General features: G+C 35.6%; 1 protein-coding gene across 1 annotated transcript; it reads left to right on the forward strand.

Annotated features, from left to right (window-relative positions):
* The first annotated feature begins 22,135 nt into the window (after positions 1-22,135).
* On the forward strand, positions 22,136-83,249 carry LOC145662814 (acyl-CoA desaturase-like). Its single transcript, XM_081728705.1, has 5 exons — positions 22,136-22,348; positions 25,303-25,433; positions 61,725-61,926; positions 69,317-69,524; positions 82,853-83,249. Exons 1-5 carry the CDS (start codon positions 22,150-22,152, stop codon positions 83,151-83,153), a joined length of 1,041 nt encoding a protein of 346 aa, XP_081584831.1. The 5' UTR covers positions 22,136-22,149; the 3' UTR covers positions 83,154-83,249.
* Positions 83,250-144,179: the final 60,930 nt, after the last annotated feature.

The following is a 144,179-nucleotide window of genomic DNA, read 5'->3' on the forward strand; positions in this document are numbered from 1 at the left end:
ATTTGTTTAATACTCACAACGAATAAAATAGGAACATGCTCTCTTGAGCTTGGAACATGATTTTGTGTATAGTTTCAGCAAAGCACTTCAGTTAAAATAACACTGTCACTTCAATACTGAATTCGCCACACATTGTTTTAACACTATCAAACAACTGTCTAAAACCGAATTCGTAGTAAAACTATGTATATGCTGCTAAACTACGAAAAAACTGTCATTTCGAAAACAGAATTTGTCGTAAAACGACGTGTATACTCCGAAAACTTGGAATCAACTGTCCTTTCGAAAAAACGAAATCTTTGCAAACGATGTGTGTTCTCTGAAGACTATCTATCAACTGCCATTTCGAAAAACCGAAATTTTCACAAACGATGTTTATGCTTCCAAAACCAAGAAAAAACTGCCACTAATGTTCTACGCGCTTTGGTTTTATTCACGCGGAAGTTCATTGTCTGTTTGAACTCCGCGTCGGGTCAAACCACTTTCAACTACCTCTCCAAAATAGGTAAGGTAGGTTCCAACCTCACCGGACGCTTGCTTGTGACCTACTTAACTTGAAAACTCGACAAGTTTCTTTAAATTTATGCGTTTTTTAAGCTCACACTAATGAAACTGTTTTATGCCACTATATGCATCTGGTAGCTTATTGAATAAGCTTTTATTTGATGTATTAAACTCATAAGCACTATATCCTGATAGTTAGCACTGTTCAGTTAAACACAAAAAAATAATACTCAACTTGTCACTAGACATGTTCGTGAAACTGTCGTGACTTGTGCTGCCATCTAGTTATGAATTACTTAACTTCTTGACCAAATGACATTTAGCATGGCGTAAACCTGGAATGTTTATTTTAATGTTTTTAGCTTTAGAATGTTTTTCCAGCGTAGAATAAAATAATATCAACAAACTACATATATTATACAATACTAGAACAGTCCCTATAGGGCTGTCATGATCCGGCACCTGAAAATAAGGATTGATTCTTGGTTGAGGGTTCCCTTCTTTGACATTCAGCTTTGGTGTATGGTCGAGGTTAAAAAAAGTAGGTTTGTGTTTGCCCATAGGTCACCTCTCAAAACCATTAACCAGGCCTATGATTACTATTAGAACAAGCCATTAATAATATAACAACACAAAATATCGATTTAAATGTATCTAAATAATACGAATACATCCAGGAAGTTTATTTACACATTACTAAAGCATACTCATGTAGCAAACCAAACAGGGCAAAGCAGACGAAAATTACCACACCAGAGACATCTGACGGATGTTTCTGAATTATTACAACTAGGACCAAAGTGGACTCTTCCAAAATTTCAAATTTTTCCAACTTCTCCTCTCAGGCAGAAGTTCGATGCCCAAGCCACGCATCCTGTATCTAGGACGTGAAAAAGAGGTGTGGCTTGCAAAGTTGACACTCTATTGTATCGTCAATTTGTCACGGATACGCTAAAATTTTGCTTGCTTCGAACTTATTGTGAACATCGACTTGCCGTCTCCACAGTATCAGTGTATGTTCCTAACAAATAACACACTAGGAAGTGTGACTATCTCTGCTTATGGGCGAAGTTTTGGAGCTCATGGACACAATATCAAAATAGGCTGGCTACAGTGGATAACTGTACATCTCCAAGCTGCAGTAGAACAAGGCCCCAACAGAGAAGCGGCTTTCTTAAAGTTTTTTTTTTCTCTGAGGACTTCTCTGCCTCTATGAAAAGCAAACTAGCGTATATGAAGCTCTTCTCTAGTATAATACGTAAATTATATTAAAATATCTCTGTCCCAGCATCATGTCCAGTCCTGTTGTTGCTCTATATATAATCAAATACACTAAACCCATAATATATATACATAAAATATTAATATGTCGTGTGCTCCCGCTGCTACATATGCAAATCAAATAAAATGAATATGTAAATTGCCCTAATTAAAAGATTAAATATTCACAAAATATAGCAAAAATTTGATATGCAAATAATATATATAAACACTGTTCATGTGAAGTTCACAGACACCAGGCGCCAAATGAGAGTGTTCTAACACTGAGATTTCAAATGTCTAATAGTTGCAGCAGATAGTCTCAGTGGGGTACACACGACACAGCAAAAATAGTGTCTTGTTCAAATCTCAAATAGTTTCTAATTTTGTCTAAGATATAGCAATAAGATTTTGCCATAAAATAAATAAAGAGTACGTCATAGAGTGCAAATGGTATACTCAAATATTGAGCATATATTGGTTTTTATTGGTTACAGTATATTGGTTTTTAAATTTGGGAAATAATATTTATTATTTATTTGCTCGTTTGTATTGATGCTTAATATCCCTTTGATCTATTCTATATGAGACATGCCACTACTACTTGATATAGAATTAGAACCACTGGATTCTCACCGGGAATCGAATCGATTCTCTCCCGTCTCAAATTGTGTAACCTCACCATGTAACCGCGAAGGAACACTGTTATACAGATACGTATCAATTCAATGAAACACTTGTAAAAAGTGTATCTTACTAGATTACCATGGCGACGGCCATCTTTCGCTCTTAGAACATTCTGATGCGACTTAGTCATAGAGGTCGTGATTTGTAAGATTTGTAATATTGCACTATTCTGCGTGCAGTGCAGTACATCAATCTTTTCCATCTACGACGGATTTGGGTTTCGAAAAGAGGCCATAGATGGTCAATCGGGTACAAGTCGATTACCGATCGGGCGAGGGGAGGTGTTCGATTTCATCAGCATGTTCCTCAAACCGCGACACATCAGTTTTAGTTGTGTAAATAGGCGCATTATCAACCTAGAATATGGCATAATTGCCTAAAACACCATCTTGAGCATCGAATACACATGGTCCTCGAAAGTGGGTTATAATTACGGCAAGGGCGCGATGGGTAAGCGTCAACACAAAATGCACTGAAAACCAAAATACTAGCTCTCACAAGAGTCACAAAGTCTCCACCATGTTTCACTGTTGAGCGGAGACACTGCGTATCATACTCTTCTCCGGGTGTTTTGTCACATAAATACGACTCGTGATTTTAAATGAGAACAGTGACTCGTCCACACATATCGGCGACCATATCACACATTTCCAGACATCAGTGGTCAATCTTTCATGTTCGTGTCAACATTGGAGTCGCGCTAAAGCGTTATGGTCCCTTATAAGTTGTTTCGCCTGTGAAACCAACTCCCTATGTTCCTGTCATGTAATTCGCGGCGAAATGTGGTTTCGACACAGGTTGTGAGAGCTGTTGCTTTAGTTCTTACGTCACTTTCACAGCAGTCGCACGACAGTTCTGAGTGACAATCCGCTTTAATGTACGGCACTGCCTGTAACTGGGGGTTTTTCTTCTGACCATCGTTCCTCTTTATTAATGTGGTTTTAGCGTGAGTTTTGTAGGCAGTAAAGATCTTGGACACTGTCCTTCGCGATATACTTAACACACATAGCACTGGCGTCATGCCAACAATTTGACCTCTTTGGAAAGAGGTAACCATTTTATAATATTATTGTCTGCTCACATCACTATACACTGCCGTTTTATTGCTCTTCACGTACAGAATTTTCCATAACACATCAGCAGTATCTTGCAGTATCTTCTACCATAAATAGAAAACTGTCTTGTATTTATTTGCTGAAGTTTAGGTCCTTTTTCCAGCGCTTATACTATATTAAACATGAACTGACAGTTTTGTAATCCGAACTACTATAAACCATTCGGATTTCAAAGCTCTCCTACCAGAAACTGAATCCAGAATTTCTAGCGGTGCAACAAAAGTGCGCGCACTAGCTACTAGTTCATTTGGGTGAGCTGAAGATTTTTTTATTTTAACGCTCCATAATTATGTACCGAGGCTAAGGGAGACAGTGATGAGATGAATGATAGTGGAATTACAAAATGGGAGACCATTGAGAAGACCTACACACACACATAACGTCTGTCCACCACAAAGACAATTTGGCTGGAGCTGGATCGAACAAAAGACCCCACATGACAGGGGTGAGAGCTCGATTTTCGAGTCACACTGCCATGAAACAAAATTATTGTAGAAATAATTATTGTACAATTATCTTGCATAGATAATTTGACAAAAGCAATTTAAACCAAAAATACCCATATGGACTCATGTAGATTGAGCTTCACCAAGTCTGATAAATACTGCGGTTTTTAAAAACAAAATTCGTTCTAAACTTTTTAAAAAGTAGTTATTTTTCTTTTCTAGGTTGCTTGAACGAATGCATTGTTTTCGTGCACCAGCTGGAAACATGCAAAGTGGTACCTAGCAAATATCATGAAGAGGTAGAGCTCCTAACTCAGAGAACGTGCATTATTTACTTTAAATTTTGTTTAAAATACAGGGCGTGCGTTATTTACACTAAGTCATGCTTAAAATGTATCAGTTTGTCTAACTACTTTGTAAGCATGAGCTCTTTCCGTACTTGCTTTCGCACATTTTTAAAAATGAACCTTCTGTATTTTATTTTACGTATCTCCAACAGTACCACACTAAAACAAAAATTTCTCACTTCTTCGCAGAAATGTCACATAGCCATTACGTGCTCTTTCAGCACTGGGTCACACTTTAAGATATATAACATCCAAACAGAAGGAAACAGAACACCTTCTGTCGTGGCGGATGACTTTTGATGGCTGAAATTCTTCGGTTTCATTTACCGTTCAGGTATGTCATATGCGTAAATTGCATACATGTATAATGCCCACCACTAATACTTTACACCTTCCGCCTATCTTGTATCACGGAACAAATATTGTACTTTGCTCTTATACAAATATGTAAAGTATTGCTAAATTAATATATAGACCTATTAGAAAAACGTTCAGTCAGCCTTCTATGTGTGATCTTAAAGATTGCTACTCAATTGTACTTTGTTAAACACACAAACGTAAATCCAATAATATAAGAATTTTAGATGAAACTAAAACTATAATCGGTGAAAATTAGTATTCGAACACTAAATCCATCTTGTCTTCGTAAATATAAATCCACGCATATAATTACACAAGTACCTAATTATAACTGTATATCTTATAATGTTATAAATTATTTCTAAAATCCTGGTTTACACATACAGCAGCCCTTCCTTCGTATCCGGGTTCTTTTGACATATTTTTAAACAATATTACACCAGTTCATAACACATCAGAAACAATATATTATAAAATACGCCAACATTTAATTATAAACACGAAAGAAATTGTAAACGCACAAGGCGCCTCAAAATATACAAACATTACTTCTTACCAAAATTCTTTCTTATCACGGTAAAGATGAATACCTATTTAAACAAGTGAATATTAGCGTGCGAGTGGGAGCGACACTAGCGACAATTTCTTCCGCTGTAAAAATTATGAACTAAAATAGTACACGTCACGATTCCATTTATCTGTCACGGGCATGACGCAAGTGCCATTTGTGTCGCTTACGCCTTTCCGTCATGTAAAATGTGTAATATAATTGGTCGTTACGTTCCCTGGCACTATACATGCTACTAAGGCCTGAATAAATGCTACTAAAGCTGAATTTTCGTTCAGTGACAATGCCCCTTTTTATGCGGTATCATTTGATGGTTGTTACTAAAGTCTTTGTAAAGCCGGCTATTACAGACAGAATAATAATGTAATAATCCGAAAACACTTGCTCTCAGATAGAGCACAAACACAGTCGAGCAAAGACAGTCAAGAATTAACCGTGCGTTGTTTTTCTCTGGTTAGTGGACAACGAAGTCTGGTAGTGAAGTGGGAAGGTGCCTCTTTGAATGTAGTATCATCCAAAGATATTGAAACCGTTGATGACAATGAATTATGCAAGAAGTTAAAGTTAAAATGTATTGGTTGTCAGAAAAAATATATTACTATGGAACTGTGATTGAAACTGAATATTCAGCACACGATCCTACATGAGAACAATCCATGTCAGTATCTATGTATCTCCCTCTCAGTGTTTTGAAGAAAAACTATCCAACGAACATATTGAAAGAAGATAAGAATAATTCAGTAGATAAAAACGTAAGTGACAGTCAGTGCGAATATGAAAATAAGAATGAATGTGGTGGTTATTCTGAAGATGAAGAAGCAAATGTTCAATTACTTGATAGTGACGATTCTGATCGTGACCTACCATACATACAGGAGTGTTAATACTTAACCCTTAGTCGGTAATATCCGTCTCCCAGGCGGATGTACGATACTTTTTTCTTCCGAGTTGGTACTCATATTGGAGGTATGATCTGATACTTCATCTATGCTTCAGTTGTGAGTTGACTGTGCATTTTTCAGCAGGTGGTTGCGTGTCTAGCTCATTGTTGCAAACTTCTAAGTGTATAAAGTTATTCCACCCCGTCTCGCAAGCGGATATTACTGTAAAGGAAATATATTTTATCCGTCTAAAGGACGGATATTACTTTATACTGACAACTATTAATATTTGGTTGTTTCTTTCGTTTCGAAAATTGAATATTTTAAGATGTCAAATAGCAAAGGTATACCACAAAGGAGTAAGACTATACTACAAATGGTTATAGAACAGTTAGAGATGGCTATAGATCAGAAACTGATTATGATTACGGATCCGATGACAAGTATGTTCCTGAGCAAGATCATTTATCCAAAAGTTCATAAAACCAATCCAGAAATAGATTTTAATGATGCTAATAACATATCTGATAAGGGATACAGCAATGATCAGAGAAGTGATCAGAATAATACGAAAGTACAACAGAAACAGATAGTGTTTATTGCAAAAAAAAAGTTCAATCAGATAGAGTTGCAAGGAGCCAAATTTGGGTACTAAAACACCTAAGTAAAACGTTATACAAATAAATAAATAAATAAATAAATAAATAAATTGTCATCATGGGTAGGACCCGCGAATTAGTTATAGAATTTTCCAAATTCATAGGACATCTGGCCTTTATTCCTTACTGATCACACTTTGAACGAAACTGTGAACTGCATTAGTGTACAATGGAAGTGATGAGAAGAAAGTTACATAACTCCTTCTCAAGTTATAAGAATACTTATAAGACTAAAATTGAAGGGCTTATTGGTTTCATGACTTTGTGATCCATTTTCAAGTCGGGGCGTGAGAGCTTGGTGTTACCTTTATCAACGGACTGCACCGGACTTCGTGCTTTTCATGCAACCATGCCTCAAAAGGTGTGAAGTCTTGGTTTGATGATTCATCTACTCGTGAACGAAGGAATAGAAAGAATCCTCCAGCAGAAGTGTCAAATGTTTTCAGTAAGTTCATTTCTAATTGCCAAACGGCATATTCTATTGGAGTGCATATACGTGTTGATAAAACACTACAAGGTATATATTTAGAAATTAATTCTTAGCGGCGAAGCGTGTTGCATTGAACTCATGGGTACATTTACAAGTGAACTACGATGTGCTTCTTATCCAGTTTATTAATTTTGTTACGTAGAGTCAATTCTCTGGGTGTAACTAAACCTTATTGAAAACTTACTTACACCACTTTGGCTTCAAGCGTCTCAATTCTGCGTGTACGTCTCTCAGGCGGATGTTACTGTTATAGCTTATTTTTTGGATGTTACCAACTAAGGGTTAAACTGCAAATGTGCATATCAAAATATCTTCTATGCAAATGTTTCTTGTGCTTCAAGTATATTGCCAACTATGATAACTGCAGAAACCACCCATCAGCTTCTTCTGAAGAATTAAAAATCAGACCTTCTCCACGTAAGAAGCCTGCACATAATACTAATTGTGATGAGTTGAGTTGAGTTGATTTTAGTTTAGCGTCCCTTTCAGCAGCGAGGCTATATGAGACGTGGACCTACTGATTAACGTGGAATCCGAACCACATGAGCTCCCGCCGGGTAATTGTGATGAATTGGCTGTTCCAAGTACATCTACAGTTCAATCAATTTCTAGTACATGGCTCATCGTGGGCCACCACACCATTTGCACTCAATGAAAGTTGAAGATTTTAAAGACTGTAAAAGTATTTCGGAAAGTATATGTATTAAATCTCTGAGAGAATTTGATTCTATCATTAAAGTGGATTGGACGACGATCTGGGGGGTAATGGTCACCAAAGAAGACCATAAAAACATAAAAAACAAGTCACCTCAGTCATTATAAGAAGCTATCGCTAAGGAGGAATACATTTGGTGCACTGAAACACACTGCCGCAACTTCATGTATCCACAAATATCGGTCGAGAAATACAATGATTTAATGCACCTGTGCTCAGGATTAACACCTGTCAACCGTGACGAAAATTACGACGGTTGTCAAAACTTTTATCAATTGTGTCAAAAATTTTATTGAGACCTCTCCCACTTATAAAGGAAGGCAAAGACATCTGATCAATATTTTAGCATTATTATTTTATTTACAATGTTTCAAAACTATTCATAAAATTTATAATACCCTTATTTAAAAACTGTCAACTGAGCTTGTACTTTGATTACATAATCAAAACGTACTATTTGTACTTGTGTTAGTAATGCCAACTTTATTTTACATCAATTCTTAAATTCCTTTGTATCGGCAATTTATACGAGTACCTAATATATAAATAAATAAAGTCAAAACATTTATAAAAATCGACGTTAAAATAAGAAACTTGAGTCATGTATTAATAGATCTCGGGGAGACTAATGGGTTAGTGCGCTCGGTTTTTGAGAGAATGGGTACGGGTTCAGTTCCCGCCGGAGCCTATTAAACAGAATAGTTCAGAACCTACTTTACCAAAATCTGTATGTCCCGTCCTTACAAGCTCCCAGTTTATTTAGGATGAAAAAAAAAACAATTCAGTCATTCATTCATGTACTAATAAAGTTATAAGTAATTAAGGCGTAAGTGCCAAATGTATTAGATTGCATTTGACAAACAGACGTATATCTATGTAAGGCAAATTTCTAGCGTGATGACGTCATATTAAATGAGCACGCTACACGTCTTCGAAAGAGCCGTCATATATCATTTACACAGGGCTATTATTTTGAAGTTATAGTTTTTAGCTGTATGTGTAGAACGGTTCAATTGCATTGAAATTTCTTTAAATGCCTCTCCTATAAAATTACACTTTTGGCGCTTACGTCTGTATGTCATATAAGCGACGATATTTGGTGAGACCTTGACCTGCTATAAGAATGAATTGTTACGTTGTGAAGGTTTACAGTTTACGAATTGTGGGCGGCCAAATTTTACCTCATGTATTTCAAAACTAAACTCCATACGCCAAACTCATCCGATTGGGATCAAATTTGACATGGTGATAGACTGATCTGTTTTCTTAGATATGAAATGCAGGCTTTGAGTTCCCGAGTTATAGACAAGCAAAATTTTAAATCACTGGACATAACAAAAACAAAATAAATGCCATATAAATAGCAATGAAAGGTTAATCTTGAGCAGAAAAAATAAAAATCTATGCGTCCTTCACTTGTAATATAATTATTTATTGTTATCTTTTAAGTTTATAGATATCTTTTAAATTTAACCTACTCTACACTGAAGAAATCGTTATGAGGAGATTCTGTACTGACAGGACTTTTTCCTAGATGAAATTCGTCCCGTGAGATTCCGTTCAGACGAGATTTTGGGCCGTAAGGTTTGTTAATTGCCATGAGGCTGGGTGTTATATGAAGGCGGAGGAGGCAAACATAAATTAATTATTTGCATAACAAGAGAGTGAGGGAGAGAGAAAACAAAAAAAATATTAAATAAAACAATTCTGCTCCCTCAATATGTAACGGCTACGCCCTTGCACACTATACATGAATATTATCAAAATTCTCTCTTGCTAATTTTCACCTTCCTCCTCTTCTTCACTTCTGTACTTGTGGGTATTTATTTATTCTCCCCTACCCCTTTGAGGAGTCCCAACACACAATAGCACTGTGAAATCTCAAATCAGGCATCTGAAAAACAAGACATCTAAGCCTATAAAACATAGCAAAATTTGTCTACTCACCATCTGCCTTCCAGAAAACTTTAGTTAATTATCAACTTCTCTTTCATAAAAAAAACACTTTATTGCCTATATATGTTGGCCACGAAACAAAACAAAAAAAGATAAGAAGAAAAAAAAACTTTTACAGCATCGTGGGATCTCCACTCTAATAACTTTTGAATTTGGTTTTGGCACTTATTTCCTCTTTTAAAAAAAAATGTTCACAGTTTATTATACACCACGACTATGTGGTAGAGTTCCTACTAGTACCAAAAAAATCACATGAAGGAAGTCTTTCCACATGAAAAGTTCCAATTATTTCCGTCTATCCTAGAATTCCCTTTCTTCCCATGAGAGAATGACACCGATGCCTTTTGGTATCTGATGGCTTTAATATGCATTGTCCATCACTTCATTTGAATTTAACTGCAGTGCTGCAAAGAGAGTAAGCACGTACTAATATTTTTTTTCTAAAACAACTATGTCCAAAGTAGAATGTTCTAATGAGAGTTCTTGAAACTGATGCTTCATGATGTTGGCGCAATCATGCTATCACTTATGGAAAGGACAAAATATTCTACTACACTTGTTGTTAGTCCATTTCCGTACCGTTCATAGAAGATTTTATTTTAAAAAAAATAACCATGTAATTAGTAGTTCATACTATCACTGAACTTATTTTCAAACGAAAAAAAAATAAATTAAACAAAATAACTGTTCACTATCTCTGCCGCCAATTTACATAATTATTTATAATTTGTACGATGTCTGTATGCACTTATTAAGCACTTCAGTTTTCATCTTAAAAACTAGATCTCTATTCAAAACGTAGAACACTAGTTCTTCTAAAATACACTGAAAAAAACAATATTCGTTGGTGACCTCACCAACAACATTCTTAAACACCAACTGAACACAAAAAAAGCTAAGACCAATTTCCCCAGATCTTTCTGTCTTGAAGCTAAAACCGAACTGCCTCTGTCACCCTTCAAATTCTTTGCTCCTAGTTATGTAAAAAGAAAAAAAAACTGCCACCCACTTGCTCTGCAGGAATTCAGAGGACTTCCTCTCACCCCTAGTTCTTCTTGTGTGGCCTCTTGACCTGTCCACTGTGGGGGCCATAAAACAGCCTTCGAAACGTAGTGACTGCCAACTAACGAATTCTGTTCGCTTCAAGTAAGCAGACCCTTCAGCATTTGCTATTTCACTCAGATGTTTCACCTTCCAGAAACCGTTTTTGAGATTTTTCTTTCTATTTTTATTTAAAAAAATAAAGTATGAAATTCATTCTCTCGGAAGGTATCGATGAAACATAAAATACTATTAATTCCGAGCGTTTCCAAGAATATGCAGGTATAATGCATACATATAATATATAATTAAATAATAAAAATTATCACAAAAATACAATATGAAATAGTTAATTTAAATATGAATATGCAAATGAACCAAAGTCAATCTTGCCGTTTACAAATTCCCCCCCTGGTAATTTGAATTTTAGCTCTTGCTCTAATTCAAATTTCCAGCAGAGAAGATTGACCTTCTATTAATTCTTAACAAGATTACATAATAGAAATAGTGAAAATATTATATCAATTAAAGTACATGCTCCATTAACTTGATACCTATCTGTATATAAAAGTAGATAAAGTACAAAATGTGTATAAGATACCATAATATATAATTTAAACTAAGTAACTGTAATAGATACACAGTTGTATATTTTCTACCTGAAGTGAAACGTTTACATCTTCTTAAAAAATATAACTACTAATAACTATACAGACAAAAGATGCGAGAACATTTCCATCTTTAAATATTTCAGTGTTGATATCTCTAGTACGTTCTTCCTCATTTTTCTTTACTTCACCTTTAAAGCAGTTGTAACATTGGAAACAGTGCTTGTAAACACTTCTGACTGAGGCATTGGTAGTACGGGCAGTACCCAATAAAGGATCCTAACTCTTTAACTTTTTTTTTTTTTTTTTTTTTTTTTTAGGAATTCTAACTTCCATTGCCTTTTCACTTTACTTCCCTTCTTTTCCATAAATCCTTTTTGATGAAGTTCGTATCCTAAGGTGTTTACTTTCAGTTTAGTGAACTTAAGGTTAGACAACCAGCCGCGAATAATTTTAACACTTGATCAATGTGCTCAATTTTTGTTTTCAAACGTTTTACTCTCTAGTTTAGATCATCAGCAAGTATGGAGTCAAGTACACGGACGCATGAGGCAAGGCCCTTTGTATCAAACGGGTTATTCTCCATGTCAGCAATCTGTTAATTTCTTTCGCTACCTGATTCTTATACTTAATAGGAAATGGGTGCATTTTTGCATGAATCGTGTTTGACTCATTGACAACTATCGAGTGTTCATAATTTCTAATGCATCCTGGATTGATATCTAAAATTGATTTATGCTTTATCAGTAAATTCCTTAATTTATCTCTCTCTATAGAAGATAGGTCACTGTATCTTTCAACAAATTCATTGATTTCCTGGGTAGTTGCTCGGGTATAACATTTCGCGCATTATTTTGGCGAGTATACGTGATTGACCAGCTCCAATGGAGAGGGATACACCCCGTCGTCCAAATTAGTCCTTACCCGGGTTGCCGTACTACTTGCGGTCTTACTATCCTCGGTGTAGGCTACAAATATGGGAGCGGCATGACGTCTTTCCTGCGACGTAACTTCATAATCAAACACCCCTGACACCCCATTATTTACCCATAGCTCTGAACAATCTTCTTCCCATTCAATGTTTCGGAGTACTAGATCCCTATCTTCTACGGTGACGTCTCTGAATGAAATCTCTACATCGTGAGGATGTTTTAAATGTAATACTCCCTTATCATAATTTAGAGTTGCACGACTTTCCGCAAAGAAATTTGAGCCAATAGCAATGCACGATTCAGACCATCCACTATTATACCCACTGTATAAAAAGCTTTTCCGTTAATAAAATTTTCTAACATTGTTCGTCCTAAAATATTTGCTGATTTCCTACCAAAAGCTGACATCACTCAAATTTATATCATTCTTGGGAATAAGCCTAGTATTCAAGAGTCTATCAGAAATCCATGTGCCTTTAAAAATATTTCCTTATTTATGTTTACTCTTTCTCATTTCTGAAAAGTAATTTAACCAAATTCAAATTATCACTAAAATGAGGTTTAGAAATAATTTCCATACATTTGACACAATTTCCTGTCTTTTCACTTTCATTCAATGCTAATGTTTTCACGGCGGTCTCATTATCACACTCAGCAATTTCCATACTAAGATTTTGCACACACTTAGGATATTTATTCGTCGACTCAGTCAAAAGTAACTCACAAGGTTCCAACTTACTGTCGTCCTTCGTGTGTGCGAGGCGACCTCATTGTGGTGGGGAACGACCACCCCTACCACTAGGTTCCTGCACACGATCTTGAGGCGAATATTGTGGGCTATTACCATCGTAGGCCTCTAACAACTGAACTTGTTCTTCCCCCCTGAAGTCAGTCCTGTTGTTGTCGTTATAATTTCTTGCACCTCTCCGCTGTCCTCGTGTACCTCGAGAAGGTGCTTCGTTCTGTGAATAGCTTCCTCTCCCACGCGACCTAGCTTGGTTTTCTGGCTGGTTAGCATGACGACGTGGAGGGCTAGTCCGGTGGCTACGCTCACTTCCTCTTTCATATGGATTGTTATGGTTCCTATTACGCTTGTTAAATTTCCGTGGGCTTCTTGGCTTATGGTCAGGGGAGCTTTCAGAGTGTTCACACTCTACTTGCATCAAGTTTACTCCTTTCCTCATGATGCCATAAGACTCTTTTTCTCTCATGGTGTACTCCAACTCAGAAACGACAGTTAACAACTCTGAGACAGTTTTCGGTCTCGCTGAGACAATTGACCTAAAAAGCCAGTTTTGGAAATGTCTGGGTAGGACTTTTAACAACGTAGCTTCGTCCATCGGGGGATCCAAAATACTGTTGCGATGTAGTAACTCTAACAAGTACTGTGACGGCATTTTGTTGCTCTTATAGTCATAGTGAGCAATTAGAATATTTGCTCTCAAGTTAGCCAGTCGTTCTTGGCTTAGATAAGTGTCACGGAAGTGACTCACGAAGCTCTCATATGAGGTTATCTTGTTAGAGGTCACTCGAAACCACTGAAGGGCACTGTTTCTCAAACATTTTCCCACGAGGTTAAGCTTCAATTCCTCGGGTACACTTGTCATCTCAAAATATCGTTCCAAGTCTATGAGAAAATTGTGAGTCAGTACCTCACTCTCATTTCCCGAATAGGTAGGTAAAGAAAGGTCCCGGTGTATGAACCCCATAGCAGCTGCAAGTTGCATCGTATTCGCGTGTCCAGTCGCACAACCAGACGATATGGATGGTTGCTGACTAACAGTAGGAGTCACTGTCTCATGATTATCTCTTGCGTTTTCTTGAGAGGGAACCTGCGAGTCGCATCCTGAAGACTGAGATGGCGCAGATGATTTTTCGTTACGCTGTGAGTCAGTGGAAATATTGGCCAATTTCTCAGCAACTATTTCAGCTGTCTCACGCTGAAGTGTCTCCTTCCACTGCGCCCAACTATTCTGGATCTTTTCGCAAGTGCGTTCCATCATCTCAGTGCACTCTGAACGTACCTCTTCAAGATGCGTTTCCTGCAGAGTTTCTTCCCTAGCTCGCGTTATCTCTCTCAGATTCACCTTGACTCGTTCGACCTCATTCGAGATTCTTTCGACCGAATTTCTTAACGTATTCACCCGACTATCAACATTCTGTAGCTCCTCAGACAACTGTTGTACTTCAGTGTTAATTTCCGAACACTGACCCTCTACATTGTTTTCTAACTCCTCAAACCTCTGGCCTGTCTCACGGATCCGATGAGTCAACTCTTTTTCTGTTCTTGCCATATTGTCTCCTACTGTCTCCCTCATACGGGCCATTTCCTCCACTAAAATTCTACTATTTTCCTCTCTCAACTCACCTATCTGATGTGAGACATCCTGTCTCACCTGATACATGCTTCTTTCTACATTCTCATTCGACTCCTGTCTCACCTTTTCTAACCTCTGTTCTAATTTCAAAGTCTCTCTGGTGAGTTGTTCCCTAGTCTCTTTTAGTCCCTGTTCTAGTCTTTCGTTATTAGCCTGCATTTTGTTTTCTAAATTGTTTTCTAAACGCAAGCTTGTCTCGTGAGCTTCTTGCCTAGCCTGATCTAACTTCTGATTCGTTTGTTCTAATTTCGCCTCTAAATTCTGGTTAGCCTGTCCTAGTTTCTCTATCTTCTGAAAAAGAAGATCCACCCACGCTGGTCTACTATCTTCACTCTGACATTCTTTTCCTGCAATACGATTTCCCTCAGCCTTACCGGTGTCTACCTCCAGTGGCGTGGTGCTTCCGCCTGAAGGAGTATCACTTTCAGCGCTCCGAACATCCGCGAGTGTGACATCTATTTCTCCGTCACCTTCTAAGAGGTTTTCGCTTCGTTGCGCATGCTCTTCTAATGTTAAATCCATTTCGATTTTTCTTGTCTGTGATCGTGTTCTCACCATACGACAATCCTAACAAACGAACAAATTCGTCCTAAAATTTCTATACAACAAAATATCTCCCCCCAAAACACTAAATTTCACAACATTAAATTATTTTCAAGACATCTATTAACATACATTTTAACTGCACTATTCTTGGAAATTGCCAGGGAACACATACACATACCGCGAAGGTTACACGTTAAAATTTTGTGTTATTGTGTGCTGGTATCGGCTCTATAAAGCATCTAAGACTAATGCAAAAGTAGCTTGCCACGCTAGGTGCTATGTTTTGTTAATTGCACACAAGAGTGTAAGCTACAAGAGCCCCACGCTGGGCGCCATGTTTTGTTAATTGCCATGAGGCTGGGTGTTATATGAAGGCGGAGGAGGCAAACATAAATTAATTATTTGCATAACAAGAGAGTGAGGGAGAGAGAAAACAAAAAAAATATTAAATAAAACAATTCTGCTCCCTCAATATGTAACGGCTACGCCCTTGCACACTATACATGAATATTATCAAAATTCTCTCTTGCTAATTTTCACCTTCCTCCTCTTCTTCACTTCTGTACTTGTGGGTATTTATTTATTCTCCCCTACCCCTTTGAGGAGTCCCAACACACAATAGCACTGTGAAATCTCAAATCAGGCATCTGAAAAACAAGACATCTAAGCCTATAAAACATAGCAAAATTTGTCTACTCACCATCTGCCTTCCAGAAAACTTTAGTTAATTATCAACTTCTCTTTCATAAAAAAAAAACACTTTATTGCCTATATATGTTGGCCACGAAACAAAACAAAAAAAGATAAGAAGAAAAAAAAACTTTTACAGCATCGTGGGATCTCCACTCTAATAACTTTTGAATTTGGTTTTGGCACTTATTTCCTCTTTTAAAAAAAAATGTTCACAGTTTATTATACACCACGACTATGTGGTAGAGTTCCTACTAGTACCAAAAAAATCACATGAAGGAAGTCTTTCCACATGAAAAGTTCCAATTATTTCCGTCTATCCTAGAATTCCCTTTCTTCCCATGAGAGAATGACACCGATGCCTTTTGGTATCTGATGGCTTTAATATGCATTGTCCATCACTTCATTTGAATTTAACTGCAGTGCTGCAAAGAGAGTAAGCACGTACTAATATTTTTTTTCTAAAACAACTATGTCCAAAGTAGAATGTTCTAATGAGAGTTCTTGAAACTGATGCTTCATGATGTTGGCGCAATCATGCTATCACTTATGGAAAGGACAAAATATTCTACTACACTTGTTGTTAGTCCATTTCCGTACCGTTCATAGAAGATTTTATTTTAAAAAAAATAACCATGTAATTAGTAGTTCATACTATCACTGAACTTATTTTCAAACGAAAAAAAAATAAATTAAACAAAATAACTGTTCACTATCTCTGCCGCCAATTTACATAATTATTTATAATTTGTACGATGTCTGTATGCACTTATTAAGCACTTCAGTTTTCATCTTAAAAACTAGATCTCTATTCAAAACGTAGAACACTAGTTCTTCTAAAATACACTGAAAAAAACAATATTCGTTGGTGACCTCACCAACAACATTCTTAAACACCAACTGAACACAAAAAAAGCTAAGACCAATTTCCCCAGATCTTTCTGTCTTGAAGCTAAAACCGAACTGCCTCTGTCACCCTTCAAATTCTTTGCTCCTAGTTATGTAAAAAGAAAAAAAAACTGCCACCCACTTGCTCTGCAGGAATTCAGAGGACTTCCTCTCACCCCTAGTTCTTCTTGTGTGGCCTCTTGACCTGTCCACTGTGGGGGCCATAAAACAGCCTTCGAAACGTAGTGACTGCCAACTAACGAATTCTGTTCGCTTCAAGTAAGCAGACCCTTCAGCATTTGCTATTTCACTCAGATGTTTCACCTTCCAGAAACCGTTTTTGAGATTTTTCTTTCTATTTTTATTTAAAAAAATAAAGTATGAAATTCATTCTCTCGGAAGGTATCGATGAAACATAAAATACTATTAATTCCGAGCGTTTCCAAGAATATGCAGGTATAATGCATACATATAATATATAATTAAATAATAAAAATTATCACAAAAATACAATATGAAATAGTTAATTTAAATATGAATATGCAAATGAACCAAAGTCAATCTTGCCGTTTACAGGTTCTGGATGACGAGATTTTAGGCAGTGCGGCATTGGCCGGGAAATATTATAGGCCCATAAAATTTGTACCCACACCAAAAATTTCTGGAAGATGTTCAGCAGACGATATAAATATACAGTACTACTGTATTTCTACATTCATTTGGTGAGAGTAATGGACGATTTTTAAACCTCTAGTCTGGTTTACAAAGCGCAAAATTCGAGCTCGAATCTCTCAATTACAATAAGAGAACGATGAGAAAGTTCAGTTTTTCCATGACGTTTTTATTTATTGAATACTATATAAATGTTCTCAGCGGAAGCACTTGTAGTTCGAGTGTTATGCTGAACTCGTATGTTTGCCTTGTATAAAAATAGCTTCAATATCGAAAATCGTCATTGAATTTAATTTAGGAGAACCAAACAAGAAGTATCTGTAAAAGTGTAAATATTAAGTTATTGAACCTTGTTTTAAAGTGGACCTGTTTTCTGTTACCCTAGTTTTAGCAGAGTGAAAAGAAGAGTCGTATGTCATAAAAAGTACATGTATACGTTTGTTACCTGAGGGCAGCCATGATCTTAACCTTGCTTTCTTTATTTTGACTCATCTTATGAAGTATTCGAGCAACATTGTTATTGATGTTACGTTCATTGTGCTATATATTAAGGCATCTTCATGTACATATAAGGCATCTCTAAATCATTTAAGCCTTTTCACTCAAAAGTAAAATTCAACATTACAAATAAAGACATCTTTCGTAATTTTATTATTTTAATAGCTTGTTAGAAAATCAATAAAATGTTAGAAAACATGAGAAAGGACTTTGAAGAATATGGTATGAAAATAAATGCTAGAAAGACAAAAGCCATGGTGATTGGAACGAAGAGGTCTGTGTCAAATATAAAAGTAGGAGGGGAGAAAATAGAATAAGTGAATAGTTTTCGATATCTGGGTAGTATTCTTAGTAATAACATGAAGTGCGAACGTGAAATAAAAGCAAGGATACGAATGGCGAAAGAAGCCTTTAGGAGGAAGAAAAGTCTGTCTTGTGGGACCATGAATAAAGAGTTGAGAAAAAGACTCATAAAATGCTTCGTGTGGAGTGTTGTACTGTATGGGGTGGAAACGTGGATATTACGTAAAGGTGAAAATCGACTGGAAGACTTCGAAATGTGGGTGTGGAGAAGAATGGAAAGAATTAGTTGGGTCGAGCGGAAAACGAATGAGAGAGTGTTAGAAATGGTGGGTGAGAAAAAAACACTTTTAGATATTATTAGGAAGAGTAAGAGAAACTGGTTGGGGCATTGCCTAAGAAGAGATTGTATCATGAGGGACGTCCTAGAGGGTATGGTAGCGAGAAAGAGAGGGAGGGAGCGAAGGAGACTACAATTAATGGATGATATTAAAACAGAAAGATCATACGCGAAGACGAAAAGGTTAGCGGAGGACCGTGGAGCATGGAAGCTTCTCAGCTGCGGCAAGTGACCTGCCAATAAAGGCAGAATAATTATGATGATGATGAATAGCTTGAGAACAATGATACAATGATAAGTTTAGAAAGGAAATAGTTAAATACTTAACACAATATAAAATGCACTGTTAGTCCTTTGAAGTAGTCTTATGTTCTGGAAAAATGTAAATGTCGATAATTATAATGGTATAACCTACGCCCATGTTTATGAGATATAACAAAAGAGTGAAAAAGAGTTATTAGTTTCTTTAATAGCATTTTGTAAATACGAGATATCTTACGTGGCTGCATTATTTACAAATATTTGACAAAGAGAAAAGTAAAGTGAAGCAAAAGTGTCCTTGAGAGAACTGAAACAGAAAAGGACTACCATTAAATACTGAATTTAGATCTTATTTACCAATACAACAATCAAACAAAGAATATTTTACAAAATGTTAATTTGAGATACACATATTGAAGACACAAATCAGATGATTTCATAGTGAACCCATTATTCTATTTTATGTTATTATTAAATTTTGCAATTGTATTGAATACCTGCAACATCGTTATTCTTTATCTTTATTTCGGAAATATTTTTTCTGTTTTCTCTAAAATCAACTGGAAGTTTTGATGTTTGATTTTATTGATTTCTTCGCCAAATCTATTTAATTGTCGCTGAATTCATCTTATATATAAATTTAATATTTAATAATTTAATTTAATTTAAATAATATTAAAATTCCGGTTAATTTCAAAGCCCCACATAAATTAATGGGCTAAGAAACAAAGGTGGCGCAGATATTCAACAGCAAATATTTTCTCAAAACAAAATTGAGAGTAAACAATTCGCTTGATTGGACCAGAGTTAAGCGTCTCTTTTAGCACCGAGTCTTCTATATTAGACGTGTGCAATACAGTACAGCTTAACATGGGATCTGAACCACATAAGCACTTGTCTGTAATGGAACCCGAGCCTCTAACGCTGTAAACAATTTTTGTTTCATAATTAAGTTATCATGGTCTCATTGAATTATCAAAAGTGCAACTTTCTAGAGTGATGTGGCGTTGGACCACATTCGTTCTCAGATCAGCTCTGTTAAGACCTGGAATGGAGCCATAAATGGTAGGAGGGGAACATTACGCCATTGGGTTCATTGCATCACTTAGCTCCTTGAGAATGCATGGAGGTGGAAAGCTGCTACGGATTGGTGTCTCCAAAACGGAACATACACTTTCAATTATGATCAGAGGTATACCAGGGGATGTGCTCAAATTCATCCTGATGTTCCTCAAACTATGCTGCAACAGCCCCAGTTGTATGAATGAGTGTATAATCGTCCTGTAATATGACTTCAATGGCAAAAACAACGTCTAGACCATATGGTGCAGATTGTTTTCTAAAATTGTTATATAACAGAGCTGTCCAAGTGGCGGCCCGCCAAACCATTTTCTGCGGCCCACAAAGCTCTCACGATTTACAATTGTTATTACTGATAATATTTTCATTTATATTTATTCATTCTTTTAATGTTTCCACACTTCTTTTTAAATAAGGCATCCATTTAGCGCTTCTGTACAACAAAAAGGCGCGTTCATCCACAGCAACACTGTAGTCGGTAATGTAACTACAGGCAAAATATCGTTGCTGAAAGAAACGATTAGTTCAATAAGAAATACATCTGGTCTAGCTTAAAAAAGGAGACCCTTTCTTCCTCGAGCTCTCCCTAGAAGCCATAAGGAGCAAGAAATACACCACTTCCTTTCACAAACACCTAATAATAATAATAATAATAATAATAATAATAATAATAATAATAATAATAATAATAATAATAATAATAATAATAATAATAATAGTTGCGGCCCTCCACCTTACTAGTAAAGACGGCTATGGCCCCCAAGCTCATTATAATTGGACACCACTGCTATATAAGGAGGCCAGCGACAAGTCGGTAAGTGTCAGCACAGGACCGATTAAAAACCAGGATAATGTGACCCATAACATTACACAGGCGCCGGCGTGGGTTGGGAGAAGACATTGTGGATCTCACAGTTCTTTCGATGTCCGGTATACATAAACAGGGCCCGTGGTCTTAAATAAGATGAACGATGACTAATCGATCCATATTACTTATTCCCAATCATTAGCGGTCCATGTTGAATGTTCGCGTCATTATTGGCGTAGTGCTAAAAGGTTATGATCCAATGTCGACGATTTCGCCCGTGCAACCTTCTGATGTATTGATGCCATGTAACTCTCGGCAGACTTCCATTGTCAACACAGGCTGTGAGAGGTTGCGTGAGTTCCCCTGCCACTTATATCGCAGTTACATGACGGTTTTGAGGAACAATTCGTGTTAATTCCTCAGCGGGACCTGTCGCTGATGTTTTTCCTTCTACCACTGTTCCTCTTCGGCAATGTGGTTTTGCCGTGGCCGACATCAACTTGGCACTGTTCCTCGCGGCACACCTAACACAATTGCCACATTCAGCAAGCTTTCTTCACATAACCAAATGCCAACTATTTGTCCTCTTTGAAAATCAGAGAAGTCACCGACTTTACACTATCACTGTCTGCTACCACTGTACACTGCCCTTCTACCTTTCCTCAGTAGTATGGCGTTTTCTCTAACATACTATTACCAACAACTTGTGCAGCGGTATCCATCTGACCGGTGCCAACTCAGAGATCAGATGCTTCCACTTCCTGATATTTTCATTATTCTCATAATCACCTCTTGTATTTGTAGTAGTAAATCAAATTGTACGACTTAAAATAATATTCACCCAGACATTTTAATTGTCATAATTTAATGTATTGTAATATGATTGAAACTTCTTCAATGCATTGTCTGTTAACTTTGAGCACATTAGCATACCACTTCAGTCTAAAATGCTTTCTATTAATTTTGTATTTTTCATTTGGAATTCTATTATGTGTATCAATTTATCTTTAATAATTACTTATAAGTATATTAATTAACAATATACTCATGAGTAAAAGGAAGGAATGTAACGGTAAATATTTAATTATGTTATTTTCTTTACAGTCTTTCTTACGAGAGATGCAAAACAAAAGCGCACTCACAGTTGAAGAAATGGTCGATGGTCTGACTTCTGTAGAAACCGAAATCAAGGCAAAGGACAGTCCAAAGCAAAAGATAATATGGATTCTTGCGGTCTATCTGTTAATGGATCATTTATTTGCTATCTGGGGATTATCTCTACTCTTCGGCAAGACTAAAATGTATACAATTTTGTGGAGTAAGTAGTGTAAAATATATTTATTGTAGAATGATCAAGCTACGCGCACCTACTTATTTAATAGCAAATGTTCTGTCACTTTAATGGAAAATTAAATAATAATTTAGACATTTACGTTTCTACACACTTCTCTTCAGAGTTTCCAGTTTCTCTTTACCATTAGGAATAACGTCCTTTCATTACTTGTCACACAATCTATATTACTGTCTAGTATTGCCATCTTGTAGATTTCACAAGATGTCAAAAACTGTGACCAAAAGTATAGAAGGCAAGCGACTTTATGCGCAATGAACAAGTTGAACACGACCTTAAATTATTTGAAAGAAAAAGTAAAGCAATTATTTGAAAGAAAAAGTAAAGCAAAAAAAGAAAAGAAATAGAAAAGAAAAATAAAACGGAAATAAACCATTCACTCTTACTCTACTATTTTATAATGTAAGGATTAATGAATTATTAATATTTTACATGCAACTGTTTAATGTTTGTAAATCATTGTATACAAATCAGCTAATTATAACTGCAATCGATGTAATTTCTTATAAATTAATTCTAATTGAAATTATCAAAATAATTTCTTAGCCAATTTTCAACAAATTTGAATAATGAACTGACTAGTAGCAATATGGTAAATCTCAAACATACAAGAAGTAAATGTATGTGTCTAAGAAATCGATAAAAATTACTGTTATTATTAAATCATATTTCATCCTAGCTACTCTCTAACGAACACAGTAGCTTAAAGCTAGTGAAATATTAGCTAGATTTCTCTTCACTAATATGTGTTGACCAAGTTTAGTTCTACTTAAAAATTATGTGTGCACTTCGCGCAGTATTAGCCATGTTCTGATTACAATTTAGATAGACATTTGGAATAATTTTGTTATTGTATTAATAAAAAGTAATTGTTGAACTCTAAAAGAAATAAGTTCCTAATATATTTTAGAGTTTTGACTGCTACAATAAATTCCAGAAAATAGATTGAGTAGTAACTTAAAATTGCAGACAAACGTTATTTGATTGAATTGACTATTTCCTAACACGCTTGCTTTGTTATCGAATAGATTTGGCTTATTACACATTCAATTGAAGATATTTCAGTTCCCAATTTAATGAACTAATTAACAACTTTAAATAAGCAAAGTTTAATTACAAATTTAATTTCGAGTTACTGCAGACGATTTGATTTTCGGGATTTCAAGCCGTAACACCTAACTCTTTACTCCAAATCTGCACCATCTAAACGAAAATCGGTTATATTCATCTTCAAATTGTTGTAAATTTGAGAAATAGAAAACAGGTCATTATCTATTACCAGTCCCCTCCATTCGTTGATTGGATGCTACCATTTTTAACTATAACTTGCGTTACTAGGTGCAATATTATTCCTTTTATGATTTTCAGTCAGAAATACTTCATGCATTAACTTCAACTGGAATTATTCTTTACTGAATTAAACTTTTAGTTATAACGCAATTTAAGTGATGTTACAATTGTTGGTTACTTCTATTTAGCTTAGAATGACCAATTTTCATATATTTTTTAACGATCTAATGGTCCTTTAAGCGAACATTCGATTTGAATATTTTTAATGCGCCTAATTAGCAACTTTCTTCGATTTGGTTAATGCGCTAGAATTTGACTTAACTCTAAACTACGATTGCCATTCGTCCCGAAACATCCGGGACCATCACGGAATCGAGATCTGTGTTCCGACGTCCCTAAAATATTTCTCGCGACGCTTAAATGTCTCGGATTTTAGCGAAGAAGAAATGAAGAGAATATTATAGTTTGCTTTTGTCGCAGGATTAAGTATATCATTATTCTCTCAAACTTCTAAGTATGGCAATTCAAAAATTGAAAAAAAAAAAAAAAAACTTGAATACATAAAACATGGATTTAATTAAGTTCACGATTTAACTACTTTGACATTGAACGAAGCATTCGCTTCATTGGGCCAGGGACAAAAGTTTTTACAGCTCAATCTTATAGTTATCTTAAGTACTCTGTTTCAATCTGTGTTTTGCTTCTAAAACATTTTAATCAATAATCCCTGACCAATATTGTTGGTAATTTTCCTCTGATCATTCAGGAAGAAAAATATGTTGTTTTAACTTGAACACACAACAATAGGAAAATGTTGGTTTTATTTATATTTTTACTAGAATAACATTTCGATATAAGTTTCACATTGCAGTGATAAGGATATTCATGTTTTCATGTCCTTAGTTTTATTTTTTTCTATATAACATTTATTTATGTTCGCATATTAGTAATTTAATTATTACTTTCTCTTTCATTATACATAACAAAGTTCCCTTGATTTTAAGGTGTTGTTAGAAAACTACGAAATTACAAAATTAGAAAATTTAGTTCATAGTTGCAATTAAAGAATATATTTTACTTTTATAGTAAACTCTAACCTGCCACTTGACATAATTTTTAATAAACATAATTTAAGGCGACGAATATACATAATTGGAATATTGCAAATACTGTCATTAACATTTGCTACATACTTGTACACTAGAACACAAACTAAAATTATTTATGGAAGTATGTTATAGCCAGGGGCGGATCCGGGACGGACTTCTGGGGGGGGCGGTGGGTTGTAATACTGCTACTTAGAGCTACTTTTAAGAGCTCCAAACTCTGAGATGGGTTTTATTTATATATAAAATAAAAAAGTTTCCTCTTTTGAATCCCCCGATCGCCCCCTGGATCCGCCCCTGGTTATAGCTGATTACGCTTGTGTTCTCCGGTTTTAGCGTTTGCTAATATGGTGGAATGCCACTTCCATAACATCATACAAAATTACTTTTGTGAGGTGTACAAATGTGAATAAATTCCCCTCCCCCCTTCGTTAAGAAATTATGTTAAGATGCAGACTTTTTGGCAACTATGAATGCACGACAGTCTACCTATACTTTAAAAAAATTGTAATTTTCCTTTTGTAGCTAGCTTCTTAATCCTTTACGCTGGATTTTCTATAACTGCTGGAGCACATAGATTATGGGCTCATACTTCATACAAAGCTAAGTGGCCTCTTCAATTAATTTTTGCGATAGGATGCACATCAGCACTTCAGGTAAGAACACTTAACTAGTCTGAATATCTTGAAATTAAATTTTTAAGGTTGTTTAGAATGCTAACTTGTTTTTTTAATTGGCAAATGCTGTATGCCTTTCGGCTGCAAGATGCTATTCTTAAAATTTTTCCATTACTAGCGCCTCTGGTGAGAATAAATTTGTACTTGAAATTTTTGTGAAGGAAATCGAGATCCTTAAAGAGGGTTGCCACGTTAGAAGAACTTGTAGCTGTCATAAAAAAAAATCTTGAAACCATACCATATTTTACCATGTACACATAATCTTGAAAGGGTCATAAATATTTTTTTCCACCTTGCAAGGGGTTGAACAGTGTGCAACTTTCTGGGACGTCTTGCTTGCTACCTGCTATCGCCCTCTCGCTGACATAAAGGAATAACCAGTTTCGCCGCTTCCGAAACAACGGATTCTTTCGGACAGGGAGTGGGAGTGCGCCAAAATACAAGTTTTTAATGAGAAGGTTGAGTGTTTGTCCACTACAGTGCAGTGCTACATAGGTGGAAATACCTTTCTTGCTTTCAAGAAGTTGTAATATGTACATAGTAAATAGAAAGATTGGGTTTCAAGATTTTTTTATGACAGCTACAAGTTCCTGTAAAGTGACAAGGCCTCTTTACACAGAAATGTACACATGTAGAAAGAGAGGAACAAGAAAAAGTAACCTTTGCAAGGAAGGGTGGTGTTTCATGATATAACTGAATATTATATTCCTACCCATCCAGTCTATAGTTAGTAGAGTCTATCCTCGCAGATGGAGGACCTTTGACGAGTATCAAAATTGAATGAGACATTTTTTCTGTGGTTGTTCAGCACTATTTATAAGCAGTGGCGGATGTAGCTCGGAGCCGGGGCGCATAGGCCCTTCCAGTTTTTGAGAGACAAAAATAATTGAAGCTATTATTTATATAGTTTTGAAAGTTTATAGTAAACTCATGATATACCTGTCATAGTCTGGGTTCTGGCTGCCCTCCCCACTCCCCCAGTTGTACCTTCTATATCCGCCCCTGTTCATAAGTAAAACACTGCCACACATCACAAAACATTATACAGGGTGAGCATAAAGTCTTGCCCTGATTACAAGAATTTATTACAGAAGAACTGTTTGACATAATAATGTAAATACTGGTCAGTTACATAGGCTAGTATTACAAGTTTTTTTAAGACCACTTACGTTAGACCACTTCAATGTGTGCCCCCTTGGTAGCTCGGAGAATGTCTACGCGGTATTCCACTTCCCACCAGGTGTTTTGTAACATGTCTTGTGTCACTGTACCCACAACTGCTTGTATCTCAGCCTTCAGTTCCTCGACGTCAGCAACAGGTGTGGCATAGAATCTGTGCTTGATATAGCCCCATAAAAAATCCAGTGGAGTAATGTCTGTGGCGGGGAGAGCGTGATACCACAGCACGCATTGCACTTCTTCCTGCTTCGATGCCATTTTGCCAACTAACCCGCGCGCGCCAAGTAACGTACTGCGTCACTCTTGGGTAGCACTAGTGCCAGCTATTGGTCTTTAAAAAAAAAACTTGTAATACAAACCTATGTAACACACCAGAATTTAAATTATTCTGTCCAACGGTTATTCCGTAATAAATTTTTATAATCAGGGCAGGACTTTATGCTTACGGTGTATTCCTACAGTTTAATATTTATTCCGTAGCCATAGTTTTAGCCGTAAAGATCGACGCTAGGGTGACAAAGTTATTTTTACCAGAAGCAGTATGGACTTTACAGAAAAATGGAAACGAAGATATCTTCATAACTAGAGAGTCTGTTCAATCAGAAAGGAAACTTTAAGTAATAGGAACTAAATAGTTCACCAAAACTATTGGAGGAGAAAAAGAGGTCACGGTTTCAGATTTCAGTTTCAGTCTCCATGACACGGTTTCAGTCTTTTCCACCGAAATCCAGAATATCATTATCTTCGACTGTCTTCAAGAAAGTAAACCTGTAATGGCCAAATGCTCGGTAATTGGTGGTTGTGTCCATTGAGACTTTTTCTCAGGATCATAATATCTATAACATATCACGGTTTCAAGCAATTTCACCGAAATCCAATTTGCATAAGGATTGTGCGGGGTCCTTTGCATATTTTTTCAGTATATAAAAATGATATCGAGGTTGTCTGTGCTGTGTCATCATCATCGTTTTCGCAAATTCCGTTTGTAGAGGAGGTGAATGGGGTAACTTCTAAAATTTCTTAATTTCCCATTTCGTACTTTTGAAATAAATACAAAAACACTTTTCAGCCGTTTAAAATTAATTTTCGAACATAATTAGCACTTCGGTCGATTCGGGTTTTCATCATTTTCTTCTTATTGAAATGTGTATCCTAAGGGTAGAACGGGTTTACATGATTTCTTCAGTGATTAATTTCATAAACATCGGTCTATTCTTTCCACACGAAGAACAGACATTCAGCTAGTACTATGGTCGCCAAACTTATGAAGCTTCTTAGCTACTGTACCGTTTTTAAGTACCCGGCTATTTGAGGCGATCGCAAAGCGTATTTATTGCTCATGCGTACTCTTGGACTACGCTGACCATGTATTTAAATGTAGCTGGCTAATCATAAACGCGAAAGCAGTAAAATCGCTGAGAAAACGTCAGCTCGAGCGTCGGCGGGTCGGAACAATAGATCGCCTGCTGTTTAAAAGATTTCAAAAGGAAGGGGAAAAAAGGAAAGACGTGTTGCCAGGCAAAGGGATTGTAGCAAGAAACAGCTGCTTGGAAGATGGTTTGTGCAGAGTATTGGAACTCTGCTATTACACACCTTGACCTGGCAAAAAGACCTGGAAACCCTAACTGGCTCACAATATGATTTACACATCTGGTGAAAGTAAAATTACTGAATAGCCACTTTGGCCGCGTTCGCTACAGGGGGTAACGCTTACTCAAATAGCCTAAGACTAAATCCTATTGCGACCTACCAACCAAAAGAACTACCAACATTTTTTTAAATATCTTACATTTATTTATTGCCTTATTTTTACATTTCTAGTTAATATAAAATCAAACTATCCAAGTTAGCAAATGTCTAATATAAACATGAAAAACAAAACGTGCATAACCCCACTCGTATACAATCTACTGTGAGATGAGGCTGACAATGATAGTTGGGCAGGAGAAACAAGCAGTTGTCGTCAGCGCCCACTGTCGTTAGTGTCAGCTCAGTGGAGGAATCAAAGTTAGCCAACCGGAGCGTCAAAACAATCTACTACATGAGATACTAGTAGCTCGCGATCGACAGTTTGGCGATCACTAAGCTAGTATATACATTATTTTCATTGCATAAAGATTAGTTTTGTTTTAAGTCGGCCTTGTATGACCTAGTGAGTAAGCTCTATAAATATATTAGACTTAAATGATGTTTTATTAAAAAGAAAGTTTTATTGAAAGTAGATATTTAGAAATAAGTCACTAAATATGAAAATAAGATGTCAATAAACTGTAAAAACAAATCTTCGTAAGCTTAAGTAATTGAACTGGTAGACCAGTTGATGAAGCCACATCATGACGTTGCCATTTCATGAATAATTTTTACTTTTGTGTCCTTGACTGTTCTTTGCCTTTGCTTATTTAACTGACATTTTTCCTAAGGCTATGCCATTCCCCTCTCTAAACTACTTTCCCGTTCATTAATTGCTCCAAAAGTTCATATTTTTGTGTGCCGCTGTTCTATATCATGATAGAAGAAATAATGATTTTGATTTTTCCTCCACTCTTAAATTGCTTTTTAAACTACAACACATTTCTTGTTTAGTCTCTCTGCTGTACATTGTGTCTGCTAGTGGAGGAAAGAGAGAGACTATAGTATCATTCATTTTCACTTCAATGACTGTAAATAAATTAAAATAAAAACTGCATATCTTGGAACGAAGCCCTGAATATCTTAACCCGATTTACGGTAAGTACGAATACTATTTCATATGGCAAACAAAGTTTAACGGAATTTGTCTTTCAAAGATACTATCGGTGATATAACACCATACCATTATTGCAACCATCCCATGACTCTTGAAGCCAGCTAAAATCGTATCCAAATATTTATCCTTCATTATCTTAAATATTTTGCTATCAGAAGCAGATATAGTAAAAATTGGGAAGTTCCGGTCAATAGTAATCTTTAGAAAGACTTCTCATTTGAATGTAAGAATTACTCTGTTCAATGTTGTCACTTATTTAGTCTTTTTCTTCCTCTTCCCAGTTTCCTTTCTTCTATGCACTTTACCATGTCATTCAATACACATTTTTTTATCAGTGCTCTAACCAGGATTCTGTCTCTTAATTATTGCCACTGTTGTTTTCTTTTCTTCATCACTACTCAAGCTTCTAAGCTGAATTTTTGAGCTCTTTACCTTCTTTATACATTCCAACATTAATATATATTTTTTTTAAAAAAAAAATTGAAATCTTATTGCCAAAATCTAAAGTAGTAGCGTGGGGTAGACGTAAAAATTTTTAATTGGTTCTTGTATGTTATGAGCTTAAGCCGGGATTACTACGCTGTGTGGTCTTATTTTGACAACAAGCTATGGGATTAACGTGGTATTAAAGTGGAAGTTTACTTAAAAAGGCGACTTTTTATCATATAGTATGATGTATATACAATAATTACATTTTTTAATTGAAGAAATGAAACTGCAATTATAGTGTATTGGTAAACCGTCCAGTGTATGACGTGTGTAAGATTTTTCCGCTGGCGCCATTATTGTCTGGCTTCGTCGCGGCTTTTTCCTTTATAAATATCGGCTCGCTTTGTATGGCCGCCCACCAGCCCCACTGCGCCACGCGCTAATGGCATTTTCCTGTTTGACGGCTCTTTTATACTTTAGCCCACGTAACAAGAGAAAGTTATTACATACCTTTTTACTTACCTTTGATGACATGACCGTTACTCCGGTGCTCCCTATTTTACTGGTTGTTTGTTGTTGCCCGCTTGTAATGTACCATTACAGTTGAAAGTAATGGCAATTTTTTTTTACGCACCCTGTACCTAGTAATTTTTTTTTTAAAATTCAATTTCGGTTTAGTTACACAATTTATTTACTCTCTTTACTTCGAATTAAATATAATAAACCCAAAGGTTTTGTTAGTAACCATATTCCCACTGTATAATATATTTATTTATATTTTGATTAAGTGTAAATCCCATTTACGGATATATAACTTGAATAGTTACAAGGTTTACCATTCTGACGTCATACCGGAACATAGTTCCGTTATTGGATATAAATTTCCTTAATTTCAGACCAATGTAGATTTTGGCCAGGTACCTAATCTTTCCCTCACCCCCTCTCACTAGTCCATAGTCACTTTCAGATCCGGTTATATCTGGATTTGCCAAATTTCTATTTGCTTTGTAATTTCCGCGGCTAAAATTTTCGTTCTGATTGGAGGAATTCTCTTACCTCTGGCTTTTTCGGCGCAATGTTATCGGAATAATCAAAGACACACTCGCAGGAGCAGCTTGTGATTTTCTTGCTACATATTTTTCGGGAAGGATTCGAATTTCCAAGGAAAACTAAGGTAACATACAATGTAATCCAATAGTTAAAGATTTATAACAGAATAGGAGCCCGAAAAATCCGCAAATTTTGGTAAAGAAGCTGCAATTCAGTGAAATAACAAATTCCAGTTCTGTTTACTAGGAAGCCATGTTTGCTGCCTATCGAGAATAGACAACAGTGAAAGAGTGACTTTACTTTTTTTTATTTCAAACTCAAGTAGGGATTAGGGAAATTACGACCTGTTAGTGCATGTTGTTCGTGTATTAAGTAAATGTGACTTTCTATTATTTATTTCGTAATTGCATGTATGTAGTAGGTTGAATAGTACTGTAAATAATCATAATGGCAGCTTAAGTTAGTTCAAAAGGGCTCCTATCCCCTTTTCCAAATTGAACCAGTTCTAGCGGGGGAATGGGTTAGTTATTGTTCGTTTTAGGGCCTTTTCCCCTTTCAGGGGAAGGGTCCCTACATAAACCTCCTTAAGGTGCCCCCCGGGCATCAACTTTTGGTAGTCATTATGTAAACAATTGGTCAGGTCAATTGGACCTAGTGTTTACCTTTCTCATTTTGCCCCCTCTAAATTAAATAGAGCCGACGGTATATATCAGAAGGGAGTATTTATTTTGTCAACATGCATGTAACTAAATGGTGCATGTTTGGTTTAGTTAGTTGTTTTATGTATAGTATTAGCAGTGGTGTATGTAGTTAGTAGTCTTGTGTGAGTGTGTGAATTTTTGGTTAGGACAGTGTATAAATATGTGTTAATTTAGTACCATTTTCCTAACAGAAATAAACCAGAGTAAATATTAAATTTCTGATTAATGAGTACAAGTATACATTTCAGTACACGGTAAATTATGCCTCCACTACAGCGCCACAGCGTCCGGTTTCGGTACTCAATTGTTTGTTGACAATACGACATCGCATAACTTAGTGATCTAGGTTGTTGGATTTTAGTCATTTATTCAAAAATTACTTTCATTGGACATGGATTTCGGGTCAGATGAGTATACCTTCGTATAAAATAGCATGAGATCTTACTGTACTGAAAATTTCAGCTTGCTAGGGTCAGTAGAAATTGAAATATCCGCCGAAATAAAGAATACCTATTTTCTTAATAGAAGTAAAGCCCATATGCTGTTACTGTTTGGTTCAAAATGTAGTATTAAATTCTTTTTTCCCGTGGCTGTCGAAAATTCCATTGTTGCTTCAGTTTTATCAACAAATCAGAAATAGATTAATCATTGACAATTTAACTTTCCGTAAATACATGTATGATTTTTTTTTAAACCTGCAAGGTAAATACAATTTGGGTGCTTCGAAATAAAGAGTACGTGGTTCGATGAATGTGATCGTGTGGTGGTTTGAGCGTGATAGATTGCGATAGTTATATATATATATATATTTATTACTGCGTAATGTAGATATGTGTATGGCCTGCGTGTAAAATGTACGAAATAGGGTGTTTATAAAATATTACTTCGTGCGAAAATTAGTAGATAATGAATGAACGTAATGATATGTTAATAATATGATATATAATATGAACGAGATGACGACCCCTATATTTAAATGGATAGGCCTAATGAATTTTATATAGTGAAAATATGAATATGTTTACGAAAAAAAAAAAAAAATCTCTCGCGTTTTGACTTCCACACCAGTGCATTCATCCAACCGAGTTTGCTACTTGAATGTAAATTATAGTTGGGAATTGTGTGTTACTTTGCATTTATGTACCTCATAATAACAGCCCCAGATCTTAAGCCTTTCAATAGATAGAGTAGTATCATGTGGGAATTACTTCTAAAGGATGACAGAAATGATAATTAAGAAAACCAACTGCTATATTCTGTGATCATCGAAAAGTACAGGTTTCGGTCATTTGTATCTTTAGCATGCATAGCCTCTCCGAGATTTTTTTTTTTGTTTTTGTTGCTTACCTTATTTATTTATTGTGCAGTGTTCATATAACTCAGTTCGGACTATCCGATTAAATTAACTGCTACTAAATTAATATTCATGTCATTAGCGTACCCGGACGTCGACCCCTAGTCCCCTTAAGTATTTTTCATGTCTTTTCTTAGTTTAATTAGATGAGGGAAATTAACGACGTCCCAGACGGTGGCATGTCTGCGCTGGGTAGCCATCGGTGAAATTTGGTTATTGAAATCACCGATCCAAAATTCAGTTTATTTAATTTTTTTTTTTATTTTGGCAAATCACTAATTAGGGATACCTTAGCTATTACTCTAATTTCATCCCTATTCTGGAATCTTCTAGTTTCCAAGAGGTCGGATGATTTTTTTTTTTCTTGAAATTCTAAATTAGCGCCTTCTCTAACCTTCCGGACGATTTCCGGGAACCTGCTGGTTTGGGCCGGATACGGGGATCGGATTTAAATCTTACAACCAAATTCTTGTGGGATTGGGATCTGATGGACACAGAACTTGCATCCTTGGCAGCAGGGCGTTCCTTGAGTCTACGTATTTGAGTAGACCACCCTTTTGGCATGTTAAGAATATTTTGGCTATGGATTTGTTGAGATAGAAATTCGACTTTTGTCTTTGTAGCGTTAGTTATTTCCCACTTAAGTCTTTGGCGCCACTATTCTTCGTCTTCCTTCTTCTCTATCTCTCTCTGTCTTCATTACTTCGAGATTTTTTTTTTTAATTTTTCAACCTTGCCCCCCCCCCCGGTTTCTGAAACTCATAAAAATGTACAATATTCCATATCACTTATTTCGATCGTATGTACTAACTGAGACATCGAGGGATGCAATTCGTGGAGGTATTGCAGCACATCTCGGGACCATTTTCGCGATATTCAATCCACCACTGGAGAAATTGATGGGAAGGTACACTATGCTTTCGGATTCCTAGAAACATTCGTTATTCATGGATCATACAAATTATATCCATTGACAACTGATTTCTGGTTTTTATTTCTATTGATTGGTCATATAGTGTGTATGTATTAGTAGTCTGGGCCCACTAGTTTCCAATAACATTGATTTTTTTTTTTATATACATCTATATATGTGCTTACATAGTTTTAAAAGTTACGTGCCTGCTCAATTTGTTACATTTCCACCTCTTATGTCACTAAATAACACCAACTATTTTTTATATATATATATATGCGGATCTTTAGTAAATTGAAAATGATTATTGATTATCGGGTTTATACATAGAAAGTACAATGTTGCAACCTTATGAGAGAAAAAAGTGAATTTTGATAGTCAGGGTTTTTGTTTTGTCTTTGAGCCAATAAAATATAAACATTTATAAAATATGAATACTTGTCGAATATGAACGGTTATGTAGAATTTAAACGTCGACAAAATACTACGATGGATATTAAAGTGAAATTTATTGTATTGAATAATATGAAGATATATATATACGAGTATGTATGTAATGGGCTCGGTATTTACCCTGATTTTGTTTAGGTTGCCATAGGTTTTTGACACCCGACCGTTACCAACTATTTGTGACATATAGTGTTACCGCGTATATTGTAATAAATTACATTTTGTTGAGTGGTTACTGATGTCTGTAACTATTAAAGTTGAATATAATGTTAAATACCGCATGTAAGTAAAACGAGTAGCAGGTCGTAAGATAAGTAAAATAACCCTAATCCTCATCCAAATTTATTCGCAAGATCAAAGTGAAATTAATAACCTACGAAACAGTGTGCCCCACCAACGAATCTTCTATCAGTAGACTTTGAAACAAATCCTTCCCCTACGATCAGAAATTTAACTATTCAGTGACTATAATCTTTTGACTACAAGATCTATACTATAAAGAAAATTACTGGTCTTAAATTTAATGAAGAGAAATTTAGTTGATAACTTAATGTGAATACCGGAATATGGAAATATGTTCTCAATATCTGTGACTGGATTCAAAATTTTTTTTAACCTTGATAAACTTTGAAATTTTATATTGAGTGCGTCGAGTGACGAAATGAGAAATATAAATATATATGTAATATGAAGCGACTATTTGTCTATAGCTAAAACAAAAACAATTAAACACTCTCATGGACACAAACCACAGTGCGAAAAGAGAGTTGGAAAAAGGAGCTATTATCGATGTGAGAACAAAGACTCATAAAATCGTCGAAATGTCTCCTCTTGGGACAGAGACCTAATAAAATGTCACTAAAGTTTTTTTTTTTAAAAATGATTAACCAATTATATTTTTTTTTCTTTTTCTTTCTTTTCCGCAATGATATATAAATATTCATTACACTGAATCCTAAATGTATTGATCTTTGAATTTTTTTTATTTTTGTCTTTCATTTTTTTTTTTGTCAAATTCTCTTTTGTGTAATTCAACTTTTAATATATATATAGGAAGATAAATGTGTTATTTGGTCTTGATAAAATTAGCGAATTTCTATGCATGTTTATGAAACATTCTTTTCATGTATTAAATTTTTCTCTGTTATGTCAAACTACACCTTCTTCTATTGAAATGTAATAAATGTCTATAGCATTGTAGTTAGGTTAGTTTAATTCAACCAAATACAACCCGAAGTATACATTGTCCTGTATGAATGTGTGTGTGAGTGAAATGTAGGTTTAGTATTAAGTGCACCAATTGTCTTGTCATACATATGTGACTTATTATAATTATTGGTAGTTATCAATTGAACTCATTGAATGTTAATACTAACTTAAGTTGGCTCTATGAAGGAAGAAAAAAGGACTGAAGTAGCCTGAACGAATGATCATCATGAGAGAACTGTGAAAGTCAAAATCTTCGACACATATGTGATACTCTGATTTTTTTTTTCCCCTGTGGTCGTTTCTAACATGCCATCAACTTCGTCGTTCATTTTTCAAATATTGAATATTAGTCTAGAACTTCTGGAAATATTGAAAAAACGGTAAAATTAAACTTTCTCGTCTATCTCAGATCTAGATCGGGATAATTTGGTAGTTGGGGTTAAATGGATCTAGATCGGGGATGTATGGGTTAACATGTGTCTACCTTTGATTACCTTAATACCAAATATTCACCCAATAGCTATTGGAAATGATCCCAATTCGATAATTATTTACTTTCCTTTACCATATTTTTTCAAAATATTCAATAACAGCTTCCTCTTTATCACCTTCTTACTTTACCTCTTTCCTCTTCTATTTTCCTTTTCCTTTCTTTATCTTCTTCTTCTATTTTTTAATAAAACTGAAAAGGGGGTCGTGACTGGGAATCCTAGATGTAATAAACACGGTCATGTATTTAGTTATTTTATTTCATTCTCTTTAGAAGTCCGATAAAAAAGTTTTCTCGTTTCAATCGAATCTAGTATGTTCAAAATAAAGAAACGGTGGTTTCTATGGCAACGACGACTTTCCCTTTTACAGTTTTAAATTGGCGACACGTGACAAGACTGTTGCTATGGTAACCATGTTTACTGTGGTAACGGATCTGAAAATGCTTATTGAATAATACCAGTTATCATGCCAATCAGTTTGAGTTGGTGAACCGCGATAAGAATGGTTGTTATGGCAACGTTTGTTTCCATGGCAACGGATCTCAGTTTGAATGGCAACCGATAGATTTGAAATTTTTTTAAGAATGTCAAAGAGTGAGGTTGAAGGCATGTTGAATTGATTACAACATTGAAATTAATAAGAGAAATTTTATAGTCAAATGAAATAAGTAGAGTCGTTGGCTACTTTGTCATTTTTGTTTCCTTTTCTAAGGGGGAGAAAGAGAAGGAGTGTCCAAATTTTTCTAAAATTAGAATTAAACGCTAGAAGGGTTTCAAGGAAGGAAAGAGAATGGGAGTCCTTTAAGTCATGAATAATACTTGTCTGGATAGCAAATAAGTATTTTATAGTATATGTGTATTTTTGCTATATATATCTTGTCTTTTGTAAAGTGTAAAGTGTCTCAAAGCTATGGCAACAAAAAAGGTTGTGGTGTCACAGGGCGAGTGTGAAATCACGTGCACTCAATGCACATTAGATGAAAGAGAGAAAAGATCTCGCGCCCCGCGAAGATTAATTAGATGCACCGGTTGTGGACTAAAATGGATCCACTTTGCTTGTTCCAATTTAGATGACACTGCTGAAAATGCAGAAAAGGTGCAAACCGGCGAAATAGAAAAATATTGTGAGGACTGTGAAAAGGACCGAGGCCAAATATCTCCAGCGGAGATATCTGACCTCGACGATGAGGAAAAAAATGAAAATCACAGTGATTCTCGGGATCAGACGGCAAACCCGAAGGAAGGAATGTCATCTGGAGGGTCTGACACGTCTGCATTAATTCGCCAGATGATGGAAATGATGCATGAAAAATTCACTAACATGGAAGTTAAAATAGAACAGAATGGTGCAGATCTGAGACGTGAGAATACAGAAATGAGGCGTGAGATAAATCAGAATAGTGAAAACTTAAGGCGTGAGATAAATGAGAAGTTTGATACCTCGAAACGAGAGACCGACGCTCGATTCGAGGTATTAAACAACAAATTTGACCAGATTTGTTTAGACTTTGCTTCTTCGATTAGTAAATTGAAAGAACAAACGTCTACTGAACTGGAGCAGGTTAGATACCAGGCCCAACAGTCTACCGAGCAGCTCAGAGACGAAACAAATGAGAAATTAAACGAAATAGATGTAAGGTTTGAGGGTACAAACAAAAGATTTGGTGACATCGAACGAAAGGTTGAACAGCAGCAGGCTGAAATAAGTAAATTGAATGTTGTAATATCCGACCTATCAATAGAAACTAAACTAGAGTCGGTTGATCAAAGAATTAGTCGAATTCAAACTGAGGTAGACAGTATTAAGGGGAAGATTACTAAACTGGAAATCGTCAAGTCTGACATCTCCTATCCTTTTCCTGATAGCGATTCTATAGGGAAAAATTTCCCCGAAACGAGTAACGTCCTCCCGGGAAAGAGTCAAGTGTTGCCTGATGCACGGGACACAACCATGTATTGTCCCCCGCATCAGCCAACCTCGAAATCATGGTTGAGTAATTTCGATGTACCGATGCAGTCGAGTGTTGTGACTACAACAGTCACTAGCGTAAATGCTCACTCTACCTTTGGAATGGTACAATCTTACAGCGTGCTGCCAGGAGGGGAAAGGAGATGTGCCGGACCGTCAGTTACTGCAGTGGTGGGTCCTAAATTCGAACCTTACATGGTCAATACTAATTATAAAACCTCTCTTGGTCATATGGGAGCGTTCAGTTCAGTGACCACTCCGTCGGTGGCAAATCCGGTGACAACCCCAACCGCTCAGGATAATGCGTTGATTCCACTAGATTCTTTTCCTGCCCCGTATAGTATGAGCTCTAAAGTTTCCCTCCGGGATATTGAACGTTTTCCCACTTTCGATGGGAACATTACTAACGGGTTACCTAGAGTTTTTCTGCGAAGATTGCAGCAATATCTAGACATGTACAAACTTACTGATGGAGAACGCCTACAAATAGTTGAAAAATGTTTGATCGCCGCTTCGGGCGCATGGTTTGCTTCGGTTAAATACCAAATCCGGACGTTCGGTGATTTTTTGATTCTTTTCAAAGAAGAATATTGTAATGAACACATCGAACGACTCCAAAAAAGAAACTTACAATCACTCCGGTATGATCGCTCCAAGTATGGATCCCTCTTGGACTATGCTTGGAAAATTATCGAACTATATTATCAGATAGCTGAACATCCCTCTCAGGCCGAACTGGTAGATATTATAGTTAACGCTCTTCCACCTGATGAGTCCCGGGCCATAGCGTCCCACTTGTGCCAAACGGTGCGAGAAGTCACCTCACGGTTAGCTGCCTTGTGCGGTAAGGAAGTTGGTGGTCCACCAAAACGATACTTCGCCCGACAGGCAAAGATTCTAAAACCGACGAAGACGAAGGTAACGGCAAGTTGCCAGACAGATTTCCTGAGTTATACCCAAGCTGGATCTCGTTATCCTAGTGGGTATGGCTCAGAAAACAACAATAATGGCCGGCGACTATTTAGGAATCGGCCCATGTTCAACAATCGCCGGAGTTATCGTCCCTATGACCGTACCAACATGGCATCGAACCCGGATAGGGGCGATAACACCAGGAGGAATTTTAACAGGACGTACGGAAGAAGGGAGAACGGTAATAGTCAGGGCAATAATAATAACAATAATAGTAACAATAATGTAAATCGACCCCAGAATTCAATCCATTCGCAAGTGCGTGGTAACGGTGAGCCTAGAACAATATTAAATGGGAGTGATCGTCGGGAAACTGCGGCCTAATGTCATCAGATATACTAGTCGACGGCTGAAGCCTTACGAATTGTATCTGTCGATTTCTCAGTTATAACTTCTGTCCGTTCTATTGCTATATGAACACTACTGAAAAAAAAAAAAAAAAGTATCGGAACTCACAATTTTCGAAATTTAAAGATTTTCAATTGTACAGAAGATAAACGTAATGAATTACTCGCGCAATACCCCAAGTAGATATAATATACTGTCCTAGTGTGACTGGTAATGTTTGAATGAGATGAATGAGTGTGTTAATTTAACAAGCATCAGTAGTTAGTATTCCCAATTAGCAAAATTTTGTTATTCTAACAAAATTTTGTTAATGGGCCGGGGAAAACTGTAATGTACCATTACAGTTGAAAGTAATGGCAATTTTTTTTTACGCACCCTGTACCTAGTAATTTTTTTTTTTAAATTCAATTTCGGTTTAGTTACACAATTTATTTACTCTCTTTACTTCGAATTAAATATAATAAACCCAAAGGTTTTGTTAGTAACCATATTCCCACTGTATAATATATTTATTTATATTTTGATTAAGTGTAAATCCCATTTACGGATATATAACTTGAATAGTTACAAGGTTTACCATTCTGACGTCATACCGGAACATAGTTCCGTTATTGGATATAAATTTCCTTAATTTCAGACCAATGTAGATTTTGGCCAGGTACCTAATCTTTCCCTCACCCCCTCTCACTAGTCCATAGTCACTTTCAGATCCGGTTATATCTGGATTTGCCAAATTTCTATTTGCTTTGTAATTTCCGCGGCTAAAATTTTCGTTCTGATTGGAGGAATTCTCTTACCTCTGGCTTTTTCGGCGCAATGTTATCGGAATAATCAAAGACACACTCGCAGGAGCAGCTTGTGATTTTCTTGCTACATATTTTTCGGGAAGGATTCGAATTTCCAAGGAAAACTAAGGTAACATACAATGTAATCCAATAGTTAAAGATTTATAACAGAATAGGAGCCCGAAAAATCCGCAAATTTTGGTAAAGAAGCTGCAATTCAGTGAAATAACAAATTCCAGTTCTGTTTACTAGGAAGCCATGTTTGCTGCCTATCGAGAATAGACAACAGTGAAAGAGTGACTTTACTTTTTTTTATTTCAAACTCAAGTAGGGATTAGGGAAATTACGACCTGTTAGTGCATGTTGTTCGTGTATTAAGTAAATGTGACTTTCTATTATTTATTTCGTAATTGCATGTATGTAGTAGGTTGAATAGTACTGTAAATAATCATAATGGCAGCTTAAGTTAGTTCAAAAGGGCTCCTATCCCCTTTTCCAAATTGAACCAGTTCTAGCGGGGGAATGGGTTAGTTATTGTTCGTTTTAGGGCCTTTTCCCCTTTCAGGGGAAGGGTCCCTACATAAACCTCCTTAAGGTGCCCCCCGGGCATCAACTTTTGGTAGTCATTATGTAAACAATTGGTCAGGTCAATTGGACCTAGTGTTTACCTTTCTCATTTTGCCCCCTCTAAATTAAATAGAGCCGACGGTATATATCAGAAGGGAGTATTTATTTTGTCAACATGCATGTAACTAAATGGTGCATGTTTGGTTTAGTTAGTTGTTTTATGTATAGTATTAGCAGTGGTGTATGTAGTTAGTAGTCTTGTGTGAGTGTGTGAATTTTTGGTTAGGACAGTGTATAAATATGTGTTAATTTAGTACCATTTTCCTAACAGAAATAAACCAGAGTAAATATTAAATTTCTGATTAATGAGTACAAGTATACATTTCAGTACACGGTAAATTATGCCTCCACTACAGCGCCACAGCGTCCGGTTTCGGTACTCAATTGTTTGTTGACAATACGACATCGCATAACTTAGTGATCTAGGTTGTTGGATTTTAGTCATTTATTCAAAAATTACTTTCATTGGACATGGATTTCGGGTCAGATGAGTATACCTTCGTATAAAATAGCATGAGATCTTACTGTACTGAAAATTTCAGCTTGCTAGGGTCAGTAGAAATTGAAATATCCGCCGAAATAAAGAATACCTATTTTCTTAATAGAAGTAAAGCCCATATGCTGTTACTGTTTGGTTCAAAATGTAGTATTAAATTCTTTTTTCCCGTGGCTGTCGAAAATTCCATTGTTGCTTCAGTTTTATCAACAAATCAGAAATAGATTAATCATTGACAATTTAACTTTCCGTAAATACATGTATGATTTTTTTTTAAACCTGCAAGGTAAATACAATTTGGGTGCTTCGAAATAAAGAGTACGTGGTTCGATGAATGTGATCGTGTGGTGGTTTGAGCGTGATAGATTGCGATAGTTATATATATATATATATATATTTATTACTGCGTAATGTAGATATGTGTATGGCCTGCGTGTAAAATGTACGAAATAGGGTGTTTATAAAATATTACTTCGTGCGAAAATTAGTAGATAATGAATGAACGTAATGATATGTTAATAATATGATATATAATATGAACGAGATGACGACCCCTATATTTAAATGGATAGGCCTAATGAATTTTATATAGTGAAAATATGAATATGTTTACGAAAAAAAAAAAAATCTCTCGCGTTTTGACTTCCACACCAGTGCATTCATCCAACCGAGTTTGCTACTTGAATGTAAATTATAGTTGGGAATTGTGTGTTACTTTGCATTTATGTACCTCATAATAACAGCCCCAGATCTTAAGCCTTTCAATAGATAGAGTAGTATCATGTGGGAATTACTTCTAAAGGATGACAGAAATGATAATTAAGAAAACCAACTGCTATATTCTGTGATCATCGAAAAGTACAGGTTTCGGTCATTTGTATCTTTAGCATGCATAGCCTCTCCGAGATTTTTTTTTTTTTTTTGTTTTTGTTGCTTACCTTATTTATTTATTGTGCAGTGTTCATATAACTCAGTTCGGACTATCCGATTAAATTAACTGCTACTAAATTAATATTCATGTCATTAGCGTACCCGGACGTCGACCCCTAGTCCCCTTAAGTATTTTTCATGTCTTTTCTTAGTTTAATTAGATGAGGGAAATTAACGACGTCCCAGACGGTGGCATCTCTGCGCTGGGTAGCCATCGGTGAAATTTGGTTATTGAAATCACCGATCCAAAATTCAGTTTATTTAATTTTTTTTTTTATTTTGGCAAATCACTAATTAGGGATACCTTAGCTATTACTCTAATTTCATCCCTATTCTGGAATCTTCTAGTTTCCAAGAGGTCGGATGATTTTTTTTTTTCTTGAAATTCTAAATTAGCGCCTTCTCTAACCTTCCGGACGATTTCCGGGAACCTGCTGGTTTGGGCCGGATACGGGGATCGGATTTAAATCTTACAACCAAATTCTTGTGGGATTGGGATCTGATGGACACAGAACTTGCATCCTTGGCAGCAGGGCGTTCCTTGAGTCTACGTATTTGAGTAGACCACCCTTTTGGCATGTTAAGAATATTTTGGCTATGGATTTGTTGAGATAGAAATTCGACTTTTGTCTTTGTAGCGTTAGTTATTTCCCACTTAAGTCTTTGGCGCCACTATTCTTCGTCTTCCTTCTTCTCTATCTCTCTCTGTCTTCATTACTTCGAGATTTTTTTTTTTAATTTTTCAACCTTGCCCCCCCCCCCGGTTTCTGAAACTCATAAAAATGTACAATATTCCATATCACTTATTTCGATCGTATGTACTAACTGAGACATCGAGGGATGCAATTCGTGGAGGTATTGCAGCACATCTCGGGACCATTTTCGCGATATTCAATCCACCACTGGAGAAATTGATGGGAAGGTACACTATGCTTTCGGATTCCTAGAAACATTCGTTATTCATGGATCATACAAATTATATCCATTGACAACTGATTTCTGGTTTTTATTTCTATTGATTGGTCATATAGTGTGTATGTATTAGTAGTCTGGGCCCACTAGTTTCCAATAACATTGATTTTTTTTTTTATATACATCTATATATGTGCTTACATAGTTTTAAAAGTTACGTGCCTGCTCAATTTGTTACATTTCCACCTCTTATGTCACTAAATAACACCAACTATTTTTTATATATATATATATGCGGATCTTTAGTAAATTGAAAATGATTATTGATTATCGGGTTTATACATAGAAAGTACAATGTTGCAACCTTATGAGAGAAAAAAGTGAATTTTGATAGTCAGGGTTTTTGTTTTGTCTTTGAGCCAATAAAATATAAACATTTATAAAATATGAATACTTGTCGAATATGAACGGTTATGTAGAATTTAAACGTCGACAAAATACTACGATGGATATTAAAGTGAAATTTATTGTATTGAATAATATGAAGATATATATATACGAGTATGTATGTAATGGGCTCGGTATTTACCCTGATTTTGTTTAGGTTGCCATAGGTTTTTGACACCCGACCGTTACCAACTATTTGTGACATATAGTGTTACCGCGTATATTGTAATAAATTACATTTTGTTGAGTGGTTACTGATGTCTGTAACTATTAAAGTTGAATATAATGTTAAATACCGCATGTAAGTAAAACGAGTAGCAGGTCGTAAGATAAGTAAAATAACCCTAATCCTCATCCAAATTTATTCGCAAGATCAAAGTGAAATTAATAACCTACGAAACAGTGTGCCCCACCAACGAATCTTCTATCAGTAGACTTTGAAACAAATCCTTCCCCTACGATCAGAAATTTAACTATTCAGTGACTATAATCTTTTGACTACAAGATCTATACTATAAAGAAAATTACTGGTCTTAAATTTAATGAAGAGAAATTTAGTTGATAACTTAATGTGAATACCGGAATATGGAAATATGTTCTCAATATCTGTGACTGGATTCAAAATTTTTTTTAACCTTGATAAACTTTGAAATTTTATATTGAGTGCGTCGAGTGACGAAATGAGAAATATAAATATATATGTAATATGAAGCGACTATTTGTCTATAGCTAAAACAAAAACAATTAAACACTCTCATGGACACAAACCACAGTGCGAAAAGAGAGTTGGAAAAAGGAGCTATTATCGATGTGAGAACAAAGACTCATAAAATCGTCGAAATGTCTCCTCTTGGGACAGAGACCTAATAAAATGTTACTAAAGTTTTTTTTTTTAAAAATGATTAACCAATTATATTTTTTTTTCTTTTTCTTTCTTTTCCGCAATGATATATAAATATTCATTACACTGAATCCTAAATGTATTGATCTTTGAATTTTTTTTATTTTTGTCTTTCATTTTTTTTTTTGTCAAATTCTCTTTTGTGTAATTCAACTTTTAATATATATATAGGAAGATAAATGTGTTATTTGGTCTTGATAAAATTAGCGAATTTCTATGCATGTTTATGAAACATTCTTTTCATGTATTAAATTTTTCTCTGTTATGTCAAACTACACCTTCTTCTATTGAAATGTAATAAATGTCTATAGCATTGTAGTTAGGTTAGTTTAATTCAACCAAATACAACCCGAAGTATACATTGTCCTGTATGAATGTGTGTGTGAGTGAAATGTAGGTTTAGTATTAAGTGCACCAATTGTCTTGTCATACATATGTGACTTATTATAATTATTGGTAGTTATCAATTGAACTCATTGAATGTTAATACTAACTTAAGTTGGCTCTATGAAGGAAGAAAAAAGGACTGAAGTAGCCTGAACGAATGATCATCATGAGAGAACTGTGAAAGTCAAAATCTTCGACACATATGTGATACTCTGATTTTTTTTTTCCCCTGTGGTCGTTTCTAACATGCCATCAACTTCGTCGTTCATTTTTCAAATATTGAATATTAGTCTAGAACTTCTGGAAATATTGAAAAAACGGTAAAATTAAACTTTCTCGTCTATCTCAGATCTAGATCGGGATAATTTGGTAGTTGGGGTTAAATGGATCTAGATCGGGGATGTATGGGTTAACATGTGTCTACCTTTGATTACCTTAATACCAAATATTCACCCAATAGCTATTGGAAATGATCCCAATTCGATAATTATTTACTTTCCTTTACCATATTTTTTCAAAATATTCAATAACAGCTTCCTCTTTATCACCTTCTTACTTTACCTCTTTCCTCTTCTATTTTCCTTTTCCTTTCTTTATCTTCTTCTTCTATTTTTTAATAAAACTGAAAAGGGGGTCGTGACTGGGAATCCTAGATGTAATAAACACGGTCATGTATTTAGTTATTTTATTTCATTCTCTTTAGAAGTCCGATAAAAAAGTTTTCTCGTTTCAATCGAATCTAGTATGTTCAAAATAAAGAAACGGTGGTTTCTATGGCAACGACGACTTTCCCTTTATGACAGTTTTACGCTGGTTTATTGATGTTAGCAATCTTCTTTATGACGTAGTAGATCTTGTTGCGTGAACCGAAAACGAAGAAATATTGCGATGCCACAATTGAAACCTATGGTTTTACGGTATACTTATAATCTCGGTTGAGTATTTTGATTCAGATTATTACTGAATTTAATAAATAATAATTAATTGCATGAATATATTAATTTGATAGTGTAATTTTATGAAAAGTATAAATATTGGGAACTTATTTATCGAAGAAAAATTTTTTAAAAAGTACGAAAATATATTATTGCAATGTGAATATTTCTGTGATACGTGGCGCCTATACATACACTATCCGAAACTAGTTATATTTACAAGCTGACGTTGCATGCTGATCCTTGTATGTCGCTTTTTTACCGGAAGCATGGCTTATTTGACACTGATTGCAGGCACAGCATTTGATTGTAGGATATTTGCTGCTTCTTGCAAGTTTGAACCAAGTTCTTTTACATAACATTTCGGATTGTTAATACAGTTTGAATGGACATTTCCTTTTTGATCACAGGTTGTAATTTAAAGACACCGTCGTGTAGAACTAGTCTTCAATATACCACATACCAAAAATCTCAGAAAAATATTTCTTCGTTACGGAGATATAACGCTTCAAACAAAGGGAAAATGAGCTGCTTGCGTCACGGCTGCACAGACAAGGGTTTCGGCGTGACGTCACAGGTCCGTATCGCTCTGTGAGTTGCATTGGAAGCTTCGGGGAATCTTATCATATTACAGTTTCTTACTGCAAACTACAAATAAATTTAGTAGAATAGTAAAAGGAAAAATGGAAAATTAAGTAATACACTTACTGTATATAAACGTAACGTGTTAATAAGACTTATTTTTCTAGTTTGAAACAGAGATGTGCGTCTACGCGTAAAAAACGATAGTTTACGTTTACGTGTCAACTATGCGTAGACAATGTAAACAACGTAGACTATGTAGAATATGTCAACAACACGTAATCTTATGGCATCGTGGACAATAAAGGAGCTTTATTTTGTCGTTACCTTGCGAAATTGCGTACAAAATAAAATGCCTAGACCAGCGAATAGTAACTTTCGAATACTTAGTTTCGTCTTGATGAAGGAAAATGAAAAATATTATGCATTTTGTAAAATATGCAAGAAAAAATTGGCAAATACAGCATATTCAAGACTGAAAGCACACAGGTGAGAATTAGTTTTGTAAATTTCATTATAAAAGCAGTGCTCGAAGTGGAAAATCTAAGGAAGTGGTATGTGCAGAGCAGAGTAAACATACACATTAGATAATTCCCTCTACTTTTTATATGTTACTCGTTTACCTAATCTTTCGCTGCACGCATATTTGCGGATCCCATGATCTACATATAGCACAAAGCAAACGGTAAATAGTGTCGGTTCTGGTAGCCGAGTGGGCCAGCGCAACATGCTAGTAAAGAAAATGTTTTCGGCGTGGGTTCAAATCCTACCTACGGAGATTTTTTTTACTACTTTTAAAAATTTTTATAACACTTCTTTCGTTAAAATAGGATTAAAAATAATATTCTAAAAGTGATTTAACGATCATTTTTTTAAAATTTTCATTAAACTTCTTTCATTAAAATAAGTTTGCCCTTGTACTATATAGATCCACAGCAAATGTAGTAGTAGTACGTTGCCCTTGTACTATATAGATTCACAGCTAATGAAGTAGTAGTTGTAGTAGTAGTAGGAACGGGTTAGAAGCCCCGCAGGGGTTGTTTGGGTTCTGTTCTCGGCATCAAATTGCCAAGAATGCTGAAACGTTTGGGATCGGCAAAAATGCTCGCTGCACCGAAGCGAAGCAACTGAATGAGGAAATATGAACAAACGAGCAACGAAATTGTTCCTTACATTTGATAGTGGTTGTCTATATAGTCTACACGGGAAAAGGTGTAATGTAGATTACGTATAGATTACAGTAGACAATCGCGTAGACGTAAAATTATAGTTTACGGCACATCACTGGTTTGAAATACATTGCATTGTTGTATCATTACAAATATTTTCGATACTTATACACTTAAGCAGAATTACTTTACTATTGTATTACCCCAAAAACATTGGAGTCTTAAGCACTATAAGTTCATGCGCAGATTGAGAATATGTAGGCCATCATATTACAGCTTTTCTTTATTTTGAAGATTTGTCGTGAATTTCCATGTTATTATACTGCGGCTACAAATAAGCACTTCTGCACCAAAAAGCTCTTAATCCCTTTAAAAATATTCATATCCTATTAAATACTTTCATTTTTCCTACTATTTACTCTGCATATTAGCAATTGGTCACACCATTGCTACAACTATTCTTAACTTAATGCTACAAGAATCGTATTATATAACGCTTTACTTTCTTACTATATTTCTACAATGGAAATGCTTTTCTGATCACCGCGGTAGTTTGAAGCTGAAGAAAGTGTAGCAAATAGATGCAGACAGATGGTTAGGCTGCCGAAAGACCATCATAAACAAGATAAGTGCTCGAGAAGTTTTCTTGTGACCTATTCGCCGGTTCTCAAACCTAGGCACCATAATAATACAATTTCATACATGGGCTTTCATAATTTTATTTTTGATTTAATTTATTTAAGAGCCAGATTCTTATTTCCAATTGCCTTGACTACCTGGCGTCCAGGATTTTTCGAGTCTGAACAAGAGGGATATTGACAGAAATTCATTATGTGTTACTTATGTTGTTACTTTGAAATTTCAGCCTTTTCTTTTCAATAACCTCACACGAAATAGTGTTCTAAGTATACAAACATAAGTTTATTTATAATCTTTCTCCCCTTCAGATGGGCCCGTAACCACGGGAATCAGCCCCCCATAATTTTTACTGCCTCCTAAAATTTTCAAGGTAGGCGTGCAAATAAACTATAATATAGTGATGAACTATATAGTTGGATTAACCCCTTTAACTTCTACCGCCCCCTACATTTTTGGGGTGGGTACAAGCCTGCCCTCAGCTCTGAAATTATTAATATTTGGTATATGGTGGTACATTTGCAAAAGATTATATCGTGAAAGTATTGCGTTTTGTGTTCTGAGGTTCAAAAGTTAAAAAATAAATAAAATAAAAGTCATAAAAGCAAACGTTTGAAGAGTTCAGCCTTTAATAAGTTTCGTCCACTAGATTGATTTCTTTTATATTGTCTCATTCACTGAAACAGAATATTGTGTTCATTATTCGTCAAGACATATCACAAACATTCATTTTCAAAGGACACAGTGAATCAATAGTGGAGCGCTCACCTCTAATGTGAGGGGTACCTGGTCGAATTCAAGCCATATGAATTTGTGGTGGACAACATCGTATCCGTGGGTTTTCCTCTCACATGACCATTCTACCGATTCTTTTATAATAATTCACTCTCATTAATCAACCGTATTCCATTACCTACATGACATATTCGTGGTAAAAGTAGAAATTTCATTTTATTTTATTCACTTATATGCCACTGTAACTAGTTTGTTATCATTACTGTGAGACCACATCTGTTTATTTGTAGGTCTAAGTGTTAACTCATATGCTCAAAACACTTCAGTGAATTTGTAAATGTTTACATGGACTAATATAAACAATTTACGAGTATGTTCCATGGGCTAAAGAAAACGACAGTAAGCGGAAAAATATTATGATGAAATAATATTGCTAATGTTTGATAATAGCACTGGTAAATTATAAGAATGCTCATGAACATAATTATCATCGTCAGTTTGTGCGTCCTTGTGTTGAATTCAATAAAGAATTTAGATTATTTTTACTTGGAGAAATATTTTTTCATGTATTAATTTCCTTCGGCTTCCTCCTGAGCGCATAACTATCGAATCCACTATGAACTTGCATACAATAAATTAGCACTCTACTATCAAATAATTATGTTCATATATTACTTTTTAAAAAAAAGAATTAATAAAACTCGCTTCGTAATGCCGGTCGGTAACCGAAACATGAGAATATTAATTAGTTTCATACCTTAGGCTGCAAACAATGTCAATAATAAGGCAAATTAGTACACTTCAACAAGATATTCAAGTATATTCAAATAATTGGTAACAAATAAACAACTAAATAAATAAATAAATACCTTGCTTTTTAAATGAACCCTAAAGTCCGTTACTTTTCTTATTCTTTGTGTTGTTAACAACGTTGTACACATTTGAAAAACATGAATCATATCTTTCGGTAAGCCGTTTCCCTAGTGAGCGGAGCAGACCTTTTCTCCTGTACTGACATGTGACGTCCAAACATGGTGGTCGTTGTTTTGAGCGCACGAGTAGCAGACCGGAATTCAATCACAAATTTCGACAGGTTAGAATCGTCGCATGAGCGAAAGGAAGTGTTCTCCGTTATCAGCTAGCTTTGAAGTTTTTTAGAGCAATAAAAAAGTCAGTGGAAATGTCCATTGGAATTTCCGATTATACCGATTTATTATTATTATTATTATTATTATTATTATTATTATTATTATTATTATTATTATTATACGAATTATGAAAATAAGTATTATCTTACGTAACTAGGATTGGCACTTAGGCTCTCTGAATGACTAGTCTGTTACGATATGTAGTAAAATAAAAGCTCCTTATTCGCGCTTCCTTCATTCGCGTTTTCACTATTCGCGGATTAAAAAATGCGACCCAATTCCTATATTCGCGGCTAAAGATTTTTTTATTCGCGGATCTAATCAGTACGTACATACATAATAATAAAAAGGATTCCAATAGTTATCCAACCCAATATCCTTTGTAAATGCCGTCAAATGGACTAATGTAAAATATACCTTATTACAACTTTGCCTAAAGTGTGTTGCTAAATGATATCGCCGCTATATTGGTTCGGACTTTGACATAAGCCGCCTTCGCCGCGATCGGTGTGTTTGAGAATGTAAACAAACAGAATGAAAGCAACCTTATTACTCAATGAATAAAGTATATTTTTAAATACCGCCACATTATTAGACGTTCCGTCCTTTGGTAAGAGCCGCTTTGCGTGTTTTATTGTTTCGTCTTTCCATTCGTTACAAAAATTGTGATCGAGTAACACGTCTCTACCGCTGTCTTCCTAATTTATGCAGTAATGTCAACTAAAAAAATGAGAAACGAGTTTTGACACGAAAAAAATTTGTGTTACTGCTTAAAGTGAAAATAGAAATGCTTGATCGTTTACGCCTTGGAGAGTCGTTTGCATCCATATCACGCTCATTCAATGTCAACGAATCAACTGTACGATCGATAAAAAAATCCGAAAATAAAATAAGGTCGTCTGTAGCTTCAACTTCAGTCAGCAAAAATTGTTCGAGATCCAGCAATAGAAAAAATGGAAGTGGCGTTGTCATTATGGATCGAAGACCGCAACCAAAAAAGGATGCTCCTGAGTGTTCCAATGGTCCGGGAGAAGGCAAAGCGTCTTTACGCTCATTTTAAAGAACCTGATGGTAGTTGTAGTGGTGAATGTACAGATGGAGGATTTCAAGCATCGGAAGGTTGGTTCAATAAATTTAAGGTGAGACAATCATTGCATAACATTAAAATCGTTGGAGATGCTGGATCTGCAGACACTGCTGCAGCAGAACGATATCCAGAAGAATTTACAAACTTAGTAGCTGATGGAGGATACAAACCTGAGCAAGTATTTAATGCAGACGAAATTGTACTGTTTTGGAAGAGAATGCCAAACAAAACATTCATTTCTTAAAGCGAAAAGTCTGCTCCTGGATTTAAGGCAGCAAACGATAGAATTTCACTGCTGCTACGTTCTAATGCGTCTGGACATTGTGTCATTATACCACGGATGCTTTACAGATCGTTAAATCCTCGGGCTTTAAAAAATCAAAGCAAGGACGACCTGCCAGTGTTTTGGCGTGCTAATAAGAAAGTGTGGGTTACAAGCGCTATTTTTTGTGACTGGTTCCTTAATTGTTTTGTTTCTGATTGTATTATTTAAAAAAAAACTGAATTTAGACTTTAAAGCAGTTCTAGTTTTGGACAATGCACCAGGTCATCCTCACGAACTTGAAACTATGCGTACAAATATAAAAGTGACATTTTTACCTCCCAACACGACGGCTTTGCTTCAACCTATGGGCCAAGGAAGAATCCAGGCCTTTAAGCTCTATTACATTAGACGAACCTTCAAAATCGTATTGGATAATATGCAATGTAATCCTGATATGAATGTTATGGAATGCTGAAGAAATTTGACATAGCAAAATGCATCGTAAGCATAAAAGAATCATTAGAAGAACTCAAGCCACATACATTGAAGTCATGCTGGAAAAAACTGTGGCCTGTTCTGACTGCGGAAAATGAAGAAGAATGTGTGCAAATTCAAACTTTGACTGCAAACATAGCCGAAATTGCGAATGGAATAGGACGAGATGGGTTTGAACAGATAGAATCAAGTGACATTCATGAATTGCTTGAATCGCAAGATGAAGATTTGACTGAAACCGACTTGTAGGAAATGTTAAATTCACAGCCCATTGAAGAAGAGGCTTCAACAAGCACTGGAAACGTGACATTTAACCCTGCACCACTCGCGCGGTGTTAGGTATCAACAACCCTCGCGTGGGGTCACAGTGATCCCACTTTATATTAAACGTATTTTTTGTGTACGAAAAATGTTAATAGCATATTTTTTGTAAGTATTGTACTCTTAACATGATTTAATAGTAGGGTGGCCGGGTCAGAATTGCCAACTGTCTAGGAGAGCCAAACAAAAATATCCCTTTGGGGTCATATTTACCCCGTGCGAGGGTTGCAGGGTTAATTTGAAAAATCTTAGTGAAGGTTTAAGAATGGCAAATGAGCTTTGTGATTTCTTTATGAAAATTGATCCGTCTATGGAACGAAGTCTTATTTTTAAGAGGCAAATTGCTAATGTCACTGCTGAATATCAGTCTGAATTGAAGGAACTTTTAAAAACTGCCAAGCAAGAAAAAATTACAAAATTCTTCAAACCATTGCCTAAGTCAGAAGATAATAATTAATCAATATGGTCAAAAACTTTAATTACAGTAAATTGATTTTTATATATGTATTTGTTTTTTATTTTGTCACCTAGGAACGTATCCCCTATAATCCCATATAAATTACCATTCTTTATTCACGGTTTCTGTATTCGCGGCATATTTATGGAACATATACCCCGCGAATAAAGAGCTTTTACTGTAACTGTCATGATATATATGGCTGGGAGAGAGTTGTTTTTTGTATGTTGCAGGAAATTATTATAAATAAGTCATTACGTTTTTTAGTACATGAACTGGATATAGAAATACCAGTACTTAACATGTTGATCGATCGTTGTTATTGTACGCCCTATTATTTAAATGTTAAATTACACGTTACAACTAATTGATATGTATAACACAATTAATAATTTTTGTTAGTAATTGCGGAGAGCATATGGTTTTACTTTACTTTGGGATTGTGTTATTTAGATTTTTAAATAAATAGTGTGTGTATTCTAACAGTTATATAACGGTATCAAGGAGCAAACAATTTGAAAATGCGCAGAAGACTTGCTTACCAATCTAATGTCATGTTGTTTAGATTTCATGTTTCATATGTATATAACAATAGACATTCCATTCATAGGATGAATATATTTGAAACTGAAATTGTATTTTATATATTTTGGGGGCGCATTTTTTTAAAGATATACACTTTTTGTTTTGTTAGGTACTTATTCTTTTCTATTTAGTAGACAAAGAACTCTGCATTTTTTAAATTTACCGCATTAATGCATATACATTTCAGTTATAAGAACCGAATTTAATATTTTATAACTAATCTAATACAACTTGTATTCAAAGTAATAGCTACATTATAGATTATGTCAAGCGTGAATTTTACAAATTAAACTTCGTATTTATTATCGGCACTACCTTGTGTGAAAGATATAGGAACACACAACTATTTTACTACAACTTAAACTAGTTTCAAGCTGTTTTGCATGATTTACATTGGACTCATTTCGATAATGCTCTTAAATTAGAGTTTCTCCTCTTTATAATGGGAAGCTTTATATTTGCGATTAGTTTAAAAACTTGTTACTCCATCTGAACGGAATAAAACGATTATTGCATGATATTTATTGTTGTTGTAGATGAAATAGATATCTGTTTACTGAATAAAAATATCATTACAGAAATATTAGTCTTGCCAATAGTTTTCATTAGGAATTGCACTAAGAATTACATACACTAGAGGTTACAGCCGAACAGTTAATAATATTAAATTTTACGTCCTATGATTATCTCCGTCAGAGTAACTTATAGCAGAACAATTTGTGGTAAAGTTCCCTAATGTGGGAGGAAACGCGAGAACTCGGAGAAAATTCCTTATCCATGATTTTTGTCCATTACAATCATATATGGTCCAGAATTGAACCATAAGTATTGGCGCTACCAATTAGGTACTGTGTTCTGTATAAGTAAGAAAAGGGAATATTCCTTTGTTTGAAGCGAATTAAATCGGAAATTGATGAAAATTGCGGGGCTGCAAAATTATTCATTTTATTTGATAGTGTTGAGGAATATACGAACAGAAGTAGGAGTTACAACGATTTTGGGATTAAGATTAATGATATTGGCGCAATTTCACTTGAGTCTTTTTCTTTCTTTTTTTTCTTTTCTTTCTTTCTTTTTTTTTTTTTAGAAATGATATAGTGTAAGCTTGTTGAAGACTGTATTAATACACTTTCAAAATAATATAGTGAGGATATTTAAACTTACGTCCTCAAACGGACTTGAATTGCAAGTTCCTTGGTTGACACTTCGAAGTGTAGCTGATTATTTATTTCCAATGCTGCACAACGATATTGTATTACATATAGTTTTATTTGACTCGATTTATATACATTTAAATCACTAACAGAATTATCCTAGGTAAAAATTGTTGTCTCGAAATTTTATTTTACGTGTCGGTACGTGCCGTAAAAATATTTTCTCTTGGAGTATATGGGAATTGATTCTATCTAAAGCCAGAAAAATATATTGTTATTGATAGAGCATTTGACATAGGTTTAATTTAAGTTAGTAATCAGAGATCCACACATTGACATATGATGTATATATACAACACACTGATATTAAATTACAAATTTTGCACATATTTCAGTATACTACAACGAAATGTAGGAATATGTTACTTACAACATAGACATGATTCATTTTGTGTGGAATGCAGATATTTATTTTTCAATTTACTATTAGAAGTATACCATATATATACATTAACTGAAATTATTTGCAAAGGCTCAACTAACGTTTTATTGAAGAATTACTAGCCGTTTTTATTGCATATTTCATTTTTGCTATACTGAATATTTTTCATTTTATTATTAAATAAATTGTTTGTGTTCTTTGGAACAATATTAACTACCTTTTTTCGTATATGTTTGTCCGTTTGACATTTTGTTTAGATTTCATCAGCTTGATACATACGTAATGTCTTTTCACTTTGATTTTTTTAATCAAAGTAACGGTAGATCACATAGGTCGTTTGATTATTTTTTGTTTTACTTTATCATAATACAACAGGGAATAATCATATATACATCAATTACATTTAGGATAGATTTATTGCTTATACAGTACATTTTTTTAAGAAAGCTATAGTCTTAAATTTGTTTGAATATATTTAGATAAAATTTGAAGTAAACCAATTCAATCTCCCATTCGTCGCTAACGCTCTCGCGTTGGGTGCGAGCGGTCCCGGGTTCGATTCCCGGTGGGGTTACTTGGTCGAAAAAGTGTAAAAAAATTTCAGGCCAACCACCCTGAATGAGATTTTCCTGTGTTTTCCTTATTCACACTAGGTAAATGCCGGGGTCGCACCTAAATTATAGGTCCCAGGCCGCTCCTTCCTTTCCCAATCCTTTCTTTTTTCCCTTTCCCCGGATTGTGTGCTGGCCGAGGGACGTCGTCCCTCAAATCGTGAGGGGCTAAATGGCCTTAGATGGCGAAGGCCTAGAAATTTAAATAAAAAATCCCCTAAAATCAATCTGCCATTCATGCATATAATAGTTCAAATAAGCTAATAGTTGTCGATAGTTGCGCTGCCTCCTATCAAACATGAGTAATCTTGGTATTATACTAGTCAAATATCAATCTTTAAATATAAACCTGATATATCTTATAATAAAAAGGGAAACAAATGAATCCGCAATTCACGCATTTTAATAATTCAAATAAATTAGTAGATGTCGCTACTTGTATTGCCTTTTATCTAACATGATTAGATTTCAATATTATACTGATCAAATACCAATCCTTAAATGAAAACCTGTGCTGTCTCCTATTTAACATGAATAAATAACTAATGAAGTAATAAAAGCGTCTCCATAAATGTAAACCAAATATAATGATAAAATCAAAACATAAGGCGTCTGTCAATCATACTTAAATAGTAGCTGCCACTAGTTGTGCTGGCCCAGCTATCTATTAAAATAAATGCCAGTAATGTACTCTTCAACTTGCATTACAAAAAATTGTAACTCATTGATATTATAATATAAAAACAACACATGTCAATCTGTCAGTTACATGTTTAGTAGTTCAAGAGGATAATACTTGTCACTAGCTGTGCTGCCTTGTATCTATTCTAAATAGATAACAATATTCCAACAATCATCAGTCAATCCGAGATATTCTAAACCATTTAGTTCTTATTAAGAAAGCAACACATAACAATATATCCCTCAAAATTGTAATAACTCATAATCATAGCATTTCTAAGTAAAACCTATAATTCCAAGTACACAATAAGCCTCTACCGTATGTTTCCACTGCTATCAACTCACAAATTAAAAACACTCTGCAAATGGATCCTAATATTGGTCGTAGTAAAGGCTGTTACTTAAGTTGATTCTGGTTAGACAAATCAAATGACATTAATACGCATGCCATTTATAGATGATTAAGAGTCGGTATCACCAAATATTTATAAATAATGTACTTCTATCTGCTAATTGCAATATAAATAAATTAAAGTTATATAAATAGCATATCTCCAATCCAGTATAATAGCTGTCACTAGTATACAAATCGATTGTAATTGCATTTCAAACATGGTAACCATCTACTTCTTAAAAAGAGTAGTAATTTCAAATCTACAAAGTATAGTCTGACTTGTTTTCCTACTAAGTCGTAGTTAATATTAGATATCAATAGTACATACTCAATATTGTATCATATTTCAAATATAAAATAAATTCTAATCGTACTTTAATATCTACAAACAAATAGTCGGGAAAAACTAATTTATCCTAATATGTATGCAATATGGGATACAATAAAGTAGTAAATCAGTAAAGGTATCATAACACATAATTAAAGCTCTAGTCAATATACTAAGCAAATATTATTCATTGGTAAATTCAAGCATAGGTCTTCAATATTATTTCAAATGTAGTTACCAATTCTGATGAAATATTTTCTAATAAGGCGTAATATGATAAAACAAATTAATTTGTAGCTGTTCCTGGTATTGTTACATTAATATAATTCAGTAAACAGCTTTCCAGTTTGAATAGTGTGATTATAATTCAACAAATTTAAATGAACAGCCATAAATAAACCAAATAATATCAAAGTAAAATCTAGCAATCTGTAGTTCTAAAATCTTAATACACACAACTTTCCCTGAATTCTTTTCCTATAAAACCAAATAATTATATATATATATATATATATATATATATATATATATATATATATATATATTATCCAAAGGATAAAGTATCAATCATTTTCACCACCGTACAGTAACATCGTGTAGTTAATCTGTATCTCTATAAAAATAATCTCTTAAACAATCTACTTGAGCAAAATACAGCTGTAGTAAACCAAATTTCATATAGTAGTTCTGTAGAATAATCTTCTACCACATATATATAATACAAAGTATGTCAAATTCTAATATTACCCTGCATTGTAACTTAAATATATCTACAATATACCAAATACCAGTGAGTTGTATATATACATCATATGTCAATGTGTGGATCTCTGATTACTAACTTAAATTAAACCTATGTCAAATGCTCTATCAATAACAATATATTTTTCTGGCGTTAGATAGAATCAATTCCCATATACTCCAAGAGAAAATATTTTTACGGTAAACAACCGACACGTAGCATAAAATTTTGAGACAAAAACAATTTTTACCTAGGATAATTCTGTCAGTGATTTAAATGCATATAAATCGAGTCAAATAAAACTATATGTAATACAATATCGTTGTGCAGCATAGGAGATAAATAATCAGCTAACACTTCGAAGTGTCAACCAAGCAACTTGCACTACTTCTTTCGATATATTCCTCAACACTATCACATATAATGAGAACTTTTCACCCCTGCAATTTTCAGAAATTTCCCATTGAATTTGCTTCAAACAAAGGAATATCCTCTATTCTTACTTATATGGAAACACAGTACCTAATTGGTTGCGCCAATACTTATGGTTCAATTCTGGACCATATATGATTGTAATGGACAAACATCATGCTTAAGGAATTTTCAGTGTTCTCCCGTTTACTCCCACATTCTCATTCTACCATTTCGTTCATTTTAAAAGGGAACATTACCACAAAGTGTTCTGCTATAAGTTCCCCTAACAGGCATAGACGTTGGACTTAAAACTTAAAATTATTAGCTGTTCGGCTCTAATATAATTTCAGTTCAAATACAATTTCAGTTTCAAATATATTCATCCTGTGTATGGAATATCTATTCTTATACATATGCAACATGAAATGTAAACAACACGGCATTAGGTTGGTAAGTATGTCTTCTATGCATTTTCCAATTGTTTGTTCCTTGATACCTCTATATAACTGTTAGGATACATATACTAAACATTAAAAAAATCTAAATAACATAATCCCAAAGTAAAGTGAACCATATGCTCTCCACAATTACTAATAAAAATTGTTAACTGTGTTATACATATCAATTAGTTGTAACGTGTAATTTCACATTTAAATAATAGGGAATACAATAAGAACGATCCCATCTACATGTTAAGTACTTTTATTTCTATATCCAGTTTCATATACTAAATACCGTAATGACATATTTATAATAATTTCCTGTAACATACAAAAAAAAACAAAAAAAAACAACTCTCTCTCCCAGGAATATATATCATGACAGATACTACATATCATAACGGACTAGTCATTGAGAGAGCCTATTTTCCAATCCTATTTACGTAAGATAATACTTTCATAATTCGAACAATAACAGTAATAATAATAATAATAATAATAATAATAATAATAATAATAATAATAATAATAATAATAATAATAATAATAATAATAATAACAAATCGGTGTAATCGGAAATTCCAATTCAAAATATATTAACAATCCGAAATATTATGTTAAAGAACATGGTTGAAATTTGCAAGGAGCAGCAAATATCCTACATTCGAATGCTGTGCCTGCAATCAGTGTCAAATAAGCCATACTTCCGGTAAAAAAAGCGACATACAAGAACCAGCATGCAACGTCAGCTTGTAAACATAACTACTTTCGGATAGTGTACGTGTAAGCGCCACGCATCATAAAAATATACATATTACAATAATATATTTTCTTACTTTCCAGAAACTCTTTCTTCAATAAATAAGTTCTCAATATTTATACTTTTCAAAAAATTACATTATCAAATTCATATATTCATGCAATTAATTATTATTTATTAAAATCAGTAATAATCTGAATCAAAATACTCAACCGAGATTATTAGTATATGGTAAAACCATAGGTTTAAATTGTGGCATCGCAATATTTCTTCGCTTTCGGTTCACGCAACAAGATCTACTACGTCATAAAGAAGATTGCTAACATCAATAAAGCAGCGGGCGCCTTTTTAACTAAACTTCCACCTTAATACAACGTTAATCCCATAGCTTCTTGACAAAATAAGACCATACAGCGTAATGATCCCGGCTTAAGCCCACAGCATAGAAGAACCAATTAAGAAAAAGAGTTTTATCTTTACCACACCCTACTACTATCTAATTTCTTTATATTATTATTATTATTATTATTATTATTATTATTATTATTATTATTATTATTATTATTATTATTATTATTATTATTATTATTATTATTATTATTATTATTACTCACATTTGTTAACTCCATGAAGATTAAAGGATGCACTGAAATTGCTGAAACACTCGCTCTTTTATCTTCTGATACAGATAAAACCTATCAGTCAAGAAAATGGAAATTACGAAAAAAAAATGTGCAATGTTGCCATCATTACCATAAGCATTTCGACTAATAAAAACAGTCACCAAAACCCAAGTCGTTTTAGGAGAAAAATACAAAGCTATTGTCATCAGTCATAATAGATGACAATAGCATATTCAGATATAGCTATCATATGTCTGCACGTGCGTTGTTAGAGAGGGGGACTGGGAACATGTCCTGGTCAATAATTTTCTTTATCATGCCTAACTGTAAGATTGCCTGTAAGAGTAAAAAATAGTTGTAAAAACATAGTTGTTGGAAGCAAATAGTTATGGGAAAACAAACTTACATTAAATAAACAAAAGTGTAAATATTTATAGAACTTCCCTTTAAATATCGCTCATAGGCATTCGATTAATCAGAGACAAGGATTTGTTTACATTTTTCACTTTTGGCCAATCACAAACATGCATTTGTTTACATATTTCAGATGTCTCTACCACATATCTTAGTAATTGTTCTTAGTAACTACTCAGAAACACCGTAGAGGTTATCATGAAGATGGTTGAGAAGCAGGATGATATAACAGTCGAGGGAAAAAGATTTATCTTTGTTGATGATGAAGCTAATATAATTCTTCTCACATGTAAGAAAATTTCACACAATTTCCTGAATCCTGTTCTTGGTTACCTTGGTAATTTGCGCAATTTCAGTACTTTCTGCTCATCGTTAAAAAGTCATAGATTACAGCGATGAGCGAGATTGTCAACTATCTAATCCTTAGAAAAATTTGCACAATGTCGTTACACCGGATGAAAGACGAGGAGTTTTGCTCTTTACAAAAATGTAATCATAAATTCCAACTTTAGATTTGTTCAAGAAAAAAGGAAAAGAAAAAGAGACTATATATATGAGGAACATTATATATATATAGGGTGGCCCAAAAACATGTATATACCCCTGTATTGATCAAATATAACATTCTAGTTTAAGAGTTTATCTGCTTCGGCTCTTCCGAGCTTAAGATGTAAGTAAAATCACATTAAGAACAAGTAATAAAGAAACTAAATCTACCTAGTGGATAATAAGAAATGATATAAAATGCTATACTGTACTGTATACCTACTTTTGGGTCACCCTATATATATATCTAGTATGTGTGTGTGTGTTCTTAATGACCAAATTTGACCGAGGTGAGTAGTATTGGTTACGTTTCTACTCGCTAATATTCAATAATCCTTATGAACATTTGAAGAATCTTATAAGGAATTGAAATTGAAATTCTTATTTTACGTAAACACTATTTCAAATTACAAAGAATTTCATTTGACTAAATTCCCTCATTTCTTATAACTGAGTAATGTACTAACAGAACGCAAACCTAGCTTACAAATTTCCGGATTTATTTTTGCTCTTTTTCTTAGACTCCACACGCACCAACTGGCGGATCCAGATGGGTCGATTGAAGAGACGTATAGTATATATTTTCACTATACGAAATACCAGTTTAGCACCATAACAGAAAAAAAAGTAATGCAATATTCTTACTTATATGCAGAGACGTAAGTAGGGAAGGGTCCTAGTGGTCCTGACCCTCCCTAGTTTCTAATCTTCTGTAGATTTAGTCTAATTTCAGGGATAATTTTACAAATTCTAATATAATTTATCCTCATATTGAATTTGGATCTTCCGAAACCTTGGATTCCCCTAAAATAAAGCTCTACTTACGTCTCTGTTTTTATTATATTTTGAGTTAATTAGCAGTACGTTATATGAAATTAGTCACTTTGAAATAAATATGCAATGATTTAAAGTAGTTTTGTAATGCGTAAAGTTGAAACTACCATAAAAGTAGGAAGGAAATTAACCGAAAATTAATGATCTTGTTTAAATTGAATTTGTGTGTTTTGTAGTTTGACTTGTTCCGATGGATACGAGATCACAGAACCCATCATAAGCACAGTGAAACAGATGCTGATCCACATAATGCCAAAAGAGGTTTCTTTTATTCCCATATCGGATGGATATTGACAGAGAGGCATCCAGAGAATATACGAGCTCTGAGGCAGGTATACATGGAAGATATCAAGCAGAATAACATTCTCATGTTTGAACGTAGGTAAGTTGTTATATCTTTGCGTTCCATAATCCAGAAAAACAAAATTTGAGTTCAAACTTATCGAAGCATAACGGTCTGATGGTTCTTATTGCAGTGGTGTTTTGAAAATAGGTATATGTAAAATTGTTTGACTAGTTGGTTATTTTGACATTTAGCGTTCGATTACAACATTGAGGTTAGATTAGATACACCTTTATATTTTAACATGGGACCTTATTTATAAACACAGATCCAGATCTACTGGACACTGGATCTCTTGTAGCCAAAGCCGTAGCTAGAGATTTCGGCGCCCAGGGCGAAGTAGAATTCGGCGCCCCTACACTCACCAAACTTTTTCTTTTTTCTTTCCTTTCGTTTTTCTTTTTTCCTTTATTTATTTATTTATTCTTTTTTTTTTACATAAGAGAAGCAACTTTTGTTATGCTACGCTGAATTGTTATCAAGCTGTTTGAACAGACCATTACAAAGCCAAAAGCGATCATTATGTATTGTTTTACAAATAACAACTATTTTCAAGAAGCTTATTTTGGTCTTTATGTTAAACTTGACAAAATTACCTTTGATTGTATACAAATCCACTTGGAGAACAGTTATGGAATTTACAACTATTTACATTGTTTCATATATCGTTAAGAAAATAAATTTCAATACATTAGAAACTATGTTCTTTTAAAATGCTCGAAATAGATGACAGCATTAATTTTCAGTAATAATTGTAAACTTTTGTAATTTTATTTTGTATATGATCACACAAATAGCATTTTAATTTCGATCGTTTTATGGTAAAAAAAAAAAATGTAAAATGCTACGGAAATTCAGAAGAACCCTTATTTGCGAATTTCTCAATATTAATCCATGGAGCTGAAGAATATGTTTAAAGTTTGTATTTAAAATCTAAACCATAGCTTAGCTACTGCATACGTTTGAAATTATAGTAATTTCTTAGTTTCTTAATAAATGAAAGCTTTGAATTTAAGCTTACTTATCATTAATTAACATATTAAAATACACTAACACACATACATACATACATATTGTGTGCATCATTCATAATATACAACCTTGATAACGGAGAGATCAAAAGAGAGAGAAAAAAAGCGAAGCTTTTCACGAAACTACAAGGAGAGAGACATATTTTTACCATTTAAGCAGAAACACCCAACAAACAGTGTTGCCACCTCAATATAAATTTATGTTATTTTAAATAGCACTACATCGGATTATTCCATATTTAAAATCAAACAGAAACTTAAAATACCTCATTTATTATTCAGTGTTTCAAACTAAGGATGTTACAGTATCACAAACATTCAGAGTTTGGAAGTCTCTTTGACACATACAGCACATCGGAGATGAACAGGATACATCGAAAATACCTTAGCGTTGGATACTATGGCCATGGTAGGACTTGTTTTGAATGAACAGAAACGAAATTACAAAGGCTTGAATATTTGAATTTTTTGAAAGGGTTTATTTCGAAAGATGCTGAGATAATTATAATATCTAGTTACTTGTATCGTTTGAAATTTGCAAATAAATCATTTTCCCGTTTACAGCACTTCGATGTCTGAAACCGTTCGGGAGATATGATAAACATTGATAAAGTTTGCAACACTGCTGAAAGTGGCGTATTTGTGAAAATATTTAAAATGATTGTTGATTTATTACAATATTACAGGAAAAGCTTTTATTAGTTGTAATTTTAACAAGTTCTTGAAATTACATGATTTAAGCATGTTAAAATCACGGAACATTAACATTAATGTTAATGGAAAATCAATGAAAAAAATGAAGTCGTCCACATATCTCAAAAACTATAATAAGAAGATGGCTAATTGAAAGCTGATTGAAAAGACACGATAAAGAGCGCTAAGAACAATGTATAACACGTAAGGTAAATATGGATAGAGCATTGTCAAGAGTCAATGTTCTATTCATATTTACCTTACATACTATACATCTTTCTTAAGCTCTTCATTGTGTCTTTGCAATAAGTTTTCAATTAACCACCTCCTTATTATAAAAGGCGAGTGTGATATGCATCTTCTGCGAATTACCCAGTGCGCCCCACGCAGAGGTTACGTGCTTGATACATATCACACTTGGATTTAGAATCTCCAGACTCAATTTAGCATGCAACATGACTTTTGATCTGATCATGTGGCATAGTCTGTTCCTTATGGCAAACCGGAGAGGCCTTTATTTCGTAAACCTAAAAATTGACGCTGATCAAAAATCGCGCCACCTATTAAAGTGAAACTGATACAGAATGGTATTCTCATAAAGGTCCTCATTATGACGCTAGCAAGCTCACAGTATGTAGTATGGTTGACGAGATATAGCTCAAAATTGTGATAAATTATTAATTTTTGATTTCTATTTAACTAATAGCTGAACATGTGCTATTTACACACCTTACAGTTCTAATATGAGCGTGAATCTCCTCCCCACTTCTCACTATATCTGTACAAGTCCCTTTATGAACACAAGTAAAGGACAGGAAGATTCTCAAAGGGAGTGAATTGCTATAGACAAACATAGTGTTTTAATATATAGAATGTTGGGAGGAGTTTGTGGCAAACTTAGATAAGTAATAGATGATACCAAATGCAAATATTTTTTCTTATAATTCCATATCCGAGTACGTCTCATTGTGGGTCCACAAACCTTCGAAGTTGCCAGCTTCCAATAGTTTTTTTTTTATTTATTTATTTATTCAGATTAAAGCAAAGCGCCTGAAATGTCCATCAACCCGCTATACGTAGCTCCTCTACTGGTTTCATTTTACAAGGGTATCAACCTAAAAAATAATTGAAATGAAATCTTTGAGTTTTACGTTCCACGATTATGCCGGTTAGGCTAAAGGAAACGGTGATGATGAGTAATGATTGAAATGGTGGAATGAAGAAAGTGGGAGGAAACGGAGAACCCCGAGGAAACCCACGCACATGGTGTTTGTCCACCTGCTGGGATCGAACCCGGAATTCCAAGCACCAGAGGTGAACGCTCTATCACTGAGTCACCTAAAATATTAAACTAAAAGGGCCAAAACGACGCCTAAAAATGTGGAATGGAGGAATAAAAACAAACTTTCTTGAAAATTCGAATTCCAAGTGGCAAATCTACACAAAATTTGGAATCGACCAGCGAAAAGGACACGTTTCTAACACTTGTGGTTTTCGATATCTCATTGTCGAAAGGATATAAACTTTTCTAGCATTTTCATATAGATTGTCAAAAGATAATACCTATATCAGTTGATAGACCATGTCAATTTTTGCAGAATTATATATTTAAATGGAAATTCTGATGTGTAGTTTCTGAGAAAATTGACAAAAGTGAACTTTTATCAGCAGTAAAAAGTATGACGTAAGTGATATTTCTGCTAAAACACATTGTTTACAGCTATATTTATTTATTGCATATGTACTATAAAAACAAAATTCTGTAAAAAATCACATTGTCTTTACATATACTTTAGCAGTGACAAATATATGCCCTTAACTACTATAAACATAATACTTTAATATCTAGCAATATTTGGTTATACCAATTCAATTTTCACCAATGTTTGTGTATCTTTTACCAAACTACAGACTATATATAAAAATTTAGAGAAATCATAAGTTCGTAACGTAGGTAGTTAGAATTCCATAATATTCATAAGTTTGATTAGTTCAAAAGTTAATAGTTTAAAATGTAATATAAAGAATATGGCAACATAAATATATAAAGAATGTGCTTAAATCAATAAATTATTATTAGAAACACCTGGAGAAGAACATAATTGAACAGAAACAAATACAGTACATACAACAGAACATATGAAGTTTAAATGGCATAAACAAAAAAGTGCACATCATCTGGGAGGTAACATCTCAGGCAGAAAGCTCCTGTAACGAAACGGGTAGTTACACATGGAATATTTAGATTTTTATCTTTTTTGCTTCCGATTACAAAAGTTATTGCCGTTTCGAGTAAAAGTAAGAAACTAGATGCTTTACAGGTGACTTTTCCTGCAATTATTCTAATTTGTGAGCTGTGTTGTAGAAATACGATTTTATTTTTAGATTCTGATTTACGAGAGAAGTTAATGATGAAGTGGGTTTCTAAGCAGCAAGTATATTTTCTGGAAAATTGCGAAATGGATCTTAAGCACCCTGTCTATTTGGTACACTTAAAACCTAATATTCAAGAACAATCGTACAGTAATTACTGAATATTCTGCAATACTATGGCCTTTATAAAAATGAAATAGAAAAAGGTGGAAGATGAAACATATAATAATCGATATGTTTCGCTGAGCTGAACAAATTGTAGTAAGTGCGAATCCCCATGTGTAGTTAGAAAAGAAAATCGATAACAAGTTTCTTTATTGCAAAATCTAAAAATGTATTCTGTACAAAAATCACGTCATTCATTAAGATGGAACCGATTCTGAAGTATACACTAATCAAACTCTTAATTATGACAAGAATAAGCTCACAGTATTATGGGGCGTTTACACTTAGTCGATTTGCGTTCGATTCAGTTGAATTGACGTCACTTTCAACTTAATCGATCGTGTGAACGGAACTTCAACTTAATCGCTTGTTGATCGAAGGCGACTAATCGACTGGCAACTGAATTAAAAGACGTTCTATTTTCTGTGGTTGAAATAATTGAACACATCCATCAATCTGATTCGGCCTAGTTGCTTCGATTTAGTGGCAAATGCAGCGAGTCGATTTAGTCGTGCGACTAAATCGACTAAGTGTAAACGCTCCATTACAAGGATAACGTTGTATATTGTTTATTTCGATTATGATCAGAGCAGCCGTGCTCAAGCACTATCTATAGAAGAAGAAGAAGAAAATATTTAGTAGGTTGATATAGACGTTTTGTTTGTGCGTTGCTATGGTGCTGTTAGCCGTTGTCAAGGAGATGTTTTAATATATAATTGTGAGTGTCGCCATAGTTGTTAGATGTACAATTTTGAATAGTGCATTAAAATACGTTATTATCGTTAAATATAGATTTATGTGCATTCTAATTGGTGTATGTTTCTTCAATCTATCTTTAATTTACGTAATAACTAATATATATATTTATTATTATACATGCATACGTTAACACTATTATTATACATGCATACGTTAACGTGTAACATTACATACGTTATAATATCTTACACGGGACAATTATTCATGTCCAAGGTAAATTTTGCTCACGAAATTATACGCTGTAACTGGTTATTAGAATTCAATAACTTCTAGGGCTATGTTCATTGGTATAATTCAGGAAGAGGAAAAACTTAGCAAGAGATATAAGTAAAAAAGAAAATAAAAGATACAGGCCACCGTACTAAGCTTTCTCGCTCCAGTTCCTTAAACTAAATCGTGTTATGCTGCAGTTATTGACGAGACTTGTGAAATACCAATTGGTTTCTGGTATTTTTGCTCATTTTGGAAACCTCCAGAGAAGGGAAGCTCATTCCCAAAAATTAACTACACCTTGAAGAGTTTCTCATAAAAAAAGAAACTTATGCCATATGTTAGAATTTTTAATTAATGTGTTTATAAAATATCAAAATCGCATGAGTGATACTAAAAAGAAACTGTCAAAAAACTCAACCAAAGACTAAAATATTCATTGTGGATATGTTTATGGAAGTGATTTATTAACATTATAAGAATAATAATAAAATTCTTGTTTATGAAGTGTTACCAAAACCGCTTGTGTTGTTTCTGGGAAAGTAATCCAAAAGGAAACTTATGCCCAAGAGTGGACTATTTCTTGTAATTTTTCTCGTAAGCAATAATTTGCACAATGTTATAAAGTTGTTAATAAAATCTTTAATTATGAAATATGAGCAAAATGCCTTGTCATTTTTTCGAAAATCGTCCGGGAAAAAATTCACGCCATGAATAAACTACTCCTTGTCATTTTAAGAAAAAAATGAGTTATGCAATATTGTCAGGATATTAAAGAAGTATTCGTTAATGAAATACGAAGAAAATAACCTGAGTCAGTTTTGAGAAAATCGTCAAAAAATGCCCCAAAATAAAGTGCCCTCGTGGACCGTTTCAGGTAAAATCAGTTATTCCAAATTGTCAAGTTATTAATGAAATGTGAACAAAATCGCATGAGTGTTTCTGAGAAATTCGTCCGGAAAAATCTCATACCCCTAAAATAAAATACCTCTTCTACATTTTAAGGACAAATAAGTTACGCAATATTGTCAAAATATTTATTTATGAAATATGAACAAAATTGCATGAATCGTTTTTGAGAAAATTGTCCGGTTAAATTCAACATTAGGAATTAACTAGTACTCGTATATGTTCTCAACAGAAATAAATATGTAGAGCTACAATATAGTTTATGAGATATAACCCAAAGTTATGATATACTCTTCAACTTGAGTTTTTATTTTAATATGATATTGACCAAGGATAAGAATAATTAATCGATAGATCACGTAGAGAGGGAGAAAATGACATCATTGAAGGGGAACTATCATGCACAGTTTTCTGGAAAATCGAAAGAAACTAATTTTTATGGCGTTAAAATGTATTGTGTATATCATTTATTGCCAATCTGATGAAGTTGATAGTTCTTATTGTGCTAGAAAAGTAGTTTTATTATTAATTAATGTTCTGCATAAGAAAAATGTGAGCCGTAGTAGCAGATTTTACTTTTTCTGTTGTTATTTAGTTTCTCTTGACGCACATACTGCTTGTAATGCCTGTAGTTTAACTCACTATCCCGTAAGTCAATTCAATTCACCTAACTCTTTGCATTCCAGGTATTATTTTCCTATGTGAGTGCTGTAATACCAGGTTTTCATTCATTGTTAAAAGAATGCCTAGACCGTTATATAGTGCATAGCTATTGTGCACGCGCAAGGAAAGCATTCACATTACTGATAAAAAAAATTGCATTGTGGAATATTTGGACTGAAAAAGGGAAATTTTGACGTTCTGAAGTTATTTGTATGCTTCTTCAGGTTGGCAACACTGACCGGAATTCTTCTTTTTCCGTTCTCGAAATATATCTCGAAGTTGCCAATTGTTATTGTCAAACAAGCACATGTGTATCGTAATTGAATGCTCCCTTAGGGCTGTCATGTACTGAGACAAAATATTTGGTGCTGCCACCTAAGAAGAAATAGTAGAACTAACTCGTGCCTTGCATCCACTAAACAATTTCATCATCTCCAAGATTAATACGATCCAACAATTAAAGGATACGTTTTCATGACATCCCCATGGATGTCACTGCTATTTTACAACGGAGTTTTTTTTTTACGGCATTCACCTGGATGTCAGTGGAACGCAAGGGGTTAAGGTACATAAATGTTATATTATTAACATTTAAATGTAAAACTTAAAATTTTCGATTAAGAAAAAGCTTTTTTCGTTTTAAGGTATTACGTAATCAGTTCATTTGTCTGCCATCACTTGATACCAGCAGCTGTTCCGTATTTCCTCTGGAACGAAGACCTGATCGTTTCTACAATGGTTCCTATCTTCTTCCGCCACGTGTTCATCCTGCATGCCACCTGCTTTGTTAACAGTGCTGCACACCTGTGGGGACAGAGGCCATACAACAAGTAAGCAAATTCCATAAAACATCACATTTCGGAAACAATGTTACTTCACTTAATAGAAGATTATGTAAAATATTAGGTAAAAGATTAGGAGTATTTCCTTCTTATAATTACTTTCAGAGAGACCCATTCTATTTACTTCTTTTATAACTCATGGGTCTTTATTCCGTATTAATTTATGTCAATGTAAAGCTAAATTTGTGATTTAGTTTGTGATAGTAGTAATAATTAGCCATTATTAGTTGTTGAATTTTTGTGATACGTTCCGAACCGCAAATTTTGCGAGAATCGTTACGTAAAGAGGCACGTGATATTTCTATTATGGCTTCACTTGTAGTGTACCAATAGTTTATGTGAAAGTGGCATTGACTTCTCTCTTTCAATGAGACGTTCAATTCAAATTTTAGGTTTGTTCCAAAAATATTGCTTATAATAGAGTCGTAACCTCTAGGGGTCGCGAGAGGGTTTCATGAGGGTCGCAATGATAAGCGGAAGAGATAAATATAATTAGAATCTAATACAGGAAAATATTTTTAAACATTATTTTGAATTTTGTTCTGACAGGCATATTTTTATTCTTATACATACTGTTAAGAACAGCAAAAAAAAAAAAAAAAAAAAAAAATGATGTACTAACCATTTCGAACAGGTGCAGAGTTGTTTAAAAATCAATTTAAATAAAAGAGGTACTTTATGAAACTAATGAGAACTGCATATTGAAATATCAGATAAACACAAATGCAACAAATCCTGCATGGTGAAATACAGTTAAAATTGAAAGCTAATGAGATACCTGAGCATGGTGTGATTTCAATAATGTGGAATTCTCGGTTCAATCTTCCTGACGTATATTATCAAGTCATTCTTAACTGGTAAGCGATTTCTTATCCTTGTCTTAATGCTTAAAATGAAAAATAAATAAATAAATAAAACCACTTTCGCAAAGATACGATGAAGCAAATGGAATTATTACTTTTAAAGCAGCAGATACCAGACTAAGATATTCTTCTCTCCTCTTTCAGCCAGAACTTGTCCAAGTCTTTGTTACAGAAAGCAAGTTGCAAGGACATGTCGCACAATAATTCTATTAGTTGGTCAAGAAGTTGTGGGCTTAGATCAGCTACTTTGTTGGCCTCTTCAATGAAGCGGTTTAATATATATCTTCAATCAGCACTTTCATCGTAGGGAATATATTATTGTTATTTTATCCACTAGATACAAGAAATGGATTCTACTATTATGAAAATAGATGGATGTCGTGAGATCTCCGCAATAGGTATATTTAAAATCCCAAACAAGCTTATTGTAAACCAGAAATCATAAGGGGGTCGCTGGCAAGATGATGTGATAAAATGGGGGTCGTGGTAGGAATTAGGTTGAGATCTACTGTACTAGAGAATGTTTCTAAGATCTTCATTCGATTTCAAAGTGTTACATTTGAAACCGAAGGAGAAGCCTTGAGGTTTGTCTTACCCCCCTCTCTCACACTGAAATATATCTATATCTATCTCTCTCTCTCTCTCTCTCTCTCTTTATATATATATATATATATATATATATATATATATATATATATATATATATATATATATATATATATATATATATATATATATATATATATATATATATATATGTATATGTATATATATATATATTTACGAGCTTTGCACTGAAAGTTTCGGGAAAATGACAGAACGCAAGAACATCAAAGTACAGCAACTCTTTATTGGTTTTCAAAGTACTTCCCCTATGCAGCAATGCATTGTTTGATACGATAGAACCATATTTTGAAACAGTTACTCTAGTCCGAAGTTGGTAACTGTGAAACATACAGTTTGTATGCCTCGATAGATTCTGTAGTGCAAAAGCTCTTCCCACGCAACTTGTTCTTGATTGTTGGGAACAAAAAGAAATCACTGGGGGCTAAATCAGGGGAATAAGCCGGATATGTCATGACATCAACGTTTTTCTGGTCCAGAAAATAACTTGTGGCAGCTGCTGTGTTCGACGCTTGAGGTTGGACTGTTTGTTCACATTCAATACTTCTGGTAGACATAAGGTTGTGCACCGTTCTGCATTGACTGTTCTACGATTTTCCAATGGGATAGTTGCAATATGACCTGATTTATGAAAAAATGATGTTATCATTTGATTGGAGACATTGCGTACACATACAACTTTGGTTGGTTTAGGTTCATCGCAGAACACTCACACCACAGATTGTCGTTTATTTTCGGTTAGTATTCATAAATCCACGTTTTATCACCTATTATGATGTTAAACATCAAATTAGATTATCTAGACTCGAACCGTTTCGTTATAACTCTGCACCACTTCACACGGGCGATTTTTTGTGATTAAGTTAAATTGTGTGGGAGGGATGGGCACGAGCGAGTTCGAGCAAGTTTTCTTTGAAACTCGACTCGAAAAATTTCCTCCAACTCAACTCGACTCGAGTCGACAAAATCAGTACACCATCACAAAATGGCCGCCAAGGAAGCAACTGGTCCCAGGGGAGATGGACGTGGCTAATGAACGTCTTGTGGATCCGGAGAAAATATTCTTACCACCCCTTCATATCAAATTAGGGCTCATGAAGGTCTTCGTCAAGGCCCTCAACCGGGATGGTGAAGCATTTAATTATCTCAGAGAACTATTCCGAAGGCTCAGCGAGGCGAAGGTGAAAGAAGGTGTTTTTACGGGACCTCAAATCAGAGACGTTTTTAATCAGATTACATTTTCTTCTAAGCTTAATGAAGTAGAAAGTGAGGCTTGGGAGGCCTTTCGAAAAGTGTGCAATAACTTTCTAGGGAATCATAAGTCACCTGATTACAAAGACATTGTGTGTGTGGAGGTTAATTACTTCATTTCGTAACATGGGATGTAATATGTCCCTAAAGTTACACTTCCTACATTGCCACCTGGACTTCTTACCTGAAATGTACAGCTTGGAGGAGGTCTCTGACGAACACGGGGAAAGGTTTCACCAGCAAATAGCTATCATGGAGAGACGCTACAGTGGTAAATGGAGTGTGAATATGTTGGCCGACTTCTGTTGGAATGTGACACGCGAGACACCCTGCAGTAATTACAAGAGGAGTAGGAAAACCAAGTGACACGTAAATGTTAAACTTTAACTTTTTATGCAATTTTAACTGCATAATTTATATTGATATTTAAATTATAACGTGCAAATTATTATGGGTGGAGAATAGCATCTTTGGGCGGATATTGAAACACCCCCCTTCCTCCGTGAAAACTGGTACGTCCTGGAGAAAAACAGGTTACGGATTCGAACTCAGGAGCTCGAAACCTATAGGAATCACCTATTTTCGTTCGTGGGAGCGAAAAAAAAGTTCCATTTTGCCGACCAGTGTTATCGTATATTATTTAGTTTCAAGTTATAGGATCATTTGAGGTTTCAATTTAGCTGAATGCTTCAATATTAGCAAAATTATAGAACACAGTGGGAAATCAGGAATCTTTCAAAGATTGAAATACGAAAAATGTGAAAGGCTGTTTTCGCACCGTCATGGGCTGGGATTAGCTTAATATATTGCCGGTATTCGAGGTCTTATCCTCCATTCCGTTATTCCTGTATGCAAGGAGTGCGTGACGTGTGCCTTTTTGTGCATATACCGCTACTTACGATACGAGGCAGAGAGCCCACTAAAAAATTCACCGTCCAGGGCCCACCGAAAAATTTCCCGGTTTCACGCCTGGCCAGTACGGCTATGGTATGGAGCATACGTTGTCCATATGCTACAATGCACTTCCCTTAGATGTTACATCATGCCGTTGCACGATGTCTGACATCTAATAGTTTTCCGTATATTACATGCATATACTTATGTTACATTCCTCAGCTATATGTTATATACATGTACGCAGGAGTAAAAGTCGATTTGAAAAGGAAGGGGGACGGTATGTAGTAATAACAACTGACTTCATTTTGGCAGACGAAGTTTAATATTAAAAATAATGAATCCCGAAGGGTAGAACTGCCATAACGTCATATTTAGATATATTGAATACAGCTATATGAAGTTACTCAACACCTGATTACGGGGCCCTGAAGAGTAGCCGGGGCTCTTCCCAAATTTTCTAATCGAAAATCAACACTTTACCATCTGAGACATGCCCGCTTTGTATCGGTATAATTTCATCATGGACACCTGAAAAATGATGGATACTGCATCATGAAAAAGATGCATCATGTATCATGCAAAAGAATTATCAGAATTGCATGACGGCAGAAATTTTGGAAAATGTTGCTAGCAGCTTCTCATTTTAAGTAGTGTATATTTACATCGAAGTGGGATGCAGAGTTGGCGTGGGTCAATGAAAACTTGACCCACCACAAACCGTGACCCACGACCCACCACCCACCGTGACCCACTCTGACCCACCACCCACTCTGACCCACCGTGACCCACCACCCACCATGAACCACTGTCATCCACTGTGACCTACTCTGACTCACCAAAATCCATCGTCATCAACTCTGAACACGATCCACGGCCTCTTCTGTACTGACTAAATTGTTTACACTTGTAATAAAACAAGACTGACATTGTTACTAATCGGAGTTTGAATTTCTACTCAATCGCTCAAGCACCATTCTGTTACAATAACGGTGGATCTGACCTTTACGATATAAAATGGTAAAGTGTTTGTCAAAGAGGAAATTAAAACAGTTCGAGGTTGGGGAAATTAGTGTGTGCAAAAAAAAAAGTTGTACTAAGAGAGTATTCTGCAAGTGTTAATTTCTGAGCGCATTCCAAAAGAAACTTCTATTCGCAGGAAAATACCCCTGTAAAATATGGAAAAGGTTATGGTTTCTCAGTTCACAGTATTTTTCTCACAAAAGACTTGAAAAATCAGTTGTTCATAGGGTATAAAGGTGCTCGGGTACCCTATGTGAGAGCATCTCCATAAAGTATGCTCATAATTGTAATTTGTGTAATCACTAAAACACCATGTTAAATTTAAGTTACAAATATGCATAATTACAATTATTATGAATATTTATTCAAAGTAGTTTACCTAAAGCAAAGAAGAGACTTACTAAAAATTAGGTACAAAGTTGAATAACACAAATAAGCCATTAGTAATACAAGTATACGTTTTCCATAATTCGTAATTTTCCACCTTAAAACAAATCTGAAATCGGGTTTATTTCCTGTTGGTAACTTTTTCGTGGTAAATCATCCGCAGCGGAATGATTCCATCCTTCAGACAAGAAATAACTAGCTCGTCTTTTTCGAGCTTGTCTAGCGGTGGGCCATTAACATTGATGAACAACAAGTTAGATAATGTTTGAGCACTTAGTCTATTTCTAATATCAGTCATCTGTAAATTCATAAGGGGAATTCCTCGTTCGCACTCTGTCCTGGAAATTGATAATACTTCTACCCGATTTCTGCAACTCTTCATCGACAATCTGCTTGTTAGACTTAAGTCTGATAACGATTTTTCTTGGTAAGTTTTGAAATACTCAGCAAAAAGTATCGTCTCTCTATCACCATACATCTTTTCCATATCGACCATGTCAGTTGGCAATGTCGATTCATGGAGAACAGAAACTTCATCTACCACGCCTTCGATAGGGAATCTTATGAATAAATTATCAATTAAAGCCTGATAAACTGATGATTTCTTATTTGTTTATAAATTTAATTTTTGTAATTACACATGTAGGTTTAATGCCATTACCAAGTTCCCTACCCCGTCTAGAAAGCGAAAGGGAACGAGGTTCCTGGAAAGTGTTCAGAGGTGAATGGGAATTTCCCTTCTTTTTCCCCTTCAATTACCACACTGCTGTTTGCCATGGGCCAAATTAAATTATCATAATTTTGAATTATCAATACTTTTCAGTGGAAAAAGAATGAAATTTAAAAGTTCCAAATCAAGGTAAGTAGACCAACGTAAAGGGGAAAAAAAGTGTAAAACTTTTCATATAATTATGCGTACAATCCAAACTTAAAATTTCCGTGTAATTAAGCTTACAGTACAAATTGTATGCCTATTTTTCTCACAACTTTATGGGTTGATTGCTCTGTGGTGTAAACGCTCCACATAACCTTCAGCAATTATTATAGTAGAAAGCAATGGGTATATGAAGCCAAGCACTGTATTTTTTGTTTGATTTTTTTTCTTAAATAATATCGATCGTTTTCGATCATTTTTACAAACCAACTCACTATCAATTTTCCATATATAGAAAGTCCCCCCCCCCACATAAAGGAGAATTTTAAAAAATGCTAGGACACATTCTGTTTATTTTCAATAACGAGTTAATACACTGAATTTCAGCTCCGTAAGTTTAACGGTTTGCGAGATACTCAATTTTTTCTCAAAAATTCAGATTCTCACTACCTCCTTAGGATATTATGCATTATAATAAAAGCAATATAACATCCCAGTTTGGATTAAGGCCTAACTATATACCAAAAGTAATTTCATTTGACTTTGCAATTTGACCGTGATGATCAGGCACCTATAGTTACATTCAATTTTTTATATAATAATTTATATATTACAGTGATCCAAAAATGTATTTTTCCAGTAGTTAGCTCCTCTAAAAACTCACAGGTCTCGAAAGCCAAGTAGTAGTATAAGTCCTATTGCTATTATTACAATTAAAAATATCAATATCCAAAAGTGCTTGAAGTTCATTTTTCACTTGGTTAGATATACTCACCTCAGGTAAGTAGACAGAAACAAATGGAAAAGGAAGGGAAATGAAGGTCTTGAAAGTAAAACGAAGACAAGTTTACCAGTCTTCAGAAGATACTGTCTACAATGCAATGAGCAGAGTGAGTCGGTAGATCATACCGAGTCGGTTTGTCGCAGTGGGTCACGGTGGGTGGTGGGTCGCAGTGGGTCATGGTGGATGGTGGGTCGCAGTGGATCACGGTGGGTGGTGTGTCACAGTGGGTCATGGTGGGTGGTGGGTCGCAGTGGGTCACGGTGGGTGGTGGGTCGCAGTGGGTCACGGTGGGTGGTGGGTCACAGTGGGTGACATGCTGTTGACCCACGACTCACTGACCCACCCAGAAAACTTGACCCACTTGGCCCAATGACCCACTGACCCACTGACTCACTCCATCTCTGGTGGGTTGCACGTGCACCCCCTAAATTCGAGGATTAATCGTGAGAACCCCTAAATCCCCCTGTATATGTGGAAAAAGAGGACCTCTCATGATTAATTCCCGTCTGGGCCCTTTATGTCCAGTCCGCCACTGGATACCTAAAATGGACCATTCCTGTATGTAGTTTCAAGTGGAACGGACGAGCATATGAGGGATTAAGATTCACACACAAATTCAATCCCCACCCACCACAGCGCTAACGTCATCATCAAAGGCGAGGAGACAGGTACCAAACGGAATTGAATTAAATTGAATTACAGCAAACTGGCATCTTGGCTTATGCCGTTGGAAAGAGATTGGGGAAGCTGCAACACCCTCTTGCAACCTACGATGTCCCAGCAGAGGGACAACTCTATCTTTATAACTTTGTTGAATGCCGTCCAGAAAAAAAAAACTCATGAAAACAAACGCTACAATAACATTTTATAAGTAAAGAGATATCCGATGCAGGCTCTGAAACGATTTTTTTTTTTTTAGTTTTTCTCTACATAATGTCATTATTATCAATGATACAAATAATAATAATAATAGAACAACATGTATAAAAATATCTGATACTCAGAATTATATTATTTCTTTACTAGTTAACTGCTGACCTCGGTCGTCAAGAAGTTTACAGGAGGCAAGGACATCATTCACAAGATTTTGGGTTTGAGTACCGGAGGAGCAAGTATTCGGGCTCGAGCCAAAAATTGTTAAAAGTTATAAGGCAGCGGTCAAATAGGTTCAAAAATGCTCGGCCCGGGTTTAGCTAAGAGGCTAGATCAGCTCACAACTCATTCATTAACGAGCCGAACCGAGCCGCTCGAGCCAATGGCTAGCCTGGGCCAAGTCGAACCGACTAGGTGGCTCATCCCAACCGAGCTGGCTCGAGCTGTTAGCACAGTTGAACCGAGCCGAGCTGATTAATATCACTACCCGGGTTAGGCTTCTGCTTGAGCTCAAATATTCGACTGTGCATATCTCAGCCGTGATGGTAAGAACTACTGTATATACTTATATTGGTGCTCACGACATTAAGGCTGTCTCGTTATAAAAATATATTGTCGTCTCGTTGTCGACAATATATTGCAACATTGTTTGTATTTGGCTCATGCCTAAGGCCCGCTGAATTTCACGATAAGTCACATGTCGATCAGTGTTAATTAATTCACGAAGAGCTTCAATGATTTTGGGCACAATGGCTGTCGATGGACGACCTGTACGATCATCACTCAGGCTTAACCGACCACATTTGAATTCCTGAAACCGCTGTAAATTGTCGTCTAGAATGGAGCTTCACCAGGAAAAGTAGCAGTCATCCGACGAACACACTCTTGCTGTCTTAACCCTTGGCGAAAATCGTAATAAATCGTGGCACGCAAGTGCTCTTTCGTCAGGTCCATTTTTGATCACGATCACCTCATTTCAAATCGGTGCCCTGCAACGACAAAGATTCCAAGTTACATACGGTTTTGAATTTAGAGTGAACAAAGATGACAGTTTATAACTACAACAAAATCTAACAGATTTCATTATTCCCAGTACGTGATTCCGGAAACTTTCAGTACAACCCTCGTACATGTGTATATGACCTCCTTCCTATATCTACATGTATCTTCAGCATGTCCCAGACTCCCTCTTTCGAACGTAGTGTCTCATTACTCTGTGTCTTGGATCTCAAATTGCCAATTTTTTTTTTTTTAAATACGATTTGCGGAAAAGCGTATTTGAAATTTCTTTTAATTTTTAAAATGTATTGCAAATATGCTCGCAAATAGAAATTTATGCTTTCACCATTGACCAGAATACCGATGTCTTATCGGATAATTACAGTTTCATGACGATTTCTTAACTTGTCTTCGAGATATTTCTTGATATTGGCTCTTTTGATCCCGAAAATCATCAAGTTTTATAAAAGATACAGTGTAATTGGCTCTTTCTTAAAAGTTTACACATATAGTTTCCTTACAAGTTATGTTTTGATTATAACAATGTTTTCCTATAATATGCGATTGCCATGAAAATTATATAGCTACAGTATTTTCTGCTTAAAATATAAAATTTATAAGTGAAATTTTAACTATGCTTCCTTGTAATGAAATTTTTATTTAATACGAAGGAACTATAGACATTTCTAGACCAGGAAATTTAGTCAAAAATGGGAAATACTTTGAAAACCTTCTGCAGAAAGTGTAACTTTCTGGAGATCTTTATTTTTATGTCTGCAATCTATCCTGAAAAATATCCTTGATTTGAACCGTGTGGGGTTTTGCTTATTAAAGGAGAAAGAGGAAATTCCGTTTTTTTTTTTATTACAAATTATCGGTTTTTCGAGGAAAATAGTTAGGAGGAAAATTGTACTTTCTTCCTGCACAAACAAATCCTTAGACGGTTCTTATCGTAGAATAAGTGGTTTCAAATATGTAGGCTAGATATTGTCTGAACAGAAATATGATGAGGTTTTTAATTTGAGATTGTAAAATATCTGGAAAAACAAGTATGAGATAAAAAAATGTTAACTAATTAAGTCTATGGCCTATGTAACCCGGAGGTTCAATGCCTTGTTCACGAAAGTTCTCCACTGACTTCTACCCTTATCCAACTGGATCCAATTTCTAGTTTGCATCCCTATTTGTGCTGCGAGCTCCATCTTAATATTGTTCTCCCATCTGCACCTAGGTGTTTCTAATGGTCATTTTCCAATTGGATTTACTGTTAAAACTTTGAAAGCGTTCCTACTTTCTTTCATTCTGGCTACATGAACTGCCCACCTGAGCCTCCTAGAGTTGATGACCCTAACAATGTTTGGTGAACGGTATAAATGAAGTAGTTCCTCTTTATGAAGTTTTCGTTACTCCCATTCCCGTTCCTCTTGGTCCGAATATTCGTCTCAAAATCTTGTTCTCAAATACTATCAGTACAAGTTCTTCCCTCAGAGTTTTGTTTAAATTCCTTAAATAAAATTTTGTTTTCTGGTTTATTATTGTTTACATTTGAGCTAAATTTATATGTTAGCACCATTAAAAAAAAAAAAAAAAAAAAAACTTAGAGCCTCTGATGGTCTTAGTCCGGCCCAGAATAGAATATTATTGAACATCATTTGGCATACGGTACTTCTTCAGAGTTACTATGTGGAAGATATTACTTTCTACTAAATGTACGCCTACTTTTTTGTTTAGCTCCAAATTAATAGGTTAAACTTTCTTTAAAAGTTATTTTGTAGATTATTCTTCTGTAGATTGTCGACATCTAATTTGTAAAAGCAAGAAAAATTCTCGTCCTCCTGTCTTCAGTAAAAATTTCCCAACTGACTTTCTACAAGAACAATCTGACTTCATTAGTCTGGCTTTTACTGCTTTACTCCTAGCATTGATATGCTTCTTAATTTGCGTTTTGAAATTTTGTCTAATATTTCTTACCCATTTGCTACAATCTCTTTCTATCTCATTAGCTGTCCTCCTTCTCTTGGTGTAGGACAAAATTTCGAAGTCAGATGAACTCGCCAATCCAAAAATGATGGTCGCCAGTATCTCTCACGTACAAATTGTAAGAGATACTGAGGGGCCCCTTTCCTCTCACGGCCTTTGGTTTGAAAGAAAGAGATTACATCAGGGCATACAATTTCAAAATCAGACAATTAGATTCAGGATAATCAATTCTGAATTGGACAATTCATGTACATGTAAACTGATCGGCAGATCTAAATTTCTAGTCGCCAATGGCAACCTGGCGACCGGAAATTTTGAGCCCTGGTCTAGGATCTTGCTGAGATCTCATATTACAATAAGTCTGTTCTTTCTTCTCTTGAGTCTAGTTTCTCGTTTCTTTGATGTACTTTCCTCATCAGTTGACAAACTTAAACCAGTTTCTGAACTAGGATTGTGACAATCTAAACTTTCAATATTCAAGCTTTCAACTGAAGATGTTGAAATATTCACTTCTGATTCAGGCCCAGCCTTTGAAATGATAGAGAGAGAAAGAGAACTACTTTTCTTTGCGAGCATAGAACCATAGAACACTATTAAAAGATAAAAAGGATGCAGTAAATCAGGTACCTCGGATTGAAGAAAAAGTACTGCTTTTAACAGTACAAAGTATTGTTGAACAACAATGTGAAACCCTGTTCAATTTTAACTTTGATTTGAGATATTCCTGAGTTCGAAGCTACTACAATTTAAAGTGGAATCCACTCGTAAGAAAACCCCGGATGCTAACCCGAGACTGCAATCGTAATCGTAATAAGCAATCGTCAATGCTTAATAAGCAATCGTCAATGCTCAATCGTAATAAGCAATTTACTAAGCCGGTGCTAATAAAGTTTGAATTAAGACCAGCCACGTACGGAGGAAGATATTTCAGGAGGTGTCTAAATTCAACATGAGTATAACTTACATGTAACGTTTGTAAAATTACCTCTAAAGCTACATTTAATTTACAAAGAAGTAGAAATTTCGGAGGAAGCGGAAAGGACAGATGACCGGGATCTACCTCCTAGATACATCACTGATTAAGCCCTCTGAATCAGCCTTTTAATATAAAAGTTTTACTCACAATGGCGGATAATCTAAGTCTACACTTAATATTTATAAAATTTTAATGGAATTTAATGAAAATGATGGATTGTGATGGTAATAATATGTCCCCCTTGAATTGGGATCGTATGAGTCTTACCGCCTCGGACAAGGCACTAACAACAACTATAGCAATTATAGAGGGTGTTTCAAAACAACACCGACAACGTTTGGGAGGTGATTCCTCACACCAAGATAATACAAAAAAGTATAGACCAACTTGGGAGCACAAATGCTTCCTTTCGGGGTTATAGGATGCCGAAAACATGAAAAAATGAATTTTAAAGGATCATACCTTCAAAGCTATGTGACCTACCGTAGTCGAGTCAATACTTCACTTAGGAACTAGTGTGTGAATTATCCAAAAACACATGTTTCAGAATCCTAAGGTACTCACGCAATAATTTTTATACAGGAAGGTTGGCTGCGGGTATATAACTTGAAGTAGTCACCAACTCCCTCTATAAAAAGTGTTCCAGAAGTACCGCAGGATTCTGAAACTTAGATATTAGGATAGGACACATACTAGTTCCTAAGTGAAGTCTTGACCTGACCACGGTACGTTCCATAGTTTTGGAGCTATGGACCTTTAAAGTTTTTCATGTTTTCGGCAGCCTGTAACTCCGAAAGGAAGCATTTGTGCATCAAGGTTGATCTATACTTTTTGTCTTACCTTTTTGTCTAATCAACTCCCAAACGTTATCGATGTTGTTTTGAAACACCCTGTATATGAAAGTGGCCTCTTGGGACAAAAATCACATGCGACTAACAGGCCAGAATCAGAACAGGCCAGAACCATCAGAAAAACGTACTCGTGTGTAGGGCCGGATGTAGGGGGGTGCAAAGGTGCACGTGCATCCCCCCCTCTTCGTTGTAAATATACACTAGCTAAAATGAGAAGCTAGCAGTGAAAATAGCCACACTTTCCGAAACTTTCTGCCATCATGGTTCCGTTTGGTGCTTAAAAGATACAGAGCTTTGCGAAAGCAATAGTTTAAGTCAATTTTCAACAGGTTGAAGGAAAAAGATTCGCCAAGCAAAACAATATTGCATTTATCAAGCAGAGAAGAAAGCAGAAACTAGGAGGAGAGAACTTTTTTTCCTGCATAACATTTACGACCCTCTTTAAAATATTCCCCTCCTCTCCGTTCTATGTATCTGCGTTGTCAGTTGTAAAGAATATTGTGACATGTCACTTTGAAGAGTTTCAGTGTGATTGGTTATTTTGGTAGTTATTGGTGCACCCCCCCCCCTCAGACCATCCTGGATCTGACACTGCTCGTATGGTAAACACTAAGTACTATAGTTATTATACCTAACTTGAGCTGTACCTATTTTGTGTACGAATTTATCAACTCAATGTAAATTGAATGAATTTAATTGTATTGTATTACAATGAAAATTGCTCGATATTCACTTATAATTCAGGAAAATATAATACCATTACTTGATTTGCTTATATAATGAATCTGTGTGTAACATACTGTAAATATTAGAATCTACGAACATTTGAAATCGAATCGAGAACCGAAGATTTGTATTATTAACATCTTTGTACTGTGATTTATCCAATTCCGCAATTGTTATGTAATTACATTTTTCATATTCTCTTTCTAAACAGATTCATCGAACCTAGGCAAAACAAGTTTGTTTCCATAATTGCTCTTGGTGAAGGATGGCACAACTATCATCACGCATTTCCCATGGACTACAAGACAGACGAATTTGGAAAGTACGGCACCAATATTACTGCAGCATTCATTGATTTGTGTGTGTGGCTTGGTTTAGCATATGATTGTAAAAGTGTGTCACCTGACAGAGTCAAGCAATTGGCGCATAGAGCAGGAGATGGAACCTACGAGGAATTATCAAAGATGGATCAAGAAGTTTCCAGTGGACATCCAAATATTAAAAGTGAATGAATTTTAAACACAAACCGAAGTCTGTAGTTTTACTTCTAGTAATATTACCAATAATTCGATGTATCCTTACGATTAAAAGTACCTTACCACTCATCACCTAGCAGAATTTATGACTACTCTTACGTATAAGAAGGCAGGTTGCTTAGGAATTTGTCTTATATTTGTTAATTTGAGTAAAGAGGTAACGAGTTAATCTACCTAGTTAAGGTTATATTCACAGCTTCAGTGTGATATCATCTCTAAAAAGACTTGGATTCTCAGTTTTTCGATTTCTTATCTCATACGTTGCACCACAATATGTATCAGTGACAATGTAGATATTTTTATTTGTGAAAACCGATTATGTTGTCGCAACATTCTTTTCCAGAGATGAGGTAGAGAGAAGAAAACCAAAGAGATATAACGTCTATAGCATATAGTTGATCCAATAAACAACTATACTCGATTTACAAACCAGGTAAGAATAGCAAGGGGATCTAAAAGCCTGAACTTTAAAATTATTATCGCATCTCTATAAGTATGCTGTTGTAGGAATAAAATTTGATAACGAATTCACCCGGTATTTCTTATAATGTCAGTATGTGTATAATCGGCAAAGACATGTATATTTCAAATTTCATGTCAAAAGAGTAGTAAATAAGAACAGTAAAAAGAAAATAAAAGTTTCTTGTCCATTTAGCAACATTTTGTAATACTCATTATAATTTTCGTATTTATAAATAATTCTTTTCCTATGAAATTTACCACAAATATACATTTCCCGATTATACACATAGTATCAGTACTAAAGGACCCTGCAAAATCCTTATCAAATTATATTCTTACAAAAAGACAGTTATAGATATGCAACAATCATTTTGTACATGAGTGTATGTATCTGGGAAATAATCTAAGCACAAACTAGTGACTGCCATTCAGCTCAAGTTTCTGGTCGCTATCTTTGATTTATTTCATAATGTATTCCAGAATCAACTTAAATTTTAATGGTATACACGCTTCCAAAAACGCATTACTATCTGCAATTCTCCTTTTCCTGCAATAGCAGGCAACCCAGAGCTCTGCGGTTGGCTGCGTTGCGAATTCGAAAGGCGTTGGAAAAAACCTCAATTTTGTAACAAACATATCAGTATGGCAAACTGAAAATAAGAGAACAAAACATATTATTAAGAATGACAATTTTATTATCGTGACGGAGTTGGATAACATCAAAAGTTACAGAATGATCTTACTTAAGCAGTTCAAACAAGATGGATGGCAAGAAACAGATATCAGAGGAAAGCATTTCTCTCCTCTCCAAAAAAGAATCTCATAAAAAAAGAAAAAGTTACATAATGTAAATGTTTAATACAAAAGCCCAACCAAAAATTTTGAAAGTTGACACCCGAAAGGAAGAACAACTGAACCGAAATGAATGAAATTGTGCACAGATATTGCAGACGTAAAATGAGGGAATACGGGTTTGGTATTTTTCTGGAAAAAGGGGTTAGGTGGATCACGGAACCCTCCAAATCTTTGATCATGAAATATCAAAAGTGCTAGTAACTGCATGTCAAATGTGTGTAAAGGAAATGAAGAATTGCAACATAACTTCGTGTATGAACAATACGCAAAAAATAAACGAACACTTTTTTATTTTCTGCGGCAAAACGGTTTTAGGGACCAAAAGCCCCCACCCAAATTTTGAAAATTGACTCCCGAAAGGCAATAAGAAGTAATCAGAAGTGAATGAAATTGTGCACAGATATTGTAGACGTAGAATGAGGATACGGGTTTCGTATTTTCCGGGAGAAAACGGTTGGGTGAAGCACGGACCACTCCAAGCATTTGATCACGAAATATCAAAAGTGCTAGTAACAGTATGTCAGATGTGTGTAAAGGACATGAAGAATTTCAACGAAACTTTGTGTATGGACAATACGCAAAAAATAAACGAACACGTTTTTTTATTTTCTGCGGAAAAACGGTTTTAGGGGGCAAACGCTCCCACCAAAAATTTTAAAAATTTGCGCACGAAAGGCAAAAAGAAGTGAACCGAAGTGAATGAAATTGTGCACAGATATTGTAGACATGAAATGAGGGAATACGGGTTTCGTATTTTCCTGGAAAAAAGGGTTGGATGGGGCCTCCAAACCTTTGATCACGAAATATCAAAAGTGCTACTACAAGTATGTCAGATGTGTATAAAGGACATGAAGAGATGCAACAAAACTTTGTGTATCGACAATAGGCAGAAAATAAACGAATACGTTTTTTATTATTTTCGTGGGAAAAACGGTTTTTGGAAGCAAGAACCCCCGTCCAAAATTTTGGAATTTGACGCCCGAAAGGCAAGAAGAAGTGGACCAAAGTGAATGAAACGTGCACAAATATTGTAGAGGTAAGATGAGGGAATACGTGTTTCGTATTTTCCTGAAAAAAAAAACTGTTGAGTGGACTGTGGCGTTGAGTGGCGGGAGGAGTGGACCGAAGTGAATGAAATTGTATATAGATATTGGATGTGTAAAATATGGCCTTTCGTGTTCCACAAGTATCCGATTTCTTCAAATTTGCCAGATCAACTACAGGCACAAACATTATAGCGTATTTTATAGTATTTCAGGAGGCACCTTTAACCCTTACAATGTTTTTAGGCATAAACAAAAACATGTGCCGATTTATTTCCAATCTGCTTTTGATGTGCGAAATTTGAAGTGAAATGGATAGTGACACTTGAGAAACACGAAAGGCCTTATTTTACATAGGGTTTATATAATATCTACACACAATTTCATTTGCTTCGGTCCACTCCTACTTGCGCTATTACGGTAATATTTACTTTTTTCGAATGGGGCCTAGCCCCCAACAAATTTTTCTGCAAAAATTAAAACATGTTTCATTTATTGTTTTGCAAATTGTCCCTATACGAAGTTTCGTTGCCATTCTCCATATTCTTTAGGAACCTCTGACGTATGCTTATTTGCACTTTTGATATTTCGTAATCAACGGTTTAGAATGGTCCGTGACTCACACAACCGCTTTTTTCCAGGAAAATACGAAACCCAATTATCTCATTTTACGTCTACAATATCTGCGCAAAATGCCATTCAATTCGGTGCACTTCTTCTTGCCTTTTGGGCCTCAAATTTCAAAATTTTGGGTGGCATTTTGCCCCCTAAAACCGATTTTCCGCAGAAAATAAAAAAGTATTCGTTTATTTTTTGCGTATTGTTCATACACAAATTATGTTACAACTCTTCATGTTTTTACGCACATCTGACACTGTTACTACCACTTTAATTATATTTCATGATTAAACGTTTGGAGATGTCCCTATCCCACCCAACCGTTTTTTTCAGCAAAATACGAAACCCATATTCCCTCATTTTACGTCTACAATATCTGTGCACAATTTCATTCACTTCTGATCACTTTGTTTTATCCTTTCGGGAGTCAACTTTCAAAACTTTGGGTGGGGGCTTTTCCCCCCTAAAACCGTGTTTCCGCAGAAAATAAAAAAACATATTCTTTTATTTTTGCGTATCGTCCATACGTAAAGTTTCGTTGCAATTCTCCATGTCCTTTACACACATCTGACATACTGTTAGTAGCACTTTTGATATTTCGTGATCAAATGTTTGGAGGGGTCCGAGCTCCAGCTAACCGTTTTTTCCAGGAAAATACCAAACCCGTATCCTCATTCTACGTCTAAAATATCTGTGCACAATTTCATTCATTTCGTTCAGTTGTTCTTGCCTTTCGGGTGTCACCTTTCAAAATTTTAGGTGGGGCTTTTATATTAAACATTTATATTATGTAACGTTTTTCTTTTTTATGAGATTCTTTTTTGGAGAGGAGAGAAATGCTTTCCTCTGATATCTGTTTCTTGCCATCCATCTTGTTTGAACTGCTTAAGTAAGATCATTTTGTAACTTTTGATGTCATCCAACTTCGTCACGATAATAAAATTGTCATTCTTAACAATTTGTTTTATTCTCTTCTTTGCAGTTTGACACACTGATATGTTTGTTACAAAATTGAGTTTTGGTCCAACACCTTTCGAATTCGCAACGCAACCAACCGCCGAGCTCTTTGGGTCTCCTTTACCTAACACGGCGTAATCGTTGGACGTAAAACTGAAAGATTGCATTTTCGTACAGTATTAACATGATCACTTTTTACTTTATATGTATATACAACATAACAACATATGCCCCTCGTAGAAATATATAACTAAATATACAAAAAAGTTAAATCACATAACTTTCACTTGTATTGTTTTTTGAATTTTGTAACATTAATTTTTAATAATTATCCGTTTCATTCGAAAATAGTAACTTCTAATAATATTCTGTTAATTTTTCCATGCTGTTAATTTTATCCATTAAATTATGCTTTAACATTCAAAAATGAAGCCAATCTTCCTTACATAGTAGTAAAAATTATAATTTTTAATATTAATCAATTAATTTTGAAGTTAATTTGAATTTTAACCCTTACTTTTGTTCTTATATTAATTTTTAATTTAATAAATTATTTGTTTTATAATTTTCTTTTGTTTTAAATTTTATTACGTTTAATTTTCATTAACCTTTCCACACTACCGCAAGTGTAGAGAACAAAATTAATTCATATTGGGCAGAGGGCCCAAGGCTTGGGTGTAATAATTTATTTTGAATTTCGCCTTATTTGTTCTTTATTTCCTTACTACCAGAATACCCGTTCTTCACGCGGGGTCAATACGTTTCATTTTTGACAAAAGTACTAATGGAGGCTGAACTTGGATTTAAACATCAGAAGCGTCACCGAAAACTATGGTTTCTACACTAATATTAGTCATTTCGATCATTTTTAAATATTTCCCTCCTCCCCTCGACCGAACCTTGTCTATGTTGAAAATTTGATCGAGATCGGTCTGGTGGTGGTTCAAGAGTTATTAAGTCACAAACATATAATCACTTTTATCTATCTATCTATCTATCTATCTATCTATCTATCTATCTATCTATCTATCTATCTATCTATCTATCTATCTATCTATCTATCTATCTATTTATCTATCTATCTGTATATATATATATATATATATATATATATATATATATATATATATATATATATATATATATATAAAGAGAGAGAGAGAGAGAGAGAGAGAGAAATTACTTCAACATGTTTCATTACTTTTCATTTCAATCTTTTCTTTTCTTTCTTTTCATTTTCACTCATAATGTTATTTTGTTTTGCTGTTCGCAGTGAAACTGGTTGAGCAAACCTACTACATAGGTCAAAGTAATTCTCTTCTTTTTCTTCTTTTGACGTATAATCATGTTTTTTAAGTAGCGTCTATTTATAAGCGAAGAAAAGGAATTAGCCTAATAAGTTTATGTATCAATTGCTTTATGTACTAATACTAATCATCGAGTGGTGTTATCAGTAAGTAAAACGGAAATGTTTTTCTGCATATCATGCACAATAACTATGCCACAAAATAACAATGAGTACTATACTGTTACGAAACTTGTTTTCTTGCTGTGAGCAAAGTTTTGCTTGGATATTTATTGTATTAAGATAATTGACTGAAGATCTTATGAAAAAAGTGCACAAGTTATTGCTGGATAATAGCATGAGTAAGCGAGAGTGTTAGTCTTATTTAAAGATATAATTATGTCACAATTTTTATTACCCTGTAGGTTATTGTCCTTTGAAACGGCTCCGTTATGAAGTACTGGTAGGACACAGTACATAAATAATAAAAATGTGACTGAAGCGGTAGTCGAACTAAACTGACCTCCTCCTGGCCTGTCCTCACAAAAAACAGGGGAGAGGGAAGGCCCAATACCAGCAACCAGTATTCAAGTGCGATCCCCAGGAATGAAACACCCGTTTGGTTTTCAACAATACCAGGCGAATTCCAATAGATCCTCGCCTAATCAAAGGATGAGTCAAAGGGAGGTTATAGCTACTACTAGTACTACAGTATCAGGACATGAGTAGCATACCCACTTGTCGCTGACGTAGGGGAAGGTGGAGTGGACAACCAAGGAAGTTCTGTTCAAGCGAGAGTGTAAGTAGAAAGCTACATAGAACAAAATATAATAAATTAGAGAACTGTTCTGTAAACACAGCCAACTGAGTGAGAGAACGACGAACACGAAAAACAATATCAAGAATCCTAACCGAGACCTAATCTCTCTTGTAAGACGTAAAGCACGTAGTTATCAACATGGTGAAAGGAAATAGTACTTTGAAATATGATGCAGTAAATACTAACTAGTAAATCCAATATTGAGACCGGACTAGCCGCTGAAAGCATTATTAGAGCTCGGATGGAATGTAGTCTGTACTCCAATGCTAGAGTACAATTGTTTTATTTTGGTACACTTCCCGCCAGTGTACTTGGTTGGCTTTTAAAGTATTTTCTGCTAGCACTCAAGTGAAGATTTTAATCCAATAGACGTATTATTGGCTTTGTTGTGTAGGTGACGTTAGTTGTCAGCCGGCCCATCAATTAAGGTCATTGCTATTTGGCGGGTATTTGAATTGCTTCACGGTGTTACAGTAATTTGTGAGTGGTGTGGCGTTTTGCTGTATTTCCTAGCGTATTGTAACTCGCAACTTAACCGTGCGTCGCAACAACGCGTTGGAAAAAAATGAAATGAAATCTAAGTTTTACGTCCCACGGTTATGCCGGTCAGGGTAAAGGAGACGGTGATGATGACAGGTGAGTGAAATGGGTGGAATGAAGAAAGTGGGAGGAAACGGGAGAACCCCGAGAAAACCCACGAGCACGGTGTTTGTCCATCACAAAGCTCACTTGGAGGGGGCTGGGATTGAACCCGGGACCCCAAGCACCAGAGGTGAACGCTCTACCACTGAGCCACCGCGCCCCCCAACAACGCGTTGGAGACAGATTCACCCTTTAGGCGGGAAGCCTGCCATGATAAAATAAACGTACTCTATGGAAGAAATACGTCAGAAGAAGAAGACAAAGGTCTACAAATGCGCAATGAGACACGAAAGCTACCAGAAATTTACTCCTCGTTACAGAGGATATGCATTTGCCTTCTTCTAGATGTAGGGTCATTGGCGGTGAAGTAGGTAGGTTTCAAACATATTGCAACATATCTAACATATATTTGTATTCAACTGAAAACTTATTAGTAATATGTACACTTTGAAATTTCTGCCACAAAGTAAACATAGAGTAAAACAGAAATATCATAAGATAAGACAGAAAAAACAAGAAATATTCATGTCTGAATTACTCATTTCACCCCGAGTGACGAGGTGAAGTGTGTAGGTGCATGGGATGAAGTGGGTATAAAGGTAGCTTTAAGTTTGCAGTGAGAAGTAGTCCACTAGACGTTAAGCTAAGAAAAGATAGAAATCCTTATCTCCAGTTTGAGCCAAAATTGAAATTATATGGATAACAAATGCTATCAATTCTTCGAAAGTAAATTGTAATGTTTTATCCACTAGATACGTGAAAAGTAACCTATTTTCTAGACACAATGTGAACTAGAGTTAATGCTTTTTTTTTTTTTTTTTGCACTAGCATAGCTGAAATATAATTTTATAATTTTCTCTATACAAGGCCCACATGCTTCCTATTGAACACTGTGCGGTGAAATAAAGAACGGTTTAGTACGCAATAAAACAACAGTCAGCATTTACCGCACACAAACTGCAACTTATTAGAAGCACAAACACGGTATTCATGATACCGAACGCCACATTCTTGGCACTGTATCTCGTTGAGAAATTTGCTGGACGTTGCACTGGTGAAAGATTTTCCGCAGAGGCCGCACATGTTGTCTTTTATAGAAGTACTTTTTGTACGTGAGTATTCATAGTGAGGAGACTTCCTCGATTTTCCCTGCTCAATTTCATAATGCTATAGTCTGGACATTCATCCTAGAGTTTGTTCCTCCTAATTTGGCAATATGGTCTGGAGACGTGAAAATTTCAGACCCCTGCCTTACTCATTTCCTCTTCTCCACTGACGGCCTCTTGTGAGGTGAACGTAGAATTTCTCGTGCTATTTGTAACTTATTTCCTTCCGCACTCGAAGGTCAGTCATGAGTCCTGCATGTGAAGTGCATACACACACTGAATTATCTAGTTCATCTGATATATACGGACACTCATACGTCAGTCACTGTGTCCGAGAGAAACATGACTTTCATTAGTGACCACCATCACCTTTTATTTGCATTAACTCTAGAGTCTCTTGATAAACCACTGAGAATGTTCTGTACCATCAGTAGGTATTAAAATAAATCATGTGAGAAGAACACTCTAACACAGAAGCTGATTCAACAATCTATTGTATAGTTGGAATGCAGTTTAGCGTTCCTTTCAGCATTATGGCATACGGGACATGGATCTACAGTTTAAAAGGAATTCAAACCACCGTAATGCGTTCAAATTTCAAAGTTCAGCCAAACGAAATCGAACTTGGGATCCCTGCGGCAAAGGCACACGTGATATTCAGTAGACCAGCGAGAGGATTTGACTGCTTAGTGTCCGTGATCTCATGTAGAAAACCTTGGTGGCTGTTATTTGCTAGTGGTTATTGTCCTGTCGGTTTGAGAAGACAGAAGGATTTTTCTGTCCATGCCTTACGGGGCAGTGGGGAGCACTCCTGCTCCAGAAATATTTTTCCTCCATTGTGTCTACCACCGATGGCCACTGATAACGTCACAATCCACGAAAGCAATATTTCTGCGGGACGATCTCTCACCACACACAGCTCCAATATGTGGCCACGCTCGTTAATTGCATGATAGGTGCTCACTTGTGTCATCTTGGCATTTGGAGAGAACTGTGATCTACTGTTAATTCTTGAAACTAATTCTTATAAAATCACCCTTCACGCTGGTGTAAGGATTGGACGTGGTTGACTTCCAGTGGAAGGGTGTTTATTCTGAACTTGCTTATTTAATTGTTTAGTTTTGTTTGTTCAATGTAACTTGTTAGCTGTAGAAGAAGAAGCTAATCGACTAGATACGTATTTGTTGAAACTGTGTATAGGAGCAGTGTGTGAGTGCGCGCGTAACCTATAGCTGTATCATCGTAGTGTTCAATGTGCATTTTATTTTAACTCGGGAATTGTAAGAAACAGTCATTGTATTATTCAACCGAACTATTACAGAACGAACCAGCGTTTGTGTTATACAGTCCATCAGAGGGTATTAAAAAAATGAGTTCATTACGGTTATTCGGATCGCACCTTAAACTTTAGGTCAATGTTGCATATAGTCTTGATGTCAGTGGCGGTAGGTGGATTGTGGTTTCAGGTGTTGCAGTACGAACGATCGGATCAGTGTTTCTTTCAGAAACAACGTTCCGGGGGGAAATGCACACTTAGCATTCCAGGGGAACTAGTCACCTTATTCAATTGAGCTGAGCGAGCGAAGCGAGCGAAGCTCTTATACTCGGGTTAGCCGTTTGGTTGTCCGCGAACTCCTCCTAGACCGTTTGGCCGATCTCAACCAAACTTAGCACGCTGATAGAGTATGTCGTGCTGAGTGACAACATAGGTCGAAATCAAAAATCCGATGTACCATCGAGGAATAATGACCGAAAAACGCTTCTTCCTAGACCGTTTGGCCGATCTCAACCAAACTTAGCACGCTGATAGAGTATGTCGTGCTGAGTGAGAACATAGGTCGAAATCAAAAATCTGATGTACCATCGAGGAATAATCACCGAAAAACGCTTCCATAGACTTAACATGGGGAAAAAGTTTTCACGTGATTTTTTTGTCAACAATTAAAATCTGCGCATGATTTTCAAAAATTCCGGCGAAGCCCTTTTATTTTTTTAGCGTAAAAAATTATAATTTTAATCACAATTTAAAAACAAATTAACGATTTTTTAAACTTTTTTTAGCCGGAACAAATGGTCAAGACGAAGAATTGTGCGATTGTTATGAAAAATACTGATTGTTTTAAAAAGTCACAATAAACTGATTACGTTGCTTAAGCTCGCTCAGCTCATTTCATTGCAATCGAGTATATCCATTGCATTCCTAGTTAGTAAAGTTCATTCTTCTCTCTTTGATTGGAGCGAATCTGTCTAATACATGCTGGTTTAACTGGTATTCTAATTATCAGGTCTTTTTCGATGGAAAGCTTAACCAATGGTGGAGAGCTGGGCATTTTTTGTAAGTTATTTACAGAAGTCATGGTATAGAATTCATTGAGAATTTGTAGGTTATTTACAGAATTATAGCACACACAATGTAGCCACAATGGAACATGCAAAAAGCCAAAACAGTTGATACAAAAGAATTATATGAATCGCGAATGTCACATATACACCAAAACACACACACACGTGCGTAAAAGAAAGACTACATTCGTCATCCGTTATCCGTCTTGGTTGTAAACAATGCACGATGAACACAATATACTTCCGCATGAGGCGAAACAATGCGTAGGAATGTCATACGTTCTGGAAAGCAAACTTTGAAACCCGCCAGAAAAGAATCAGCATGTAAAAGTCCACCAGCGAACGAGTGCGGGCGGCCGATTTTGGAACTAAAATACAAACAACAGTGTTTCTAACCGGATCACTTGTAATTAATCTATCACAGTTGTTTTTGCCCTGTTCATAATAAACCACTTCACGCATATGTTCAAGTTAAGACAAACACAATTTCAAAAGTTATGGAAGTTATTTTCAGAACATTTTAAGGGACTGAAAAAAAAAGTACATACACCCTCCATATTAATATGACAATAACTTGCGAATAAACTAACCTCAGTGTTGTACAAAGGAACACTGAGAACTTCGTAGCATTAGAGTGTAAGAAATTCCTAATTCATCTGTTAACGAAACCTCGAAGTTCATCTTTGTGAATCAAAGTTATATTTTGGCAACTGCGTTTTCATTGTTTAAAGCAAGTTCTATTGTGTAGTTTTGAGATAAGGCGTCTTCGAAATTGCTACCAATTTGGACCATGTGATCGATCGATTGACAGTACCTTCAGTAACAAATTTGCATTGAGATCATTTTCGGATGTGCTGCAAAAGACTGGTGAGAGAGAAACTGATAATCTAACCGCCTCCGAAGGAGATTTGGATCCGCCCCTAATTAAGAAGGTAGATAAAGATAACTTTCTCTGATATCTAACCTGTCATTATTTAGCATGGTTTGGTAATTTAAAAATCCAGTATTTCTATCATATTTTGAAAAAAAAAATTAAAAGAAATAAACCCAATGTTACATTAAGGCGGTAGGGGAGCTATTAAAATTTAAAGTGGAGAGCCTGACAATTGATTTCTTATAGCTCGCGAAATTCAGAAAAAATGAATTTCATATTAAAAAAGAAATACAAAATACACTTTCAGGATAACTTACATTCATTATGTTATTATAAAATTAATGGTACTTTTGAAATTGATTAGAGTGAATAGATATGTATTTAAGTAACAAAACCACTTGCGTAAGTTTTTCAATATATCAAGTTAGAAGAACGAAGTTTGTCTTCCACTGCTATCTCATTGCTCAAAGATACCGGCGATGAAACAATTGGCCGGAAATCTACGTAGCACATTTTAGTACTTACACTTGAAATAAAAATACAGCTGTTTAAAGACGATTGATTAGCTTTGTCTTTGAATTTCATATGTGCACACAGAATTTGTTAAACAAGACCGTACATCTGATATGTTTGAACTATATGCAACTTATGCTCACTGGCTAAACTCAGTCTTCTGAAGTCAATCGACAAATGATTACGTATTACAGACACAAAGATAACACTAGGCTCCCAAGTTTCAAAATTATATTGTGTATGAAAACAGATAATAGAATTCTTTGTCACAAGAGACCTAGGGTCTGAAAGAAATTCAGAGGGAGTTCAAAGGGAATTTCTATACTCATAAATAAAAGTTGTGAATTTATTGTGTATTGAACCAATGATATTTATGCTTACATTACCCATACGCTGATGTTTTATCGATACTTTTATTTCACATTTACCAAAAGGCTGGATTAGGATTATAATCCTAAAAGAAAGATTATAATCAGCTTTTACAAGGCAATCCCGAAAGACAAGCTATCCAATCCCGTAGCCCTTTAAAAAATTAAGGAAAATTTCTTCTTCACTTCCTTTTCCCCCAAAGGGTTCACATTAATCGAAAGAATGAAATGAAATTTCTTTAGTTTAACGTCCCATGATTATGCTCTTTATGCTAGAGGAGACAGATGATTAATGAAAGTGAAACATTGTAAAATTAATTGTTGGGCTCTCACAGAACCACGTACAACAAAGACACATGCGCTAGCCAATAGACCAACGGAGAGAACTTCCACAGTTCTCGAGTGGAAACGTATCGGAATTCTTTCTTGGCTACAACTCAAGAAAATAATTTAGTTGTCAATCGATAGACCTACATTAAAACAAATACAAGCATCGCGAGCATTAACTTGATTTAAACTTACAGTTACAAGATATTGCGCAAGTATCTAAGCTACCAACCCATAATTAATATTTTAGTCATTACATCTTATTACTGAGTTTTACAGGTTTCTACTGTTCTATAATGAAATCAAATAAAACGTACTCATTTTTTAAATATAATCTGCTTAATACACGGTAGAAACTCACTTGTATGCTATCTTGTTCTTAAATTGTTAATTTCCATGTATATGCCATTATCCACAATACATCTGCATTACTGCAGGAATAACCATTACTGCATTCAATAACAACTATATAATTTATGGAGTTCTTTATTAAGCGAAACAGATTAGGCTACTTATAACATGTAAACTGCAACTTTTGAAAATCGTTGGATACACTGCAGAGTGACGCTCTCCGTTCCCCTGTCCCACCGCGATTACCTAGAAACTGATGTAAACACTACACTAGCGCCCTCCACGAAAAACCGCACTAATATCCTGGTCAGGTAATAACAGAAACCAAATTCAAAGAACGTCAAAACAAACAGCATTGCCAGTTATTCAGTCTTATTCTGCACCTGAAAAGAAGATTAGTAATTCTTACTTACTGTCACCTATATACCTAATAAAAATGATGAGGCGTACATGATGTACATGATGAGGCGTAAAATAAAACATTTAGCCTACATCAATCATTTTTCTGTTATATAAGTATAGTTCCTTTAAGAATGCCTACAAATGTTAGTCGAGTAACGAATTTTTTAGGGGGTATGGATCCGGTGGACCATCCTCGTGGCTGCGCCCCTGAACATTCCTAAGTAGTTCTAAATTCAATGTGGCGTTTCCCATCATACAGTTTTATGTGGAAAGTTATCAAGAGTATAAAATACATTTATTTTATAAAACAATATACTATAAAATAAAATACTATTCGCAGAGGGAGGGGTTCTATATATTGATTTATTAATATCTGTTTCACAAATCATTGAAGAAGTAGCCTTCATTAAACTAAGAATTAACTTGTAAATGCGTGTTTACTTTCGTTTGTTTTCTACTCTTCTACATATTTTCTTTCTTGTTTTGTAATTCTGCAATCACTTGTTTTAAATTGTCATTATATTGGTTTCCTTTAGTATAGTCCGACCTTAAAAATATGAATGTATAAAAATAAATTACATTTGTAATTGGTAGTGAAATAAAAAGTCTTATTTAGCAAGTAAAACCTCGTTCACTGCAAACTGTGCGGCATTGTTGCAGAAGCACTGCAGCGACCTCTGTCTTCAACTTCTGAGATAGGGGAAAGAAGACAACATTCGCTCCAATTGCCGCGCTGAAGAAATCTGGTCGTTATATGCTCGCTGTAACGCAATATAAATTAGGGACTCTGTGACGGATTGTTTTTCGCTTTTTAAAACGGATTAATAGATTTTACAGTTATAGAAGTAAAAAAAAAAATATGTTATTTAAAGTCTATAAGGGAGTATTAGAAAGTATTTTCTGTCCTTTGCTGCTATTGGTATTATTTTTTTTAAAAAATACTTTGGTCGTTGCGCAACGCTGCCACACTAACAGTACCCGCCACTGCTTGATGTTAAAAAGGGACGCTAAATTTGAACAAACAAGCAAACAAAAGAAACTCTTCAAATATACTGCTATCCGAATTTCTGCTTTGTGGGAATGGTGTAATAGGATAACGACTGCGAAATTGTCAACTGATGCTTTTGTAATGACTAAGTCGTTTAACAAGATAGAAAGTAACTTAAAAAGTAGAAGGGATTCGATCCCCTTCCCTTGATGTCCCTTTCTCTAAGCCCATGATTGAAGGGTGAGAGAATGTTATTAAATCTTCAGCCTGCTGGGAGACATACCTCTTCAAATGTTTAAGTTCTTCTGTAATGCTGTAACTGGGGCCGCGGTGGCTCAGTGGTAGAGCGTTCACCTCTGGTGCTAGGGGTCTCGGGTTCAAACCCTGCTCCCGCCAAGTGAACTTTGTGGTGGACAAACACCGTGTGCGTGGGTTTTCTCGGGGTTCTCCCGTTTCCTCCCACTTTCTTCATTCCACCATTTCATTCATTACTCATTATCACCGTCTCCTTTAGCCTCACCGGCATAACCGTGGGACGTAAAACTCACAATTTCATTTCATTTCATTTTCTTATGCTGTAACTGTCGCAACTATACAGAGGGAAATTAATTAACGTGATTTTAAATGAGCGTCTTCTTATTTTTCCGGACTTAATATTACATGATGACACATAATTAAACTTCTTCAATTGAATATGTGTTAACTGCAAATTATAAATTTCTCGTTGTAAAGTGGAGCAACTTGACAGTTGATTGTTTTAGCTCATTTTTAAAATTATATTTATGTATCCTTTTATAGCCGATTAAACATCAACACTAGTAGATTATAATTTGTACCATTAATGAACATCATATTGTAAAAGTGAAAGTGGCAGAGTGAAAATAAAATAAAACGCTAAATTCCCTCAGGCCTTCATGTAAAACAAATAGAGAACAAAACCATATTATGAAACTAACACTTAAAACAACATGACCCTGAATTAATAGAAGAAGAAAGTAATTTATCTGACAGAGAAAAAATCGGTGCTTGACTGCACGTAATCAACAGGATGACTAGTTTTTAGTCCAAAACAAATTAGTATTTAACCTCTATGAACTTATTAAAAATTGTATAATCTTCCACTTTAATTTTCACTGCACTGTTCCAGTGTCCCTAACATGTATATTTTTCAGATGAACGTCTTTAAAAAATCCAAGCAAGAGAAACAACAGATTTTATGTTCAATGTTCATTCTTGTCCTAGTATCCATTCACTCATTCTTCAGTTCCTGTGCGAAATGAAGTTGATTTTACCCTGATGCTATTAACAATATCAATTTGGTTTAAAAAAATAAAAAGGAAAGGAAACAAAAGAAACTGCTCTGATTATGGTTTCAGGACAATTTGTAGGCAAAATTAAAATAAAGGTCCACTTTTGTTTCGGAAGAATACGAAATATAACACATGTAATGGGTTAATTTCTTTTAAGCCCCGCCACTAGAACTGAAAATTTGCGAAATTTATTGGAAATAATTGGTGAGTGTGGTTCTTGTAGAGTGTAAGAGAATAGGAAACAGGTAGAAATTAGTGTTTATTTATGAATAATGGTGATAGTGAGGACGGGACTATTTTGGTACGGCAGAAGGAAACCCAATTGTGAAGGAAGTATGTTGAGAAAATGGCGAATATTTGTGAGGGTTGTGATTTAACAGTGTTTAGTTTTGTGCAGTTAAATCCCAACAACAATCTGCCGAAATTGTGGGAAAGTCACGGATTAATGAATGTAAGGAAGTGATGTCGAATGTGTAGGAAAAATTTTAAGATGAGAAATAAGAAAGTTAAATTTTCAAATGTAATGCAAGAGGCAATGAGGTAGAGTGTAGTTGGGAAAAAGAGGTTACAAAGGTATTATTTTTCGAGTTTGTTTGATTACCAGCAGAAAAGAAAAAAAATTCTTGTATACGAGTTGAAGTTTTCCTCAGAAACAATTACTGACTGGAGCAATAATTACTATCGGGAGGTGTGTAATATAGACTGGGCGATAAGAAAAACGAGTAAGGTCTTGGAAAGGAGGGTAAAGATCGACGAAGCAAAAATTGGTAAAAGAAAATTCAACAGAGGGCGAAGAGTAGTTGTGAAATTGATATTTGGTTATGTATTACATGGTCTTGGAAGAAATTTTTTGTGCTGCCTGTCCCGAAACGTGACTAGAAAATATTAATAAACATGTACCGGGGACACCAGTGTTACCGGGGACAACCGGGGACACCAGTGTTACCGGGGACAACAATCATATCAGATTATTTTAAATCAAACGATACTTTGAATGATGAAGGGTTTTAGCACCTCTGTGTAAATCCGGGGCAAACCGACGGAGAGCGTCTACTGGGGCATAAATTATCATTTGAATCTTCGCGACTTACCTTTTCATTTGATATCCAATAGAAAATGTGACCCTACGTACCAAGTATCAGTCGTGAGACTATAAACAATCTATCGACACTCTATTCATCAAATTCTAAGAAACCGTTCAGGTTCTACTTAAAAATAAAGCAGCACACGTAGCCGAGCCAAAAAGGGCAAGAAAGTTTATAAACTGCTTCTATCTTTAAGGTTTCTTCAGATGATTTCACAATAGTGACACCGGACATTCAGTTTCTCTTAAATATTCGTTTGATCTGATCGCATTTTTGAAAGCCAATATACAAATTGTTAGACCTACAGTCGTTTTCTAATGATGTTACATGGGCCAGCCGTCGGCTACGTCTAATTAGATTTGCTCGGTGTTGCGAATTTTGCGACAGGCAGTAGCGCTTAGTGCATTAGTGCATTCTCACATTAGTGCAAATGTTGTCAGTAGTATACACGCTTCCTAGAAACAGGAATTGAACACTTTAATTGCTCGTAAACCGCATCCTTTTATGTCAGTTGGTTGTCATGATACATGCTCTTAATTCCTTCCATACAAAATAATTATTAAGAACATTGTTTTCTAATCGAGTCTCGCGTTTAACTTCCAATGGATTGTGATCAGATAAAAACTAACTAACTCTATGGCCTATGGAACCCGGAGGTTCAATCCCGCGTTCACAAAAGGTCTCCATTGACTTCTATCCTTAGCCAACTGGATTCAGTTTCTACTTTGTATTCCTATCTCTGCGAGATCCATCTTAATATTGTTCTCACATCTGCGCCTAGGTCTCCCTAATGGTCGTTTACCGATTGGTCTTCCAGTCAAGACTTTGAAAGCGTTTCTACTTTCTTCCATCCTAGCTACATGACCTACCCACCTAAGCCTCCTAGACTTGATCACCCTAACAATGTTCGGTGAACCGTATAAATTATGTAGTTCCTCGTTATGAAGTTTCCGCCATTTCCCATTCCCGCTCCTCTTGCATTCGAATATTCATCTCAGGATTTTGTTCTCAAATACTTTCAGTCTATGTTCTTCCCTCAGAGTAAGCGACCATGTTTCGCAACAATACAAAACAACAGGCATGATTAACATTTTAAGCTTCAAATTCCTCGACAGAATTCGTGACGATAAGAGATTCTGAACTGATTAATAACACGAATTCCCTGCTTTTAGTCGACATTTAGTTTCTTCTTGAATATGGTTTTCGTCTGTTAATATTGATCGTAGATATTTGAAAGTATCCACTTTATCAAATGTATAATTTAATATTTTAATCCATAAATCATTTGCCGTATTACGATCCCGACGTACTTCCATGTATTTAGTTTTCTCTGTATTTTCTTCTAAACCTATGTCCCTGCAAGCGTTTAATAAGACCTCTGCATTTCTTTCTGTTGTTCTCCTATCATCCCCTAATAAATTTACATCATCAGCATATGGCATAACCTGGTGAACCCCATTCAACTCTAGGCCCTGGTTGCTATCTTTGATTTTCCTTATAGTGTATTTCAGAACAAAGCTGAATAATAATGACAACATAACATCTCTTTATTTCAGGCCATTTTCGACGTGAAAGCTCGTGAACAAATATTTTCCAATCCGGACTTTACTTTGAGATTCATTTAAACATATCTTAATTAATCTAATTAGCTTTCTCGGTATTCCAAGTTCCGTAAGAACGTTGTATAAAGTTTCTCTCCTAATCGAGTCGTAAGCCTTTCGAAAATCAATAAATAATTGATGTACCGGGGTATTGTGTTCCTACTTCTATTGTATTCTTCTATTCTACCTACCTACCTTTGTCGAATGGTAAATATTTGGTTCATAGTTGATCGATTTCGTCTAAATCCGGTGTGTATCTCCTTTTCTCTACGCACATTAGCTTTTGGCTGCGTGTTAAGCAAATTGTCAAATAAATCTTTCCATCTATTTAAGAGGCTATCCGTATCAGTGAGAACTGTTCCGTCAGCTTTATTTAATATATAAGCACGAGGTTGATTGCCTTTCTTAAATTCGATGATCCCCTTATACCTGTACATGTCCCGAATGTTTTATTTTTACTATTGTCTTCAAGTTCCTCAAGTTTAGCTTTCAAAAAATTGCGTTTCTTTGTTCTTAAAACTTTGGATGTTTCCCGCCTGATAACTACGAAATTTTGTGTATTTATTTCATTCGGATTTTGTAGCCAACGTAATTTTGCCTGTTTTCTCTTTTCTGCTAGTTTAATGCAATCCTGGTCGAACCATGGTTTGTTCCTACGTATTTCAGCGTGTCCCAATTTTTCTTTTGCTGAAATTTTAATGCTATCTCTAATTTCAATCCAAGTATCCTCAACACTAGTGCACTCCGAATCTTCTAAACCCGGGAATCTATTCGAGACTTCAATCTGGTGTTCCTCTCTTACTTGGCTCTCTTCTAATTTCTTTATATTAAACCTCTCCGTTTTCGGACATTCAATATTTCTTTTATTCAATGATAAACTCTCCCTTATTATTGCTACTACCAGATAGTGATCAGTGTCACAATCAACCCCTCTAAACGATCGGACATCAATTATGCTAGATTGTCTTCTTCTGCCTACTAAAACGTGATCAATTTGATTATGTGGTATTCCGTCTGGTGAGGTTCAAGTGTGTTTATGAATGTCGCGATGTGGGAATTTTGTACTCTTCACGATTAGGTTTTTGGATGTTGCAAAGTTCACGAGTCTAACACCGTTGTCATTACTTTCCTTATGCAGACTTTCGTTCCTTATAATCAGTTTGAAAATATCCTCTCGTCCTACCTTCGCATTGAAATCCCCTAATAGAATTTTCATATGGTATCGCGGGAGTTGGTCAAATATCCGTTCCACCTCTTCGTAAAAACTGTCTTTTATATCGTCATCTTTATCTTCTGTTGAGGCATGTATACACGACTCCAAAAGTGCATTACCACCTGCAATTCTCGTTTTCCTGCAATAGCAGGCAACCCAAAAAGCTCGGCGGTTGGGTTGGTTGTGAATTCGAAAGGCGCTGGACCAAACCTCAATTTTCTAATAAATATATCAGTGTGGCAGACTGCAAATAAGGGAATAAAACAAATTGTTAAAAATGACAATAATATTATCATGACGGAGATGGATGACATCAAAAGTTACAAAATGATCTTACTTAAGCAGTTCAAAAAAGATGAATGGCAAAAAACACATATCAGAGGAAAACATTTCTCTCCTCACCTCCCAAAAAAATAATCTCATAAAACAGAAAAAGTTACATAAAGTTACGTAAGTTTTAATATAAAAGCCCCACTCTATATTGTGAAAGTTGACACCCGAAAGGCAAGAACAACTGAACCAAAGTCAATAAAATTGTGCACAGATATTGTAGACGTAAAAGGAGGGAATACGAGTTTTGTATTTTCCTGGAAAAAACGGTTGGATGGGGCACGGACCCCTCCAAACCTTTTATCACGAAATATCAAAACTGCTAGTAACAGTATGTCAGAAGTGTGTAAAAGACATGAATAATTGCAACGGAACATTTTGTATTGAAAATACGCAAAAACTAAAGGAATACGGCCTTTTTAAATTTTCTGCGGAAAAACGGATTTAGGGGCAAAAGCTCCCAACCAAAATTTTGAAACTTGATGTCCGAAAGGCAAGAAGTGAACCGAAGTGAACGAAATTAAGCGCAGATATTGCAAACGTAACATGAGGATACGAGTTTCGTATTTTCCTCGAAAAAACGGTTAGGTGGGGCACGGAACGTGGCACGGAAAATCAAATGTGCTGGTAACAGCATGTCAGATGTGTGTAAAGGACATGAAGAATTTAATCAAACTGCGTCTATGGACAATACGCAAAAAATAAAGGAAAACATTTATTTAAATTTTCTGTGAAAAAAACAGTTTTAAGGGAAAAAAGCTCAAACTCAAAATTTTGAAAGTTGATGCCCGTAAGGCAAAAGGAAGTGAACCGAAGTGAATGAAATTGTGCACAGATATTGTAGATATAAAATGGGGGAATACGGTTTTAGTATTTTTCTGGAAGTAACGGTTCGGTGGGGCACTAACCCCTCCAAACCTTTGATCACGAAATATCAAAAGTGCTAGTAACCGTATCTGAGATGAGTGTAAAGGACATGAAGAATTGCAACGAAACTTTATGTGTGGACAAAAAAATAAATGAATATTGTTTTTTTTATTTTCCGCGGAAAAACGGTTTTAGAGGGAAAAATTCCCACACAAAATTTTGGAAGTTGACGCCCGAAAGGCAGAAGAAAAAATGAAATCTTTCAGTTTTACGTCTCACGCTTATGCCGGTTAGGCTAAAGGAGACAGACGTTGATGATGAGTAATGAATGAAATGGTGGAATGAAGAAAGTGGGAGCAAACGGAGAACCCCTAGAAAACCCACGCACACGGTGTTTGTCCACCACAAAGTTCACCTGGCGGAGGCTGGGATCGAACCCAGGACCCCAAGCACCAGAGGTGAATCCTCTACCACTGAGCCACGGCGGCCCCTGAAAAGCAGAAGTAAACCGAAGTGAATAAAAATTTTCACAGATATTGAATACGTAAAATGAGGATACGAATGTCGTATTTCCCTGGAAAAAACGGCCGCGTGGGGCACGGACCCCTCCAAACATTTGACCACGAAAAATAAAAGTTCTTGTAACAATGTCAAATGTGTGTATAGGACATGAAGAATTGCAACGAAACTTTGTGTATGAACAATAGGCAAATAATGAAAGAATACGTTTTCTTAATGTTCTGCAGGAAAACGGTTTTAGGGGGGCAAATGAATCCACCACAAAAGTTTGAAATTTGACGCCGAAAAAGCAAGAAGAAGTGAACCGAAGTGAATGAAACTTTGCACACATATTGTGAAAATAAAATGTGGGAATTCTAGTTCCGTATTTCCTGAAAAAAACTGTTAGGTGGGGCACGGACTACTCCAAACATTTGCTCAGGAAATATCAAAAGTGCTAGTAACAGTATATCAGATTTGTGTAAAGGACATGAAGAATTCCAATGAAACTTTATGTACGGACAATACGCAAAAAAAAAAAAATGGAGAAGGGTTTTTCTGCGGAAAAACGGTTTTAGGGGCAAAAGCTCTCACACAAAATTATGAAAGTTGACGCCGGGAAGGCAAAAAGAAGTGAACCGAAGTGAATCAAATTGTGCACGGACATTGTAGACATAAAATGAGAGAATATGGGTTTGCTATTTTCCTGGAAAAAACGAGTGGGTGCGGTACGGACCCTCCCTAACGTTTGATCACAAAATATCGTAAGTGCTAGTATGTCAGATGTGTGTCAAGGACATGAAAAATTGCAACATAACTTTGTGTATGAACAATACGCAAAAAGTAAACGAATACGGGTTTTTCTAAGTTCTGCGGGAAAACGGTTTTAGGGGCAAAAGCTCCCACCCTAAATTTTGAAAGTTGAACTCGAAAGGCAAACAGAAGTGAATCGAAGTGAGTGCAAATGTGAACATATATTGTAGACATAAAATAAGGATACGGGTTTCATATTTTCCTGGAGAAAATAGTCGTGTGGGGCACAGACCCCTCCAAACCTTTGATCACAAAAAATTAAAATGCTAATAACAGTATGTAGAAAGTGTATAAGGGACATGAAGAATTGCAATGAAACTTTTTGTATGGATAATACGCCAGAAATAAAGCAATACGGGTTCTTTTATGTTCTGTTGAAAAATGGTATTAGGGGGCAAAAGCTCCCATACAAAATTTTGAAAATTGACGCCCGAAAGGCAAAAAGAAGTGAACCGAAGTGAATGAATTTCTACGCAGATATTGTAGACGTAAAATGAGGGAATACGGTTTTCTATTTTCCTGGAAAACAGGGTTGGGTGCTGCATGGACCCCTCCAAACCTGTGATCACGAAATATTAAAAGTGCTACCAACAGTATGTCAGATCTGTGCAAACAACTTGAAGAATTCCAACATAACTTTGTGTATTAACAATACGCAGAAAAATGAATCCTTTTTTTTGTTCTGTGGAAAAACGGTTTCAGGGGCAAAAGCCACCACCCGAAATTTTGAAAGTTGACGTCCGAAAGGCAAGAAGTGAGCCGAAGTGAATGAAATTGTACACAGATATTGCAGACGTGAAATGAGGGTACGAGTTTCGTACTTTCCTGGGAAAAACAGTACGGTGGTGCACAGACCCCTCCAAACCTTTGATCCCGAAAAATCAAAAGTAATAATAACAGTATGTCAGATGTGTGTAAAGGAAATAAAGAATTGCAACATAACTTTGTGTATGGAAAATACGCAGAAAGTAAATTAATACGGGTTTTGTTATGTTCTGCGGGAAAACGGTGTTTGGGGGGCAAAACCTCCCAAACAAAATTTTGAATGTTGACTCCCGAAAGGCAAAAAGAAGTGAACCGAAGGGAGTGAATTTGTGCACAGATATTGTAGACATAAAGTGAGTGAATACGGGTTTCGTATTTTCCTTTAGAAATCGGTTGGATGGGGCACCGACCCCTCCAAAGCTTTGATCACAAAAAATGAAAAATGCTAGTAACAATATGTTAGATGTGTGTAAAAGACATGAAAAATTGCAACAAAACTTTCTGTGTGGACAAAAAATAAAGAATATGTTTTTCTTTTTTGCGGAAAGACGGTTTTAGGGGCAAAAGAACCCAAAACCAAAATTTTGAAAGTTGACGCGCGAAAGGTAAGAAGAAGTGAACTGAAGTGAATGAAATTTGGACAGATATTGTAGACACAAAATTAGGGAATAAGTTTCCTTATTTTCCTGGAAAAAACGGCCAGGTGGAGCATGGACCCCTCCAAACCCTTCATCACGAAATATCAAAATATCTAGTAACAGTATATCAGATGCGTGTAACGGACATGAAGAATTGCATCGAACTGCGTGTATGGGTTGAGTTGAGTTTATTTTAGTTTAGCGTCCCTTTCAGCAGCGAGGCTATATGAGACGTGAACCTACTGATTAACGTGGAATCCGAACCACATGAGCTCCCGCCGGGAATCGAACCCGGGTCTCCCACGCCAAAGGCGCGTACGCTAACCGCTTAGCCACGGAGGAGCTCTGCGTGTATGGGCAATACGCAAAAAATAAACCAATACATTTTTTAATTTTGGTTAAAAACGGTTTTGGTTGGCAAAAGCCCCCGTCTACAATTTTGGAATTTGACCCCAAAAGACAAGAAGAAGTGGACCGAAGTGAATGAAATGTCCACTAATATTGTAGAGATAAGGTGAGGGAATACGTGTTTCGTATTTTCCTGAAAGAAAAAAAATTGTGAGTGAACCGAGGCGTTGAGTTGCGGGAGAAGTGGACCGAAGCGAAAGAAATTGTATGTAGATATTGGATATGTAAAATATGGCCTCTCGTGTTTCACAAGTGTCGTGTCTCCATCCGATTTCTTCAAATTTGGCAGATCAAGTAACAGCAAACACAAACAGTATAGCGTATTTTATAGTATTTCAGGAGGCACCTTTAACCCTTGCAATGTTTTTTCAGCATAAAGAAAAACACGTGTCGATTTATTTCCAGTTTGCTATTGGTATGCCAAATTTGAAGCAAAACGGATAGGAACACTTGAGAAACACGAGAGCCCTTATTTTACATATAATGTCTACACACCATTTGATTTGCTTGGGTCCACTCCTTTCTGAGCTATTACGGTAATATTTCCTTTTTTTTGGATGGGACCTAGGCCCCAACACTGTTTTTCCGCAAAAATTAAAACACGTTTCATATACTGTTTTGCAAGTAGTCCCTTTACGAAGTTTCGTTCCAATTCTCCATATTCTTTAGGAACTTTTGCGGATGCTTATTTGCACTTTTGATATTCCGCAATCAACGGTTTAGAAGGTCCGTGCCTCACTCAACCGCTTTTTCCAGGAAAATACGAAACCCAATTATCTCGTTTTTCGTCTACAATATCTGCGCACAATTTCATTTAATTCGGTGCACTTCTTCTTACATTTTGGGCCTCAAATTTCAAAATTTGGGATGGGGGCTTTTGCCCCCTAAAACCGTTTTTCCGCAGAAAATAAAAGAAAAACCGTATTCGTTTATTTTTTGCGTATTGTCCCTACACAATGTGTCGTTCCAATTCGTCATGTCCTTCAAACACTTCTGTTATTAGCAGTTTTGATATTTCATGATCAAAGTTCTGGAGGTGTGTGTGTCCCACCTAAACGGTTTTCTTTTTTTTCTCAGGAAAATGAGAAAAACGTATTCCCCCATTTTATGTCGATAATATCTGTGCACAATTTCATTCAGTTCGGTTTGCTTCCTCTGGCTTTCCGGGCCTTAACTTTCAAAATTTTGGGTGATAGCTTTTGCCCCCTGAAATCGTTTCTCAGCACAAAATAAAAAAAAACCGTGTGCCTTTATTTTTTGGTATGTTGTTCATACACAAAGTTTCGTTGCAATTCTTTGTGTCCTTTACACACATTTGTCATATTGCTATTATCACTTTCGATATTTCGTGATGAAAGTTTTGGAGGGATCCGGTCCCCACCTAACCGTTTTTTCCAGGAAAATACGAAACACGTGTTCCCTCATTTTATATCTGCAATATGTGTGTAAGATTTCGTTTACTTCGGTTTCCTTGGTTTTTGCCTTTGGGGCGTCAACTTTCAAAATTGTGGGTGGGGTCTCTTGCCCCTTAAAATCCTTTTCTCCGCAGAAAATAAGAAACACGTATTCGTTTATTTCATGTATAGTATCTACCTTCCAAATTTTATCAAGATTGGAGTGTTACACTTCAGAAGTGTTGCTTGTTAATAATAATATTTCTCTAAAATTTTATGAACAAATAGAGGGAATTAAAGCGAAAAATTGGGATCAATTGGAAAATCGGCTCCTACCAACATTGAAAGAAATGACAGCACAAGTATTTAGATGCAAGGTAGACATAAAATTTAGAACTGAGATTTAACTATATTTCTGTCATGATTATAATGCAGACCTCGAAGTTCTTAAATGCTAATTAAGTCAGGATTTCACATCCAAATTAAGTTGCAACATAATAATTCTTGTTAGAAAACCCGAATCGGCAATGCGAATTTAAGATTAGCCGATACTTTAGATAGCATGGGAAAAAGGTGAAGAGTGTAACCTAAGTGTGCTGCCAAGTGAGTTGCGAGGCGGTTTAATAAATTGGATGTCTTCTACTCGGCAGAGTCCACTTCAACCGTTTAATTTTGTTTTAAAACAAAACATTTTTGTCATGAGTTACATTTAGGGATGCGCACGAGACGAATCGAGACAGGATTTTCCTGACAAAATTCGAATCGAGACATGGCACTTCCAATAGAGAAATATACATTTTTCGAGTCGAGACATCACTTTTACAGCACATTTTCGAGACGAGACAGCCACAAATCTTGTCTCGTGCGCATCCCTAGGTATATTAGCACACACTGTTTTTTCCCCGTGGTAAATCATTATGCTTATTTTTCATTTTAATTTAAAAATAGAAAACAATTACAATCAGATATAGGGCTCAAGTTGTTAAAAATACCCTTTTTTTTCGAAAACTGTATCCAACCTTTCATTAAGAAGGAGGATCACTAAATAACGAACGAACAAACGAATCTCTCTTACTTTTAAAACACAAATATAGGTAATTCGTATGCATGTTTACTTTGCCGGAAGAATTGAATAATATTTTAAAATTTCAAGTTACGAAATAGTCTGCAACAATAAAGAAGCAATAATGGTCATAACAATGATAACAAATACTTTTTTAAAAAAAATTAGAAATGTACAGAAAAATGTTCTACAGAAAAGTAACACAGTATGAAACTTTAAATTTTAGATTCATAGTAGTAATTTGAAATACAAATATACCTTTTTCTGTATGTCTTGCAATTTGATTGCTATAGAATTAATAATTTTGTTCCGATTTCCTCGCGGCACACCAGCGACCCATTCGCGGCACACCGGTTGGGAAACGCTGGTTTAGTCCATCCCTTGATCATATTCTGGTTCTGCGGTGTTAATATCTGGTCAGAACTTGCTGTTCTAGAAGCCTTAAGTTCATACGCGATAAAATAGTATTTCCGTATTATGCACCTTTTTAAACTATTTTCAATATTTGTATGTATCTTCAGATAAACCCTCCGTGAAAAGTTTTATTTATTGGATACTGTATTTCTGACGATGCTTCCATTATCAAATAGTGTATGTAGTTTTATTTAACATAGAATAGACAGTAGAAAACATTCTCATTGTTTTAACTTTTCTTGAGTTGATTTTGAACTTAACGTCCCTTTCAGCAGCGAAGCTATATAAAACGTGGACCTACTAATTAACGTCGAATCCGAATCACATGAACTCCCACCGGGAATCGAACCTGGGTCTTCCATGCGTTAACTTTACTTGAATTTGGACTCGAACGCTCTGCAGCCACCCCTGAGTGGATTTAAAACGGTGGACTTGCCACCCCTGAGTTTTTCAATGAATGTATTTCTTAGTAATTATTTTAATTTTACTTTTGAAAAGGTGTAAGCATTTTGCTTTAAAAAAATCCTTGAATTATACGTAGCCAGTGTTGAATACAGGTTTCATTTTTGTACGTGGCAATAGTAACTTCCATGGTCCCCTCTCTTCTACCTCTAGACACAGAAATTTTGTTTTTAATAACGCCAAATTACGTTTTTTATCAATAAAGAGTGGCTGTCCTACTAACTCTTGTATCGATTTCCTGCTAAGCAAAGATAAAGTGAATCTGAAAAGGTAGGGGAACGGTAGGTAGCGGCATGACATCACGCCGTTCCCCATGCCTATCTTTGCCCATTGTAATTTCTTAGGAACTGGGGGGACGCCGTACACATTTTTTTGGAGGTGGGGGACGGCGTCCCCTGCATTCCCAAACACTTTTACCTCTGCTGCTAAGTATTAATTGCTGTAAGGACTAACGAAAAATATTATGTGGTAATTCTACTACTACTACTACTACTACTACTACTACTACTACTACTACTACTACTACTACTACTACTACTACTAATAATAATAATAATAATAATAATAATAATAATAATAAATGATCTGAATGATAAAGATTTTTTTTAACTTTCTAATACAATCTCTGTGGGCTTTCGCGAATCTGGATATATTGTTTTTATGAGGAATAAAGAGGCTTCAAACAACGACGATTTGTATAAATATCTTATCAGGTGTCTGACAGCTGACCTTGTATTTGTTTTTTTAACACAATATTACAAGGTACAGAAGCGTGCGGGCATTTTGCTTTTTTTTGCCTGAGTGTAGTTTTAGTACTAAAATCAAGACTTTCGTTCTGTCGTTGGCACGTGTCGAAGCAGCTTGTTTGCTGTGCGATGTTTTGCCTTCACGCGATCGACTAGATCGAAGAGTCAAGAAAGAAAGAAATAAACAAAAGGATATGCTTGTTTCATGGAGATATGCTTGCTTCTTGGCATTAGTGTTTGAAAACCAAAACTGTTCTGAGTATCCATTTTGTTATGTCCATAATAAGTATAAAGGGAAATGTTAATTCTCATATATAGTAGGGGTAAAACTGAGGGGGAACGCGAGGGTAACATTATATATATTAGGGATGGCCGGATCCGGATCTGGTCGGATTCGAAGATCCGGATCTGGGTCCGGATCTCGGATCTGGGTCCGGATCTCGAATCTCGGATCTGGATCCGGATCTCGAATCTCGGATCTGGATCCGGATCTGGATTCGAAATTCGGATCTGGGTTCGAAATTCGGATCTCAGATCTTGATTCTTATCCAAACCCACATCCCACCCAAATTGTGATAAACTTGAATATCAAAAATTCGCCGAAAGAAATTTCACGAAGTCCTGACAGTGAAGAAGAAAACAGAAAATTAAGAAGAATACTGGCAAGTCTATTTGTCTCCTTCAATCTACACTAAAGATTAAATGCTTGCCTAACTAAAAAATAATCTGATTTGATCCGGATGAGAGTTCGAATGTCGAATCTAAGCCCACCCGGTTGCAGGACCGAGATGAAATACATACATATTTATATTTGAAACCGGAATACAAAACACGAATATTTAAAATTCCTCAATACACCTATTTCATTGACAGTTAAAAAAACATAAACAGTTAAGATAAGTATTGACTAGTTTTTACGTATATTTATCTTGCTCAGTCTGCTCAAAATATCAAATGTATAACTTACAATTAGATTTAATAATTATTTAATAAATCACAATATGAGCACCGAGAATAAACTATGAATTTTGGTACCCCTTACTAAGATTTGAAATTTCGGATTCATACATAGAATCTGGCTGAAAGATAAATATTTGAGATCTGGAAACCGAAACAAGTGCTAGTACCAAGATCGTAGCCGTTTGTACCTAGGTAGTGCGAGCGGAAGGCACTTGCACTAAGTCCGTGTGTACTTTGGGGAACACGAGAAACTAAAAACAGATATATATTCTTTTTTAGGGGCAAGTCGCGCTTTAACATGACTTTTCATGAGTGTTGTGTTTAAATACGAAAACTGTAATGGCGACTTGTTTGAAATAAATGTCATTTTTTTATCAATAAAGTTAGGTACTTTCACATTGAATAAAAATTAGCAAAGCACATTTCACTGATGAGAGTGCTGGTTCTTATGGAAGCTTTCACACTGAACCGAAGACTTCCTTATGTGGGTATCGGATTGCCACAATTCACCTTTCTGAAAGACGTGGTTTATCAGGAGGTCGGCCAAGATTCTTTTGGACTTAGCGTGTAGACTGCTTCTGGTCTCAATTATTCAAATATGGTAGGACTAACCGTATATAAAGTTGGTTCGAAATGATTTAAAATCAAGGGTGCGGTGGCTCCGTGGTAGAGCGTTCACCTCCGGTGATTGGGGTTCCTGGTTCGATCACAGCACGCGCCGTGTGGACTTTGTGGTGGACAAACATCGTGCTCGTGGGTATTCTCGGGGTTCTCCCGTTTCCTCCCACTTCCTTCATTCTACCATTTCACTCATTTCTCATTATCACCGTCTCCTTTAGCCTAACCGGCATAACCGCGGGACGTTAAACTTAAAGATTTCATTTCATTTCATGATTTAAAATATCACTAATTGACCTTAAGGGTATAATTGCGATTTAAATATTCGTAAATTAGAAGAGATGTAAAAATTAAGCGTTAAAATAAATCCGATAATTCCTAATGCAACTTAATAATAGCAATAAAACTCCTTATGTAACATTTTCAAAGCTAAGATTAACAGTTATGTTCTTGAAGAGGGTTTATGGCAACATAGATTATAAATCCAATTATCATTAGTAGTACCTCTGACAGCCCCGCATTTCACATCACCATCGCCCTTCATCCTGACAATTCCGGACATCCGGGGCAATTCACTTACCCACAATGACTTTTCAGGCGTTCCAGTGACATCAATATCTCAGTTTGGGTTTGGGTTCATGCTTCGGTGAACCTTGACTATCACCATCAGCAGCTATTAGAGAATCAGAACTTATTTCTGTATTAGATAATGTGGGTAACTATAGCTTTTCGTCTATAGAAGACTGAAAGCCTGCCTTCGGTGCCCGTGGTCATGGGTTCAATTTCCGGAGAGGCACTCAACAATTTCGATGTTGACCCAGCATCGTGGGGGAGTTATCTTAAGTAAGAGGTAGCGGACTCCAGTCTAGAAAGCCGGCATAAGGACTTCGGGTGTCGACGCGTTGACTACACATCCCCACTTTGAACGTAAGGCCGCTGGTAGGAACCAAAGGACTGTCGTGCCAAGAATTTAGTTTGTTTTAATTATCATAAATGCCTTCTTTATTATTAAATTTTATCCAATATTTTATTTTCAACTAGTTTGCGAAACTCGGAGCTAGCTACTTGTTTTCTTTTTAATTCATGTTCATAGTTAGAAGAACTAATCACTAAGGAAAAACAATTTTTTCAATAAAATTCGTCTCGCGTCTTTCGTAGCTCTAAGTTTAGTTATTTTTAGTTTTTTTAAGTTGAAGGGCGGTTTATCATTTCCCCTCGCTTTCCCTATTTTTTTCTAGTTTTACCTATATTTCTTTGCACGGACATTGCGCCTATACCCACGTGCTTAGTGTGTTCGTTTACAAAAGCGGGCCATTTTCCTGCCACTATAGAAAGTAAGAGTGCACTGTATCAGAGAAATATTAATTGACGTATGTAAGTGAATATATCTGTGACGAAGTCATAATTACTCAGTTTTTGCATCGTACATAGTTTCCTCATCCTCATTAATCTCTTTACCCCCGCTTCCTGAATTCCAGTTCTAGTATTCTTTCTTGATAGCGGACTGATGTCTCATGTAGACTTATTAACTATAACATCAGCAATAAATAAAGTACGGTTTAATTTGCACTAATTTTAAAACATTACATTAATTAAATAATAATAATAATAATACGGAGCGAGCTCCTGCTACTTGTTATGATTCTTGCTTCGCAATTGGATAATACCGGATTCGAATTCGGAGACCAGCCATCCTGACTGAGGATTTTCCAGGGTTGTTTCTCAGTTATAGTGGGCAAATGCTAGGTTAGTACCTTGATCTAAGGCTCTGGAGACCTTCCTTCCATTCCTTTTCCAATGTTTTCATCTGTTGATTACTACAGTGTAAAGTAGCCTCTGAGGATGTATCTGGTAGCTTATAGTGAAAAAACAATAACGACGTAATATATCTTCACGAAACGTGTGAGTTAATTTAACTACAGCCTTACAGTCCCAATATATAGCTAAAGTTTTAATATCAATTTCCTGGCTTTTAAATACTATTTTCATATTGTTTCAGCTTTCTATTTTCTCATGTATGTTCCCACCGAGAATTGAACCTGAGATCACATGAACAAATGCGAATATGTTAAATATTTTTGAACACTTTAATATACAAAACACAAAACGCTTCAATGATACGACGCATGGATATGTTTTGGTTACCTCCTGCAATGTATGTTTAAAGAAACATGGAGGGTGAAGAAAAAATAGTAGAAATCTCTTTTATATTTACTCCTTCAACAAACGACCGACCTCAGAAGGGCAAGCCATAAGTTAGGTAATAAAGTCATACAACGAACACAACCATATCGCTCTCCTGAAATTCTCACGCCAACCAGTCTATAGTTTTTGTTGTATATACCTTCGAAGTGAAAGATATTCATTATTACATTTGTTGATGGTTGGACTCTAGTGAGTCAGAAACTACTATTAATAAAGAGTTTGTTTTGTCTAGTATTCCTGCGATTAAAAGGGCCTTATCTAAAAGATATTTCATTTGTATCTGAGAAAAGGAGAAAGTTTATTTTCTAAGAATAAAATAAATATTATCAATGTGAAGCTAACATTAAGTTTCGAAGAGGAGCTAAACAGAAGAATTTGTTACCATTTACATCAGTTTTCAGACAGTTCACTATACTCTGAAATGGGAAGAAATCAAACCTGGAAACATTTTACTAAAGCGACTTCGACAGAAAGTGCAACATGTAAATATTGCAAGGTTAAAATAAAATAAAGAACAAAGGTAGCACAAACGTGTTACGGAAACATTTAAAAGCACAGCAACCTACTATATCAGTGAATCCGAAAAAAGTTTTAACGAATTTTAGATATTCAATTTTATAAGATCACAATTTTAGATGTAGGTTTGGATACGAATCAAGATCTGAGATTCGAATTTCGGATCCAGATCCGAGATCCGGATCTGAGATTCGGATCCAAGAGCCGGATCTAGGTCCGGATCCGGCAAGATCCGGATCCGGATCTCACTGGATCCGGGATATCCGGATCCGAAAATTTTTGGCCATCCCTAATATATATAATAACATAGCATATTTCTTTCCAAAATTTTATAAAAACTATTTTATAGAGTTCAAAATTCGGCCAAATGTTTATTAGTATTAATATTACATGTTCACTTTTACTTTTTCTTGCTAAGGTAATATTATAGCGTGCTAATTAAAAATTAATTTTCTTCCATTTAAAAGCTGTTTAAGATATTGGCTGCTTTTTGCGACAGTGCAGAACAGCAGATAGGAATCTAACCAGGTAGATTTCTTTCTCTCTCTTCCCTCGCTAGGTCACGTGCGTGAACTTAGGATTGTCCGCGGAGAAAAAGAAACCGATGGAATGCAGATTGACAGCAAATAAGAACAAAGTCTGTTTTCTTTCTCTTCATAGATCGTAAAGATTTCCTTGATTCTATGTAAACATCTCCGCGAATAATTACCTGTACAGGAATATTGCAGCTAACAACGCACGAAAGTTTCAGAAAATCTGTCTATGTTGTTTTCAAGTGTGGGAGCCTCTTCATCTTATAAAATCAGTTTCGAAATGTAGAGCGTAGAACAAACTCACTTATTTTTTGCATCAACTGACAAAAGTTTACATACAGATCAAAGAGAAGTCTTAGTGCGTTTGCACACGGCAACGATAATATCGGTGGAAGCATCGATAATGTCGGCGGTGAAATCGACTTCAATGTACTCAAATCGTAGCTTACACACGCCACCGATATTATCGGCCGATCCTCCGACACGCAGATGCTGTCGGCCAAGCCCCAGATAATGTCGGCGGTATCACCGACACCGATTTTGTCGGTGGCAATGTTTTCTTATGATTGGATGCACATGTGGCTGATAATGTCGGCCGGCCAGTGGGTTAGATGAAGAGAGTGAGTGACAAGGCGCTGTATATTTTTGTTTCGTTTCTTGTCTTTGGAATTTTGTTGTTTCCATTTTTTTCTATTATAATTGTATAATAATATTATTATTATCTTGTCCTATAAACAACTTCGGAACAGCTTATTATTTTTTACAGTCTCTGTTTTGGAGTAGCTAATTCCCTTTATTAAATAAGTATAAAAAGTGGTAGTTTGAAGAGTACTACTCTCTAAATAGCTATTACCAAATAGAATATAGAAAATTTAGATAACCAAGTTCTTGATTATTTTCCACTAATTTTTAATTTTTGTTCTTTCTCTCTCTGTCTCTCTCTCTCTCACACACACACACTCTTTGATGGTATATTTTTTAATCTATTAATGCATTTAAATTTCAATACATTCTGGAAATTAATTTAAGCGTAATTTTCAAATTTTGATACACTGTGAACATAAGCATATGGAAAAAATCCTGATTATTATTACTTCCTTTTATTTTCATTAGAATTGTGTGCAGATCACTTTTCCCGGTTCCACTCAATAAGCAGTGATTGAATACAATATTTTTTGACAAGTCAAAGTAGAATTATTATTTTGAAACGAAACCAACACAATCAAACACTCTTTCCCAAGCTCCAAGGACAAGTTACTCACTTGGCATTTTCTTGATTGTGATCTCAACATTAGGGATGTGACTTCATGCTTCACTTGTTACAGATTTTTTCTCTCACTTCGAAAACTATCCCAAATCTCCCATTTTAAAAAATAATGTGTAGAATGGCAATTGAAAACAAAGACTAAAGCTATGTATCCAAGTTTTCCCTCTTCCCTTTGTACCGTGATCGACCCCTGATAGAGTTCTGCATTTTAGCTACAGTGACTGGATCAAAAGGTTGTGTATTATTGCATTCTTACCTTTCTAGTTTTCCTTAGATTTTTAGAGATGGCAGGAATTTTTCCATTCGATATTTTAACCGTTATTGAACTTGTGGAATGTAGACTTTGCATATGGGATAAGATAACAGACTCTTTCAAGGACAGGATTGGAAAGCAAAAAGCACGGCGAGAAATTTATGCAAGCCTTGTCCAGGATTTTGAGTTCATGGACAAAAAGAAACGAGAAACGACAGGTATGTATGCAACAGCGCAAATCTGTCTTCAACATTAGGGGAGGGGGGACGGGTAAGATCGTTCCCATATTATATATATACATATATAGCGATGTTCAAAATATTTCTGTAGCCGAGAAACAATGCTGTAGAGGATCAGGGGAGCAGAATTGTCTTCAACATTGGGAGGCGGGCAGATTTGAGGCTTATTCTGAGTGGACATTAATTTCATCTCACTTTCCTTTCTAGCGATCGGACACAAATAATCAAATTTCTCTCCCAAAAAACACATTTCAAATCGGATTATTGGGGAGGACAATCTCCCCTTCATCCCCCCGGGATTTGCTCCAGTGTATGTATGGAGCAATGTAAAACAGAATTACTAATTCGAATTTTATCATTTAATCTACTATGACATTAATGTTAACTACATGGAAAACAAAATAATATATATACACATGGGTTTCATTGGGAAGGCCGATGGGGGCTGAATTTGAACGTAAACACTATCGGGGTTGTCACTATACATCTGAGCAATCCCGATAAATATGGATTCGACACAAATATTGGTCATTTTCTACTACTTTTACATGTCCCGGTAAACGCCCCTGAGACCCCCTTGGTTCGAATTGTGAAAAAATCGCCTCTGGCCTCCAGCCGATACCGAGAAAACTATGAATGTGACACTAAAATCTGTCATTTTCTACTACTTTTAAATATTCCGATAAAAGCCCCTATGATCCTCTGGTTCCAATTTTGAAAAAAAAAACATGCCTCTGGCCAGCAGCCGATGGGGGCAGTATTTGGAAGTCAACGCCTGTGTGAGTATCACCATTAATCTCAGCGACAGTGAAAACTATTGATTTGAGACTAATATCGGTCATTTTCCATTATTTTTACATGTCTCGCAATTCTCCACCCCGGTGACTCCCGGCCCACATACAATGGTGGCTGAATTAGAAAATCATCGCTAATGAAAGTATCACCATTGATCTCAGCGACCGCGAAAACTATGAAATCGACACTAATATCGGTCATTTTCTACTACTTTTACATGTCTGGGTTAACGCCCTCCTGAGACCCTCCTGGTTCGAATTTAGTCAAAAACGCTTCACCTTGGTCTGGGACCTGAACCAAGGTATCCGTGTCCAAAATTTGGTAACTCTCGGCCAACTTGTCTGGTTCCCAGGCCGGTCCCGGTTAAAAAAAAACTCTTCGTCTTGATCTGTGGCCTAGACCAAGCTACCCGCGACCAAATTTTAAAAACTTTCGTCCACTCGTCTGGTCCACGGGCCGCACACAGATAGAGAGACAGACACTCAAGCAAACTCTATTTTATTTATATTAGAAAGGTCAGATCCACCGTTATTGTAATAGAGCGGTGCTTGAGTGATTGATCGTAGAAATTCAAAATCCAATGAGTGATAATTTCATAGCCTTGTTTTATTACAAGTTTAAACTGTTTAGTCAGTAGAGAAGAGGGCATGATTCGTGGGTCAGAGTTGATGACAATGAGTTTCGGTGGGTCTTGGGTCACAGTGTGTGACAGTGGTTCATGGTGGGTGGTGGGACAGAGTGGGTCACGGTGGGTCATGGGTCACGATGGGTGTTGGGTCAGTTGGTCGTGGCTAAAGTTTTCATTGCCCCACACTCTCTCTGAACTACAGTGTTGAAAATTAATCAGTGAAAATCAATTGCAATTGATCAATCAATTGAAAGTAATTGCTGTGGAAATCAAAAATTGCAATTGAATTAATTGCTAATTAATTTCAATTGCAATTGAATGACTGAATTCAATTGCAATTACTTTCCACTGCAATTACTTTCAATCGATTGATTAATTGCAATTGATTCTCCTTTATTAATGGGCAACTGCAATTAACAATTAACCATTACTTACTTCCGTTGTCAATTGCAATTAACAATTAAATTTACAGATTAATTGTTAATTGTCAATTCAATTGAAATTTGCCCAACACTGCCCGATTTGCCACTCTTCTCTTCACTGTCCCGATCCGGCCCTTCAAACTTTTTTTTTTCCTTCTATCGAAGCCAGTACTGCCTATTTGGGAAAAGTCTCAATGTAGAGTGGTAGTGGCAAAAACGATGCATATTCGCCGTTCTGTTGGAAGGGGGGCTGGTGGAATGTGCCGTAAAATTTTACGTTGCCCCCATAGGAATAAATCTAGATTCGACACTACTAATATATATATATATATATATATATATATATATATATATATATATATATATATATATATATATATATATATATATATATATAATTGAGAAACACTATGTTTGTGACTATAAATCTCCCGAACCGCCCCACTGATCTTAATCAAATTTGAAACATGGATGAGTTTTACGGCTGGGCTGGTTTTAGGCTATTCACTTTGATGGTACAACTTAGGGGGGGTGTAAAAATAAATAAAATTTAATAATTCCTGAACCACTCGGCCAATCTTGATCAAATTTTCAACATAGATGAGGCTCAGGCCTGGGATCGTGCTATTTAAATTTGACGAAGTAACGTGGGGGCGGAGAAGGAGGAGAGAGATATATATAAAAATCAATTTATATAAGACTGAAAGCCACTATTTTTGTAACTTAATAACTCTTGAACTATATCTTGAATATCCGACCGATCGCAATCAAATTTTCAAGATGTATGAGGTTTGGAGCTGGAAACATTTTTGTAATTTTACTTTAACGGTACATCCTAGGGGGAGGGGGGAACGTATAAATAGAAAGTAATAAAACCTAATAACTTTTGAACCACCCAACCAATCTCGATCTAATTTTCAACAAATATGAGGGTCGGGCCTTGGGTGTTTTTTTATCATTTCACTTTGACGAGCCAACGTAGGGGAGGAAGAGGGGGCAGATATATGTAAAAAAAAAATAAAAATAAAAATGTCTGTCTCTGTGACTTCATCACTCTTGAACCACCCGACCGATCTAAATCAAATTTTCAATATACATGAGTATAGGGGCAGGGATTACTTTAGGCTATTTACTTTGACGAAACAATGTAGGTGAGGGCGAGAGGGAGAGAAATTTAAAAATGATCAAAAATGACCGATATTAATGTTGAATCCATAGTTTTCGGGCCCGATGAGACAAACAGTAACACTTCTGATGCTGTTTCAATCCAAGTTCAGCACTAATAGTTGGGAAGGTGGAGGGTACAATGGAGGAGAGGGGGATAAGCGTTTAAAAAAGATCGAAACTGAGTAATATTAATGTCGAATCAATAGTTTTAGGAGTAGCTGAGATTAACAGTGACAATTCTGATTTCGTGTGCCGCAGCACGGGGGAGGGTGAGCTATATATAATAATAATAATCGAAAATAACCAATATTACTGCCCAATCCATAGTTTTCGGGATCATTCTGATGAACTGTGACATCTTCGATCCGGTTTAAATGCAAAATCAGCTCCGCCACTTGCGGGAAGGGGAGAAAGTGATATATAAAATGATCGATAATGGCCACTATCAGTGTCAAATTTATAGTTTTCTGGGTTGCTTAGATGAGCAGTGGTACTTTCGATCATGTTTAAATTCAAATTCAACCCCACAACTTGGGGGAAAGGGAGGAAGAGATATTTAAAGATAATGGAAAATGACCGTTAATTAGTGCTGAATCCACATTTGTGGGGGGTCGCTGAGATGAACAGTGACACTTTCGTTGCCATGGCCCGCAACATAGAGGAGGAGGAAATATATGTATAAATGACCGAAAATGACCATTATTGGTGTCGAATCCATGATTTTTGGGGTCGCCGAGATGATCAATGATCTTTCCGATGCTGTTTAAATCGATGCCATTAAATACGAAAACAGCATATTTCACGGGTACTAAACACATAAAATACGGAGTTGTGCTTTAAAATTTTCATTTTAACTTAGCAAAGCGGGTAATATATGCTAGTAATAATAATAAAGCTCAGGTACTGTCCTTTCTCTATTTCAAAACCACCTATTTTTTAAATCTCTTTGCTATAATATCTATTACTGGAGCTATCAGTATATTTTTGTTTTTCGTCTTTATCTCATAGGTCGTTCCCAACCATACTATCTCGCCCCCAGAAAAACTGGATTACAGGGCAGAGTCTAAAGCAAGAAATTTCTCTCTCTTTTGCTAAAAAAACTTTAGTTCGCATACTAGTCATAGCACATGTTTAGAGGTTTTTCAACGAATCTGTATAAGACGAGACCTGCAAATGACACAATACTGAAAGTTGAGCTTACACCAGGAGTCGAATCTGGTATCATCCTAAAACAAAAAAATCCTAATGGCTGACTACTTTAATGCTCATAAATCATTCTAATGTAAAAATTTTTGGTGAGCCCGGCCCCCTAGACTCCCCGTGGATACGAGCCTGTGTGACCCCCCACCCTCGAACACAATTTTCTGGAAGAAAGCCTCTATTCTTTCTTTTGTCTGTCTAGTTTACTGAACACATGAAAAGCAAACTAGATCACAGAGCATAGAGTTGGAAATGATGGACATGTTTGCATTGCAGACATATTTCGTACCGTTGATGATTTTGGGAGGTTTTCCAGGGACAAAATTCACCTCGGAGTTATATCTCCTATGGTGCTCAATATGAGTTGAGTTGATTTTGTCGTCCCTTTCAGCAGCGAGGCTATATAAGACGGGACCTACTGATTAATTGACAAACCCGAACTACATGAGCTCTCACCGGGATCGAACCCGGGTCTCTCACACCAAAGGCACGTACGCTAACCACTTAGACACGAAGAAGCTCGGAGCTCATATTAGAAAAGAAGAAAGCACATTATGGGAATTTCAGTGCAGACAACTAAGTACGACGACTGTTAAAAGAATATTTTTCATCTTGAATATATTGTAATAATGGTCAATCTTATTCGATAATGTCATTTTTTAAAAAATAGCATTCTCTTTTCTGTAACTTACTACAGTATACAAGTTAAATTTCACACAGTGTGCAAAATAGGGGAAGGGATTACAACGTACGATGGGCTTCGTTCGCTTCCTATCCGATGGACAAAACCTTTCTTGTAAAATTCAGCGTTTCAAAGAACATGTGTGGTTGCTGATAGCTACACATAAATTGACAGAATTTTAGTACTGTCGGCCTGAAGCAAAGTCTTAATTTTAGTACTGAAGCTGCCTGAGGCAAAAAAGCAAGCACACCGCAGGCGTGGTGGCTTCTGTGCCTCGTAACATTGTGTTTAAAAAAACAGACACAAGGCCACTTGTCAGTTCTTGCAACTGATAAAGCTTTTTTCTTTTATACAAATCATATTGTTGTTTGAAGCCTCTTTATTCCTTTCAAAAACAATATAACCAGATTCATGGGAACCCACAGGAATTGTAATAAAAGTTGAAAAAATATCTGTATCATTCAGATACTTTATTATTATTATTATTATTATTATTATTATTATTATTATTATTATTATTATCACATAATATTGTTCGTTAGTCCTCACAGCAATTAATACTTAGCAGCAGGGGTTAAAGTGCGTGGGAACGCGGGGGACCCTATCCCCACCTCCAAAAAACTGTGTACGGCGTCCTCCCACTTCCTAAGCAATTACAATGGGCAAAGATTGGCATGGGGGACGGTGTGACGTCATGCGGCTACCTACCGTACCCCTACCTTTTCAGATGATTCCATCCCATCTAGCCTAATCCCACCTCGCCTAACGATTTATCAGCCACTTATATTTCCAAAATAAGAATGTCTACCATTTTAGGCGAGATGGGAATTTCCATCTTACTTAATCCCATCTCGCCTAAAATGGCGGTAGAATGCAAGGAGGGAATTTCTGTACTGCAGAGGGAATTCCTCCAATAGAATTTTAACCAGATATTTCAATCAATATTGGCAATCTCTGTCAATTACAATATAAATATATAATAAGTACTATACAAGAAGAAAGCATAGGGGGAAGGCGATTTAGTGAATTTAGTTCACTTTTGGTTTATTTTGGGAATACTGGAAATTGATTGGCAAAGAGAAGCTAATCAGAAAAAGGATAGAAATATAGAGGGTGTTTCAAAACAACACTTATAACGTTTGAGAGCTTATTCCTGACACCGTGATAAGACAACCTGGGTGCACAATGCTTCCTTTTGGCGCTATGACCAGCCAAAAACCAGTCGGAAAAATGCCCAAAACAGCCGTAACTCGAGAACAAAATGTCGGATCGAAGTCGGGGGAAAGGAAATGTATATTATTTTCAGCTATGGCTTCCATTAATGCACAACCCAATATGGTACAGAGGCGGCACAAAGGTCACCTCAAATAAATTGAAGAATTATGGGGATATTTTATGAAAGGGGGTTATAGCCCCATACAAGTTACTGGCACATGCAAGGAGCATTAGAATATTAATTCTGTGACATTTGTGAAAAATCTGACGCTCACTGGCATTTCCGGAACAAAATTTTGAATTTTTATAAAGGCACATCATCTAATGCTTCGTCCCCTGTGTCCCCCTAAGGCGGTGCGTTACCAAAATAGCATTCCATATTTCAAAAATGCATACTCTTTTGCTACAATGACGCCAAATTTCACACTAATTAACAAAAACACCTTCTTCTCGTATGTCCTTACTAAGGATATTTCTAGTGATTTTCTTACTTTTGAAAGGGGGCTGTAGCCCCATTATCAGTCACTCTTACATGTAAGGAGCATTGGAGGATTAATTATGTGACATTCGTGATTAATCTGACGTTTACTGTCACTTCGAAAATAAATTTTGGTATTTGGTAACACATCACCCACCAGCATTTTACAGCCCTTGCCCCCCGAAGGGGGGCCTTCCCAAAATAATGTTTGAGACGGCTTTACTAGCTTTGTGAATGAGTGTTTTTGCATTGCGTAACAAATACAACTCATTTGTCCCAAAATCTTTACGAATAATTATTGGAGAAAACTGCTTCCAAAATTTAACATTGAACCTCCCATAAGGAAAATGAACTTCTGTGTTTACACTTCCAAAAGGGGGCTAAACATTAATTTTCTTCTATTTCCTTTAGAAATTCGAAAAATTCAGATATTTCTCAATAAGAGTGCCAAATTTTATATTAATGGTGTGAAAACTTCATCTTCTCCCAGTGCTGTAGAAAATTACACGAATTGTATAACAGTCTGTATATATATATATATATATATATATATATATATATATATATATATATATATATATATATATATATATATATATATATATATATATAATTCAAAATCACGTTTTCAGTCAAAAGAAAAAAAAACATTTCATTTGTTTACCTTTGGAATACCAATATCTAATCTAAATGATCTAGACCCTCAAAAGTACTGTAATATTTGTTTATTTATTTTGTATATTACTGTTACGCACACGCCTAAAATGCAATGATTGTTCTTTCATTTTAGTAGATATGTCTTTTAAAGTTATGTTTTTTAAGTAACATTCCGTATTTTGGAATGCAAAATATTGATGATAATGCTTCTACAATAACTTTGTTTTCCTTCTGTCGTATCTTCCTTTCTCACCTCGCAAAAGTCGATTTATGGTCAAAAATGGTTGAAAAATGAAAATAGGGATATTTCACCCTGTTTGACAAGTCTTGTTATAAAATACTGTACTTAGAAAGTAAATTCTGTACCACCAGACATGTCAACTCTGACGCGAAATCGTAGCAGTTATAGTAGTATTAACTGTGGTCGTAATAGTAATAATAGAAGTAGTAGTAATATTAGTAGTATTACAGTACTTTGCAGTCTTGAATAAAGAGTCAGTTTCCCAAACACACTACGATTAACATAGACTGACAGTAAGACCGTACGAACACGGCAAAGGCAGGGGTAGTGGAGGACATTTAAGGGAAAATGACAACATTAGTTTCCAATCCGTCCTTGAGTGCCCGGTTCCAACCCGGAAATACGTGCGCCCGGTTCAGCCCTATAGCATTTGTGTCCGGGCCGAACAGGACACGCCCAGCCCGTGCAGGGCTCTGATTCATATCCACTGCAAACGCTGTTTTTGTTCCATTTTGACTTTTATTTTAGTACTCAGACGAGAATTGTGTTCAATGTCTTAATTTTCTTCATTCTTTCACATATGGAAAGATTCGTTTACGTATCTAAATGTTTCATTACGTATGGAGAGCTAAATGACAAACAGGCATGTGCTGATATTAATACAAAGTTTCGAAATATTGAATTATTAAGTATTTCAATCAATGTTGCTTTTTTTATACAATTAATAACATGTCTTATTATATTTAAAAGAAAAACACATCTGCAAAATTTCTCCCGATTGCAAAGGTTGACTTCGAGGTTCGAACCTGGTTTACTTTTTCCCGAAGATACCCGAAGCTGGACTTAGAAAATTTTTTCCTTAAAATAGCAATAAAGAATGCCCTCGACCTTTGAGACAACATGTACCTTTCGGGAGTCAACTTTCAAAAGTTTGGTGGGGGTTCTTTTGCCCCATAAAACTGTTTTCTGCAGAAAATAAAAAAGCATTCCTTTATTTTTTTGCGTATTTGTCCATACAAAAAGTTTCGTTGGAATTCTTCGTGGCCTTTACACACATATGACATACTGTTACCAGCATTTTTTATATTTCGTGATCAAAGGTTTGGAGGGGTCCGAGCCCCCTAACCGTTTTTCTCAGGAAAATACGAAACCCGTTTGCGCTCAATTTAAACCTACAATATCTGTGCAATATTTGATTCAATTTGGTTCACTTCTTCGCGTCTTTCGGGCGTCAACTTTTAAAATTTTGGGTGGGTCTCTTGCCGCCTAAAACCGTTTCCCCGCAGATCATAAAAAAACCCGTATTCCTTTATTTTTGCGTATTGTCCATACAAAAGGTTGTGTTGCAATTCTTCATGTCTTTACACACATCTGACATACTAGCACTTTTCATATTTCGTGATCAAAGGTTTGGAGGGGTCGGCGCCCCACGCTTCCGTTTTCCCCAGGAAAATACGAAACTCGTATTCCCTCATTTTATGTCTACAATATCTGTGCACAATTTAATTCACTTCGCCTCACTTCTTCTTGCCTTTCGGGCATCAACTTTCAAAACTTTGGGTGGGTTCTTTTGCCCCCTACAACTGTTCCTCCGCAGAAAATAAAAAAAACGTATTCCTTTATTTTTTGCGTATTGTCCATACAGAAAGTTTCTTCGGAATTCTTGGTGGGCTTCACACACACCTGACAATCTGTTACTAGCACTCTTGATATTTCGTGATCAAAGGTTCAGAAGAGTCCGGGCCCCAACTAACCGTTTTTTTAGGTAAATACGAAACTCGTATTCCCTCGTTTTATGTCTACAATATTTGTGCAAAATTTCATTCACTTCCGTTTACTTTTTCTTACTTTTTGGCGTCAAATTTCAAAATTTTTGGATGGGGTCTTTTGCCCCATAAAACCGTTTTTCCGCAAAAATAAAAAACCCGTATTCCTTTGTTTTCAGTGCATTGTCCATACAAAAGTTTCGGTGCAATTCTTCATGTCCTATACACACATTTGACATACTGTTAGTAGCACTTTTGATTTTTCGTTATCAAACGTTTGGAGGGGTCGGCGCTCCACCCGACTGTTTTCTCTAGAAAAATACGAAACCCTTAACCTCATTTTCTGTCTGCAATATCTGTGCAAATTTCATTTACTTCGGCTCATTTCTTCTTTTCTTTCGGGTGTCAACTTCAAAATTTTGGGTGAGAGATTTTGACCCCTAAAACAGTTTTCCGCAGAAAATAAGGAACCAGTATTCATTTATTTTTTTGGTTATTTTGCATACACAATGTTTCGTTGCAATTCTTCATGTTCTTTACACATATCTGACATACTGTTACTAGCGCTTTTGATATTTCGTGATCAAAGGTTTGGAGGGGTCGGTGCCTGATCCAACCTTTTTCTTCAGCAAAATACGAAACTCATATCCTCATTTTACGTCTGTAATATCTGTGCAGAATTTCATTTACCTCGGCTAATGTCTTTTTACCTTTCGGGCGTCAACTTTTAAAATTTTGGATGGGGTCTTTTGCCCCCTAGAACCGTTTCTCGCAGAACTTTAGAAACTCATATTCCTTTATTTTTTGCGTATTGTCCATACAAAAAGTTAGTTGCAATTCTTCGTGTCCTTTACACATATCTCAAATACTGCTACTAGTACTTTTGATATTTCGTGATCAAAATGTTTGAAGGAGTCCGTGCCTCACCCAACCCCTTTTTCCAGGAAAATACGAAACTCGTATTCCCTCGTTTTAAGCCTTCAATATCTGTGCAATATTTCACTCACTTCGGTTCACTTGTTCTGACCTTTCCAGCTTCAAATTTAAAATTTTGGGGTGGGTTGTTTTGCCCCATAAAATAGTCTTTCCGCAGAAAATAATAAACCCGTATTCCCTTATTTTTTGCGTATTGTCCATACAAAAAGATATGTTGCAATTCTTCATGTCCTTTACACACATCTCAGATACTGTTACTAGTACTTTTGATATTTGGTGATCAAAGGTTTGGAGGAGTTGGCGCACTACGGAACCGTTTTCCCCAGGACAATACGAAACCCGTATCCTCATTTTACGGCTGCAGTATCTGTACACAATTTAATTCACTTCGGCTCACTTCTTCTTGCCTTTCGGGCTTCAACTTTCAAAAGTTTGGGTGGGGCTATAGCCTTTAAAACCGTTTTCCCGCAGAACATAAAAAACCCGTATTCCTTTATTTTTTGCGTATTGTCGATACGAAATATTTCTTTGGAATTCTTCATGTCCTTTACACACATCTGACATACTATTAATAGTACTTTCGATATTTCGTGATCAAAGGTTTGGAGGGGTCGGCACCCTACGCTTCCGTTTTCTCAAGGAAAATACGAAACCCATACTCCCCCATTTTATGCCTACAATATCTGTGCACAATTTCGTTCACTTCGGCTCAATTCTTCTTACCTTTCGGGCATCAACTTTCAAAATTTTGGGGTGGGTTCTTTTGCCCACAAAATAATTTTTCCGCATAAAATAAGAAACAAGTATTCATTTTCTTTTTGCGTATTCTCCATACACAATGTTTCGTTGCAATTCTTCATGTCCTTTACAGACATCTGACATACTGTTACTAGCGCTTATGAAATTTCGTGATCAAAGATTCGGAGGAGTCCGTGCCACACTTAACCGGGTTTTTTTTTAGGTAAATGCGAAACCCGTATACCCTCATTTTATGTCTACAATATCTGCGCAAAATTTTATTCACTTCGGTTCACTTTTTCTTCCCTTTCGGTGCCAAATTTCAAAATTTTGGGGTGGGGCCTTTTGCCCCATAAAACCATTTTTCCGCAAAAATGAAAAACCCGTATTTTTTTGTTTTCAGCACATTATCCACACAAAAATTTCGTTGAAAGTCTTCATTTCGTTTACACACATCTCACATACTATTAATGTTATTTTTGATTTTTCGTTATCAAACGTTTGGGAGGGTCGGCGCCCCACCTAACTGTTTTCTCTAAGTAAATATAAAACCCTTATCCTCATTTTACGTCTGCAGTACTTGTGCAAATTTCATTCACTTCGGCTCATTTCTTCTTGTCTTTCGGGTGTCAACTTTCAAAAGTTTGGGTGGGAGCCTTTGACCCCTAAAACAGTTTTTCCGCTGGAAATAAGAAACTCGTATTGATTTATTTTATGGTTATTTTCCATACAAAGTGTTTCGTTGCAATTCTTCATTTCCTTTACACACACCTCACTGTTACTAGTACTTTTGATATTTCGTGATCAAAACTTTGGAAGGGTTCGTGCCCTTTCCAACAGTTTTTTCCAGGAAAATACGAAACCCGTATTCACTCATTTTACGTTTACAATATGTGTGCACAAGTTCATTCATTTCGATTCACTTGTCCTTGCTTTTCGTTCGTCAACTTTCAAAATTTTGGGTGGGTGTTTTTCCCCGTAAAACCATTTTTACGCAGAAAATAAAAAAAACAGTATTCGTATGTTTTTCGCATTTTATCCATACATTAAGTTTCGTTGCAATTCTTCATGTTCTTTAGACACATCTCACATACTGTTACTAGCACTTTTGATATTTCGTGATCAAATGTTTGGAGGGGTCCGTGCCTCACCGAACCTTTTTTTGCAGGAAAATACGAAACCCGTATTTCCTCATTTAAAAACCTACGACATCTTTGCAATATTTCACTCACTTTGGTTCACTTCTTCTTATCTTTCTCGCGTCAACTTTAAAATTTTGGGGTGGGTTCTTTTACCCTATAAAACTCTCTTTCCGCAGAAAATAAAAAAACGTATTCCTTTATTTTCTGCGTATTGTCCATACAAAAAGTTTTGTTGTAATTCTTCATGTCCTTTACACCCATCTGACATTTGTTACTAGTACTTTTGATATTTCATGATCAAATGTTTGGTGGAGTCCGCGCCCTACCCAGCCGTTTTTTAAAGGAAAATAAGAAACCCGTATTCCCTCATTTTATGTTTATAATATTTGTGCAGAATTTCATTCAGTTCGGTTCACTTCTTCTTACCTTTCGGACGTCAAATTTCAAAATTTTTCGTCGGGGTTTTTGCCCCCTAAAACTGTTTTCCGCAGAACATTAAAACCTCGTATTCCTTTATTTTTTACGTGTTGTCCATAGAAAAAGTTTCGTTACAATTCTTCATATCCTTTACACACATCTGACATACTGTTACAAGCATTTTTGATATCTCGTGATCAAGGGTTTGGAAGGGTTCGTGCCCCACCCTACCGTTTTTTTTTCAGGAAAATATGAAGCCTGTATTCCCACATTTTACGTCTGCAATATCTGTGCACAATTTTATTCACTTGGGTTCAGTTATTCTTGCCTTTCGCGTGTCAATTTTCAAAATTTTGGGTGTCTTTTATATTAAACCTTTACTTTATGTAACTTTTTCTTTTTTAAAATTCTTTTTTTGTGGGGGAGAAGGAGAGAAATGTTTTTTCTGATATATGTCTTTTGCCATTCATTTTGTAACTTTTGATGTCATCCAACTCCGTCACGATAATAAAATTGTCATTCTTAACAATTTGTTTTATTTCCTTATTTTTCAGTTTGCCACACTGATATATTTTTAACAAAATTGAGGTTTGGTCCAACGCCTTTCGAATTCAGAACCAACCAAACCGCCGAGCTTTTTGGGTTGCCTGCTATTGCAGGAAAACGAGAATTGCAGGTGGTAATGCACTTTTGGAGTCGTGTATACATTTAAAACAACAATATCACACCACCGTCCCTTAAGAGTAATAAAAGAAAATCTGTCAGTAACAAATTCAACCCGTTTAATTGCTGGTAATATTCGTTTGCGAACGAAAAACTCTGTTCCTAATTGGTGATTTTCATTTCCTTCCCCGTAAAAGAACATAAAATTTCCGGAATTTACAGTTCCATTTCCTTCACATCTAACTTTCTGAACTCCTACTAGGTCCATCCTGTATTTCTCTAACTCACTCGTTACGGATTTTAACGCGCTTGCCTTATAAAAAATTCTAATATTTCATGTTCCAAATCTCATGTAGATTTTCTCTTGCTGTGGTCGTTCCAAGTTATCAGCCCTTGTCCGAGACTTTTGTGAATGTTTCTGAACAAGTGTACTTTTTAAAAGGATGAGGTTGCTAGCCTTACCCAAACCCCAAGCTGGAGGACCATTCCTTGTCATCTTTCTGCGACTGCTTATTCACTATATTCGCAGCTAACCCTACATCTAGAGGCCTTCTCCTCGATCCGCAAGTAGAATTCATAATTCTTATTATAATATAGCAGGCTTTCTCAGCCTATTTCATAAAACGATCCCCTATAATCATGCCCTCTTGGCAGCAACCCCGAAACGTGATTTCCTGTTTGTAATAACCTTTAGATTAGTGCTGCCTATCAATTATAATTGTAGTTGTATTCATCAGCAGTGAATGAAGTAACTAACCATGGGGACGGGGAACCTAGAACCCTCAGTTTTTTCAGTGCCAAAAATAATTGGTGGTATTATTTATATACTTATGAAAGTTCATAGTAAACTTGTAAGATACCTATCATACTTTGGGTATGGCTGCCCCCAAGTTTTACTTTCTAAATCCGCCACTGTTCACCAGTTTTATTCCGATTCTTTTTAAAGTATTATTTATTTCTTTACAACTTTGTTCTGACAATAAAAGGTGGATATATATATATATATATATATATATATATATATATATATATATATATATATATATATATATATATATATATATATATATATATATATATATATATATATACCTATCAAAGTAAGAAATTCAGAATAATCTTTAAAAATATTTTCCCGATACTAGATTCTAATTATGTTTATCCTATTCATTTCCTTTCGCGACCCTATAGGGTTCGTGGCCGACAGGATGAGAAACCCCGAGGTAACCAAATAAATAACCTAATATAAAGTCTGTACGCAGTCAGATGTACGCATTATTAATAGCGTACTACAGTAAGAATAAAAAGATTGTGAATTCGTAAGTTTGTTTTGTAATTCATTTTTTTTAATCTTTCTTATTCTACATATTATGCAATCTTTTCTTCACGTTTCACTAGCTTCCTTTATTTTCTTCTCTATCGAGGTCCAAAAACATTCAGGCATGTGTGAATATCAATTGTCTCTCTCGTAAATTATCGTGGCCAAAACGGACGAAGCTTTCGTAATATGTAGAAGTCAGAAGAGATGTTTTTGAGGCCTGAGCGAGAGTGGAAAGAAAGAAGCTAGCTATGTTTGAACGTGGCATCTTTGCTTCTGTAAACAATTCGTCAGTTTTGGGCTTGTTTTCTTTGCAGATACAGCTTGTGTGTTACATTTGAAAACTATCTCTAAGCAAACCGAGTACAAATAGTGCTAAAATTTCTAAAAAGGAAGTACTACGAAGCTAAGATAGAAGACTAATATTTTGTGTGTACGTATAATTTTTATTAAGAAATACCCGTCACGGGAAAAGAGGCAAAAGATTAACTTTTAAAAGTGCCTAAGCGACAGAGCAAAGGCTTGGGTACTTAATCGTGCTACATGTCACAGATATGTGCTGAGGTGAAAATGTTGTCCGCCAGCAGTGTTTCTAGAAAACATACAGGACCTCCCTTAGAAATCGTAAAGGACCTCCCAAAAGGCTAACGCGTCTAAAGGACTTTGACATGAACGTTGTGCGCAGGGCTGTTTTACACTTTTATGATTAAGTGAATTTCCGACTTTGAAAAAGATTACCAATACTTTGAAAAGCAAAATTTTCTATACAGATACCAATTGATCCACTTACAAAATTCTCCGCGCTTCAGGTTTCAGATATAAGAAAACATCTGATGGGCGAAAGGTTTTGGTGGAGAGGAGTGATATTGTGGCAATAAGACTAAAGTTCCTTCGAAAAGTGCATCAAATTCGAACTTCTGAAGCAACGAGACCAATATTTTCCTTGGACGAGACTTGGGTAAACAAAAACAATTCCATTAAATCGGTTTGGCAAGACTTCTTTTAAACACGGTGGATTAAAGGTACCTCTGAGAAAGGAAGCAGACTTTTGTGTGTCACGCAATGTCTCCTAAAACTGATTTACACCTGAGAGAAAATTGATATTTTCTATCTAAATTAACTTCTCACGATCAGAAAGAAATGACAGCATCTACATTTAAGGATTGGTTTTTCAACAGATTTCTACCCTAGTAACAAAGAAAATTTGCAGACTGCTTGCTGTAAGCTTGAATTGCAAGTCGGCCAAGTTTGTATCCACCTCGATTGGAAAGCATGTCGCAAGCTGGATTCCAGTAACAAAGTTGCATGGGGGCAACCTTGCATTCAGTGTTTCATTCAAGCTTGACACAAGCATTTTGCAAGTCAAGTCAATAGCCAATAAACGTCCAGTGATGCTATGACGCTCTGCAAAGTGTCTAAAGCATCACTTGCAAGTATAACAAAAGGCAGATTGTATGAAAGCATGCGTTTCAAGTGCAAGCGTAGAAAGCCGAAAGCCAAGCACACCAACTGGCCGAATGCTTTCTTGCTACTAGGGTGCATTATTTGGAAGAAGATAGTGTATAATTATGGATAATGTTCCATATCATTCGGTCGTCAAAAATGAAATTTGTTATTCAACAAGTAGAAAATATACTATTGTTGACTGGTTAGAACAAAAATGTGTTGAAATTTCGGAAACGGACACTAACGTTGAGTTACTGCATCACGTAATGTAAGTTAATTCAAAAACCAATCTAAAATGTACGAATTTGACCAACTTGGAATCAAAAGAGGACACAGATAATACGCTTTTCACCCTATCATTGTCAATACCACCCGATTAAGTTTATATGGGCTCACGTAAAACGAGGAGTTGTAAAGAGAAATAAGACATTCAAACTTACAGACGTAGGAAAACTGATTAACGAAGAACAAGAAAGATTGGGAATCTTGTGTGTAACATACGGACAAATTATAAGAAGATGACTTCAAAGAAGAAAAAGAGCATGACAAAATTTTGAAAGCCATAATAATAAATTTATAAAACTCAAAGAGTGACAAAATACAGACTGACATAGACGATAGTGATAGCGGTGATGAAAACTACAACCCTGAGCTTTTTCACTGGAATAAACTAACGGGTTAGTTGGTAGCACTAAGTATGCACAGTGAAAATTCTACTTTGTACTGGAATAACATTTTTTTACATTGCGAATAATCCTACTAATTAATTTGTCGTACTCCTAGAAGGAGAAAGAGCGGGAAGGGAAAGGGGAGTCCGCAACACCACGCGAAGAATCGTATGTAATTGGTTACTGCTAATGTTGCTTCTCATCTGAAAAACGCTGTACATGAAGAATGAACCTCATACACTACCTAGGTACACTACTTCATTACGAATTAGTGAAATAGTTGTTATATTTCTTAATTTGTGTATTTTTCTGTCTTTCTTATTTATTTAAATTTGACAGTCTTCTTATCTCTAATAAAAGGCCATGCAATGATCTGAAGTGTAAAGAAGTTAATAACTTAAATACGAACAGTAAGTAAAACCTATTTTTCTTCGTATCTGTATTTTTGTAATATAATGAACATTCCACCCCATTTTGTGCAAGGACACAACTGTATAACAACGATTCTTCAAGGAAAAATGGAAAATAATTTAAGTTGGCAAAACAGAGAGAGTCGAATGACAATTGATTTTTCAAGAAAAAAGTAGTCGACAACAGATGCAATATATCCTGGTAATCAATGTATTGTTAAGGCTTACTAAGAATATTTCGGAAATAAATAAAAACAAGCTCAATATTGGACTTCAGTAGTTGGCCAAGTCTTATATATGGAGCATTGGACTGTATGGCTCAGAGACTTGGACATATGGAAGTTAGAGAAGAAATATTTATAGAGCTTCGAAATCTGGCGCTGGAGGAAGATGAAGGAGATAAAAGTAACAAACGAAGATGTTTTAAAACAGATAGGAGAGAAGAGAACACTTGTAGCAGCATTCTTCGTAGGAAGGCCAATTAGATTAGATACATCTTGCGAAGAAATTGACTTCTTCAAACCGCCAAAGAAGGAAAGATGGAAGGGAAGCGAGGAATAGGAAGAAGAACACAGCTGATCGGTGATTTGAGAAATACATAGAAGAAAATATTGAGAGTTAAAAAGAAGAAGCTGAAGATCGAAAAACATGGAAGAAACATTTGCAGGCTCAAATCTAAAATTGAAGAAAAAATCCCTATTAGTCCAGGACCTCCCGAAAGGCAGAATAGTTAATAATAATAATAATAATAATAATAATAATAATAATAATAATAATAATAATAATAATAATAATAATAATAATAAGAAGAAGAAGAAGAAGAAGAAGAAGAAGAAAGTAAAAACACTGTATAGGATCAAAATCAGAATTTTAACCTCCTATGTAGCAAATTTACGTTTTCTTTTTAAACTCATTCAGTGATACCGGAAGTTAAAATAAATTGACCGGGCTAAATGTATCTGAGAATAACAATCAATATTATAGGCCTATTCTTAAATGTGACAATAGACATAGCCGTGCAGTTTCATTGTAATTTGCATGAAGTACTTACCTACATCAACGTGTAGAATTAAAAAAAAATCTTCTACAAAACATACAATTTTGTCACTAATGTCTGTTTGAATTGTATATGAATAGTGCTGTGTATAATGTTTTAACACACGATAAGCCTATGTAAACATAATGCATATACATTTTTCACAAGTCAACTAAGTAAATCACTATTATTTTGTTTTTCACTAAATTTAAATACGGCGGTGAAAAAGCCAGATGTAAGTCACAGAAAACAGTAGATTTACAGTTTTCTTCTTCAATATTTTCCAAAGCACTCTCTTCTTTTGTTATTCACAAGTATGAATTCTTCTACAATCTTCATAGGAGATTTCATAGTTGCGTCGAGAAGTTCATTATGGCAGTGCAGAAGGGATAAATGGTTAAATCGTTGTTGAGTCATAGTACTCCGGAGGTAAGTTCTTAGTCGTTTTAGAGCAGAAAATGACTACTCAGCTGTTGCTGATGTCATTGGTACTGTTAGATACAGTTTAATTAATTTATGTACTTTTGACAGCATAGTTTTACCTATATTTTGATTCAGAAGCAAATATCATATCTCAACAATCTTACTGACTGTTCCGTTATTTTTAGTCATAGAAACGATTTCAGAAAATGCCGGCAAAATTTCAAGTTGGGATTTTAGTAAATTGCAATCTATGTCTTCTGAATATGTTTGGATTATAGCTGGGGGTATAGGTTTTCCAGTGGTGTAGGTGCTGACTGCCACAGCCAATTAAATGGTGCTGATTGTCACGACTTTCGATGATTGCCAATATCAAGGTGCTGATTTCCACGATGGCGTGCTCACTGCCACAAGCCTGAGAGAAAGTTGCTAGACGGTTACGTAAATTGGTTATACATGCTTACACACAACACACTAAATTACACATATGTATGCTATATAAAACATGTACTAAGAAAACAAATACTAATATATATCACTACACATGTTAAATCATATTATCACATCACTCGACTATACGTAAATCAAACAATCACTAGATTTCACCATATTAACAATCGGCTCTATGCACTGGGAAAAGGAACGGAATAATCAGAGCCCAATGGCCCTTCTATTAACTAAATCATGTTTTCCAATTACTATTAATGAAGAAACTCTCACCAAAAGTCGTTAAACCCATTTCCGTTGGAAGCTTTTGTCAATTTAGGAGTAAATGAGAGTCCCTGTTAACGTTTACTCTGACATAAAAAATTCAACTTATCTACAAAGAAATCTACAAGTACCGTCATGTTAATAATAATAATAATAAATCACATATACTATATACAAAAAATATATAGATAGATAGATTTAAGGGTTCCGTAACCCTAAGCTGAACTTTTAGAGGGTGAAGGAAATTTCAAAGGGGAAAACACTCCAAAAACTTAATTTGAAATATCACACATCCGCAAAAACAATTCAATTTAATGCTACTCCTGTCCACAACTATTCATATCAAGAAACATGGCGTCTTCTGAATCGAATTCTATATTTCACGGTTTTTAGTCTGTTTTCACTACATAATTTAACTGTTCAGGGCTCCCTTCTGCTTCCAACAAGTTTATTTATTTACTGAAACTAATTTTACCTGATTTCTGGTTAGTTTTCCTGTCAAAAATAAAATTTTCCAGAAGCTAAGATTATATGGTCCTACGTCAAACGTGTCCCAAGTAGAGAACGACAAGAATTGTGCCTTAATACTAGCAGATGGACAACATCGTGCTCGTTGGTTTTCTCGGGACACCCCGTAAATGTGTCTGAAATGTGACTCATAGTTTTGGAGCTATTGATGTTTTAAAGTTCAATTTTTCATGTTTTCGGCAGCCTATAAATCCGAAAGGAAGCATTTGTACACCCAGGTTGGTCTATACTTTTTGTATTATATTGGTGTCAGGAATCACCTCCCAAACGTTGTCGATGTTGTTTTGCAATACCCGATATATATATGGGTGGAAAGATCGGACTACATGGGTTTTATCTCCAACTTTGAAGTAGGGGAGACCTGTCTATAACGGCCACCCCTAAGTGCTTAAAGCGATAAATCGTTAAATTTTAATGTTACAAGAATTCTGACTACTGAAATAAATAGCTAATAGTACTTTAACACAGTTCATATAGTTTTTCCAAATTTTTCACTTTAGTACTTTAAAAGAAAAGAATAGTTTAACACAACAAATCAAAGTGGCCGTTTTAGACATATAACATGGATAAGACGGACACCCTTTTCTGTGATATTTCCAACATTTATTTCCAAGATTAAGAACATACTTAAAAGTTATTGTGACATTACTTTCACAAGTTGTAACATACGAAAAGTTGTAACATATAAAAGAATACATTGCAGTGCATATGACATAAGTTCAAACGGACGCTTGATCATGGGCCCGTGTGTGCATTATTTAGAGATGTCTCTCGGGTTGATCCGTAACTTCAGCTGACATGAAATCCAATTCAGAAAAAACATCTGGATTGAACGGGAAAATCCCACATGTCTTAAATCCGCTGATGCCTTTTAGAGGTGTTGTAGCCCGGATATAGGCTTCTCCAAATATCGAAGAAATGTTAATAATACTCACTACTTTCCCCTGGTTAGCTGGATTAATTGTCCACTTTTCCAGACCTGAATTGTAATAGGATTCTAATGGGTCAAATACCGATATATCCAATGGTTGCATGCGATGGGAGCAATGAGGAGGAAGCACTATAATAGTCACATTGTTTGCTCTTGCTTTCTCAATAACTGATAGGTTTCTAGTGTGTGTAACGTGCCCGTCAAGTATTAAAAGCACTGGCTCTTCTTGAATTGGTTTTGCATATCTGAGGAAATGGTCAAACCCAGATTTAAAAATATCGAGATTACTCCAACCACTCTTACTTCCCACAATCAAAGTACCTGGCGGAACACCCTGACGCATGGATTCGTTGATTCTGGCTCAGGGATAAATTAGCATGTGGGGAATGAAATTACCAGCAGCGGACCCACATACTACAGCAGTTACATTTTCACCCCTATCTGCTGATGTGAATCTTCCAACTCTTTTCTGTCCCTTTAGAGCAACAATTTTCGAGTTTTTCGAAGGAACAGTCCCTATGTTTGTCTCATTGATATTCCAAATATTATGAGCATGGTATCCCTTATCTAACATTTCGCTTTTTAAAATATTAAAAAAACTTCGAGACATTTAGTTCATTAAATGCTCTTGAGCGTGCAGCAGATGTTGACTCAGAAGTTCTTAATGACAGTTCCGGATGTCTTCTCATAAAATCCCTAAACCAATCCTCACCTGCTAATCCTAATCGTCTGTTGAAAGGATGATTTATCCCGTTTTCCTCCGCTAATTCAAATACGATTTTCCTTACATCAACTATTCTTAGTCCATAATGTCAACGCTGCATATCAACAAGATGTTTAACTAATGTTTTCTCCTGCTCCTCAGTAAAAACAGGTTGCTTGGACCCAAAAAGTTTCTTATTATCAACGGCTATTTTATTTTTACCTTCGACTCTACGGCGAAGAGTGGTTCGGGAAACACTAAACAATTTGCTGGCACGTTTTGCTGACATTCCTTTCCTCAATTCCCCGATAGCCTTATCCATGTCTTCTACCTTCCAGGAATTTCGGGTTGATTTTCTTTTCCACCTTCCCATGTTGTCCTGAAACAATGAGAGACAAATCTTATAACATCATTAAAATATAGGCTAAATATGAATCACTTGATGTTAAAAGGGCGTAGATGCGTGAAACAAAATCTTAAGGAAACATTTAGGCCTATTTAACCTTAAAAATTCAAGATGTAAGATTTTTATAATTTTGTTATATATAGACCTAGCTTATGTGTAGGTAACATGTCCGTCAAAGCATAGGTTCTAATACCTTCAACAGGCTCAAAAACTGATGCTGTTCTTTCATGCACACACGCCCTTCTAACCTCAAGAGATGCATATACAAAATTTACAAGGTTACAGAATACTTGACAAAGAAACCTAGACTTAGGCCTACTTTTTTGACTGTATAGCAGTGATGCAAACAGTATTGGATCTAGAAGCTAAAAACTGAAACATATTTTAATGGTGTCATCTCTTTAAAAAGAATTATTTATTCTTGAGTTGTAATCCCTTTCACTTTTTCTTATCAAGATGTAGGCCTAATCAAATTTAGTAAGCCTAAATGTATTTTGGCTGTACAGCTGTTCTCAGCATAAGCATAGCTATTATTATTATTATTATTATCATTATTTGTAAATTTGGTAAAATAAAAAAATAGATGATATTAGGCTTAACAAACATCAACAATATTCCTTAAACCCGACTATATTGTTGTCCAAATTAATTCTCTCTAAAGTAACTTTTTTTTCCGCTTGAGGGAGTTATTTGAGCCAAGTTTATTTTTTCCTCCCCTCGGAAAACATGCCTGGGTAAGACGGCCACCGCCATGGATAAAAGGGCCACATTATGGCCGTTTTAGACTAAAAGTATTGTTTTCAAACATTGAGATTCCAATATGGCTACCTTCGATCAGCGACAAGATCAACTTCTGCATGCATACACAAATGTTTGTTGTACATGTTAAAGTGGACAATTATTCGACTTTAACACTTACCTTACAACAATGTAGTGCAAAACTAGTTTCTTCTGCAAATCGTGGCGGAAACAGGCAGCAGCCAATATCTTTCCAATAATACACGTTCTCAACTGATACACGCACAGAACCAAAGCTTCTCCCACCAGATAGCAGCACAGGTTTAGTAGAAAAGTAGGGGTGGCCTTCTTATCCAGAGTGGCCGTTATAAACAGGTCTCCCCTATATTATTTCAGTTGATTTCACGAGACAGTAGTAACATCAACTATAATCTAGGTATTAGACGTGTTTCAACAACCGGTTAACTGGTTTGGGTTCAGTTTAAGCTTGAAACAGAATGTGTCTCTTTATTTGAGAAAACGAACCATAATTTGGTTGTTTTGTTTGAAAACAGATACTATATTGGCACTTTTCAGAGTATCAGTACATATTTTGGAAAAGTTTTAAACGATATGTAATTGTTTCGTTTTAGGTTAAGGTATTATGAGTCTGCTATTTCACTTTTAAATGAAATTACGATTCACCATGTTTTTTTCTCTGTATCTTTTGTGTGTGTGTATATATGTGTGTGTGAAAACACGTTAACACGATGTGTGTGTTTCGGTTCTGATTGGTTTGGGTGAACAGTTTGAAAATGAAATCTTTACGTTTAATGTCCCATGATTATGCCTGTTAGGTTGGGAAGGACTATGGTTAAAGCAAGCGAATTATGATGGACGAATTGGTGGAATGAGAAAGTGGGAGTGTCTCGAGAAAACCCACGAACATGATGTTATCCGTCTCAGGCTTACTTGCCTTCGGAACGAACCAGGTACCCCACCCAATAGATATTTCAGTAGGCGGGGTCTCAGTTTCGATCCCCGGTGGGAGAGCCTTTGAAATATTAAATGTCCTCGATACATCTGTGTTCGTGTCCCTGTCGTTCAAAGTTACTGGAAATAACTTAAAACGAGAATAACCAAGTATAATAGAAATAAGTTACGGAGATACTTTCGGTGAATCAGAAAAAGAGTGGTCTGAGGCGCCAGGTTCCAGTTAAGGGTTCGAATTACTCTTAAGACCATTTTCACCTTCATGTTCTTGCGTGTTTGTATATCGTTTTTTTAAATTTAAATTTGAATTCTCTGGACTACAGTATTTTATCATGACCGGAATCAGTGTTTTATCGTTAATAAAACATTGGAATCACAAACGTGTGCAATTTCCTACATACACGAGTGAGCGGACTTAATTGCATACTTAATAGCGGACTCTTCATATTCCTCGTATGAGTGGAAACTTCTCTGTTGTTTGGTTTTATTCAAGGTTGGATTCCTGTACTACAGAACATTTACAATTTTTTTTAATATTCTCATATTTAAAGGGTGATTCTATGCACCGCTCCGAAAATATAAGAGGAATGTATTAAAGTACCCTAATCTTAGGGAAGATAATGATCCCTGTACTCAAGTATATAATCATATGCTGTAATAAAGAAGATATCGGAGAAGCTAAATTAGGCCAATAATAACCCTGGAGTAAGTGCATAATAATATGTATATTCCTGTCAATTTTTGTACATATATGGGAACAAGCAAAACCAAGCAAATTTACAGAAATATATACCAGTACATATGGATCCTAGAAGGCATTTATAATTTTTGTTTTGTTAGAAATTCTCAAGTTTAAGGGATAGTTCTATGTACCCCTCCCAAAATTAAAGATGTGAGCCTCAATGTACTCATGTCCTGTGAAAGGGAATAGACATACTCACATACGCACTCAGCCCTATTTTTGAACTTAGCAATTTTCAAAATATAATGAATGTGGTCCTATATAACCTTGTCAAAATTTGGGGGATAGGCCCAGGTACTCATGCGAAAAATAAATGCTGAATTTTTAATACATATAACTCATATATTCGAATATGAATAGAATAGAGTATTTTGTAGAACATATTGCCTAATAATTGCAAGGAAGTTCGAGAAACGCTGCTGTACACTACTTGCTTTGCTTTGTTGGGGGCCGCGGTGGCTCAGTGGTAGAGCGTTCACCTCTGGTGCTTGGGGTCACGGGTTCGATACCAGCCCCCGCCAGGGGAACCTTGTGGTGGACAAACACCGTGTGCGTGGGTTTTCTCGGGGTTCTCCCGTTTCCTCCCACTTTCTTCATTCCACCATTTCATTCATTACACATCATCACCGTCTCCTTTAGCCTAACCGGCATAACCAAGGGACGTAAAACTCAAAGATTTCATTTCATTTTTTTTGTTTTGCTTTGCCATCTGGAGGGAAGAACAGTCTACAACTTTGATAGTTAGAGAATCCTCATATGAAAATATCTGTCAGAATGAACACGAAAACTTATTTTCTAGTTAAACATCTGACCTGGAACCAAATATAATGACGATAATACTTGATGTACTAGTTGAAAAGAATCTTTGATATAGAGCATTTCAAGACACTTATTCTGAGTGTTACCTTTCAAGAACGAACTTTTTACTCTCTTTCTTTTTCCTATTGAGCTACATAGGCTTTCCTAATAAGCGACATGAGCTTTTTCCTAAAGAACGCATTTAATAACCTATTAAATGAGCTATAATTGCAGTTCAATATGTCATAATACGTGGTGGGTTTATAGAGTACAATTATATAGTACACATAAGAAATAAAGAATATAACTTCTACATCAATTAGAAATCATCTACTTCTACATCAATCTACATCAAGAGAAATGAACAAACTTCTACATCAATTAGTTCATATTATCAGCACGATATACGTAGATAACTTCTTGTGATATCTTATATCACATGTTTGTTTCTTTTCTTACTTTGATCTGTTAGTGATGTGAATGTCACATGTCCATCATATAGAAACGCGAAGATAATTTATCCATTATTGATATAACATACAACAGAATAAAATACTTATAAAGTATGCATAGCACCTTCTAAGTTATAAGGTACAAATAAATACTGCTTTTAAAATACACATATTGTATCTATGAAAAATATGATATGTAATGATGGAAAAATATATGCAAGTTATGTGTATAATCACCTGTGTAGCAATTATGTCAGTACTAACAACAATAGTATTCTAATTGTATTTTATTAGTAGGCTATAAGAAAAGTATACTGCATTGCATATAACGTTTCTCTGCATTTATGACTGGTGCTAGGATTTCCTATTTTTAGATGTGATAATATCTAGGAATTTTAAACAAGGTAAATATTTATACATTAAACTTAGTCATTGTATTTGCGGATAATAGTCATAATACTAATATATTGTTTTTTAAATTTTTCACATATAAGTTATATTTAGAAAATAATTAACTAATTTAGCAAGTTTCTACGTATATACTCAGATACGGCTCTTGAGGGCAGTCAAACGGGATAAGACAAATTAACAAATTCGGTTTAAACTTTACTATATTGCCTGTACTATACTCTTACCAACATTCATATACAGTAAGCTTAGCTTGTGCTTACTTATGTGCGGTTGTCTTTGTCATACATATATGTGTAACGCCGATTTACCAATTTTAAAATCATCCATTGCCTGCAAATCTCAATTATATCAAGAGTTTCAAATTTTTACATATATATGTAACCACAAGGGTAAAATTGCTATCGAACTTACGCTGGTGAGGATCGGAAAGAGCGGAGGCATTCGAGTATCACACTCCATGCTGGACCATGCTGTTCGAAGATTATAGTATGCTTTTAAACTTGTGATTCAATTATCAGTTTACTAAGAAACGATTTTACAGTGTTCTAAGTATTAATATATAGGCTCTATTAAACAGTTAGCGAAATTAGCCTAAAAATGTCACAAACAAACTAACAAAAAAGATAGAGCAAGGGAGCTTTTGCTAAAAGTATGTGTATTTTAATTTCTTTCTGGCAGAATATGCAAGGAGAAAAAGTGTCCTTCAAAATGATTGAGATATATCTGTTCGCCCAATAAATAATTAATCATTATACTGCTTCTTGCACAGTGCGGCTTTGTTATTGTTTCTCTTTAATATATTATATAGTACAATATTTTTAATTTCATTCTTGGAAAAAAAAAACATGTATGTAACTCTTAAACTGTTATGGTTATATACGGAACGAAAGAAATCATCTTCAGAGGCGAGTAAAATGTAAACTTCTTCATATAACCCGCTCAAAGCTGGTTTGTTTGTAACCAGCTAGCTGAACAGGAAGCGGAAATGGCGTTTTCTTCACCAGCGTATTGAC

This window comes from Thermobia domestica, chromosome 10, assembly GCF_964235325.1.
Source record: "Thermobia domestica chromosome 10, izTheDome1.hap1.1, whole genome shotgun sequence".
In the NCBI taxonomy this organism is placed as follows: Eukaryota; Metazoa; Arthropoda; class Insecta; order Zygentoma; family Lepismatidae; genus Thermobia; species Thermobia domestica.

Bases quoted from the DNA above. Each gene is read 5' to 3' on its own strand.
- LOC145662814 (XM_081728705.1), top strand. From the start codon at position 22,150: ATGCAAAACAAAAGCGCACTCACAGTTGAAGAAATGGTCGATGGTCTG. The intron at 61,927-69,316 runs GTAGGTAAGTTG...TTTTCGATTAAG, and splicing joins TAACATTCTCATGTTTGAAC to AAAAAGCTTTTTTCGTTTTA. The intron at 69,525-82,852 runs GTAAGCAAATTC...CTTTCTAAACAG, and splicing joins GGACAGAGGCCATACAACAA to ATTCATCGAACCTAGGCAAA.